General features: G+C 40.2%; 7 protein-coding genes across 8 annotated transcripts in view; 4 read left to right on the forward strand and 3 right to left on the reverse strand.

The window, feature by feature from the left end:
• Positions 1 to 11,108: 11,108 nt before the first annotated feature.
• On the reverse strand, positions 11,109 to 25,893 carry ypel2b (yippee-like 2b). Its single transcript, XM_022207650.2, has 5 exons — positions 25,690 to 25,893; positions 18,329 to 18,560; positions 17,451 to 17,494; positions 16,987 to 17,095; positions 11,109 to 13,842 (listed from the first exon to the last, which is right to left on the reverse strand). Exons 2-5 carry the CDS (start codon positions 18,443 to 18,445, stop codon positions 13,753 to 13,755), a joined length of 360 nt encoding a protein of 119 aa, XP_022063342.1. The 5' UTR covers positions 18,446 to 18,560; positions 25,690 to 25,893; the 3' UTR covers positions 11,109 to 13,752.
• An 869-nt stretch (positions 25,894 to 26,762) lies between these two features.
• gdpd1 (glycerophosphodiester phosphodiesterase domain containing 1) lies at positions 26,763 to 37,671 on the reverse strand. The gene is made up of 11 exons (XM_022207649.2): positions 37,469 to 37,671; positions 36,333 to 36,482; positions 35,772 to 35,814; positions 35,232 to 35,367; positions 34,336 to 34,381; positions 33,881 to 34,002; positions 33,513 to 33,602; positions 32,953 to 33,086; positions 31,193 to 31,252; positions 30,871 to 30,922; positions 26,763 to 28,830 (listed from the first exon to the last, which is right to left on the reverse strand). Exons 2-11 carry the CDS (start codon positions 36,466 to 36,468, stop codon positions 28,696 to 28,698), a joined length of 954 nt encoding a protein of 317 aa, XP_022063341.2. The 5' UTR covers positions 36,469 to 36,482; positions 37,469 to 37,671; the 3' UTR covers positions 26,763 to 28,695.
• Positions 37,672 to 47,953: 10,282 nt separating this feature from the next.
• Positions 47,954 to 55,032, forward strand: tmem120ab (transmembrane protein 120Ab). Its single transcript, XM_051958359.1, has 11 exons — positions 47,954 to 49,595; positions 49,799 to 49,915; positions 50,033 to 50,092; positions 50,404 to 50,499; positions 50,637 to 50,726; positions 51,741 to 51,806; positions 51,907 to 51,968; positions 52,062 to 52,154; positions 52,306 to 52,370; positions 52,649 to 52,717; positions 54,610 to 55,032. The coding sequence occupies exons 2-11, from the start codon at positions 49,887 to 49,889 to the stop codon at positions 54,721 to 54,723; spliced, it is 744 nt and encodes a 247-aa protein (XP_051814319.1). The 5' UTR covers positions 47,954 to 49,595; positions 49,799 to 49,886; the 3' UTR covers positions 54,724 to 55,032.
• Positions 55,033 to 57,679: 2,647 nt separating this feature from the next.
• Positions 57,680 to 87,985, forward strand: porb (P450 (cytochrome) oxidoreductase b). The gene is given in 18 exon segments (XM_051958250.1): positions 57,680 to 57,839; positions 61,240 to 61,427; positions 70,964 to 71,012; positions 71,917 to 72,045; positions 72,549 to 72,701; positions 74,291 to 74,415; positions 75,015 to 75,104; positions 75,348 to 75,446; positions 75,759 to 75,875; positions 76,028 to 76,174; positions 79,652 to 79,660; positions 83,337 to 83,520; positions 83,703 to 83,862; positions 83,990 to 84,204; positions 84,206 to 84,260; positions 85,272 to 85,417; positions 85,749 to 85,834; positions 86,416 to 87,985. Coding segments are annotated over 17 exon segments (2,088 nt in total). The 5' UTR covers positions 57,680 to 57,839; positions 61,240 to 61,248; the 3' UTR covers positions 86,561 to 87,985.
• Positions 87,986 to 90,899: 2,914 nt separating this feature from the next.
• Positions 90,900 to 100,084, forward strand: taf15 (TAF15 RNA polymerase II, TATA box binding protein (TBP)-associated factor). Of its 2 annotated transcripts, XM_022207644.2 has the most exons (16): positions 90,900 to 91,054; positions 91,779 to 91,803; positions 91,947 to 91,980; positions 92,095 to 92,173; positions 93,367 to 93,424; positions 94,240 to 94,427; positions 94,555 to 94,726; positions 96,343 to 96,377; positions 96,924 to 96,956; positions 97,055 to 97,164; positions 97,341 to 97,470; positions 97,549 to 97,644; positions 97,767 to 97,836; positions 97,936 to 98,024; positions 98,216 to 98,369; positions 99,702 to 100,084. In XM_022207644.2, the coding sequence occupies exons 1-16, from the start codon at positions 91,045 to 91,047 to the stop codon at positions 99,739 to 99,741; spliced, it is 1,323 nt and encodes a 440-aa protein (XP_022063336.2). In that variant the 5' UTR covers positions 90,900 to 91,044; the 3' UTR covers positions 99,742 to 100,084. The 2 variants fall into 2 exon arrangements, with proteins under 2 accessions (XP_022063336.2, XP_022063337.2); XM_022207645.2 differs by lacking the exon at positions 96,343 to 96,377 and having other exon boundaries at positions 90,902 to 91,054.
• Positions 100,085 to 100,172: 88 nt separating this feature from the next.
• mmp28 (matrix metallopeptidase 28) lies at positions 100,173 to 129,282 on the forward strand. Its single transcript, XM_022207643.2, is given in 9 exon segments — positions 100,173 to 100,646; positions 100,648 to 100,746; positions 102,849 to 102,925; positions 103,935 to 104,116; positions 116,510 to 116,731; positions 121,753 to 121,998; positions 126,242 to 126,391; positions 127,582 to 127,749; positions 128,434 to 129,282. Coding segments are annotated over 9 exon segments (1,587 nt in total). The 5' UTR covers positions 100,173 to 100,598; the 3' UTR covers positions 128,829 to 129,282.
• Positions 129,283 to 133,949: 4,667 nt separating this feature from the next.
• The window catches only part of LOC110960426 (protein FAM124B), a 13,977-nt gene continuing 3,747 nt past the window's right edge, over positions 133,950 to 144,179 (reverse strand). Inside the window, exons 4-8 of the mRNA XM_022207662.2 lie at positions 143,277 to 143,486; positions 142,521 to 142,916; positions 140,750 to 140,946; positions 138,871 to 139,033; positions 133,950 to 135,968 (exon numbers count right to left, since the gene is read on the reverse strand). Coding sequence (XP_022063354.2) covers positions 135,358 to 135,968; positions 138,871 to 139,033; positions 140,750 to 140,946; positions 142,521 to 142,916; positions 143,277 to 143,486 — 1,577 coding nt within the window. The 3' untranslated portion in view covers positions 133,950 to 135,357. The remainder of the gene's footprint in view (positions 135,969 to 138,870; positions 139,034 to 140,749; positions 140,947 to 142,520; positions 142,917 to 143,276; positions 143,487 to 144,179) is intronic.

Below are 144,179 nucleotides of genomic sequence, written 5' to 3' on the forward strand. Positions count from 1 at the left end.
AGTGTACAGAAACTGCACTCCATCACCTACAAAACAATCATCTGCACTGATTATACAAAAAATGGATGGGGATGTGATATTTTAAATCAACACAATGTGAGCTCTGAAAGAACAACATGTTATTCTCACAGATGAGAAGCTGAACTCATAAGTAATGAAGTACTATCTTACTGACTTCCCTTCACTGCATTTTTGGTGTTATAGCCATACTTGTTCTGCTGTCCTAGTTACAGGGGCTAATGATAGCCAATATGTCAGTACCAAAAAATCCAAAAAGCAGTAACTGCAGTACATATTTGGAAAAAGTTAACCTAAATCTGAATTTGTGGCATCATATCTGGTCATATATGTATTATACTGATTATACTGATTATTTACTGACAATTATCACACTTAAATAAGAAATAATATTCTGTACTTTTAGCAACTAGTTCTCAGCTGTAAACCAGAAACATCATAGGGTTCTGTATACTAATCAGTCTAAATCAAAATGAGTACTACCCAATACACAGTGAACAATAACAATCTGTACCTTTGATCTGTGGTAAAATAATCTTAAATGTTCTGTGCAGTGATGTAAATTTTAAAATACAGTAAGTAGCACTCTGTAAATTAATAGTACACCTGAGAACAATAAAAACAGTAACAATACTCCATATTCTTAAATCAAATACAATAAAATACAATAAGCAACACTCTACAGATTTAACAGTAAACCTGAGAACAATAATAAACAGTAGCAATACTCCATATTCTTAAATCATTTAATAGTGCACAGCTCAGCAAACATCATAGTGTTCTGCATAGAAATCACAAAAAGCTGCTCTCAGTAATCTTTCACAGCGAGCAGATGTTCTTGTGTTGCAGGTCCATGGTCCAGACGTGGCCATTGAACAGGCCGGGGTGGTCTGGCACCGTATAGTTCCTAGAGTACCTCCTCTTTTGAATTCTTCATATGGGATGGAAATAAAGTAACGTTGGTTTAGCACGTCGATCAAAGACCTGCAGGTGTAAAGCAGGAAGCCCTCCACAATAAGGATGGAGTCTCCTCTTCCTCCTTGTGGTCAGACTTCGGGACGATCTCGTCAGTCCAGGGTGTTATTAACGCCATGAGACTTCTCAAACTTCATCGGGTTCTCCAGCCATGCGTAGATCGTACTCATCATGGCGTCCATGTCCAGAGCAGTGATGACATCGTACTGTTGAAAGCATCTTCACCAACTTCAATCTGATCTTGGGGCTTGAAGAAGTCCCTGATGGACCACACAGCAGTTGGGCAGGTTCTTGATCAGGCGGTTGGTGAGGGTGGTTTTCCCTCCATCGATTACGCTGCCGATGCCGATGATGTACTTCATCGATTGGTCAAAGCTCAGAAAAAGTGTCAAAATGTCAACAAAAACCGGGTCGGGAGTGAAAGAAAGCTGAAAAAGAGAAGGTTCCAGCAGGAAATGTCAACTACTGAAGTCCTCCATGTAGGGTTGCCAACTCTCTGAAAAATAAATAAGGGACACCTCGCTGGCAGGGCTGGCCGACCCGATTGCCTTCACCCCTCCCGGCATGGTGAAATTTTGTTTTTGCGTTTTTTTGTGCGTGGAACAATTTTTAACCTTTTTGAGTCAAACCTGAGTTTAATTAGATGCATTTTTTGAGTGATACAAATGCATGGAAACAAATTATTATTCAACAATTTATTTTTCAGTGCAAAATAACAACCCATTCACACCTGGCCACTAGGGCACTTAGCAAACCCTACTGTGTGAGGGAATGACCTAATGATTCCCATAATGAGGTTATGTTATTTACAATTTACCTCCTGCTACAAGAGTGTATTGATGGTTTAAGAAAAACACTAAAACAGAATTTGATTTTAGTGTTTTAGTGGGAAAAAACTATGAAATTAATCTTTTTTTGCAGCTTTAATTTAATCGCACAGGGCAGTTCTCTCTCTGGGAACAAAGTGGCTGCTTCTATTGCTTCCTGGGAGGGTATGAATGAAACTACTGTCAATGAAAAATAAAATGAAATAAAAATACACATTGCCTGTAAAGTGCAACGTCTCAGCTTTCAGAAACCGTTGGATTTTTTCCAATAGCATAAACAGTGACATAATTACGGCATTCCAAAATGTGCTTACCCAAACACTGATGACAGACTAGGACTTAAAGGGTAAAAAGAAATCATTCTTATTTTTTACATACCATATCTGCCTCTGGCGTGCCTGGTGGAGAATGAACCGGTCAAGGATTCCCCTGGTTTTGTTGTCCCTCATGGTTTTACTGTGTACAGCTCTAGATGCATGCTGTTTAACTTCATAAAGTCCGCCATGGGCTACAGAAAACGCGCGCGACAGACAGTGCAGTACCCCTTGTAAATATTATCGCGCCACTTTTTCCACCCACATGTATTCTCGTTCCCATTCGCTTCTGTATTTCTGCAGCCTCTTAATCTTCCTTGGGGGAGTTCCATCAGCAGTGCCCGAGGCCTGAAAATTGTCATCCACGTCAGTGTCATCCATGCTGCTCTGTTGTTGTCTCTTGTTGCCGATATGGGAGACGCCAGTGTTTACAAACAGTGACGTCACGAAGTCACGTGATTACCGCGCTGGTTTGCAAGAGGAACCAGAGGAAACAATGGCTGATGATAACAATGCGAACTATCCTTCCGTGAAATTGTCCGATTATGCTCAATCCTTATCACCTGAGGCCGACCAAATATACGTGGGGTAGCTGAGATACAGGGAAACAGGAAACCTTGCCAGATCAAGTACAATTTGAAGGACTAGGGTGGGTGACGATCCTTTCATTGTGGCCGGACAGTTTCCTTCACCCGACATTTATTTTTACTGGATTGACACCGCTGGGCAGTTCACCCACCAAAAATATATTAACTTGATGAATTAAAAATAATATATCTTCTGTTAATCTTCAACAAGATGTCAAGAAGTTGCTGTATTTTTTTGTCTGCAGTATGGCTTCTATGTAACAGTAACAGACCCACAGCATTGGTGATCGAAAATAGGACAATTCTAAAAAACGATCGCTAGACGCATACAGAAACAAATATGGTTACAAATATGAGGCGGCTGGCTTAAGGAGATGTTATTGAATATGCTTCATTCGACTTTAGTATACTTTCATCGCCTAAAAAGCGATCGTTAACACATGACAACACTGAACCAAACCGAAAGTGTAGAGATCGCTTCATGCGAAGGATGCGACACTAAATCAATATCTTTTGGTAAATAAGCTCAAAGTTGGAAATACTAAACATGCTAAACTGTTGAATAGTTTACCTGAAGAAAAGTGGGAGCCACAAACACAATCTCTGCTGTTTACTGGGGTACAATTTTTCCTGTTGATGGCTGAAGCCACCGCCATTTTCTCTCTCCTGAAATCGGTATTCGGTGAAATTTCAAGCCTGATCCCTTCTCAAAACGCTTCGTACAACCAACAACTACACACGCTATTACCATTGTGGTAAATACATGTGCAATTTCATTCATGAAAAGCGATAACTTTACGTATTTGTTTCAAACCCGATACCGTTCTTGTAGCAAGCCGTTATGTTACTGCCAACCAGCAGCAGTCTTGTACCACGTGACCATAGCAAATGACGACACGCTGGCGTCTCCCATACCTTCTTTCCACGTGAAAGGACCTCGACCAATGAGATGAGCCGGATTCTGTATTGTCTTACTCGTGTGTGAGTGTGCTGTCAGTTCATTGGTCACAGAGTAAGAGAGGGCTGGCAATGAAATTACCGTAAATTTTCACATGAAGCACCCTCTTATTCATTGATTAGGTTGACATTTTACAGACTGATTTTTGATTCTCATGGTAATATGGGACAAAGTGCGTTCCATATGGGACGCGTAATTTTGTTGCTCAATATGGGACGATGCCATATTTTAAGGGACGGTTGGCAACCCTACCTCCATGGCACTTGAGTTTAGTGAGTAAGGTAAGAGCAGAAAGGGAGCTGCCACTTGGACGTGGTTCTTCCACCCAGAGAAGACCTCTTTCTGCTGTCGCTGCTACACATACTGCCCCAGTTGAGGTTTTAGGTGGAATGTTCCTTTTAACCAGCCCCTCGGGTCTCTTTGAGGATTTTGGATGGAATACTTGGTTTAACCAACATTTTAGGTGCATGTCCAGGGATTTTTGGTGGAATGTTCCTTTAAGTTGATGTGTGAGGACCTTGTAGGTGGAATAGTTCCTGAAACCAACTTTTAGGTCAACATTCAAGATTTAAGGTGGAATATTCCTTTAAACCAACCTAAATTCAAGTTTTCATACATTATCAAGTGAGAAACCTCAATCCAGACTCCTCATGACGTTTGAGATTTATGCAGCTATTATTTGTTTAGTCCAGACTAAATGACAGAAATCCACAACTGTAATTTTATTTCAGGACTCTGTTATTAAATGTCAAACATCCATGGACTCTAAACTCAACAGCTTTAAAAACTCAAAAATAAGTTCGACTTCTACATGAGAGCTTAATGATTCTTCATCTACTTCCTGAAAAGTTTGGTCTATAAAAAAGACTTTGTGATTTTCTGCTCACATGTGTGTGTTGTAAACTTACTCTTTAAAATAAATAGCCACCTAACCCCTGGAAACCAGTGTTTGTCCTGTTTTGTGTTGCTCCTCAGCGACCCTAAGACAGCTGGGCTGTAATGTTTTTGAGCAACACACCATTACTATGACGTTTTACAGTGAGGGTCTACTATGACAGCCCAGTTTGACTGGTTCCAGGCATTCTATGTGGAAAACTCAGAGAATTTCAGATATCAGAAGGTGGTTTTCAACTTTCTTTGTTAACTTTCTGCTTCAACTTTAAACTAAATTTACTTCACTAAGCCAGCCCTCTGGACTTCCAGTAAGCTGTGTCCTATTGGCTGTCCAGGTGACTGGTTGGTGTTATCAGAACACCTGAGCAGCTCAGGCGTCTTCCTTTATGTGGCTGTAGTCAACGTTTCCTCTGCTTCTCGTCACTGAACCGGGTTGGCTCTGTGTTTAGTTTGTCTTTAGCATTGGGCTTGCAGCTTCAGCAGTAAAATCATCTTTAATGTGTTTCTTGGTGAGTTTTAGGGCTTTATACTGGATAGTTGCCTTGGTAAATGTGGTTCTTTAGCCACAGTTAGCACATGGTGCTAATGTGTGCAGTGATTAGTGGAATTTGGTGCAGCTGAGTTGTGTCTTTATCTTGGCTGTAGTGAGTTTCAGAGGTTTTTGGTCAGACACATTCTGTATTCTTGTTGTGAACCAGCGTTGTTGTCCAGAAGGTAAGAGTCTGTCCTGATTCTCTGTTAAAGAGGTTCTCTGGTTAGGCTGCAGGAGACTTTCGTATTTGGGTTGTGCTAGTTGGTTTGTATGGTTTCATTGGATGACTATCTTGAGGCCCCCATGTGGGTTTAGTGGGTTTTCTGTAACAGTTCTACAAAGCAACCTGCAGCAGAAGAGACTTTGAGAGTTTTTTAGGAATTCTGGAGACCAGACTTTAGAGCAGCAGAAACATTTGTCTGCAGTTTGAGCAGGAGAAGGTGAGTTTCAGAGTAGAATGAGAAGGAAACCTTCTGGTCCTGTACAAAGAGTTGAGCAGGTTGTGAAGAGTCTGTAGTTCTTTGATCTGAAAGTGGCAAGAAGAGTCGACTCATTTAAAGAGAAAACGGGAGATATTGTCTTCTGTCGCTCTGCAGTTTCCTAGACTGAATATGAAGTTTCTTTAAATGATTTACTGTGTGAGCCAAGAAGACTTCAGTAAACTCCCTCCATCCCCTGGATACAACACATTTATTACTGTAAATGTTTTTTAAATGTTAGTTTTAATTAATAGTTCGAGCACAGTTTTTTTTTTTTTTTTCTCTTTGCTTGTTTAGTTTTGTCATCTGTGTGAAAGGTTCTAAACAAATAAAGTTTGAATTGATAAATTGAATAACTGACCAACTCATGATTGTGACAACGAAAGTATTTTCATTGTGATTTAAGGGTTGTTCATTGTAAGGTTGGAGTTAAAATCTTGACAGAAAAGGTAAAAGAAATACACTACATTAAAAAAAAAGCAATTAAATCAAAGGAAAAGAACATTTAATATAATAAGACTTAAATAGAAAATTAAGCATTAAATACAATTAAACTATAGTGGACAAAATATTTAATTAAGATATAAAACATGTAATTATGAAATTAAACTTTTTCTAAACAAACATGAAACAAAGATGAAATATTTTAAGATAATTAAACATTTAAAAAATACACATAATTAGATTATTAATCTTTAAAAAGACAACATTAATTAAAAATTTAATGTTTAATTGGAAAATTAAATCTTAGACAAAACTTTAAATAGGAATGAAACAGAAAATACAATGAAGCACTTAAAAAGAAAATGAAACATTAAAAGGTGATAAAACATTTAAAAAGAAAACCTTAAGGATTTAATCAAAAAAATTAAACTTGGAAAAGAAAAGGAAACATTTCAAATTAGAAAAGAAAAAAAGGTGGAAAAGAGCAAAACTAAACATTTAAGAAGAATCAAACTAAAGACAAAACATTTGAAGAGACACCAGTTAGACTTTAGAAGATCAAATTAAACGAGACAAAACGATCAAAAAAGGCAAAAACAGATAAAGGTCTTAAAGCATTTTCTAGTCTGAATGAAACATCAAGTTGCTTCTTCAAACATTTAATCTTTCTATGTTCATGGTTTGATTGTGGACAGATTTACTAAGAACTCATTTAAGAAAACTGCTTTCCAGATAAAGTCTACTAGTAGTTGAAGACATCGATCAAACTAATGTTACCTTCTGATCTTCCACAAATTTTACTGTTCAGTGAAGAGAATCAAAGTTTGTTCAGGATTCTAAAGAACCCACAGGTGAAGGTTCTGAGAAGAACTCAGATGGAGGTCTAAATGTGAAATCAAGACTCATGGTCACAAGTTTTAAGGCTTCTGTTAACCAGAATGTTCAGAACTAACAGAGATACTGAGAAACTTTTAAAACTTCAGTCCTCAGACTGTCTAAAGGTTCAAACTAAACAGTGAACTACTCAGGAACTTAGAGATATCAGTCCTTGGACTGTCTGAAAGTTGAATCTAACACAGATCTACTGTGGGACTTGAAAATTTCGCCCTCAGATTGTGTGAAAGCTCAGGTCCTGAGGACTCGGGAGGTCTCGAGGCTTTGGAAAGTCTTGGAACTGAGGGTTCAACCCTCAGCACAAGGCTGAAGTCCAACCTCCTGAGAAAAATGGTCGAGACGACACTCGAGTTTAAAAAAAAAAATCGAATCGACAAAAATAGATGATAAATGCACAAAAAAAAGGAGGAATAGTATCTGAGCAAGTAGTTCAGAGGGCAAGAAGAGAGGCTACCAAGTGGAAGGTAGCAGGTTCAAGACTCCACCACCGATATTTTCTTTCTTCGTCTCTTCTCTGGTCAACACACACAAATAAACTCCAACTCCTGGAGTTCATTTCTCACGTTATATCTGACTCTGAAGTTGAACATAAAGTTCATTAAAACCGGCACCAATCAGTAAATATAATTATTACCGACCAGCTGTCTGTTGGTCCACTCAGCTGAAGGACTGAATTACTGAACTGAAAACTTAAAAAAAAAACAAGACAACAGACAGTAAACTGTCTGTGGAAAATGTGCTGCTGCTCTATCGATAAATACCAACAAAACTAAACAAACTTGGTGGAAGTGTTGCTTTTAGTGATTTTTTAAAAATATATATATATATAAAATATGAGGCTTTTATTTTCTGGACGTAAAAGGAAACGTTGCTTATCCATAGTTTCGCTAACTTAACTTTAGCTGCACTTTCACCATGTTCTAACTGATAGACTTTTTTTCTATTAAATAAGCCGCTGTTCCTTTGTATATTTGGTCGTTTCTTACGTTGCTGCTGTTTCATTGCAGTTATTTTAATAATATCACTTTAAATACAGATAATTGTAAAGAAAAAAATGGCTCTGAAATACTCAGTGAACTGATACATCATCTTGTGTTATACTGAATAAGAATTTTTCATATAAAATGTAACTGAGTTGTATTAATTAAATCGAGATATTTTTTAATTGAAAGAAACACAACATTGACTGAAAGATTTCAGTCAATTAAACCTTAAATTCATTTACCTCAGAAACCATCCTTTAATGTCTTATCTTAAAATGACCAACATTTAAAAAAAATATATCGCTGTAAAGTAAAAGTTTCACACTAAATATGAATCACTGATGAACATTTAATGGCATTAACCCAATTATTATGAGGAAACAGAGATCAATTTCTAATATTTCTATAAATATGTTTCTGTCTATAAATATACTGGACATCAATAAAAATGTCTGCATCGTGAAATATATGAAGTCCATCTGCATTTATACATCATATTGATGTTTAAATAACGGGAACTGCAGCACACGTTCAGTCAAGTTAGCGGAATTATGGATAAACAACGTTTCCAGGGTTCTCTACAAAATAAAAGCTGTGATTTGTTTACGGAAACATTACATGATTTCAAAATGTGACTTTGAAAATGTAAATCTGTAATAAGCGTTCGCTAGCTGCTCCACTTGCTCTGAATATTTTGTTCTCGTCTTTGTCAAGCCCAAACCAAAATTTATCCATATTCTGGCTACATTATGGACAACAGCATCCATGGAGTGATCGGAAGTTAGCCGACCTAGCAGAAGTGCTAATGAGGTCTGCTCTAGCACGGATTATTACCGTCACACATGTAGCTTTGAAAATAAATCTTCTACAAGACACAGAGCTGTAGCTCCGTTTCAGTGTGAGGTCTAATGTTTCTCTGTGTGACTGTGTGACTGTGTCTAACTTCCTCTAATAAAATCCTCCTCCACTGGGAGCTGCAGCCATAGATATATATCTACCTACTGATTCATATCTATGCTCACTAGTCCAGTTCGCTGCAATCTCGATGATGACGTTTCACGAGTAAGTGAGAACCAAGTAGGGACAGTTAGGTACTGAGAAACGGCCACAGTCTTCTCACCACAAAGGTGCAAAGCTGCTCGTCTTCTCTTCCAGCATCAGGAAACGTCTTCCAGCTTCTTCAAAGCCAAACGAAATACAATCAAAAGATCAAAGTAACGTCATTGGCGCATTCAGGTGCAGTCGGACAATGACGTTGCGTTCAGGAGCGTCGGAAATCGGACAATCAGGAATGTAAATTTCCAACAATTTTTTTTTTTTTGGGGGGGGGGGCACACGGGGTGGCCAATCAGATCACAGGGGACCACTGCCCCCGTGCCCCGACGGAAGGGCTGTCACTGCAAGAAAAGAGCTAAGGCTAGCTAGCAAGATAGCCTTAGCTAAAGGTACTTTGCCAACTTATTCAGTATACCGCTTTCCCCTGAATTAAAACGAGTTTGATACTCCAATAACTTAACAATTAAGTTGGTAATACAGTACTACATACTTAAAATAGTCGCTAAATCATAAAACAAAGTGAAGAGAGGAACAGTAAAATCATAATAAATCACAGTCCTGCTAAAAGCTTACTAACGTAGCTCAGAGTGGCATTAATCTAACTGATGTGCAGACTTCTCTTAAAGGTATATTCACTTTAAATTGTATATTTAAATACAATTAACTTTGTTTTAATCTATATCCAAAGACTCATCAGTACAATTTGGACAAAGTGCTAAAGAAACAGTAACATATATTGTGATATGAAGTTAAGTTGTGTTCTTTAAAGTGCCGAGCGCAATGTCCTTTCAAATTTTCTACAATTTATTATGTGTCAGTCTTTTTTAAAGATTTTTCCCCCCATAAATCTACACACAACACTTCACGCTGACAAATTGATAATAAACGACGATAACATCCTCCCACAGTCCAAAACATGCTCCTTCTAACTCTAAATTCTCTGTAGGTGTGAATGCTTGTCCATAGTCCTGCGATAGAGTGGCGACCTGTAAAGGGCATCTCCTGCTTTCACCCGAAGTCTGCTGGGATAGGCTCCAGCCCCTCGCGACCCTAATGAGGATTAAGTATAGATAATGGATGGATGTATTTGAATGAACAGATTGGACATAATTAGGAAGTCTGTCTATATAAGGTCTCACAGTTGGTGTTTGTCAGACTGAAAATCAAGTCATGCGGTCGAGAAAATTAGATCTTCTAGACAAGTTTATATCAAGGTACATATCTTGAGAAAAGCTAGGACAGCCTACGAGAAAATTTCTACAGCACTGTAGTTTCTCAAATACTCGGTAGCTCTCATAACTTTCCAGTGGAAGACATGTAGAACCAGTCAATCTATCAATTGGTCATACTGGAACCTTTGAGCCCAGTGGTCCCTACAAATGATACCAAATCCCTTTGTGGAGCTAGAAGAAACAGAACCACAATCAACGCAGTCTGCCACCAGTCCGGTCTTTATCGTGGAGTGGCCAGACGGTAGACTCTTCTAAACTAAAAGGCACTTTGTAATCTGCTGGGAGTTTGCTGAGAGACTTAACTATTTGCCCACAATTCCCAAAAGAGTGAGAAGGAAACCAGGCACTGAACTTCACCTCATTAGTACCAGTGCTACAGTCAAACACTGTAGTGGCAGCAGGATGTTGTTGGGATTCTGCAGCAGAAACACAGAAGCTGGGAACCTGGTTGTCAGGATAAAGACAAAGATGGATGCAGAAAAATGTAGAGCATTCCTAAATTAAAACTTTTACCAGAGTGCTCAGGATCTTAGCCCAGGATGATGGTTTACATTTCAACACACTGCCAAGCATGCACAGGAGTGGCAAAAAGAAATAACTGTGCATGACTGAGTTTAAACAACTTCAACAAGAAGAATGGGAGAAACTTCAAAAAGAAAGGTGCGCCAAACTTCTAGTATTAAGACTCAAAGCACTGACTGTTGCCAAAGGTGCTTTAATCAAATACTAAGTGATGAATCTGAATACTTATGCAAACTGAGCCATGTCACTTTTAGCTATTTAATCAATTCATGAAACAGTCCAAAACTGTTTGGACTGAAACACTGAAACACTGAGGTGAAGTCTGAACTAAATCATCGGAGTGTCTCTATAATGCGGCTGTAAGGGCTTTGGTGAGAAGAGACAAACACGATGTTCCATACAGATATCAAGTTGCATTTTATTAGATGAAGATCCAATGATATATAGTCAACATCAGCATCCTCATTTACAAAAGACATTAAAATTGAAACATTTTCAGTAAAAAAGTAGTATCGTACAGCCAATGTGGGGTACCAGAGAGAAAGCATGACATGACCTAAATCATATTCATTCATCATTGTATGGATCATAGATAAAACACAATACATTAACACTATTTACAGTCTGTAACACAGAGGTTGACATGAATGGTAATCCTCATGATGAATACAGTAAATAGAATATATCATATATTAAGATCTGTTGTTTACAAAATCATAATGCATTATATATCACAGAGAAAGGCTATCCACAATCTTGGCTTTCAGCTATGCACACACCCCCTTGTTTTGCAACACGTTGCCCAAGCAAAATTAAATCTTTTGTTTGGTCAATTTATTGTCGATGGGTGGGTTCTTTGGTTGTGCTGGGTTTAAACATCGTAGCCTCCAACTGAGCAGTCAGCTGCTGAGTAACTGAAGAGAGTTAACTGTTCAGGTTTGTTGTAACTGGACAGGGCTCGCTGTGTACAGGGCAACTTCTCGAGCAATGTTTGCAGGAAACTATGTGTCAAACAGAGCAACTAAGTTTTACTTTTCTAAACCAGGATCACATTTAATCCGCAATGATTTTGTGTGACTGCAAAAGGATCTAACAGCTCAAATGGACCTACATGATGCAATGTTGTATTACAGCACAAGGTTTCGTTGCAACTCTATTACACACACAATGTTCTGTTCACTAAAACATGATGAGGACCGACCACAGGACTAGTCAGAGAACTTGTTTTATATCATGCATGCATTAATGTTGCATTTGCATGGGATGGATGCAGCTGTAACAGATTCTCTCATTTGAAAACAATACATTTCCATCAGAGAATAACATCCTGCACGTTGAGTAGGATCCTGGCCTTAGCAAAGAAAAGTTAGCATCAGTGTACCTGAGCAATGCTTCCCAGTAATGTTCTCTCAAATATTAACAAGATGATCATAAAGCAAAGGCCTGTAAGGAGTATTTAGTAAGCTGGGAAAAACCTAAGTAGATCATCTGTTGATGCATTAAGGAACAAAAGAATCAATCAGCCGATCTAGTACATTGCTTCATAATGTTGCCCAGTAGGTTTTGTAAGGGCCAGTTAGTAAAGCTCAGGGTAACAGCAGTTAAACAGCAGTCATCCCAGACTGAAAGAGAGCCTAAAGTGGTAGATTTTACATATGAATCTACGGTACACACTGTCGCGTTTATGTTTCACTTCATTAAAAGTAATAACGTACTTTTTGTGAACATCTTTTTCCTATTTTCATTTTCCCATGGCCCATGAAACCAGTCATGCATTGGCCACTTTCAAAACAAACTTCTATTAGCATGATAGCATGGACTGTTTCTGTCTGGCTGATCACTAGCTGCTCTCCTAACAAACCCTGCAGAGCCTTGTCACCTTTGCTTGTCGCCCCACAACAGCAGAAAGATGCTCACGGTGCTCGCCAACCTTTGGGAATCCCAGCCAAAACTGATGACCTGAGACTTGCTTATATTTTGTAATTCTATCTGGCCAAGTAACAAAGGTGGATGCAGCAACGCATCCGCCGACACCAGACAGACACAGTGAGGATCAGCAGATCATTTTACACCACTTGGTGTATCGAAGGATGATTTAAACCCAGGGGAGCTGCTTTGCTGCTGTGAGGGGTAAATTCCTGTGAGGGTTTTAGGACAAGCTGGTGGCCGTCCATCTGTATCTCTTTCACTCCCGGGCCCACCCTGCCCGTCCTGAGCTGCATCACTGGCAAGACATGGAGCGGATCCCAGCCAGAGTCCATCAGAGCCACTACATAACTGGATCAGGATTGTCCCCTCCTCACCATTTTGAGTGAGCGGCCTGGTGGGTGGCAATCCCCGCCCATGCGCCTGGGCCTCCGTGCCAAGCCTCAGCGCCAGGCCTCATCACTAGCCCAGCTGGCATGGCCCCAATCAGCTGGATTTGCTGTAATCATCTTAGGTCATCTCATTCACGCTGGGGGCAGAGTGAATGCCCGTCAGCTCTCCAACCAAGGCCAATGAACCCTGCCTGGCCGGGCCACCTGGTCCATGTTTAGACAGGTTTCCACTGAATAACCTGTTAACAACTGGTTTAGACGAGGTTTAATACCTCACCCAATGAGGATGTCTCCAAGCAGGAGTGTTGCCACCTATTGGACAGCAATCGAATCATCTTTTAAGTTAAAAAAAAAAAAAAACAACACGAAAACAAGACACCCTCGACTGCTGCTGGCCAGTCACCTAGTCCTGCTAGCTGCGTACAAGCCTGCCTGGTCTGCCTCTCTGTCAAACTGGGATGTCTGGGACCTTGATGTGGGTGTGTGTGTTTTTGTGTGTACATCAAGAGGTGTAGTAGGGAGGGATGGGCAGTAAGTTACAGAGGTTAATGGTAAATCAGCCAAACCAAAGTCACACACTCACCCACCACACACAACTCCCCCCTCCCGCCCTCCCATCCCTCCACCCAGTCCCTCCACCCAGTCCCTTCACCCAGTCCCTTCACCCAGTCCCTCCCTTTTCCCTCCTCCACTGCGGTTGTCTCCTGGCTGCTCGCCCCTCAGTCCCAGCCGTTGTCCTTGATCATGTGGGCCAGCTCGATGATGAACTTGCCCTCTTTATACTTCTGACTGCTCTCAAAAGCATGTTCCTGGAGGGAGAGAGAGAGAAGCAGCATTTAATACAAATGATGGGCAGAAAAATAAAACACAAGTAGCACAAAAAAAAACTCTGCATAGGACAGTCCTTTGAGCTGTAAAAATCCTTGACTCAATCCTGGCCTGTCTCTGCTCCTGGCTCTATGGAAGCTGGTTATATAACCATCAGTCACTAAACACTGCAGAGCAGCCTGCAGAACCAAAACTGACCAGACTGAATCGTCATACCTTACCCTGACAGGAATGTATCTCTCGCCGCTAAGATATCTGCCAAAACCCGAAAGGCCACAGGTTTGAGCCTCACAGCAGGATAAACAGCTCTAATTCTGCAGGCTGTAACATGCATTTCTACTTTGAGGTGTGTAATCCAAAATGAATGGGATTTAGAAAAAAGCTGAGCCAAACTCTGAGCTACACGGAAGCCTCATAGCTCAACACAGTGTTTTTCAGTTAAATGAAATACATGTATGTGTAACGGTTTTCTTTACACTTTATGAGTTCCTCCTTTATCTGATATTACAGTATAATGGCTGTTTTCTTGCTCCAAATTGTTAAAAATTGGGAAAGTTTCCAATTATAGCGTTGATTTCAACGGAGGACCCCGAAGATACGTCCCCGTCAGTATACAGAACATATGCATTTGTCTTCCCCAACAAAAACATGGAAGACGCAGAGGATTTCTGTTTGTGAATGAGTGCTGTAACATCACTAATAGAAGCAATACCGCCTCAGTCAAGGTTTTACTTTTCCTCAGCACTGGGGCCTTATTCACTCTCTACATATGAATTGAGAGCTCCTACACACATCTATTTCAGAAAGTGCAATTAGATCCATGTAGACATATATTCCATTATATTCCGAATTGTCATTCTGTGCTCTTCTTTATGTGAATAAACACATTTCCATCACAAATTGATACAGAAAACGCACAAAATGGGGCATTGAAATTCACCAGAATGTAGGAAATGAAGCGTTTCATGCTAATGAAACCTACACCCACGTCTGCAGTAGTCATTAGAGCAGCTTACTGAGAGAGTCAATCAAAGCAAATCCAGCAACAAACTAAAAGTTGAAGCTATTTCACAGTCATCAAGGCAAAGTCAGTATGTTTCTCTAATGACAAACACTTTTTGTTTTAATACCTGAAAAACTAATAATACTCTCATTCGTGTCAACTGTACTTTGTGTTTAGTACTAATCAGTGAATGTTAGCTACACAGAAGGGGCGTTTTATATATATATATATATATATATATATATATATAATAAACATTAGCTTCCTTAAAATTGGCTGATGAGTGTTGCAGTTGTGGGCATGAGCACAGATATCTAGAACATACAAACATAAAACAAAGAAAAAGCAGCAAAGGACTTTTGAAGAACTGCAATACATTTACTGTTAGATTCAACAATGCCTCCATCAGTGGTGTATTATTACAATTGCATTTATAATTGATGTGACAAAGTGTCAAATGCATATTTTAAGAGGGTACAGCCCAAAGAGCAAATATGGTGTGTTGAGATAATATAATTATTTGAAAGCAGAACAGAACACTTGAGAGCCTCACAGTGGTATATTCTATTATACTGTGAATTGCCAATTGGTGCCTAAATTTTGTGTTGGTGTTTGTTTGCATAAATAAAGCTGTTTCCATGATAAATTCATACAGAAAGCAGATATTTTTGTATAATAATTGAACAGAATACAAGAAATTATTTATAAACAAAGTTTACGGTCATGTTTGTGCACATCGCTGAAGATATGCTAGTGCTTGATGTATCTTTTAAATTCTTACTTTTTCCTCTATTTGGTATTTAACACCAAACAGGAATGTGTTATTAATCACTACCGTAAAAAATCAAACAAAATGACAACTTCTGCATACTGTCCCATTCCAGTAACAACTTTGTTTTCTTGCTCACTTGCTGAGAACCGTGTTACAGAGCAGGCTGATACAAATGGTCCTTCATTTGGGAGCATCTGTGCCCTGTTTTGTCTTTGGCTATTTCAGTTCAGAGCTGCAGGTTATCAGATTTCTTGGTGTAGAAGTGCAGTAGGTCAAGCCTCTCAATAGAACTTTGACGACTGCAGAAAATCTACACTGCTGCAAACTGATATTAACGGCTGCCCTCCATTTAAGCCCTTTCTAGTGCCTGTGCGCTCGTGCACGCATGTGACCTCTGTTTTCCCTGCCTTGTGAGGTCCTGACAGGAATAGAAACTACCAAGAAAACTGGCTACTTTTGAAGCTGGTTTACCAGGTGTTTACCAGGCGGTGTAAGGAAAACAGGTATTTTAGGCTGACAGGCTACAGAAAGAGGTTTAAGGTCAGACACATACCTGTGAGGGGTTCTAGTCAATGGAGCCCACTGAGAAGCCAAACAACAAGGATACTGTGCGAGCATACGTGTGTGAGTTTAACCCTTCTCGGGTACAGTCACCTGCCCTATAGTGTAAACTCTCACTTCCATGCTGACAGGGTTCACCAGAGACAGCTGTACATGCTCAGCTCTGTTGATATATGAAGACGGCTACCATGTGTGGATCCTGTTTGGTTCACTCTGACATGAGACCTAAAATACCAGCTGCACTAAATACATACTGCATGTGTATTTTGACACCCTATATAGGAGCTTTACAGCGGCTTTGACTGTTTATATCTCCTAATGTCAGACAAAACCACACAGTGAGGCTGTTAATAACATTTACCTCAGAAACAGACTAAGGACCATGTTAGTTTATGAATGTATAAGCATTATGATAGCAGCATGATATAATCAGCTATTTAAAGTAAAGTATAAACAGACAACTAGTGTGAACACCTCTAGATATATATATATATATATATATATATATAAATGTTTCGGTCTGAGTGCCAAAAGTAATGGAAACCCTACTGCTGAACCAGATGGTTTCATATCACAAAAGATAAGTTAAGACTCCAGTTTGCATCTGTCCTGACAAGTTTGCCTAATAATTATTTAGCCTACAGCTGCAGTGACTGTGAGAGGAGTCTAAACATAATTAGGGTTTAAATGAAACTAGGGTATCTTATAATAACAGCCTCCCGATTTATCGCATTCTAAACTTGGATGCAGTTTGTGGTACTGTGCATCAAATCAGCCAAGGACACTTACGTATTTCCAGCCCAGGGTCGTCTTGCAGTTCTCACAGTAGATGTCTGCCACAGCATGCAGGCCTGTCAGCAGAACCCTCTCCTCTGCAGGGCCACACCCAACGTTCACCCTGAGAGGAAAGAGGAAGGAGGCAGAGACAGGGAGTGAAAAGTTTCAAAAAAAATCTGGCAAAGTGAAAGTTGTACTGTATATTGTGTGCCGTCTCACGCCCACTCACACGGGAAATGCTGATAGGGCACCAGGCTGCACAGCAAATATTCAAACAATCTAATTTTCACTCTCAGTACAGCTGGCAATGACAAAGCTACACAGAGGCTTCAAAAACAGCACATGTACTGTGCGGAACTGCATGTATTATTAACCTGAGCATCGTGGATCACTTGTCTCCTGTCTAATTCCAGCATGCAGGACACGTGGGTTGAAATGTAATACGAGAGTCTGGACTTTTTTACAGCGATACTTACACTGAGTTGAACAGGTAGGCTCTGCCCTGGCTGCCCTGGAACGACTGCCAAGACAAGATGAAACAAAAATGAGAAAGCTGGTGCAGGAAAGCACCCATTTATACACAGTAATGATGCCATAAAATTATATAAGCATGCTATTATGCTGCCATAGTGCTTCATTCAAAGACGAGCACTGGTTTAGTTTCCTTTCAAAAACGGCCACATAGGGCCGTCCATAGAAGTGCCTATTTTAAAACCTGTCAACAAATATCTGCTGATAATATCATGGTTTAACGAACAAGCACCTTTATCACAAGCAATGTAATTATTGTCTTGCAGGCCTTTATTTGTACCAAAGCTCCCACTTAAGAGACACATTAAACAGATTTATTCAGCGCTGCTGTGTTACAACCAGCATAACGCCTTTGTAAACAGGTGAGAGCGTTTTCATAATCGCACGTGGAAAAAGTGATGTGCATTCTTAATCCAATTCACTAACCAGCTTATAACATAATCCATCCACAGGCAGTAATGTGGCGGCGACTGACGGATGCATACAGGTGTTCAGGCTGCTGTTTAATCTTGTAATTCCTCATCTGTTCTACCTCTGTTCTAAAATTCAGTGTTTGTCCCTTTTAACTGGTGATAATCCAGCTAGTTACTGTATTTGTAACTGTGCTATAAGTTAAATGAGATGATAACTGAGCAAAATATTACGGGATAACCCAAAAAGTGAAGCAAAACCCTTTGCCCCCCCCACCCCCACCCCCACCTCTTTTCATCAGTCTGTAATAATTAGCTGCCTGATTGCGAGCACTGGCCTAGTGGTTTTCAGGGGCAACCACTATCGGTAAGATGAGTCAAGTCACTGTAGTGCTAATGTTGCTGCCGGTTACCTTGGAGATGAGCTCGTCGTGGTTGGCCAAGTGAGCTCGGCAGTGGATGCAGCTGTAGGTTCGGTGACAGCTCGGCAGGTACGCCTGGAAAGTCTTGGAGCGCGTCATCCTGACCATGGGCGGAGTTGGCGGGCGGTGCAAGAAGGGACTGCCAGCCCAGGTCGGCTCACAGGGGAAGCACCGCAACACACAGGTGAGGGCCGTGGTGGGCGGTGGGTCGGGAGGCGAACACCTGAGCACGGGGAGGATAAAAGAGCCATAAGAGCTAAGTGGCTGTGTAACAGCTGCTTCCTTCAAAGTGTTGTCGCCATCGGAGCCACAGGTGCGTAATTGCTGATGGGATTACGGTCTGCTCCGTGGGCTGTGTGGATCCTACAGCCGGCGTGCATCTGTGCAACTCGTAAAACCTCAAAAAGCTGTGAAGTGATGAGACACGATGCATTATTAATGAGGATGTATGTCCCAGGTGAATCATAAAATCCCACGATTCAGTTTCAAGCTAAAAAAGCTGAAGAAAGTACTTTTGGAGATAAGATTCAAAGACGGTACAGGCTTTCACTGCACAGGGAAGAAACACCTACAAGAAGAAAAGAGTTCTAGCTGGTTAAGACAACAGTTTGTGAAAATTATGATGTAATTCACAGTTTTTTCCCTAATACCAGTTAAAAAAATGAAATTACCCTGAAATTTTATCCTGACATTCATGTATTCAGAGGATGAACCCAACTGACCCGCTGAATCCTTGACTGTTCTGATTGGGCAAATTTTAGGTCAAAAATCTGATTTGTTTAGTGTATGTGATTAATAAACAGAGTTGCAACAATTTAGATACTAATTATCAACTATTAAATTAATCCAAAACTATTCTGGCAGTCGATTAATCAGTCTCAAGACACTTTATTGAAATAGAAAAGTCTACATATTCTGATTTATATATTAGGGTTGGGCACATGTTAATGCATTAAATAACCAACGCAGACAATTATTTTATCACGTACTAACACAGTTTTTTTTCAATTGTTAACTATTGTGAAAGTCCGTTGCTCACTGATCCAGGAGGGCTGGATGTTATGCACTACTTGGGATGGGTGTCATCACGTCTCATAGAGGCTTTGGCAGACTGGTTGGATGTTAACAAATGTCACAGCAAAGTAGTTAGCTATAGATTGCATTCTGATTAGTTTTGTAGAAGATGTCGGTCTGAGAAACATTCTTAGGATTGCAGCGAATGACGGCAGGTATGAGCCTCAACCTGCATCACTAGTGGGCGACCTATAGACAGGGACAACAGTCCCTCACGCATAGAATGTTTCTGCTGCTCCCTGATAAAAGGAAAATGTTAGTGCTGGTACCTGTTCAGAAAAAAAAGAATACAGATGTATAAATGTTTATGTGCTGTTGCTGTGAAGGTTCATGTTATAATGCTATGATCATGGCTCTGGACTCTGAGAGTGACTTGTTTTTCTATAACAAACCAGATAAAGCATTAATGCCTTTGCTGTGGCAAATAGCTTTGGTTTGGTTCGATTTGATTACACTAACGTTTTAGTTGAGATTTACAAGAAAAATGTTTATTGCTACTGTGTAAAGGGAAGACTGTTGTTAAAAAGCATTTTATTTGTTTAAAGTGTTCACAGATCAAATGCTACTGCATTCTTGTTAATATAGCAGTACTTTAAAAAGAGTGGAATACATATTACACTAACAATGCGATAAATCGCAATTAGTCACAGCGATTAAAAATTTTAATCATTGTCCATATATATATATATATATATATATATATATACACATATGTACACTACTGTTCAAAAGTTTGGGGTCACTTAGATATGTCCTTATTTTGAAAGATAATTTTCAGCACTGCAACAAACACAGCCTCATAAAGCATCCAGTTTTCTGTCTTTTCTCTTTTTGGACTGGTGGTCAGATGTTTGAAGACATTATGTTAGTCTATGAGAGCCTTTGTGACTGTTTTCTGAAATTTTATAGACCAAACATTTTATCAATATATATATATATATATTACGTGCTGTCAGAAAATCATTGATAAAAACAGCCATCGTTTCACTACTTCTTGTCAGCATTAACCTGCAGTCCAACCACGCTGGCCTGACTCCAGCTGAATGTTTTTTTTCAGTCCACACAGGCAGCAGTGCTCGCTCACTCTCTGTGTTTAAGGCTGCAGAGATAATCTGCTTAGGCCAGCACAACTGTGAGGATCGTGCTATGCTCGCTCTGTGATATCCAAATGGATCGAGTCCTTAAAATACTTCTGCTGGTGTGCCCTGGTGACTGAGAAGATTAGTGAGCTGGCCTGGGAACCCGTCCCGAGGGCTGGGGGCCAGGAGCAGAGGAGTGTATTTTGTCTAACTGTACACAGGAGAAACTAAATGCTCCGAGGCTGTTCTCTCTGGTGCAGTAATAATGTTTGTGGGTTTTATTGCTTAATGCAACTTTAATTGTGATTTCGGCACTGAGGCTCTGCAAGCTAAGAAGAACTTATCAATCACAAATGTAATCTTGTTTTACTCCCCTGTGCTAGTTTTCATAAAGCAGCTGTGGAGCCTCAATAATAACAATAATAACAGTATATGCATCTTCTATCATCTTCCTTCCTGTGTGAACCACTAGTCTTTGTTAAATATAAAAGAAACAAGACCTTTCTAACTAAATAAAACCAACCATTTTATAGTCAACTCTTTGACTGTAACATTGTTTTATAACTCGACTGACTTGGTTTTTATGAGTTTGTCTCCTTCACAATATGTCGTCTCGTCTCCTATCTGTCTGTCTTTACCGAACCATCTGGAAAAACTAATAAAATGCTGATTGGGAGCAGGAGGCCTTTGTGAGTTCAGGACAAACAAGCGAGAGGTGAGACACAGAGGGGCCTCTTTACTTTACTGCTCTGCAGTATGATTGTTTTTAGTGTCGGACAGAGGCTGATAAAGGCTCAGGGGCTGATGGGAAGGACCCGGGGATATAAATAAATATGGCAGTGAGAGGTGCCCTTGTTTCCTCTCCTCTGACTCCCTGCCAGCGGCGTGGGATCGGGGCACAAAGACACACTCAGTACAGTTGTCAGAGCTGACCTCTGACATACACACACACACACAGACTGACGTTTAACCCAGAGCATGTTTCATCCTCTCAGTCATTTCAGGACAAACTTTACAGAGCATATTGCACAAAGTATCGAGTCCTTCCATACAGAGTGGACACACTGGCACATGGACAATTTATCCATCTAATTAGACACAATGAAACATGAATATTTGCAGCTTTTTCAAGTATTGTGTAATAGTAAATTGAATATATTGGTCTTTTAGACAACAAGATAATTGAAGAAGTCACCTCAGGCATTGAGAAAATGTTACAGGCCAAACTATTTATCAATTAATCAAGAAAATGTGCACGATTACAGATAAATATTTAGTCAAAGACAGACTGCATAATCTAGGAGCTTCAACCTTAAGCTTCTAATTTAATTCCATTAAACTTAAGCTTCTTCTTTTAAGCCTCCACAGCAGCGTTTGCTACAAGTTACTGCCACATAAATGTATGAAAACATAAACAGAATAGATATACAAAATGCTGTAAATCACAGCTGAATCCAGACACATCAAACCAGGAGCCGCAGGGTAAAACTCTGTGGGATGCTGGTACAGTTCACTGTCAGCATGTTGACCTGCATCGTGACACTGATGTGCCCTTGTGAGCTGATATTCAGCAGCAGTGCAGGATTATAGTGCCACACATGCTACGCATCTTCTCCTGGGTCATTCATGGGGCGTTCTCTTCGAGTATTATCTGTCATCACTCTGTGAAGGAGAATGGGTTCACTACAGCCTTAGCACATGTTAGAGTGTTCAGATAATCCATTTTACTCATGTGATTAAAGATACAGTGTGGTGCGGTCAGTGTGGGTTAAAGAGGAAGTTGTCTGCGGAGCTGCAACACCTGCTGGGTCAAGTGAAAATTATCAACAACAAATATACTTGAGTTTTCTCTGCTAATGGAAATGTTTGGGTTTTGTTCTGATGCTCGGACAAGTCCAGACATTTAATCCTCGTGTTGTCTTGCGAGTGAAAATTGACCCTTTTCAAAGTTTGAAAATGTGGGAAAAAAATATAGATTTTCACAGTGAAACTTCTGATGTCCACATTTTCAACATTTTTGGGAAATCTTTGAACATTTTTTTGGTGGAAAAAAGGAAATGTTAAAAATGTTTCTTAAGGACATTCACAAAAAATCAATGTAAATAAAATATAGAAATTTTACCGATATATATGTAATCACTTTAGATATTTTTAGGATTTTTTGGGCAGATTTTTACTCATTTTTTGAAAATAATTAAAAGATTTTTCTTGCCAAATTTGGGGGATTTTTTAAAAATAAAACATTTAAGGAAACTTTTAAGGAATTGTTGAAATTTTCTTCCTGAAGATTTTGCAAATTTTTTAGACATTTGTGGATTTTTTTGCTGAATTTTTGGATTTTTTTTCAGACAAAGAAACTGTATTTTTTGGGTGCCCATAAGTGAAGACAACAGGAGGGTTAATACTCAAACTGGGCTCTGAGAACTTATGATAGGAATTTACCCCGAAAGACATTTTACAGAACAAATAATTGAAAAAGTAATTGGCAGATGAACTGATAATAAAACTACGAGATGTCGTGGCTTTGATTTAACAGACATAAAATCCACTTTACTGGCACTGACACGTCACTGCATAAGAAGACGATTAAACGACAAACTAAAACCTGACTGTTGCTGGACTTTTTGGGCTGATTCTGATACTGATTTTCAGCAAGTAAAAAAATCTGATATTGATACATTGGTAGATTTATGTGTATATTGGGAAGTTAAAATAATGCTCAGACTAGTTAGCGTGCTACTGTGAAGACACCATTTGACTCCACACCACCGTCTCCTCAGCTGTGTACTCTGCTACATGTGCTGCAGACAGTGCTCAGAGTTTTGTAAAGTCTGGAGACAGAGCTGCATCCAGCTGTGTGGAGACAAATTTGTATCAGACAACATATCTATGACAAGCTACTATAAGCCGATAATATGAAATTACCAATACATTGGCCGGGCAATACACATTTCCAAATGACTCAATTATGATGAGGAAATAAGTAAATGTAAAGAATAGAAGTACACCAAACACAAAGTACATGAAGTATTTACCAAGCATCAGAACCACATTGAACAGATTAAACTTTCCTGTCCTGTTCGAGGCTTTAATATGACGCTGTGTGACATTTTCAAACTGTTTTCACTGGTTTCCAAAAACAGGACAACACTCATTTTGGTGGGTGGACATGATTGAAAATCCTTTTCCAAAGAAACATTGTTTGTGTGAAGAAGGATGAGGACACACTTCAAAAACTCTGACGCAAAGAGTCTGTCTGTTTTGCACTAAAAAAATAAAATCGTCTTTTGACAAAAAACCCCAAATGGCATCAATGATCAGATGACTACACGAGCTGATCACAGAGATCCAGAGAGGATCCAACCACACAAAACGATATCAAAGCTGACAAGACAGGAACCAAGACTGCCTGCACAACCTCAGAGTCGTCCATTTTGCCTGTTTGTATATTTATTTTTCCTGCTGTCACTCTGTCTATTCATGGGTCCTGCAGCGGGTCGTTTGAGGTCACCGAGCTGTCCATTCTGGTCATTTCTGGGTGTCATCACAAAAGGCTACGTGCCACGAGTCTCACCAACCAAAAGGGCCCTTGTACAAAAAACCTTTGTTATGTAACACACTGATGCTGCCGCTGCTGATGCTGCTTCTGACAATGATCGAGGGCAGGAGAAAGACAGAGGGGAAGAAGAGATGTGAGGTGAAAAATGAGAGTCAGACGGGGACAGGGAGGGAGTTAAATGTACAGAGAGGGAGAAAATTAGCAGAAGCTGTGTGTGTCCCTGCAGCGCTGGATGAGTTGTACGTCCTACACTGCCCACGAGCTGCACCGACACGGCCTCTGTACTTTGTGTACTTTCATCTCATTCAGTGTTACAAGAAGGCCGACAGCATACAGCAGCATGACATCACTGACTCGAGGAGGAAAAAACTCCCCCCTCATATCAAATCTCACTGATGAAGTGATGTTGCTGCTTCTCGGGTGTGTGTGTCTGGTTACTGCTGCCTGCACTTCTTCTTCTGTCTCCTTTTGTTTTGCTCTCTTGGAAGAGAAAAGCAGCTTTGTCGGGTTTGTTTTCAGCTGTTTTTGACACTAAAAAGGATGTGCTGTTCTCCTTATTCAACTGTACACATCATTTTTAAAGAATTATAGTGTGTAGCTATAAACTGTGACAATATATCTGTGGAACTGTAGGTGCAAGACAATGTGCACAACTTTTGTTTGCGGATACAAGTCCCGTCTGTGAAGGATCACCTTCCAGGGCCTGTAACTCTCTGACCCCCATCTTCGATCCCTGGGTATTGACCCCGTCCCCTCCACATGATCAATAACTATCTGCGTGCACACTCTGCAATGAAAATAGATCGCAAAGAGTGGAAAGGTTGTGACTTGGTTTCTCAGCTGTCTGTGCACTCACGTGGACTTTATGTGGCTGATTATTGTTTGGGGGGGGGGGGGGGGGGGGTAAAATGCAGCATTTTCCACCTGCATGTTTTGCCTGTCACAGCCTCTAAGCTACAGGCTGGTGGAGTGACAGCAGTGTGTCCCATCACCTGAGGGCAGCCCATCAGTGATCAGTGCAAGTACAAAAACGCGCAGGCTTAAGGTTTCCAGTGAGTGTGTGATTATTTGTATGAAAGAGGTCACAGGCAGTGGCGCACTTTATCTGGGGCAGAACTTCAGCCACCACACGGAGCACAGATGGCGGGGATGCCTCGGCTCAGCAAACGCTGAAAGCGCACAACACACATGCGCACACGCACAGTCTTTCGAAATGCTTTAACATCCGCAATGGCTTTGACAGGTGTGTGTGATCACGTGATCTATTTACACGATAACCCGCATTGATCACCACTGACGCACAGGGAGGATGGCGCAGGGCTGCCACCACAAACAGCATGTGTCCTAATAATAACCACCACGTACTGTAGCCCCACTGCAGGAGAGGACTTCAGCATCACAAACACCAGGGGAGATATTAAAATATCGTTGCATCATTGTCATCTAAGGCACCTTAAAATGATAAAGTTGCCTTTTATACAGCAGTCCAGCATGCGTAGCTACAGTCTCAGCTAAAAGTTGCCACGATTGTAAAGTATCGCCTACATCGGTGCTTGATGAAGCCTCATCGCTATCAAAACAGTGCAGAACAAATGCAGCAGAGTGCAACGTTACGCAGAGGAAAATCTCTTTTCTTTTACCTTTGAAAGGAAGAAAAACGGATCTCCACGTAGCCTAGAAAATGTCGCACCTCCTCGTTTTCCTTGTGGCAGTGCCAATCCTTAAACCCTCTTTCGTATTCCTCCCCAGGCAAATTTCCTCTCCTCTCCTCTCTGGCCCTGGCAAGTCCTGCAGAGACGCAATGTTTTGACGCGCAACGATGCTCAGCAGAGTTTAGAAACGGCAGAGAGCCAGAGAGTAGTGATACGACCAGCCGGAGCGAGAGGACTCACTCCCACACACTCCTGTGTTCGCATTAAACGGTTACCCGCTTTAAACGGCTCTTTCTGTTGAACGAGTTTATCACCAGTGCCTGTTTTCCTTTTGTTTCTTTTAGACGTTTGAGCTAGTTGATTCTGAACGTCTGATATTAAAACTGTTAAATATATTTCTAGATAAAACTAGAACACCGCGCCGCGCATGTTCAGTACGATTGTATCGCTGTTCAACATTACATTTATTGCGATAGTTTACTTTGCAATACGTATAAGTATTATGAATCCAACTGTCAAAGTTTCATTTGTCGTTACTGTTACTGTTTTGTTTACAGTTTTGACAGAGACGTTTATATAAACTGTAGCCATAGACTAAACATAGCTTATGACCATAAGACGGAATGGTAGCTAAACGAAAACAGGTCAAAACTAAGTGAAATTTATGGAAAACTTGTACAGACCTGCTTTCACTATAGTTTCTCGATTTCTGCATCACTAAATTCCATTATTTTACAAGTAGAACTACTTAAAGCAAATCTCTCTTGTACGATATCCATCTTGACTTTGACACTCTCTGTCAACAATCACACTGCCCGTTAACTTGATGAATGACTGACAGGCTTATTAGCCAATCAAAGAGCCGATCAGGCATAGCAACACCGCGCTCATTGGCCAGAGCTTAAAGTGAGCAGCCAATAATCTCACCGGAATCTCATTTTTTACTGAATTCTCCAGAAACTACCCGAGTGTTGTTTCATAAAAATAATAATAAAAAAAAACTTAACGCTGTAAAAGAGAAGGAAACACTTCAATGGTTCTCGTAAAAGTAAGTAGAAAAATGTTTTTGAGGATGATTTTATTGTAACGAACCATGTCCAGCATCTATCAAATTTTCCGTCAAAGGGAAAACTCCTGAAATCAGCCCAGTCTGTAGCGCCATCTTCTGTCAATCTGAGTATGATTAACAAATACTTGATCACACAAACTGGCATATGATTATATTTCAGAGTGATCAAAAACAACAGGATAAAGCTGTTATAATATTACAATATACACTTTACTTTTACAACATTGTATCTCATGTTTATTGCCACTACTGAAAATGTACTTTTTTAAATTTAACTCTCAGCAAATCAAATGATAACCTCCATGTGGGATAAGACATTTTGATAAGTCCAAACAGCCAGGTCCCACAAACTGGTTCACAACATATTCAAACACAACAGTGTCTTTAAAGGCATGCAAAAGGAAAGTACACTCAGCACAGCACAGATAGTTTCATAAAAATACTCCCAATATCTGAAATTTGATTGGGAGGTCAAGTCTCTTAAATAAAAATAATTCTGAATAAACAGTTAGGAAAATAATGTCAAATGTCAGACGTCAAAAATTGACAAGTGCAGATTTAACTCAGTGACAGTACCTCTACGAAACAAATATCTATCGATGAAACTGCAATATTGTTCTGACTGTAAAATATTGAACAACATACAGTACATTCAACCAAGACTACATTCATTACAAACTCTCACTGCATAGTCACAGGTTTGGAGAACCTCACTGGTATGACAATCCTATGGATCTTTCATACTGTACATCCCCACAGTGACGAAATGGTTTGACAACAGCTGTCTTCAATGCATTTAAATTTCAAATAACTCCAGTAAAGTGATCCATCAGCAAGCATCACTGCCTCAAGTGGGCTGCCAAATGCTTTAAATATTAAAACTGTTCATATTTCTTAAATGTAAAGCTTAATGCTGTTTCTGTCACCAGAACAGGTGGAAAAAAAGTAATAAACAACATGAAGTTTCTTTTTTATGCAAAGTTTCTCTCTCAAATACATTACTGTACGATGCCTTGAACTCTGGCTACTAAGCAACTACAAGAAAAAAAATACGACACAGCATACAGAAACAGTGGTTATTGCAGTACAGTGCACAGGTTAAGGGAAATTGCTTCTGCTTAAATGTCTTGTAGGTGTGGAGCAGTGGCGCTGCCCACTTTAGCTGTCACACTGCTCTTTTTCAACGCAATATAGCCAAGGTTTGGTGTGTGCTCTGTTTTTTATGACAAACAGGAAAGGTTTGGCGGCAACTGGTACATGCAAAAACTTTTCACAACTGCCAAGACTGGTACATTATTGCATGTGCTACATGATGATCGGGGTTTGTTTTTTTTTAAAAAAAAAGCAATATGTCAACATCAAGCTGCATCTGCTGGTGTTTTTACAAGCACAATATCTGAATCGTGATGCAGTAATACTTAACGCGTTAAAAAAGCGAAAGTCTTTACATAAGTAAACATTTCTATTAAAAAAATCTATTATAAAATTCAAGACTGATAAGACTTGCAAGCGCAATATTTCAATGGCCATTTTGTCTTTTGTCCCATTATTTCAATTTACTTGAAAATATTGTGTGGTTTTTAATGGGTGCGCAATACCAGTATTGTTGCGTGCGTGTTGGTGTGTGGAGCGAGGAACAAGGAGCACAGCTCAAAAAGGATAGTAATCCATAGCAAGTACCGTCATGAGTCGTTTGTGTGACTGAAAGAGCAGACAAAGTTTGTATTACCAACAGAACTGGTGCCTCATATAATTCTGTGGGTGCAGAGCATGTTGGAGATCCCTACTGATTGTAAAACACAGCGTGAGAGGAGCCCTGCTGGAATGCATGCAGTAAAAGTGGGTTCGTGTGGGGGGCTGGTTTGGCAGGTCAGTCAGCTTGAAGGATAATCACTGGTGAGGCGGGGTGAGGTAGATTTGGCAGGTCACTCTGGTTTAGAAATGCCATTCCTGTCCATGAAGTGTTTAAGCCTGGTGGGAAAATCTGTCATAACTCCTGTGGCTCCCAAGTTAAACGCCCTTTGGAAGTCCTCGTCGTCGTTCAGCACCCAAATGTACACCTGAAACCAGATGCAAGAGTTAATACACACACACTCACTGGAAAGAGTTGCACAAGAATGCTTCTGTTCTCCAACAGCAGTGTTAACAGCTACTCTAGCCTATATTTGAACTTGCAGGAACCTTGGACATGTCCCAGTAACTGCTTTTAACTACTGCAGCTACAACAAACAGCTCTCAGGACACAGACAGGCTCAGATTGATATTTTATAATGTGGAAAGGTTTTTAGTTATTCTTGGAAGTAAAGAGAATACTGGGAAAGTAACTTAGTCTGACTTGCCAGATGTCGGCTGCTGACATTACTCGCCTCCCTGCAATCAAATGTCCAACCAGTATAATTCTGCAGTCACTATTTCATCCGATTCCCATCCTAAGAATGGGATCAGGTAGCCTAGCCGCGCTAGACAACCCACGGCAACGAATTTAATTCTCTGCCAGGGTGGGTCTAGCTACCCTCCATAAGGCTCGAGGCTGGATTCTCCTAAAACTGGCCGGACGAATCACCATGAAGCGTAGAGTCAGAAGGCGGGCGTAACTAAGTGACGACAAATGGCAAATCCTTAATACACCAGTTGGCTCCGCAGCTCTGCTGGTTGGGAAGCTAACGGGACTTAGCTACAGTCCGCCGGTGCTCTAGGAACTACGTCAGCCTATTCGTTGCGTTGATTGGTTGTATACCTACCCAATTGCTGCAGAGGGATTTGATAGACAACCTTTTAGCCCGCCTCCCTCCCTGTCGAGCTTCCCTAGACCCTTGTGCCGTCAGAAACATGGGTGTAGCGTGGCTAGGCTAGGGATCAGGCTCAATTAAGGTGAATTTGAAGTCATCAGTATTAGCATGATAATACAAACTGCACACACTGGATACTTGACCTTTGCTGATATTGCTGTTTTGGAGAACAAATACATGATACAGGCAACAAAAACGACCATCAGTTACGGTGCAGGGATTGATTTTGCACATGTGCACTGGCTGGAACTCATTAAGTGTCACAGAACACTTTGCCATGGTGCTCCTTTACTAGCAAACCCCCCACAATGCTCTCTGCTTGCCAACACAGAGATGCCAACCTTCTTTAGTCGCTACAGTATTAAACAAAAAGAGGCTCCAGAAAAATCTGGCCATATAAGAATAAACTTAATCTTCACACAATTCTGTATATGTACACTACCAGTCAAAAGTTTGGACACACCTTCTCAGTTAATGCTTTTTCTTTATTTTCATGACTATTTACATTGTAAATTTTCACTGAAGGTATCAAAACTATGAATGAACACATATGGAACTACACAAAAAAGTATGAAATAAGTCAAAACATTTTTTATATTTGGGATCCTTCAAAACAGCCACCCTTTGCTTTGATTACCAACCAGTACAATTTGTTGTATAGTTTGGACACACCTCTTAAATGAGAAGGTGTTTCCAAACATATGGCTGGTAGTGTACATATAAATTGTTACTGAATATGTACATTGCTGCTTTTTTAAAGTATATCCATGTCAACACTGGGGGGAAAATATCTCCCTATACGTAATAGGGAAGTGGCCACTGCTTATTATGTTCATACACAAAATGCACTTCTCAGTTTGTATCCACTGCTTATTTATCCATCCGTACACCGCTTTATCCTCACTAGGGTCGCAGGGGGTGCTGGAGCCTATCCCAGCTGACTCGGGCGAAGGCAGGGGACACCCTGGACAGGTCGCCAGTCTGTCGAAGGGCTGCATATACAGACAAACAATCACACTCACATTCACACCTATGGACAATTTAGAGTACTCAATTAACCTCAGCATGTTTTTGGACTGTGGGAGGAAGCCGGAGTGCCCGGAGAAAACCCACGCATGCACAGGGACAACATGCAAACTCCATGCAGAAAGATCCCAGGCCCAGGCCGGGATTTGAACCAGGGATCTTCTTGCTGCAAGGTGAAAGTGCTAACCACTAGCCACTGTGCAGCCCATTGCTTATTTAGTCATCCATAAATAAAAGATTTTCTTCTCATTTGTTAGGACTACAATAGAATGACAGCAGATTTACCTGTATTCCCCTGGCAGTTAAATGATCAAAAAGAGCTTTCCTCATGAGCAAACTGCAAGAAAAAAAACAACTCTTAGGCAGAGAGAAAGTGTAAGTGTGCAAAGCTAGAGAGAACTTTTGTTGTGCAGTTGTAAAGGCTTTGCATTAATCACAGTCACACAGTTAGGTAACAGTATAAAGGAGACACACAAAAAAGCCTAGCAGTGCAGGTGTACAAGCTTAAAATGGAGATTTTAGGAAATAAAATCCACTGATTCAGGCTCACTACAATTAAAATAAAAAGGGTAGATGGTTTTTATGTTTCGACAAATTAATGACTTACGTGTCTGCCAACCAGGCAATGATTCGGTAACTCCTAGTTAATCTGTCAGGATCCCTTAGTCTGTAAAAATATCAGAGAAAAGTAAAATGTTAGTGTAAACAGTGTGAAAAAAACAAACATTGATGTAGTTTCCACAGTGAGACAGTGCAGAACATAGGAGGAAATTGTTCTTATCAATCAAAGTTCATTCACTTTTTACATTACAGGCTATGGGAGGTGAACGATAATACAGTAAAGTTAAATTCACTCTTGTCATATACAGCTCACAGCTGGATAAAACAAGTTCTACACATTTTTGGGGAGAGCTGAAATTCATTCTGAGAAAAAAGGAAATCATTAACCAAAATGGACGTGAATAAAATGCAAAAATACTCTCTCTGACTAACATAATACCCTGTCAAGCACAGACGTAGGAGCGTTTGGAAGTGGGGTGTATTAAAGTATTTAGTACGACATAAGTGTAACAGAAGAAATCAGTTAATCCTGAATGAATGTTCAGCATGTATAATCTACTCTCTGACCTTGATCCTCATGATCTGCTAACACACTCTTTCCAGACGAGGGGTGTGAATGTTTCTTTTAATGACTTAATTAGGGAGCAAGTTCGTCTTTGAAACAGCATCCTTCAGACAGCATTGCAACACAGATAACACACACAGAAAGGACGGCCAACCATAGAACATAGTGAGGGGGGTACAAATTAGCCAAGATCGACACAGATTAAAAGTACATTTAATAAAAAGAAAAGAAAACAAAACCATGTGTGTAACTTTCTCATACATTTTGACAAAAAAACTCTTTGCATAAGGTCGACTCAGTGAAAACTCTCCTGAATTTCAGTTGACTCACACAGTTAAGGTTGAAAGGTGAGGCCATGTTTCAGCACTCCTATCTCTGTTCAAAGTTTATCTGGTGTCTGATGTGATAATGTGTGCTTTTACGACAACACAATATAGCTGAAAAGTAATTTCAGTTCCCTGTAAATAAATTATTCCAAGATTTTTATATTCAGACAGTTATTTCAAAGATTGATAAAGAACCTTGAAGCTCAGCTCCATGAAGTGTTTAAATCATTTAAGTATCACTTTAATGGGATTGAATCAGTATTAACCAGGGCTTTCTTTTTCTTTGACACAGCAGCCTACAGCACTTTGACCACCACTGCCATCCAAACAGTTGGTTATGTTGGTTATGTTCTGTGTATGTTTCAGAATTTGAGGCAAATTTAATCCTGCTGTGACCGACTAAAACCTGTTATGTCACATAGAAGCCATTTTGTTGTGGGCTCAATCCTCATTTTGGGACTTGAGCCACAGGAAAGTAGAAAAAAAACCTGTCCCAGTAAAACAGACCTCGACCTCTAACCTACTGCTGTTTAAATGCTGTGTACTTGTAGATTGATAGTGATTGGGGGCGACATGGCTCAGTGGGTAGAGTGGCCGTCTTGTGACTGGAAGGTTGCCGGTTTGATCCTCGGCCCGTCGTGCTTGTGTCGAGATGTCCCTGAGCAAGACACGGAACCCCTAATTGCTCCTGGTGGGTCGTGGTTAGCGCCTTGCATGGCAGCTTCCCCCATCAGTGTGTGAATGGGTGAATGTGACGTATCATGTAAAGCGCTTTGGATAAAAGCGCTATATAAATACAACCATTTACCATTTTGATCATCCCTGGTGGAGTGCAGTCAGCATTTGTCTTACTGACACATCTCAGCTGTAAAAAACATCTATGTGTTGGTGATTTATGTGCATGTGTGTACATACTTGGTGATAATGGAGGGCATTGGGATCTCCAGGAACTGCTCCTTGAGGGGGAAAAAGGGCAGGAGGCCGGTGTAGAAGAGACCTAACAGCTGCAATACTCTGGGAAAGCTGAATAACACTGGAATTTGAGGATTCTACAAAAATGAACAAACAACGTAGACTTAAGGTCAGCTCACATTAATAGTCTAAAATTAGTTATGATGATAAGTTGTATTTTTTTATGCCCAATTACATTTTGAAAAACAAGATATTGATGAAAAAATAAACACTGGCTCCCCTAAGCAGCATATTCAATGTAATTTGAATATTTAAATATCTCTGTGTCTGAAAATGTTTTTTACAGTAATCCACTCATGTTATGTGCCGGATTTAGGACTCCTACTATAAGGCTGACTAGATGAAAGGATTATTATTACAACTACCACTAGTGGCAGGCTCTTTATTGCTCAGTGGAGATTCACCTCTTAGAATGACTGGATTACAAGTGACAATAACAAAAAAGGTACTAAAACTATATGCAAATGTCATAAAATAAGTTCATACAGCTTCTATAAACCTACCTCTTTGTAACACTTTTTGACAATCTGGTTGCTGGCGTTGCCCCAGACGGTCAGATGCTGTCTGTCATACTTAACAACCAGCTCGGAGACCTGCAAGAATTAAAAAGGTGTGAAATACAAATCAAGACATTTTATGTTGTGGCTCCATTGCTTAAAACAGATAATTTGGCTTGTAAGGCAACAATTCTCACCTAAAGTTATGAAGTAAGAGTTGAATTTTTTGAGAATCTAATCTTCATTTTTTCAGGATATTAAGGCACAGTTACAGCAACAGATTGTAAACTAAAATATGAGATAAAATTCTAGGAAACTAATACGTTAGATGTTAGAATGTAAAAAAAAAAAGGAGGAGACACAGATACACACACCTTCTTGATGAGTGTGTCATTGTTGACCTTGATGTCGATGTTGACAGGGGTATTAGGAAAGGCATCAAACACGTCCCTGAGGAGAGGCATGCGTTTGTCCTCTCCTCCTTCACAGAAACACTCTGCAGAGACAAGGACGGGTTGAAAAAACCGTCAGCTTCATATTACATGCAGGGTGAAGTTGGTCCAAGTGTATTTATCATTTCAGCTGCAGCGTTCTGGCCAACAGCTGCCAAGAGTTTATTACCTAAAAAATGCACATTATTAACTCAATACATTCACTTAATACAGTTGATGCACAAAATCAATCCATTATGCTGATGGCCAATAGGCCCAGATCAAATACAAAACATTTGCGTATTTGTTTCTTCACACAGACATCAGATGCACTGACTATAGATGCTGCTGAGAAGTCATCTCTATGCGGTTGGTGTTAACGCTGTGTTATTGCTCACCTCTTTGAAATGTTACACCAAGCTTGCAGAGGTATGGAGGGAGTTCCTGCAAACAACACACAGCACTCTGTGGTTAACAGATCACAAATGCAATCTATATTTGGAGGCTGTAGAGTCAGGGCCTGAAGAGGCTCGATGAGTGCGTCTGAGGAGGTTCACACTGATGACCTGACGCACAGAAGAAAAATTACCCAACTAAGGTCATCTCAAAGCTAGAATAATATCAGTGAGCTCTGGGTTTATTTCTACCACAAGGCCGCAGAGCACTAAAACTGTGATCCTCATCTTCGCTTTGATAATGTGATGTTTTAGTTTTAGTTGTGATCTTTGGTCCTCTCAGCAAAACAAAGATCTTTTATTTTCATTGTCCATTAAATGCGTAAACATATATAACAGAACAGAGCAGAAATCCTCACTGTATAAGAATTAATCTGCTGACCTGCAAAGAATTTCTGCTGGTTAGGATTTTTTTTTAATCATCATGTGACACAATCAGGTGACTTGGTATAGACTTCACCTGACCAAGGCACATGATCTATCAATGCTGTTGTTACGTGTACAGCGTGTCTTCATGCAAACACAACATGTAACTGTTCTTTGAATTCTCAAAATATTTTTTATTTCAAGTATTAAACCTAAATCTTTGTGAAACTCCTCCTGAACTCTGTTTCCCTGTAAATCACTTCTTTACACCAAACTCCTCACCAAGAGTATAATTTATGAAAATGTAGAATCCAGTGTTTTGTTAAAATCATACTTTAAACAAGTGATCTGTAAGGAATTAAAATAGGCAGATAAATCATGCTGTGAGCTGGATTGATGATTAAATAATGGTAAAGGGGTTGTTATTTCTCTGCTAGTTATGGTAAAGGAATGACAAATGGCCAGAAACTTACAGCGTAGGGCACGTTGGAGATGTTGGCGTTGACGCCACAGGCCCTCTGCAAGTTGCCGTCATGTGAAACCACTACCTGTTCATCTTTTGTCATGTGACAGTCCAACTCCAACATGTCTGTGCCGACATCCACAGCACTGCATCAAACAACACACAGCACACACACTGCATTTATTACTACACCATGAGAGACTCCATCAACTCACATCTATTTAATCTCAGCACTGGTGTCATTGAGGTTGAGCAAACATATGAACAGTAACGTACTCGCCAGTATGACACATAGAACACACATTCAATAAAATCATGAAGGAGTTCACTTCAGGTTTCATTAACATATGAAACCGAAGCACAAACAGAAGTGGATTATCAGAGTCTTTCATATGAACTATTATGTAATGCATTGATAGCTGTTTGCTTAAGGGTGTGTAGAAAGACAAAGCCTGCAGCTCAGATGACACACACTGCCCATAGTCAGAAGTGTGAGCTAAAGTTCAATTCAAAAATGTGCTTTGTCACTGTGGAAAAGGTTTCTACTCACTGTTTAAAAGCTGCCATGGTGTTTTCCAGGTTTTCACCTGCCCCTGCAATGCAAAAGGTAAACACTGAGCATGGGACAGCTGCTTAATTTTATCTGTGTGTCTGTGGAACCCACATGTGAAAGATTTGCCTGAAAAGGCAAAGCAGGGATGTCGTTGACCTATCAGAGATCATTTGCTTACATTTGTGGCTTATGTCGACCTCACCCGTCTTTTTATTCACTCTGACGTTCATATTTTGTAACTTATTATGTAACTTGTTCAGGTTTCTGTAATGACTATAACATAAAAGACAAACAAAAATGCTATAAATAGCTGGTGACAATTCCACATGACGAAGCAGAGTAATGTGCACTGCAGTATAACCCAAACCATGTAAATACATCGATCAAATAATGGGTACATCCTCATCAGTGGTGGCAAATTAGTGAACCACTGAACAGCATGTGTGTTCTTACAATGAGACAATATCTAGCACGAACTACTAAAATTTTTAGTTTTTACTCAATGAGGATTTCTCTTGGTAAATGCTGACATTAAAATGAATGCCGTCACTGACTCACCTCCACGATGCGAAATGTGCCTGCTGCGGAATGTTTCTCGCTTCCTCCGGTGCAAGAGATTTGGACATTTTAGCAGCAGGGCAGAGGTGAGCACGTAGCCTGTTACCGTTGACAGGACATAGACGACAGCACACATCTCGTATCAGTCACCTGCAAAACAAACACCATCCATTTCACATCAGCAGTGAGGCAGGACCTCAACAAACTCACTGGCTGTGCCTGTCCAGACAGATAAATATGGAGTGGAATCCTCAAGAGATCATTTCAAGAACAGTAGGTGCAGAGTTGACACTAATTCTCCAATAATTAATTCATCAATAAATAGAAATTGAGGTCTTAAATGGAATACTTAGCCTCAATTACAGCTAAAACCTCAAAGTAGGGCCACAACTAATTATTGTATAGTTGAATCTGACAAGTGTTGTCTTGATTACCAAATGAAACATTTACATAGAACACCAGAGAATATGCCTATGTTGACAAATTAAAACTGAATTTTTACTTTAAGGTTACTTACTAACTCGGTTTGCTGCTGATTAAATGTTATGTCAATTATAAATCAAGTAATCATTTTAACTCTACCCCAAAGAATCCATTGTATAAGAATATAAATGGAGAAAATCAATAATGGAAGCATGTGAATAACTGTTCCCATGACATGGGACTTACCAATTGACAAATTATCCAAATTACAATAAAGTAACTTCTGAGATATGAGCAGTTTGTGACCCACAAGTAAAAGACAGAATTAAATTTCCCCTTGCATTAATTATATTTTATGAGTAAAGGTAGCTTTGAAGAGCAAAAACAAAGAAAATAAAAAAGCAACCCAAAAACCTATCCACCACCCAAGGGGGCATAAAGCCACAGCAGCTTTTAGACAGCAAATTACAAAAATATTGAATATACATTTCAAAGCATATAGTGGCATTGTTATTATGACAATTATTTCATTTCCCCAGGAACAATTTTAAATTCAGATAGCACCAACAACAGCATTAACATTCGAAAAACACACATTTGCAGCTACTGCTAAATATCAATAACGCTGACCAGCTTACTGACTATGGCTACTAGCTAAACTACCGGCTAATGTTAGCTGAGAAAGGGTCGAACTTACAAAGATGAGCTCTTACCTTTCTCATCAAATTAGTTTGGTTGTTCTTTCCGTTTGTGTCGACTATGTTGTTGTTGTCTAGGAAAACGTACAGAAAGCCACTCAGTGTGGAGAAACAGTGATGAACTGGCCTCTCGTCCACAGCAGTTCTGAGCTCTGCAGCAAACAGCTGCAACCAGCCGACCGGTCGCTGTCAGGCAACTGCGCATGCGCATGCCTCTGCTCCCCTTTCACCGAGAAACAGGATGTGCTCGAAGATTTCATAATAAAAGCCCTATATTTTAAAGTTTGGATAATGTTTCATTATTACTGCAGTCCGCCCCCCAGGCCCCCCAAATTTCTTGAACTGCTAGATGTGATGATAACTTACAGAGCAATAGTAGTCATTTGATTTTAGTAAAACAGATATAAATTGTAGAGCAGACACATAATAAATTAAAAGTATTTGTATTCATTCCAATTGCTTCCAATTGTTTCATTCTTATTTCTTCAGAATTGCCACATAAAATTAAAAGTTAGAAACTGATTTGTTCCACCAGGTGCTGCTAATGTTCTGCCCTGTGACTGGCCAACAAATACTGAGATAAAATATGCAGAAAAGCAACAGATACCTAACAAGGAGCTGGGTGAACCAGGCCAAAGGAAAAATATAGATATTGTAAACAACAACATCTGTTTTCCTCTTAAAATATATTTGCTGAATATCAATGTAATATGTCAACAAGAGGGATGCCTAAGTGAACAGTTTGCGAGGGTAATTAAATCATAACAGACTACAACTTTGTTTTTATAAAACTAGATGGAAAATCCTGACAATAGCCATCTCTCCTCTACCATATCCATTTTGATCGATACAAACTTGCCAATTATACATAAGATTAACTTCTTCAAATTTTAATATTGCTCTAACTGCATTGTAGACACATACATACAGAAATACTATCTGTTAAATTATATTAAATAGTTTAATTGTTGCCACTAAATTTAGAATTAATAGAATAAAGCTGTAACTTTCCCATAATTTTACTGTCACTTTTATTTAGATTTACCAACTTAAAAATAAAATTTAATATCACTAATCAGCATGGACATATAGCCAACAATAGTGAAGAATTTTAGGTAGCTAGCTAATGTGACAGCATGCTACTATAAATTAAGTTTATTAGCTTAACATAAAATCAACTGTTAACCTTTAATACAGATAAAAAATATATTTTACTGCTGTTTAGCTATTGTGTCATTGTATTAGTTGATGGGGAACATAATCGATCAGAAATCTAGATTAGAGCACTGAAAATCATTGATGTCCATGGGGGGGGGGGGGGGGGGGGTTCTTTCAAAAATCCAACTGATGGAACAGCTTTAACATATTACATTTATTATTGTTGTTGTTATTATTGTTATTTGTTCAAATGAATGGATAAACTTCCACATAACTCTCATGGGAACAGTAAACATCCACAAAAGTGTGTGGATATACTATATTCTATTAAAAAGCAGATTATTTTTACTGTCAAAACATTACATCAAGATACCTCAAATAAAATGATTTCAATGTTCTTTAAAGATTATCAAAACTGCTATTATCTAAATAAACAGCTGAAGTGAAAATCGACTACATCTAGTGGTCAAAATGGGAATTAAGATGATAGACTGATTCTTTATTAATCCTCGAGGGAAATTCAAGATGGTAGTTCTTTCTGTGGTTGGCCTAAATTGTGAGTATTTCAATTAGTTCAATTCATTAGGGTCCGAGCACCGACGGTGCCGAGGAAAGGCGGTGCAAGGGCACTGACTGTCCAAGTGCCTAGGACCCTATTGAAACCCTAGGGTTTGTTATTAGGGTCCAAGCACTGTCGGTCCAAGGCACTGCGGTGCCTCGGACTCTATTGTAATGCAAGGAATTATTATTATACTTTGTAGGCCAGGGAAATTGCATTTTTGGCGGCCTTATCATACCCCAAAATGCGTCAAATTTGGCATACATATCAGGTGAAAAATTTGATATTTTATGGGAGTTGAGCCATAGCGCCCTTGATGAGCTGTGTGTCCTCTAGCTTTCCTCCCACCTTGCCCTCCATCTTGATAAGCTCAAAGTCCACATCCTTCCTCTCCATGTCGGCCGCAGTGAGGATGGCATTCAGTGCAATCTCTGCCATCTCTCTGTGGCACTGGTTGATAACTTTGGAGCCCAGTGTTGTCATAGCTGTCTGAATGAGGGGTTCTGTGTTGTTGGGATCGCAGGGGAAGGTTTCTACAATTTTGTCCAGGTGGTCGATGGCTTGGTCATAACCATCGGAGATCCTGATGGGGTGGATTCCGCGATCCAGCAGCTGCTCAGCCTGCTAAAGCAGAGCCCCAGCCAGCACAACAACTCCAGTGGTTCCATCATCAATCTCATCATCCTGTGTGTGTGCCAAAATGGCTCCATAGCGCCCCCTGTAAAATTGCAAAATGTTGTTACGAGCCTAACTCAAAAAAAGTTTGATCTACAGCTACAAAATTTTGTAGGCATAAGCAGAAAATCAGGACACACAAAAAACTCAATCTCGGCCATGCTGTAAACTCAACAGGAAGTCGGCCATTTTGAATTTGCTGTACATTTTTGGAGATTAATAACTCATCGGAGGTAAGTCCCAGAGACCTCAAATTTGGCCAGTATATGCAACAGACCTTCCTGATGAAAAGTTATCAAAATGCTCCGCACAAGTCAAAGGGCATGGCCATGGCGACTCCCCAAAATATTCATCCTTCGCCATGAAACAGGAAGTGGTGTCTAACTCTGTTGAACATGCTCCAATCTGCATGAAACTTTACATGTGTGATCAAAGTCCCGCCCTGACGTCATCCGTGTGGTTATGTACATTGACAGCCATAGCGCCACCTTGTGGTATTAGGAAATAGCAATTTTTAAAAAAAACTGTCATGTACTATTTCAAGCAGGATGGTCAGATTCACTTCGCAAGGGGACACAAGCCAGTGTCTTTTTGTGCCAGTCTCAAGCCCGGATAAATACAGAGGGTTGTGGCAGGAAGGGCATCCGACATAAAACTTTGCCAAATCAAACATGCGAATCAGATGTATGACTTCCATACTGGATCGATCGAGGCCCGGGTTAACAACGACCGCCATCGGTGCTGTGGACCTACAGGGTGCCGGTGGAAAATGGACTACTGTTGGTCGAAGAAGGAGGGGAGGAAGGTGTGTTCGTAGGAAGAGAGAGAAGAGGAACACCAAGAGTCTAGGACTGAGAGTAGGGACTTTGAATGTTGGAACTATGACAGGAAAAGGTAGACAGCTGGTTGACATGATGCAGAAGAGGAAGGTGAACATACTGTGTGTCCAGGAGACCAGGTGGAAAGGTAGTAAAGCTAGAAGTTTAGGAGCAGGGTTCAAGTTGTTCTATCATGGTGTAGATAGGAAGAGAAATGGAGTAGGAGTTATCTTGAAGGAGGAGTTTGTTAGGAATGTCCTGGAGGTAAAAGAGTGTCAGATCGAGTGATGAGCCTGAAGCTAGAAATTGAAGGTGTGATGTTCAATGTTGTTAGTGGGTATGCTCCACAGGGAGGATGTGAGCTGAAGGAGAAGCAGAAATTCTGGTTGGACCTTGATGAAGTGATGCAGAGCATCCCTAGAAGTGAGAGAGTTGTCATTGGTGCAGACTTCAATGGACATGTTGGTGCAGGAAACAGAGATGATGAGGAGGTCATGGACAGGTTTGGTATCCAGGAGAGGAACGCAGAAGGACAGATGGTGGTTGACTTTGCAAAAAGGATGGAAATGGCTGTAGTGAATACTTTCTTCGAGAAGAGGCAGGAACATAGGGTGACCTATAAGAGTGGAGATAGAAGCACACAGGTAGACTACATCTTGTGTAGACGGTGTAATCTGAAGGAGATCAGTGACTGCAAAGTAGTGGTAGGTGAGAGTGTAGCCAGACAGCATAGGATGGTGGTGTGTAGGATGACCCTGGTGGTGAAGAAGATGAAGAGGGCAAAGGCAGAGCAGAGGACCAAATGTTGGAAGCTGAAAAAGGAAGAGTGTTGTATGACTTTCAGGAAAGAGTTGAGGCAGGCTTTGGATGGTCAGGAGGTGCTTCCAGATGACTGGACAACTACAGCAAATGTGATCAAGGAGACAGGTCAGAGAGTACTTGGTGTGTCATCTGGAAGGAAAGGAGATAAGGAGACTTGGTGGTGGAATGAGGAGGTGCAGGAGTGGATCCAGAGAAAGAGGTTAGCTAAGAAGAAGTGGGACACTGAGAGGACTGAAGAGGGTAGACAGGAGTACAGGGAGATGCAGCGTAAGGTGAAAGTAGAGTTGGCAAAGGCCAAACAAGGGGCTTACGATGACTTGTATGCTAGGTTGGACAGTAAGGAGGGAGAGACTGACCTGTATAGGTTGGCAAGGCAGAGAGACAGAGATGGGAAGGACGTGCAGCAGGTTAGGGTGATAAAGGATAAGGATGGAAGTGTGTTGACAGGTGCCAATAGTGTGATGGGAAGATGGAAAGAGTACTTTGAAGAGATGATGAATGAGGAAAATGAGAGAGAACAAAGAGTAGAAGAGGTGACTGTTGTGGACCAGGAAGTAGGAAAGATTACTAAGGATGAAGTGAGGAGGGCATCGAAGAGGATGAAGAGTGGAAAGGCAGTTGGTCCTGATGGTATACCTGTGGAGGTATGGAAATGTCTCGGAGAGGTAGCAGTAGAGTTTCTGACTGGGTTGTTCAACAGGATCTTAGATAGTGAGAAGATGCCTGAGGAATGGAGTTGAAGTGTGCCGGTGCCCATCTTTAAGAACAAGGGAGATGTGCAGAGTTGTGGCAACTACAGAGGCATAAAGCTGATGAGTCACACGATGAAGCTATGGGAAAGAGCAGGTGAAGCTAGACTAAGGGCAGAGGTGAACATCTGTGAGCAGCAATATGGTTCCATGCCAAGAAAGAGTACAACAGAGGCAATATTTGCTTTGAGGATGTTGATAGAGAAGTACAGAGAAGGTCAGAAGGAGCTGCATTGTGTCTTTGTAGATCTGGAGAAAGCTTATGACAGGGTGCCCAGAGAGGAACTGTGGTTTTGTATGAGGAAGTCTGGAGTGGCAGAGAAGTATGTTAGAGTGGTGCAGGACATGTATGAGGACTGTAAGACAGTGGTGACGTGTGCTGTCGGTCTGTCAGAGGAGTTCAAGGTGGAGGTGGGACTACATCAGGGATCAGCTCTGAGCCCCTTCTTGTTTGCTCTGGTGATGGACAGGATGACAGACAAGGTTAGACAGGAGTCTCCATGGACTATGATGTTTGCAGATGACATTGTGATCTGTAGTGAGAGCAGGGAATAGGTGGAGGAGAAGCTAGAGGCGTGGAGGTTTGCCCTGGAAAGGAGAGGAATGAAGGTTAGCCGCAGCAAGACGGAGTATCTGTGTGTGAATGAGAGGGACCCAAGTGGAAGAGTGAGGTTACAGGGAGAAGAGATCAAGAAGGTGGAGGATTTTAAGTACTTAGGGTCAACAGTCCAGAGCAATGGAGAGTGTTGAAAAGAGGTGGAGAAGCGTGTACAGGCAGTCTGGAACGGCTGGAGAAAAGTGTCAGGTGTGATGTGTGATAGAAGAGTTTCATGAAAGGAAAGGTTTACAAAACTGTGGTGAGACCAGCCATGTTGTTTGGTCTGGAGACAGTGTCCCTGAGGAAAAGACAGGAGGCAGAGCTGGAGGTAGCAGAACTGAAGATGCTGAGGTTCTCTTTGGGAGTGACCAGGATGGATAGGATCAGGAATGAGTATATCAGAGGGACAGCACATGTTAGAGGCTTTGGAGATAAAGTCAGAGAGGCCAGACTGAGCTGGTTCGGACATGTCCAGAGGAGAGAGAGTGAATATATTGGTAGAAGGATGCTGAGTTTCCCATTGCCAGGCAGGAGGCCTAGAGGAAGACCAAAGAGGAGGTTTATGGATGTGGTTAAAGAGGACATGAAAGTAGTTGGTGTGAGAGAAGAGGATGCAGAAGGCAGGGTTAGATGGAGGCAATTGATTCACTGTGGTGACCCCTGAAGGGAAAAGCCGAAAGGAAAAGAAGAAGAAGAGGTCAGATTCACTTCAAATTTGGTGATATAAGCCTAAACACGTTGATGATGATTCCCACAGAAAATGGTGACTTGGCGTGAAAGGGCGGGTCCGTGGCAGCGCGGTGAATTTCCATTTTTTGCCATGAAAATGTAATTATCTATATCTCAGCTGGAAATTGTTAGCCTAACCGCGCTAGACCCATGCTCTGAAGACGCAAGGGTCTAGGCACGCTCGACAGGGAGGGAGGCGGGCTAAAAGGTTGTCTATCAAATCACTCTGCAGCAATTGGGTAGGTATACAACCAATCAGCGCAACGGATAGGCTCCTAGAGCCTGGAAATCAGAGGATGCGGTAGTTCGGTAAAGCCTTTTTATACAGTCAATGGGTGAAGCTCAAGTATATTACAGACATGTTAACAGAAAGATTATTCAGAGTCGGTGCTAATGGAGCTCAACGACTGTTGTCGTTTTTGTTGTCGACCCTGGCAGAGAATTAAATTCGTTGCCGTGGGTTGTCTAGCGTAGCTAGGCTAGTTGTTTCCGGTTGTTTCTGTCAGAATTGTCGCGCCTCTGTCGTCACTTAGTTCTGACTCTACACTTCATGGTGATTCGTCCGGCCAGTTTTAGGAGCATCCAACCTCGAGCCTTATGGAGGGTAACTAGACCCACCCTGGCAGAGAATTAAATTAGTTGCCGTGGGTTGTCTAGCACGACTAGGCTAGGAAATTGTCCAATCTGGACCAAACTTCATATGATGGACACCAGTTGGGGTATGAACACATTTACATTCATGCATTTCAAAATACTCATAGTGCCACCTATTGGCAATAAGATGTTTTGGTCATTACGTTTGCACGTACCATTGGCCGATACTTTGTCATGTCATTGTAGAAATTGGACAGCTCAGTGTTCACGCCTTGATGATGCCACAGTGTGAACATTTTGATGATTCATAAAATGCTGTTTCCTTGGCAACGGATTGTTGCCAAGACAAAGTACATTTTGACAGGTTAGGAAAGCTCAAATGCTCACCAAAATTACCACACACATCAGGACTGCTTAACAGCTTGACATTTTACATGAATTACACATGTGTGTGGAGAAATAGCGCCACCTGGAAATAGCGGCACCTGGAAAATTTCAAACATTTACTACGGCCAGTATGTGTCACCTACAGGCATGAAAATTGGTAGGCGTATGTCACTGGTGAAGACACACAACAATGTAATTGACACCCATGCTGAAAACCCAACAGGAAGTTGGCCATTTTGAATGATGTTTTATATGTTCCACGATTTTCGGTCATTTTTAGTCATTTTCAAAAGCTATAAATTCAAGCACGATGACTCAGAGAGAGCTGAAATTTGATCAAGATGTACATGAGGAATGGGTGATCAAAAGTTATCAAAAGGCTCCACAAAAGTCTTAGGGCGTGGAAATGGTGACCCCTGGAATTTGACAATTTGCTATGGAACAGGAAATGCTGTGTGACTCTTCTGAACATGCTCCAATCTGCATCAAACTTAACATGTATCAGATCAGAGTCCTGCCCCGATGAAATTCAAATGCTGATATACAGTCATACTCATTGCGCCACCTGGTGGATGGAAGGAAATGCTCTATAACTAGCCTGTACATGCTCCTCTGTCCCTGAAATTTTACATGTGTGATGACAGTTTAAGCCCGATGACATCTATTGGCCAAAATACACTCCAGGTTGCAGTGCCACCTGGTGGACATGCATGGATTTGCTGACCAGTGAGAATGCGAGGACCTGTCCAATGCTGCTTGCAGCTTTAATTTTAATCTGTATTCATTAGAGTTCACTAGAGTTGTTAAAAAGCTTTTGTGTATCGATAAATATTAGCTCGGTCACATTGTAGCTAATAGACCTTTATACTGGTACTGTTCACATGCAGATATTAATAATTACCAGCATTAAACACCTAGTGTGTAGGATTTAGTGGCATCTATCAAGTCTCCTGCACATAATTCAATGGAAAAACATGAGACATTTTGTGGAAGCAGTGTTTGGTTGAGCTGCTCTGGGGCTACTGCAGAAACATGACAGTGCAATGTGATGGGTTCTGTGGAAATGGACCACCCTGTCTAAATATGCAGAGCTCTGTCCAAGCAAACAAAAACACCATTCATAATGACAAGTAATTCATTATGTGGTGAACTGCACAATTTATCCTATGATGAATTATGGTTTCATTATATACAAATCAATCTGTAATTATGGATATTGTATTCCATTTCTGCTAATAGATCACTCTAAATCCTACAGTTATCCTTTAAAACCAGTGAAAGGTGAATAACAATGATAATCTCATTATCACTGGGATGTATTATGTTGTCAGTGAACAGATAATATTTGAAGCTGATGTGTTGGGAGCTGCAAAAATGAGAACCATCTAAGGGGAAATGGCAATGGCTAGACTACTGGGTCAAAAATTGCAGATTTTGTGGGATGTTTTTAGTATGCAGTAGATTCTACCACCAAACTGAGATGGGAAAATGATCACCAAAGGCTCATTGATGAATGTGTGGAACATAGAGGAGCTTCTGTTGTACAAACTGATGAAGACTTTAATGCTGGCTATGACGGAGAGGTATTTGTGTCTCTATAGAAATGTATTGACTCCTATAAACCACTATGGTGCATACAGTGGGCACATTAGCACAGGACATGAGGCAGTGGTGCAGATGAATCACATTTTCTTTCCAATGATGTGGGTGGTCAGGTGTGTGTGTTGTGTGTCCTTAAGAAGGAGACAGGAGAATGAAATATGGGATCAGTGTGACATCATGTGACATGTTGTGCTGGGAAACTTTGAGCAACATGTGGATGCCAGTCTGACATGACTTGCCAATGTAATTACTGTTGTAGGTCATGTAGATGGGTCAATATATATTTGAGTGAGTTTTGTATTCTATGGGATGTATCTCACATACCTTTTTTTTAAAAGGTGTAATTTTTTTTATGTTCATTGTGATCACATCATTATAAATTCCATAATTCTTTATTATGGGAACAATCAGTTATTAAAAAAAAGGACTGGATATGAATGAAATGTCAACTAAATACCTTTCTGAGTTTAACAAGCGCATGGCTCAACACAGGAGAGCCAGTTCCTCAGGACAGGATTCGGCAGTCTTCCTTCACCTTAAGGAAGGACACTTGTTTCAGGACACCAATGTTCAGATTTTGGACAGGGAGGACAGATGGTTTGAGAGAAGAGTGAAAAAAGCCATCCATGTCAAAGTAGAAAAGCCAACTCTGAACAGGGGGTGGGGTGGGTGGTGGGTGGTCTGACATCATCTTTTGCCAATTTACAATCAGGTCCTTTCAAAACTCTCCAAAAGAACTACCTAGCAGACTCATGCTAATGACCACCATTAGCACATGAGGGCTCGGTGACATCTGTGCATTTCAACAACCCCACCAATACTCAAAACAACCATCACTGAGTAGTCAGATGAGTACTGGTTGTTGGAATAATAGCCTTGAACACACCTCACAGAGGTTTAAGTGGCTGTTTGGTTTCCCCTATGTAGAGATCTGAGCATTCCTTGCATTTAAGTGCATACACCAGGTTGCTCTTCTGGCTGTGTAGTGTGGGGTCTTTTGGGTGGACCAGTCTTTGCCTGAGGGTGTTATTTGACTTAAAGACAGGGATCTGGTGTTTGTTGAAAATCCTCCTCAATTTTTCAGACACACATGGGATCACTATGGGAGACGCCAGCGTGTCGTCATTTGTTACGGTCACGTGGTACAAGACCGCTGCTGGTTGGCAAGAACCGGCAGTAACATAACGGCTTGCTACTAGGACGGTATCGGGTTTGAAACAAATACGTGAAGTTATCGCTTTTCATGAATGAAATTGCACATGTATTTACCACAATGGTAATAGCGTGTGTAGTTGTTGGTTGTACGAAGCGTTTTGAGAAGGGATCAGGCTTGAAATTTCACCGAATACCGATTTCAGGAGAGAGAAAATGGCGGTGGCTTCAGCCAGCAACAGGACAAATTGTACCCCAGTAAACAGCAGAGATCGTGTTTGTGGCTCCCACTTTTCTTCAGGTAAACTATTCAACAGTTTAGCATGTTTATTATGTTCAACTTTGAGCTTATTTACCAAAAGATATTGATTTAGTGTCTTATCCTTCGCGTGAAGCGATCTCTACACTTTCAGTTTGGTTCAGTGTTGTCATGTGTTACCGATCGCTTTTTAGGCGATGAAAGTATACTAAAGTCGAATGAAGCATATTCAATAACATCTCCTTAAGCCAGCAGCCTCATATTTGTAACCATATTTGTTTCTGCATGCGTCTAGCGATCGTTTTTTAGAATTGTCCTATTTTCGATCACCAATGCTGTGGGTCTGTTACTGTTACATAGAAGCCATACTGCAGACAAATAATACAGCAACTTCTTGACGTTTCTTTGACATCTTGTTGAAGATTAACAGAAGATATATTATTTTTAATTCATAATTATATATTTTTGGGTGGGTGAACTGCCCAGCGGTGTCAATCAAGTAAAAATAAATGTCGGTGAAGGAAATGCCCGGCCACAATGAAGGATCGTCAACCCACCCAGTCTTCAAATTGTAGGGATCTGGCAAGGTTTTACTGTTTTCCTGGTATCTCAGCTTACTCACGTATATTTGAGGGCCTCAGGTGATAAGGATTGAGCATAATCGGACAATTTCACGGAAGGATAGTTCGCATTGTTATCATCAGCCATTGTTCCTCTGGTTCCTCTTGCAAACCAGCGCGGTAATCACGTGACTTCGTGACGTCACTGTTTGTAAACACTGGCGTCTCCCATATTGTTGCGCCTGCTCTCCTTCTCTTTCGTCTTCCCTGGGTTGTTCTCCTTGCTGGATCTTGTGTGAGCCTTCACAAAGGTCCAGTCAGGGTATCCACAAGTCGGGGCACTGAAAACAGCAAGAGTGCGAGGACCCGTCCAATGCTGATAGTGAGATAGTGTTTGGTTTTTTTCCCCCTCATCCTCTCCACTCTCCATTCAAGTATCCTGGCTCTCAGGAGGCGTTGTTCTTTGGAGAAAGTAGCATTTTAATTTATTTTTAAAATTTTCCTAACATTGTCACATGTGCCATTAAATTGCAGAAGCAAACATTTCTCCTGAGTTTAAAAACTGATCCAGTCCACCAGGTGCTGCTAATGTACAGATGTGTAACTCACAGAAAGAAAAAAAGAAAAGAGATCAAATGTGGACAAAAGCTATGTCAAACTGACAGGGAGCTGGGTGAACCATGGCAAAGTAACAATTTAGAGCTCTAGTGCTTTTATTGTGTTTAATGTTGTTCACATCAACGCTTTTAGCTTTATGAGTGGCAAATGAACAAAGCGATAATCACACAATTTCCATAGAACAATGTCCAAGTCAAAATCTTGCACAAGTGCACCAGTCAAAGTTCAATTTCTGTAATAAATGGTCCATGGAGATGTGAGACACACCCTGAGGATACTTCAATATAGCGTTTCGAGTCATTTCATTGTGTCTAAACATTTCTCACTGCTTTTAAGTGGATCTTGATTTGCTGCTAGTGCAACGGTAAGGTGTTCACAAAATGCCTCAAGGTTTAGCAGAAGTTCTGGAGGAGTGGAAATGTCTGGAAGAGGAGTATCAGCAACTTCAGGTAGGAAATGGGCTATAACCAGCTGCCGGGGTCAAATTACTCACACAAAGCAATTCCTGCTCACATATTTTATGCTTTTTTTATTATGTTATTCTAAAATTTTACTATCTATCAATTAAACATCTTGTAAAGCTGAAATATCTCAGTAATGATTGTTCTTGTGACAGATATTTTGGTTCTGCTCCAGATTATAATATGCCACCTTACAATAAACGTTATAAAAAAAGTTGAAAATGATCTTTGTAAGTTGCACACTGACTGTCAGTGTAACTCTGTGTTCTTGTTGCCATCCAGGAGACTCACAGAATATACTTGCAGAAACTGGATGAAATATCCAAACTACAAAAGAACTGCTCCTCTTCCATCTCAAGACAGCGGAAAAGACTGAATGAACTGTCTCACCTTGTGAAAAAGTAAGTGTCCGCTCATGTCCACCAACTGGCATGGATGCAGATTTACAGTTACAGATGAATGCAGTGCACCAGGTCAGAAACACACACAAGGAGGATAAAAGGAAGAACTGATATTGACTAAATGGACCCTCCTCAGCTCAGATACTGTAAATATGTCTCAGCGATGACACAAAATTATCTTGTGCTTTTCAATCTCTCATCAGATGCAATAAAGGACCATCAGAAGAAGATGTTAAGAAACTGGAAGAAATAAAAGAGAAAACCAAGACACGACCAAATGCATTCTCTGAAATGGAAGCTTTCCTTCCCAAGAAAAATGGGTGATGATTTGTAATTAATTAAAAACTATTAATTAAAAGCACAATATTTTTCTGAATTACATTTAAACCTTCTGTGAAATTAAATGAAGAAAATAATGTTATGGTTCCTTTTTGCAGGTTATATCTCAGTCTGGTTCTTGGAAATGTGAATGTCACTCTTTTCAACAAGCAGGCAAAGTAAGCAATGGCCTTCAAAGCCAAAATACAGGGAATATCAAGTCCAATTTTTTATTATTATTTTGAAATTATGAAACATTTGTTTAACATTTTTCAACCACTGATGTCTTGATTTAGTGGTGCTCTTTGATTCAGTGAGATGATTTATGGCAGAATCATGATAGAGTCATTGCGACTTACACTTTATGCACTACAGTTAATGAAAGAAAACAGATCCCTTATTTTTCCTTTTCATTAGCTGATGGATTTCGTCATATTCTATTAGTTGTACCTGGTGGTATTGAGTTCTGAATATGTCACATCCTCATCAGATTTGCCTACAAAGATGAATATGAGAAGTTCAAGCTGTACCTCACTGTCGCCCTGATGCTGTGCTCCTTCATCTGCTATTTCTTTGTGAGCTACAGGTACAACAAACATCAGGAGCAGCATATTGTGATACGTATCAGCTGCAACACCTGTGTCACTTTCTTCTTGTTTTGTAACATTGACATTGTCTGTATTGTCAGTCTGAATATAACAAAGCTTGCATTCTTGACTTTAGGTTTTTAGATGCAATCCTCAATTTCCTGCTGGTGTTTTACTATTGTACATTAACTATCCGGGAAAGTATCCTCATCACCAACGGCTCCAGGTTTGCACAAAAAACTTTTCATTTTTTGAAAATAACATCACTGTATTTCTTTTTTAAAAAAAAGATAAATGGCAAAGTATTCATAGCTCTTGAAACTTTTTCTTTGTACTTTCATTATCATTACACTGCAAAAATAAACATTTTTGTCAGTTTTTAACAGTAGATTTTTAAACAATTTACTTTTAGTTTACAAATTGTTAAATTAAAGAGATTAACTACTGAAAAAGAGTATTGATTTTCATGTAACCCTAAAGAAACAAGCTGAAACTATAAATAATGTCTCACCATAAAATAACACAATTTTAACATATTAAAATCAGTAACAAATATCATTATTTAGATATTTGCTAATATTTGAAACATAATTGAAAACAATTATTTTAAGATGCTCCCTGTAAAAACTATAAATAATGTCCACATCAAAAATCTGTATTTTTACAAATGGTAATTTGTTGTTTTCTTTATTTAGAATATATTCATAAAATTGCAAGTTAAATTATTTTCACTGTATTTAAATTATTTTAAAATAGCATTATTTTATTGATATTTTCTTTTTTTGAAAGAGAAAAAAATATGAAAATTGCCAAATATTATTTAACTTTTATTTTGCAAGTTTTTCTTGTTTTGTTGAATTAGTGATAATAAATATTAAAATCACATTAAAAAACATATTAATTTATATGTTGATTTATATTTGCCAAAACTGCAAATAATGTCCACATCAAAAATCTTTTTTTTTTTTTTTGTAAATAGTGACTTCTTCTATTACAATGCGTGACCAGAAAATACCCTCTGTTGCCATAATAAAATCATGTAAAAATACAACTAGATTGCATATATTTGCCATTATTTTCACTGTTTTTTCTGCATTTTTGGCACCCTTACTGCCAGATTTTCATGTTTTTTGAATGGAATTTTTTGGAACAGTTTATGGTAGCTCATTGTTTTCATATTTTCATCCGTTTTCCCAAACATACAATTTGAATATGGTCTAAAATGTGTCCTGCATTACAGAATCAAAGGATGGTGGGTTTTCCATCACTACATATCGGCTTTTTTGTCTGGTGTAATGCTAACATGGTGAGTAGAGGAAAACAGAACCCTTAAATCACAGATTAAAAACAAGGAAACACAATTTTAAAACATTTAAACTCTGAAAATTAAATTATTCATTTTCAAGGCCAGATGGGAACCTGTACAAGCTGTTCAGGAACCAGTTCCTTGCCTACTCCGTCTATCAAAGTAAGCCCAAACCACCTGTAACGTATTCATGGTTAAAAGTTTGTGCAACTACACAAAAGTCTGATGTGTGTTTCTGTCACCTGGAATCGACAGGCTTTGTTCAGTGTCTGCAGTGCTACTATCAGAGTGGATGTCTGTACAGACTACGAGCTCTGGGTGAAAGACACAACATGGATCTGACCGTGGGTAAGACACATTTCAATGAGCCAAGGACACTTAATGAACTGATTCAGACACATTTTATTTAACTATTCAGTAAAAATGTCCCTTTAAAGTTGATCAGCTATGTGCAGGAGTTTACAAACGCATTAAAACCTTCTCTGCCTTCTTTCTTCAGAGGGATTTCAGTCATGGATGTGGAAAGGGCTGACGTTTCTTTTGCCCTTCCTCTTTTTTGGACATGTGAGTACAAGCTGTGATGCTGAAAAGGTTTCTCCGAATGCTTTGTTAGCCTGAAAAAAATAATGCTTTGTCATGGTTTAGACTGCACAAAGACTGATAAAACTGCTGATGTCATTCTAGACTTCATATTATTCAGTGTATGAGGCCTTATTTTATACAGTGTTGTGTTTGGATAAGAGCCTAATCTTTAGCATGTCTGTGTGTCTGCCTAGTTTCATGCTACATCCATTCCCTTTTCAACACAACAAAACTTTAAATCCTCCTGTTTTGTCTCGTAGTTCTGGCAGCTCTTCAATGGCCTGTCTCTGTTCAGAATGGCTCAGCTCCCAGACTGCAAAGAATGGCAGGTCAGTGCTCCCACAGTCGCCAAGTTTTATTGTTTCCCTGTGCGTCAGCTTTTACAACCGTTAAAAAATTACTGGATTTACCTCTCATCTACTCATCACCTATACACTTGCTATGTGCTTAGACTATATAATTACGGTACCCCAATAGAGAGGTTGTCATCCATGTGGCTAGAATACATTTGGTCAGATGTATAAGTAGGAGTCAGGTGTTCAATTATGCAGTTGCAATAAAATTTGTGAACACTTTAAAATTTGAGATTTTTCTGCTTAGATTTGACTTCAATTTTCACATATGTCTTAAAAGTAGATTAAGAGAACCCAACTGAAGAGATGACTCATAAATATTTGACTCTGTCTTTTATTTATTGCGGAAAATGATCCAATATTAGCTATTATGTGAGTGGGAAAAGTATGTGAACCCTTGCTTTCGGTATCTGGTCTGGCCAACTTGTCCAACAATAACTGCAAGTAAACGTTTCTGGTAACGAGAATTTTAACCCTTTCCTTTGAACTCTGGGATGTTGGTGGGATTTTCCTCCCATGAACTGCTCACTGCAGCTCCTTCCACAATATTTCATTTGGAAGAAGATCATGATTTTTATTCAGCCATTCTAGAAGTTTAACTTTATTCCTTTTTGACAGTTTTCTGGTAGACCAAATTGAATGTTTAGAATCATTCTCTTGTTGTATAACTCACTTTCTCCTGAGATTCAATCCACAGACAGATGTCTTGATATTTTTCTTTTGAATTCACTGGCATGCTTTGGATGATACCGCCACCACCATGTTTCACAGATGGGATAAAGTTCTTTGCTGGAATCCGATGCTATCCTTTCACCAAACATGATGTTTCCCTTTTAAATCAAAAAGCTCAATTAAAGTATCATCATTTTTTCATCAGAATTTTTTCCAGCAGTCTTTTAGCTTGTCTGTGTGATCTTTATCAAACTACAGACAGGGAGCAGTGTTCTTTTTGAAGATCAGTAGTTTTCCTCGCAAACCTGTTGTTTTTCAGTGTTCTCCCGATGGTAGACTCAAGAACATTAACATGACAAATGTGAGAGAGGCTTTTAGTTGCTCAGAAGTTACCCTGGTTTCCTTTGTGACCTCATGGACTATTACACGCCTTGCTCTTTCAGTAAATCCTGTTGATCCACTTCTTCTGGAGGTCTTGAATTTCATCCATTAGTGCACAGTCTGCCTGACTGTGGATTGGTTGAATCCAAACTGATGGTTTTGTAAAGTTTTCCAGTCTGATGAGCGTCCACAACGGTTGTCTGAGGTCCTTAAAAATTTCATTTGTTATAGCCATGATACATCTCCACAAATGTGTTGTGAAGGACGGATTTCGATCACTGTTCAATGAAACATAGTGCCCACCTAAAACTGACTGTCATCCAAATGATTGCAAACATAATTTCACCTTCAAATTTACTGCAAATCCTAGTGGGTGACATATTTTTAACACTCACAATCATGTAACATTGCGAATCTGAATATTTGTATCTCTAAATTAATATTTGGATACCACCATAGCGACCAAATATTCAGATGTTCGAGTTCAGTCATAGTCATAATTATTAATTATCCTCACTAAATACATAACCCTAGCTAATATCAATGTCTAATTTGTTGTATTATGATCTCATTATCTACCTATAGGCTTTATGTAATAATCTGGATATGTTTTAGGTCAAATTAATGCAAAAAAGAGCAAATTCTACAAACCTTTAGGCACTCACATTTTGAAAGTAACTTTACATTATTTTTGAGTACTTGACCTCCATCTGAGAATCTCTCCATAAATCAAGAAAATACCAAAAATTTAGAATGACTAAGTCTAATTTTTTTGCTGATTCATGTATTGTTCTCTGCGTTCCATGTGATTGCAGGTCATGATGTGTGGTGCCTGCTTCCTTATTCTGTTCTTGGGAAACTTTTTCACCACTGTTGCAGTCGTTCAGCAGAAACTTAAGACCAGGAATCAGAAACGAAAGAGCCTGTGACACGTTTAATAATCATTAAATGTCATGCCTTTTTAAAAGTGCCTCATATGCTCCTCTCTGAATGAAAGCTCCTTTCACCATCAGCTTCAGTTGTATTTACTATAATAATCAATGTATAAGTCTTTAAATAAATAAAGCATATATCGATAAATATTTTAAAATGTGTAATGAAATACTATTCAGAGTTAAAATGTGATCTACATTACCTTCTTTACTCCATCTTTTTAAGTTTTTATAATCAAGAAAACCACTCTAATAAGAAAATGCAAACAATGCACCAATAAATCGATCCTTATATAAAGTTTCAAATTTTGCAAACTTGTGTTTTTTTGAGTACTGCTGTATAATATTCTCACACATACAAATGTATTTAACTGCAGTCATTTATTGGTCTTTTGAGTTAAAGTGTGGTATGATAATATAAAGTACAGTCAATGTGATCACATCACATGCATGGATTATTGTTTCACTCTGTGTATTCAGACAACAAAATAAAATGCAATCTGGGCTGAAACTGAAGTTTGTGTATGGGAATGTAGCTAAACAAATTTACTCATGACGTGGTAGTGTACTTTCATTTTCTGTGTTTTTTTTTTACTCTGCTTCATTGTATCACAAGGAGAAATATAAAGTCTCATTGCACATTTTTCTGAATGAATGAGTAACCAGGTATTTGGCATATTAACATTTTACACACAAAAAATGCAAACTTGGAAGATATGATTCATTGTAAGAGATAAAACTCTGAAGTCGTCAACATGAACTTCAATTCCACCTGCTTCACCTGTTTACCATTTGAACTATCCTGCTTTGCGTTCTTTCGTCAATTTTTCTCTTCCATCCCCGTGCAGGGAGATCAGCCGCAGTTTCATAGGTTATAAACTTCTTGATTATAATACGCACAGTGGGCAAAGGAACTTAAAGCTCTCTGGAGATGGTCTTGTACCCTTGAGATTGTTCATATTTTTCAGACACTTCTTGGCTCTTCTTTCTCCATGCTTGGTGTGACACACATAGGCACACAACACAGAGGTTGAGTCAACTTCTATGCATTCTAACTGGCTTCAGGTGTGATTTCTGTATTGCCAGGACATGTTACTTGCCACAGGTGAGTTTAAACGAGCGTCACATGCTTGAAAGAAAATGATTTACCTGCAGTTTTAAAAGGGTGCCAACAATTTTGTCCAGCCCATTTTTTTTGGAGTTTTGTGTAAAATTATGTCAATTTTGGCTTTTTTCTTCTGCTTTTTTGTGTTTTTCCAACACACATCAAGGAAATAAACATGTAAACCGATTTAGCACTTAAAACCTCAATTTCTGGTGCAATGTTGTCCTTTGAAATGTAGTGCAGTAGAGATTAAAAGTATATGATAGAGCATGTAGAGCACATCATTAATTCTCCATTGAAATTGCAGAATAATAAAACAGAAACACAAAGAAACACAAAGAGGTACAAAAGAAAATAGCTATATAAAAAATGTAAAAAATCTTATTAAAAAATTGAACCAAGGCTAAAAATGAAGACAACACTTTGCATATACATGTGGTATAATCAGGCGTGAACTAACCGTGACATCACCCGTTGGTTTCAACGCTGAAATGAAGCCCGGATTTTGCTACTTTCTGGTCGCCGTTTTGGATTTTTTGGAGCCAGTGACGTAAAAAGCGTCATCAAACAGGCTGGACCGGAGAGCAACTAGGGGCAGGATTGCCTGAAGACTCTCTTATCCCACCCACATTTTACCGCAGAGGCTTCTGTTGCTGTCTATCAAGTATAGCCACGCCTACTGGCTCCACCAACTTTAACGATTTATTTAAAATTCAGTATTGATTTATTTTAAGATCGGCCACCTGATCTCTCATTTTGACCATGAAAACTAACGGGAAAAAAATCCTGAGCTGTAGAAAATCGGTCTATCAAATTTTATTTTTTCCAAAAATGAATTGGGGTCTATGGAGCAAAAGCTTTTTGGAGCCAACCCTAGCGGACGGCGTGATATTGCAAGTTTTTGACACTTCCGGGTGGGCTTCAATTTTGGAGCCAGATGCTACGTCCACTTTATATACAGTCTATGGGTATAATGTGATATTTTATGCATTGTTAGTGTAAATTCAGTTGAAACTGTATGTTCTTATGTATTGAAGGAGAATCACATGATTTTCATAGATAAGTAGTAGAAAAATGGCACAGTCCATCTATGAATACACACATTTAATATAAAGCTAGCTGAACATTGTGAATAGTCAAACATTTACTTTTCTTAAGTCTGGAGTGTGTCTTTATTTGTATAGCGACCTAATCATAAAAATATTTCTTTTATTGAACTCTGGACAAAGGTGGCGTCAATACCACACTGATTGCAAATAAAAACCTCTAGTATCAGTGCTGACACCAACAAGTTTTGGCTGGAAGAATGAAATCAGCAGATAAAGGTCTTGTTTTTTTGTTTACTTCAAAAGTTTATGTCAGTACAGTACCTGACTAAATGTACCATAGTACTTTCTAGTCGTCATGACAAGTCTTTATGAGTACTTTGAACTTTGAATGTGTGACTTACTGTAAGTATTTTCACAATTCTATTTGTTATATTCCTCATTTTACCTAATACAGCTGAACATGCAGGCTGAAAACTTCACATGTTGAAACTGGTGTCCTTGGTACTGGAACTAAAACACTATTTAACACTGAGGAGGACACGTTTGACGAATCTCCCTCTCACTGTGTCAAAGATACATGGAGTTTGTTCTTCTGGATGCATTACATAACCATGACCTCTGCCTCATGCCTGCACTTCCAGTTATTTATTATAGCGGCGTACACGTGCGCAGCACTGTTGTAGACCGGTCCAAACTAAAACACAGCTGCAGAAATTAAAATTATTTTTAAAAAGTTTGTTTTCTATAAACAATATAATCAAGTAGTGTCTTGGAAGGTACTCTTCTGTAACTTCACAGAAAATAAAAACGCAGCTGTGGAAGGTGCTTTTGGAGACGAAAGTGGAAGAGTCCTCCCCCGCCTCCTAGATGGAGTTGGTACGGTCCTTCATGGCGTAAAGTTTCCTTCCGCATCGAGCGCAGTGTGTGAAGTGAACCTGACACAAAGAGGAGAGGAGAAGGTAAGCTGCACTCCAAACTTACACTCTCAATCGTTTTACATCAAGCTGCAGTCTGTGGTGACTACACTTCAGTGATACCATACTTACACCGAAGCTAGAAACTTAAAAACACACCGGAAATACGACGTTTTTTCAACAGACATTAGCTTTACGCAAGTCCTGACTCCAGTGTTACGCAAGGCTAACTTATCTCGTTTCATCAGCATGTGTACTTTTAAGGTAGACTTGATAAGATATGTGCACATTGTGTTGAAGATTTAACTTTTATGCCCTTGAATTTAGCAGAATTTAGTAAAGCGTTGTGTTTTCAAGCGGTGTTGTCACTGTCCAGGGAATAGTCGTGGCCCACTCTCACTGGAATTCACTTTCCTCATTGTAGCTGAGCGCCGGCAGTGTTTTGGAGACAGAGAGCAAAAAAAAAAAAAAACCCTATTCGGACAGGGGATAGGTGAGGCTTAGAGGGAATCAAAGTTCATACACGTTTATTGCAATTCGGTGCCAACATCTCCACTGTTACATAAAATATTTGTTCAGAGGAGAAAAGTTGAACTGTCAGGATGACCTCCAGTAAACTGTCTGGTTTAATGGTCATTAATACCCGAGAACTGCTCTTAGAGCTTCTTTCATTTGACTTAACCGGCTTCTAATCAACGAGCCACATGATTTTGAATACATCAAGTGTTGGCAGACAGTAGCCGGTAGTATTTGGCAGAACACAACAGTGCATTTATCAGGTGAATGACTTAATCTGCCGTGACAGAGGCCTTTGATATAGGTGAGGCTATTCAAAACATGTTTATTGTTATTTAGATTTTACTGTTTCATAGGCCACAAGGAAACAAATGTATTTGAGTAATATTTGAGGTGTGTTCGTAAAGAATACACTTGTTCAATTGCATTTTATCCACCTCTGTGTTGAAATTAACAAGAAAAACTACAAACATTTAGTTTATTAGTCATCTGTAAAACAATTGCCTATAGTTTTGTGTGTAGTTTAGCTGGTCTTGTTGCTCACTCACACCATTGTTACCTTGACACAGAAGTACATTGTGTAGTCATGTTGAGGTGCTAATTGAGCCTGCTGGGAGATAACTAAGCCAGGCAATAGTAAGGAGATATAGTATTGTAAAACACGAGGGACTGTATAAGCTGTGTAAGAAATGCGTACAGCTCATACAACATAAGTTGGTAAACTCCCGGTTGTGGATACTGTTTGCCTCAGTTTAGTGCCTGTTTTTCCTGAATGATCACGTGGCCACTCAATTATCAGTTCATTTTGTGCAGCAAGCTAAAATGTATACACCTTTATTTGTTCTAATCTCACTGATGAGTGTTTATAACAGGATGTCCTCATAGTTGAAGGTGGTTACCACTTTACAGCAATGTTTCCTAATAAGGCAAATAATAAGGCAAAGTTTTAGCAAGCTATTTCTAATACGTGTGTTGCTGCTGAATAGTATTTCAACCAGAACGCACTTACAAAGTTTTACAACTTTAAAAAAAACAAGAACAAAACTGTGCTGCTCCCCACATATGTTGGTGACAGTTGTTATTAAATAACTAAGTTTAGGCTGTTAAAAATATGGATATTGGTCTATGTATTGTTACCAATTTTGAGAAGCTCCCCTTATTTGTCATTATCTCCCTATCTGTGAACTGATTTGCTTAATTTATCAGTGAGTCAGTAGTGAGCGTGAGTGAGTGTTGGGCGAGCGTCTGCATGACTGTGTCAAATTGTTTGGAGTTCAAGCCGGTTGACAGGTTCAGTAAACCTGATTTCATTGTTTTCAGTCTTTGAACCAAACTGAAACCTGAGTGCTCAGAACCTGAAGTCCTCTTGTGCTCAGTGTGAAAAGAGCTGATGTTGAGGATGCATGACAAGAAATTCCTCATGCGTCGAGGGCGGTGGCTTGCAATGTTGTAACATGTTGAGCCTAAATGTAAATCAATTGTCCAATACAGGGTTCTTACCAGCATTTTTTTACAGCGTAATGGCAGGTCGGGATGGCCCAACACCATGCGCACGAGCAATAGTCTTAATTAAATCGTGCGAGCGGCCAGCCCAGTTGTCAGCCAATGAGCATCACGCAGATGCTCCAAATGCTTGTGATTTAGGTCACTATTCACCATACATGGCATCACGAAAAAAACCGAGGCATGCTAATTGTAACCCCGAGATTGGAAGCGACTCTTAATTTTAGACGGGAACGGGTCAATCGACAGGAAAGTACAGCTGAGGTGGGGGGATATAAATTAACCTAGATAGGCACCCAGTCGATAAAAACAAACGCACATGGCGTTATCTGTCAAAATAACTCTCTTTCACAGCGCCAACTGCCCCAATAAAAAAGTTTTCTCACATAAATATGGAAATACTACGCAAGCAAATGTGGTCAAAACACAATACCACAACTTGAAAGGCAGCGTAGCGGCCCTAATCACAGCGTAATCTTTGAAACTGACAGCATAACGGCCCGTTACGCTGAAATGCGCTGGCGAGAACCCTGCAATAGTGCTTGCACAAAAGCCGTCATTGTATGATACAGCATGCAGAATATTGCTCACATATGTCAGCAGTCATATGTTCTGTGCAGCGGCTTTACCGTTTTTCAGCCAGAAGTCCTGGGTTGTACTTAGTTAAAGTTTTAAACTCAGACTGTAAAAGTAAAACACATTTTTAGAATGCACATTTTATTCTGGATTCGATATTGGTCTTTAAAAACTTTAAAATGAAATATCAGCGCAAAGCGAATATTGACAGGTAGATGAAATTATGCTGAATGCTGCGTCTCTGGTGTCTACCTTTTGGTCAGACGTTTGTTTTCCAACTTGTAAAATAGGTGAAATCTGCCCTTGTTTTAGATATTGTCAAAATTGTATCAGAGAATAATCATTCTAGCCTGTAAAAGAGTATGAACACTGTTAAAATTTTTTTATTTAGCGCAGTGTACAATTAAAAAATATTGTAATTTATGTCTGTGCATGCTGGTGGGCCATGACAATCAGAGCTTCTGATAATAATTTGCTAATTACGTTTCAGGAGAGGCTCGATATCCTCTCTAAAAAACATTAATTTACCATAAATAAAAGTGCATATATCGGTATCAATCAGAATTCATTGGCGAAAATCAAATGTGCACTGTGCCTCTAGTATAAAAGCATCTTCAAGTGCATTTTTATACATAACTCTGCTAATAATAATTTAATTAATATTTTAGTCTGTAGAGTGTGTTCAACATAATGCCAATCCTTGAGAGTCTCAACTGTTGTTCTCAAACTGCTTGTGTAGCCTAACCAGCAGTCAGATAATTTGTATATACATTAACAAAACATTCATGAGCTGGAAGTGGCAAATATTTGCTGTTTTTACATTTTCTGTGTTGTTTCTGTCCTCGTGTAGAGCGGCAACATGGCAGACATGGACCCTGCGACCACAACCCAAACTGAACCCATGATGGAGGAAGAGGCGTCTCTTTTCACCAGCCTTGACGTCATCCTCTTCACCGTATTGGCTGGCATTGTCCTTTATTTTGTCATGAACCGCAAGAAACCTGAGCCCATTCCCGAATTCAAGAAGCTCGATACGCCGTGAGTATCCATTTGGGGTATTCCGGGGGAGACATTTACAAGCAGGTAGTCGGGTCTGAATAAACAGATTTCATGTCGGATCTGACTACATGTTGCTATTTGAGTAACTAATAAAGGCTGCTACCAGCTTAAGAAACAAGTTGAAACACTTAAGTTGCAAAATGTAAGGAGAAGAAACAGATTTTTTTTATTTAAAGTTTTTTTTACACTTTTTGTTGCATGTACTAGTGTTAAATGAATCGCTGTATTATGTTGATAGCTTGGGACATCAAAAGATTTCATTTTCTCTCCTTGCTGCCTAGAACATGTAATGGTTACACTTAAAAGACCTTGTCATCCAGTTTTGGTTGCATGTTGTCATTGTGTTTTCTAGCAGAATTACTGTCAAATAAAGCTGAGACATATTTGTAAATGATAGCTACAGGCCGCTATGTTTCAAGTGGTGCGTACACACGAACGCACGTGTGCAGGGATACTTGAACAGTACAGCAAATCAGCTGTGGGTCCAAAGCCTGCTTTTAAGAATGACAAGTGTTAGCAATGGGGATTATGTCATCGGTTGGTTTAACTTTTAACTAACTATAAACTGTACTCTCTTTGCATCTGTTTTGCATCAGTAGCTCTTCCTGTTTATCCAGTAACAGGTTGGGACAAAATACTGTATTGTTCAGAAGTTTTGGGTCACTTAGAAATGTCTTTAATTTTGAAAGAAAACATTTTTTTTTCAATCAAATTACATTAAATGAATGATCAATACAGTCTAGACATTGTTAATGTGGTAAATGACTATTCTAGTTGGAAACGGCAGATTTTTAATGGAATATCTCCATAGGGGTACAGAGTAACATTTCCAGCAACCATCACTCCTGTGTTCTAATGCTACATTGTGTTAGCTAATGGTGTTGAAAGGCTAATTGATGATTAGAAAACCCTTGTGCCGTTATGTTAGCACATGAATAACAGGGTCAGTTTTCATGGAAAACATGAAATTGTCTGGGTGACCCCGAACTTTTGAATGGTAGTGTAGGTTTTGCTGAACAAAGCTTCCAAAGAGGCTCAGTGCTTACTTTGACACAGACAGTTTTTTGAACAGTAAATTGTTCGCTCATGATGCTGGCTATAGCTTTTGTCCCAGAATTAATGACGTGCACCGTATTGTGTAGGTAAATAAATTCGCAATACCTTTGCTGATCTCTGCTCCTTATCACTGAAATGAGGCAATAATGAAATAAAATCTTTTCTAGGACTGAGCGGTCAGTTAGGAATGCCTTAGTCATCTGTGTAATATGGTATTGGTATTGTCCTCAAACTGGTTTTGTAATTTACTTTCAAATGTAGTTATTGCCATATTCATTTCTGTTTTTTAGTCATTGAGATTAACTAATGAATTTCTCATCAAAATGTGTCATGTATTTGTATAAATAGCTGTAAAATATGGGTTTAGAATTACAAAAAGGAGAATCTGGAATATTCTTTCTTCATTAAAGTATTTTTTTAGGTTGATTTTTTTTTTTATCTTTTAACATATTAATGCAGATTTGTCCATTATGATTAATCTGATTAGAAATTTTAAGGCAATTAACCCATCTTCAGCACAAAATGACTCAAAATCCCTGAAATGTCTCTGGCAACGCATTTTGGGCAGTTTGTCCAAGTAGGTTTCCTGCCGCACATGTGCGACATGGGAAGTTGATTTGGTAGTGGCAGAAGCAACCAGCTCGAAATGAAAGACACTGAACAGTACGTTGGGCGTCTCGGTGGGAAATGTGAATGCTGTGTATGTATGTATGTATGTATGTATGTATATATATATATATGTATGTATGTCAGGGTAGAGACTGCGATTTGGTGGAATTGGAGTTTCTACCAGTAGAGATTGCAATTGTAATCTCTACCAGTAGAAACTCCAATTCAGTTCAAGTTGCATTGCCTACTGGTGCAGCTCTGAACTAAAGTCACACTTCAATTTGAAACCAAAAATATCAATATTTAATGGCATTTCTGGTTTGCGTCCACTTGATTCTAGTATAATTGTTATTGATAAGATAAATAGCATAATAGCACTATATGCAGGTGTCGGATGTTTCCTTTCAAACTGTTGTGGTGACATTATTCCATGAATGGCTTTTACTTATGATATCTAAACATCCTCACTTTGAACAAGGTGAGCTGCTCAAGAATTATACAGTGAGACCACGCCTATTGGAAATAACATATAGTGCTATTATGCTTAAGATGAAGCTTGATTAAAAATGAATGATGTTTAATCGTGATTAATCCCCAGCAACCTTGTGATTAATCTGCTTAGCTTTTGTTTGACAGCACTATTTTTAGAAGAAGCATCTATTCATCACCTGCACATTATAGTGAGTGAAATTATTTATTCTTTGTATAAGCCAGCTTAGTTTGAAAGTTGGGGTCTGAATAACAGAAAACAGTGAAAAAGACCTGTAATAATTTCCTGCAGTCCAGTGTAACTTCTTTAGATTTTTTTATTTTATACCACCACCATCTAAATCCTGAAAATATTCAAGTTGAAACGACATAAAACAGAAAGGCAGAAAATCCTCACACCGGAGAAGCTGGATCCAGAATATTTTTGGCCTGATTGCTTCATAAATAGCAATGCCATTTATTTGGTTTTGATTTGACTATCAGTTTGAAGCCCTTGACATGAGTGTGTGAGAGTGCACAGTGTATGGCTCGAGTGAATGTTTCACTAGAAATGACCTTTGTTGTCTCACACCCTCCACTTTTGCACAGTTACACTCATGAACTCAGTTGATCCTAAGTGGACAGCTCATCAGTTTGTACATGAGAAAGCATCTTGAGTCATCTTATTTTTTTCTCTCTATGCAAATACACATTTACAGCATCTATCTTTTCAAAGACAAAATACATTACTTCTTCAAAGGAGTCAAAATAACAATCAACAAAATCTCAATGGTCAAAAAACCTGAAAGGAATATGGCAATAACTACATTTGAAAGTAAATTGCAAAACCAGTTTGAAGGCAATACCATTTACACAGAGATGACTAATGCATACCTACCTGACAGCTTAGTCCAATAAAAGAATTTTTTTTTTTATTATTGCCTCATTTCAATGATAAGGGGCTGAGATCAGCAAAGGTTTTGTGAATTATTTTGCCCACACAATATGGTACACATCATTAATGTGATGCAACAGTGCACTTCCTGTGTCTAGTCTGCCAGACATTGAAAGAAGAAGAAGAAATCACTCCACTGGTGCATGAATGAGCATGCATCCACTTACTCAGTGGTTATATGTTTAAGTGGGTGGTCCTGCATTGTGACCAAGGACACGTTTACTCGTGTGCTGCTGAAAAAATGTGACCCCAGCTCTGACCGTGTCCAAATATACTCAGCAATTGAATCTGAATGTATGTTTAGTACAGTAATAGCTGTACTTAAAGCTGTCAGTTTGATGGGGTCGCATGTTAAAGCGGTATGTGGACACTTACATCGTTGCTCAAAAATCCCCAACTAATCTTTCAGCATATTGTCATAAAAGTGGTCTGAGTAAAAGCTGGACTTTTGCTCCTCCTCCCTGGGTCTGCAAGAATCCGTTCTGACCCCTTTGGGACAGCCTCAATAACTGTTCTAGTACACTGCTTTTGTTTTCCAGATTTCTGCCTACTGCAGCTTTAATGCCAGATAAGAAAGTTGTGAGCCCTCCCTCCCTCCCTCCGTTCTCTCCCCTCATTGCTTATTGGTCAGACTGACTGGATGTAAACTGCAAGGAAAAGTTTGCCATTTCAAGCAGCCTTTTCTCTCTCCTCTGTTACCTGCGTGTTGCTGTTTTCAAAATCCCCTCCACTACAGGAAACGACAACAACATACAGACAGCAACCCCTGAAAATGTACAGCTTTTTTGAGGATTTTGGGGCATGCAGGAAGTCAGTCCTACAATTTTTTTTCAGTGAATTTGTCATTATATTGGCACCTCCTTGCTTGCAAATGTTTCACAAAACAATTCCCTACATCACTATTTTGAGGAAACTCACTGCATCGTTGGTTTAGCTCGGACAACTGTATAGTCCAGTATAACTGTGATTGGTTTAAAGAAATACAAACAAGCCAAGAGTGTTTTTATTCCCTTATTGCAGAATGATGATGAGGTGCAGCCAGACCATTTTGTGCTGCAGAGTGGTCTGGCAATGCAAGACTGCTTATTGGTAAAGTGATGGAGGCTTGGCTTCACTTCAGTGAACTCTACTTGCACTGGCTGCATTTTTAGTCCCTCCCCAACCACAACACAATGTTTTTGGTCACCAGAGTAAAGCTGAGCCGATGGCCAGCAGCAGCCACACTCACTGTGTGGTTGTGTGAATGGACACGAGCTCAGCAAAGGAGATCCTGACCGTTTGTATGAAAACAGGAGCTTGGCTTGAGAAAGACCCCTGGAGAACATGTTTTGCTTTGGAAGAGTCTGTATCTGTGGAGGGTGGGGATACAGGAAGGGAGAACAGAGCAACACAAGCACCAAGCTGGTCTCCCCTCCCCTTAAAGGGGCAGCGATTGCCTAACAGTTATGAAGGGGGCGTAGTCTTCTATGTCTTTCCTGTGCTTTTGTTTTTGGCCCTGAACCCATTTTGAAAGTTCCCTGGAGAGCAAAGGAGGAGGGTGAGCCAAGTTCCTTTTGTGAGCCCTCTCCAAAGGTGGAAAGTTGAGGCAAAAGACAAGAAACCCTTTCTTTGCCCTGAGTTACTTTTTTTTTCATTCTTCTTTCCCCACTCTGTTTTTCTTCTTAAAGTGTGCGTGTGCGGGCTGAGCTGCTCTGCCATTGGAGTAGGGCCATGTCACAAATGGAATCCTTTTATGATAAATGAGGTTGCCATAGCAATGACATTCCCCTCTCTCCTCCACTGAGGTGGGGGCAGGGGATACTTCAGAAACAACTACCATTCACAGCTCCTCAACCCCCTTCAGTGATCCACAGAGGAGTTGCTCTGATAACTGGCCAAATTCTCAGAATGGATCTTGTAGACTTTTTCGTTCGTAACACCTTTCAGAGCGGAGAGGAAAAGGGGCGGGGATGAGGAGGAAGGCATTTTCAGCCCAAGATCATTTCAGTGTGTGTGTGTGTGTGAGTCAAAAGTGTGGGTCTGCAGCTCGACTACATTTTATGGGAAAGTCAGTTTCCCACCATTGTGTTCTCAGTGGTTGCCAGACACTGACAGGACTTGTAGGCTGCTGTGCTGTGTGTGTGTTGGAGCTCTATGTGGAGAGCAGACGGAGCTCGTTTCAGAGAGCAGCACAGGAACAGGCAGAGTTCACATCGTGTTGGAGCCCTGAGGTGACGGCAGGCTGTTCTTCAAATGTCTCTCTGCCTTTCTGGACCAGTACTACTTTTTCATCCTTTGGTTGTGGAGTGTTGACGTCCTGCTTTTGATTTCGAGCGTGGCGGCTCCCGGCGTAGCCTAGCCAGTGGTGCTAGTGGCAGTGTGAGCTACAGGGCTGCATGCCATGGGCTGTGTCTTCTCCCTGCCAGAGGACAGGAGATATGCTGCTGAGAGGTCAGTCAAGTATTCGATTTACTGCTTTAATGCACAGTAAATGTATTTTAATGATGCTTGCATTAAATTGCCTCCAGTATTTGCCTAGACTTAGTCTAATCCAGCTCTTTGATCTGATAGCACAGTTCACACTGGGAAAGTTTTTGAGTCATATATTACAAGTAAGTGCTGAACTGGTGGCTTGTTTCCAATGTGAGCTCTACACACAAGATGTAGTTGCTTGCTTCTAGGCTGGGAAGATAGTGTTATCAAAACCATGTTCCCAGGAGGTTATGTAAGAGATGGAGATAAAATCTGTTTGACTACATGCACAATTTAATTATTGAATGTTCTGTTTTTTTGTCCCTTTCGGCCTCAAGGTCAGTCATTGAACACACTAGCCACTTGCATGTGTGCTGCTGTGTTTCATTTTGTTCTTAAAACTTAAAGTAAGGTTTGGTGTTCATGTTGTTGGTGTCTTTGAATAGCTTGTTAGTTCTCAAAATGGAAAAATGTTGATTGTAAAATATAAGATCACTTCCATGTTCGAATGAGCTTATGTTGCAGAGGAAGACCGAACTGAGTCAGTGCTTGTGTGAAAAGGACTAGTTCCTGGATGGATGAATGAATGGAAAGTTTTGTTTTGACACAGTGTACACTGAATTTACACAAGTAGTCCAGATCATACAAATGACAACTAAACACTGGCATGCTTTTTTTTGTAATGTGGGACTGAAGCCATTGCATTTGAGAGAGAAAATGTACATTAGAAAATGATACCACCCTGGATAAGAACAGAATTTCAACATTTGCAGCACTTGTTGGTTTGTAGTGCGGGCCATTTAAGTGTTGTTATACTTTATTCCAACATGCTTCTAGCCCAGGCTTTGAAATTACAATTTTATCTCTGTTAAAGTCAGATTTAATGTTCATAGAGACATCCTTTATTAATTTAGTTTTTCCCTATTTTAGGCAAACCAACATGAAAAACAAATGATTTGCAGCTCATTTTGCTCTCCGTAATGGTGTTTGGTTTCAGACTGTATTTCCAGAGTTCCAAACACTAGACATTGTGGTGTTTGCTGTGATTGTTTGCATTTATTAGTTGTTGATTCTGCTGTGATTAAGCAATGTTATCAATCATTTATCTGACTAAGAAATAACCAAAGAATGGACTAAAATTTGTTATTGGGCATTTGTCATTGAAAGCACTTGCTAAAATCCTATGCCTGTCCTCATTAACTATTTTTAGAATATCAAACAATTATTTTGCATTTTTAAAGATGAGGAGATTAGTTAAAAGGGGCATCTGTTCCTGCATTTTTGCTGTGACATATGCCCAAGAGACTTGCGTAGGTTTTGAACTCTGGTAACCTGGCTGTTGTCTAATGAAGTACACAGAAATCCTCCTCCCTGTTGAGTGAGTTTGGGGCTGGTGAGGCAGATAGTCTGAGCTGATAACCATTCAGACAGATCCTGCTAAAGCTGTCAGGAATGCTTCGGCTTCAGGGCAAAGCTTAGTTTAAATGTTGATCAGGGATTTACACCTTGCTTTAGAGAATAACCTGTATTGACCATGAGCGCCAGGTTTTGCGGTGCTCTTGGCATCAATCCCACATGACCTGCGCTCTGCACTGCTTTTCTCTTCAAGGTTTCTAGAGGTCATATTTTTGTGACTCAATGTGTGTTAAATGAACTCTGATGCCCCTTTTTACTTTAATTTTGTTGTTTAACTTTTGCAAGTTTTCTTTGTGTCAGATAGTCAACCAATCATGGTAAAAACTTAATAGCAACATGCTCTGTAGAACCAGAAGAGCCAATCGTGTACAGCAGAGTGTAAATGACAAACCTCACATCATCCAGATTTGTTTGGCAGAGCTGCACTGAAAGGGATGAAAGACCTCAGGGCTCGGCTGGTCTGCAGTGGTGGCACCCTGGTCCTCCACCCTGATGCTAACAGCTCTTATTCACCATAGAGAAGGTGTGATACATCACTGAGGAGTTCCCGAGACTCACAAAGCAGTGTCATACTGTGTTGTTGTTGGCCTGCTGCTACATTAACAATCTTGTATAGTTTGTTTTTATTCACTGCAGGCAGTGGAAAAATGCCATGCAGTGAAGCAAAAAGTTATAATACTCTCCACAAATGAATTATGAAAGAATAATGACCCTGTGTACAGCGTTCTCTATAATTATTGGCACCCCGGTTAAGATGTGTTGAAAGCCTTAAAATAAATTCAAATGTTTTGCAGAAGCATGCTCTCACACTGAAAATTGTTGAAAATTGTATTATAGGAGAACATTAGGTGCTGTTTTGTTGGCAAAAGGGGGTTGTACAAAGTATTAACATCAGGGGTGCTAATATCTGTGGCACACATGATTTGATGGAAAAGAATTATTGTGCGATATCCCCCCCCACTGAATAAATGCACTTGAATTAAAGGTTGGATTTTCCATTTTCCTCTTTTTTTTCGTTGCGGTCCTGTATTATTTAGAAAAAAAATGGATTTATTGGAAGCTAAAGAACGCATCTTAACCAGAGGTGCCAATAATTATGTAGGATGCTGTATGCCTTTCCAGCCTGATCTGTCAACATGAAGTGTAATCGTTGTAATCCTCTGCTGTACAGTTCGACTGTCTTCATATAGGTTTAGTAAATCTAGTGTTTTAATATACTGCTGTTCAGCTTTAATGACTGTGTTACAGTCTTGTGCTCCTGAATAGTGAAAATCTGAAGATAGTTTTGTAGCCTTTTGTTCCTTCTTCAGTGCAGGCAGAATTGCAGCTGTGGCATCAGAGCTTTGATGCTGAATGAAGCGCTGCTGCCTTTCATTTGCCTCAGTAATAGATTTGGCTTCCTATGTTCCTTTCTATTCAACGTGTGTTTGTGCATGTTGTTTTGATCTGTTTCAATTCATTAATGACTTTCTGGAGGAGTCTGGACCAGGATTTTGAATCATCGTGAGGTTTGACACACGGTGATTACAGATCAACTGCTTCCTCCTCTGTACTGCTGTGAGTTGCAGATTGTGGCGTTACTGAGTCTGTATGAGTCATGTTTGTGTGAACGCTGAGTTACCGTTTTAGGGGTTTTTGTGAGAACAAATGGTAGCAGTGACTAGACAAAATGTTTCAGTTCCTCAAGAATTGGTGCCAAACATTTAAATACTCAAACCACAGGCTACAATTCTGATCAGTGTGGTCTTATTAATGTGATATTTTTATTTTTTGTGTGGCAAATGATAACCTTGACTTTATACCCAGGTCTACTATTTTGCTTTTGTCTTTGTCTTGCCTCATTTTTTTTTTCATCTGGTTGTATTTGCGTAATGTCTGTTGCTCTGTGTCTAGTTTGCTTTTTTTTTATACTCTGAAGCACTTAGTGGTGTCTGCTCTTAAAGGTCCTATACAAGTAAAATATGCTCACTTTTGTTTAGAAGATGATTCAGCATGTGTTGAAGCATGTTCCTTTCTCATTAATCATTAGTCTCCTGCTTGACCTTTCTAAGAAAAGCCTAGTAACTTCTACAGTAAACCTTTAGTTATTGATCTTTCAGGCCTCACTGCGACCTTATCGTGCTTTTGTGTTCCCCGCCAGTACCAGTTTTTTCTGGTTAAATGAGTAATCTGTAAATGACCACTAGCGCTGCAAGTCACAACAAGGCTTTAGGTATACTTACAGGTGGTCACTAAATAAACGGAAGCTATTTAATCTCTCCCACTACTATTACTAGTAATATTTGTAAAAAGGTCCATATTTTCAGTTGTGATCAGGTTAAATACATAAATCATTTTCATTATCTCATGAAATCTGTGTATAGAGACCAAAGATTTAATTTTGCCTTTAAATTGTATACAGTTGTTCCACCACAGCTCTGTGAAAATTCTGACTGCATGGTCAATATAATGACCAGAAACTTCTAGGTTTGCTATTTTCAGAGAAAAGAAGAACCGTTTCTAATTGCAGTTCTATTGTAATGCAATTCAATAACAAGCCAAATCTCCTTTTGTTTCCCAGAGCACCCACCGCACGAGAGACAAGTTTCATCGAGAAAATGAAGAAAACTGTGAGTAACTTGCTTTAATGGCTATGTTATATTTTTGTTCTTTAAGAGCTGTTTTGTTGCTGTTGATTCAAGTGTTAATACTGCATGAAAAGCTGATTTCAGATGAGGAGTTCAGCCATTTGGACTTACAGATATGCTTTGTTAAATAGTTTTCATGCTAAAGCCCTTTTTAGTTGACTGACTTTGGCATTGGTTTCCCCATTAATACCTGTAGTATTTGCAAATTGAAGCCTATAACTCCTTTTATAGTGGGTTATTTTTTCCTAACCCGTAGCTGAAAATCAACATCCACTGAAGAGTTAAATGTAGTTTTCTGCCTCTTTTACTCAGTGGGTGACAGAGATGGTGATTGTAATTGTCTCTCTGCTAATGTGACTATGTCAAGATTTCAAAACACTGTTTGGTCCACCACTTTGAAGCCAGAATTGACCAAAGACTTTGGTTTTGAATCATGTGGTTTTGCAGTGAATGGTTCAGATACCATGATGGTAGTAGAAAAGAATTTTTGCTCCCACTGCTATTTAAATATGCATCTGCTGGTCTTTGTCATGAATTGTCGTAGCAGCAATGTTGCCTGGGATGAAACATTTTCTGAATTACACACAGGTGGAGATGGATGTTTGTGTAAAGATGAGCTGGATATTGAAAACATTTGAAGTAATTTAAAAGTTGTGTCAGTCTTTTTGTTTACACCAGAAATGCTGTAGTTCTAAATGCAGCATGTCAAGATTTGGGAGCAAACATTCAGAATATATTTTAGGTAAATTACAATCGATGCTATGCTTTCTTGTAATAGCAGCAACGCTGACACTAGACATGAGGAAAAGCTTAGCTCTTACTTATAGTTGAGGAAGAAAGCTTTTGCATGAACAATATAAATGCCTTTGTGCCTTTCTGTGGACAGGGAAAGAACATCATTGTGTTCTACGGCTCCCAGACGGGCACAGGAGAAGAATTTGCAAACAGACTTTCCAAAGACGCTCAACGCTACGGCATGAAAGGAATGGCTGCTGATCCAGAGGAGTATGAAATGGTAATTTGCATCAGTGGAGCAACATACAAACCACAGAGTTAAAGTGAACAGAAGTTCTTCTTTTTCTTTGTCAGTTAATACTTAAAGCTGCCAGTAAATGGAAAAAGTAAAAAAATCCTGTTGCTGTGCTAAAATATAATGCAATTCAGGCAAGTGAGTACAGAAACACCAAGGTGCAGCATATGCTCATATCAGAAATTATTTATTTATTCATTCATTTATTTGATCAGGGACCATGCAATTATCATAGCACGCATAGAACTGATGCATTACATATAGAGTGTATAGCATTGAGCTAATTTTCAACGTTTAGTGTTTTGGTCGCAAATGTACGGAGTCGACAATATTGTAACTTCAAGTTTTAATAACGAACTTTGGTTATTTATTCTGGTTTGCAGGGAGGAAAACTCATCAGACAGCAGTCAAATACTGGAGACAAACGTCCTTAAAATGATCAGTTTGACAGTGTTTACTGTTTCTTATTTCGATGTCTTGTGGTATAGGGGGAGCTGTCCCGTCTGTCTGAGATTCCCAACTCCCTGGCCATATTCTGCATGGCCACCTATGGTGAAGGAGACCCAACAGATAATGCCCAGGACTTCTATGACTGGCTGCAGGAAAATGATGATGAAGACCTCTCTGGTCTAAACTACACTGTGAGTGTTTCTGCTCAAATTTTATTTGTATAAAGTCTTTCAAATTCAGTTTTATTACATATGAATTGCTTTGGTGTTTATTGACACAAACTGGATGTTTAGGGTTCCACAGCGCATCAGGTGTCCCAACAGAGAGCAAAATGCATTCCTTGCATGATGTGTGTTCTGTACCGGTGTGCTTGGTCTTGTTATTCATTCATTCATCAATTATTTTCATAATTCGTCTTATTTTACTGTCAGTGCCCCAAAATATTGAATTTGTTGTAATTTCAGCTCAATAAAGGAAATTAATTCTCAGATTTGATAACCTGGAACCATTAATTATTGTATAACGCATAGTAATTACACTTGGCATTTTCGCTCTGAGTAATTAAAATCAAATTATCTCAACTATCATACACTTAATGTGTATGACTATTTGTCATTGTGCACATTTACTTTAAAGCTTTTGTTTTGCTCCCTAACTACACCCTTGCAGTATCAGTTTTTAAATAATAATATAAGGTAATATTGCTCTGATATTTGTGTAGCTGGCTTAGACTACTGATATAAACAGGGTGGATTTGCATTACTCCTCTAGCAAACACGAAAGGTATGAATCATATACATTTCTATTCGGATGTTATTCCTGTTGTAGCACCAGAGCCTGTTACTATTACGAGTCACTCAGTCGGTTTGCATGTCTGTCTACTGACACAGCAACAGGCTTCACTAACATGAGCTGCATCAGGCTTTGTATGCGTCATGAAAGAAAGGGCTTTGTGTGTCATGTGTGACCTTTGTATTCATGTGCGTCTTTGTGCCGTTGTTGGGATGTAGCGTCTGTGGCCTCATTGGAGTGAAGAACCTGATTATGGGAAATCTAGTTAAGTTCTTAGCTGCTGTTGAGTCCTTTCCCCCAGTAGTTTATCTTTTGATAAGCAGAGAAGCAGTAAAACATATCACTAGTTGATTTATTATTTACACAAGAATATTTAAGAATAATTTTGTCATGCACTCTTATTTCCAATTTAACCTTCTGAATCTGTTACAATTTCTCTCACTATGGGCTCATTTTTGCTGCAGTATAAAGTGATGCTATGGAAACGACACAACCATGGCTAGAAATGCGGTTTACGTTTTTACATTTACAAACTAATTGTTTTTCACACTACTCTGCACACCAACACATTTCATCAAGCTGAATGTGTTGTCCAACTTGCTGCACAGCATTACATTTTTACGCCATACTGCATTTATTTTACTCATCAAATACGTTTAGTTTTCCTCTGAATCTGTCTAATTTATGTCCATCCTAGTCTCCTCTCTGCTCTGTGTGAACTTGGTCTGCAATTCACTGGAAAAGTCACAGAATTGTATTAAGTGAATGTTACTGTAGCACATGAAAGACAGTCTAAAAGTTCAAACCCTTTGATTCTTTCTGTTTTTACAGTTTCAGGTTCTGATAAATGGTGTAATTTGACTGTGCATGTGCGTGTGTCTTTCTTTTAAGGCAGCATGCCATTCAAACCTTTTGACTTTTTTTTTTTTTTTTTAGGTTCAGAAGTTTAACCTTTTTTTTTCATTACTGTAACCTCGTCTGCTTCCAGGTATTTGCTTTGGGCAATAAAACATACGAACACTACAATGCAATGGGAAAATATGTGGACAAAAGACTGGAAGAACTGGGAGCCAAACGCATCTTTGATCTTGGTTTGGGAGATGATGATGGCAAGTAAGTGACAAATTAATCTTCCGAGCCTCAAAGGAAGAGATCATCTTTATTTTCTGTGGTGCAGCACAAACTGTGTTATGTGGACACAATAATGATCACTCTATAAGTACATGGACAGCAGCTGAACCAGGATGTCGCTTGTTGCCTTTGGAACTTGTTGAGTACATTCACGCCCAGTCAGACAATTAACCCTTTACATTGTGAACGCTGTATCAACCTCTTGAGCAACTCACAGGTCAGAATAACATTGCATGCAGGCTTATCATATCTCAGTTGCCATAACATTTGCTTTCAGTGTGACCTGTGTCATAGAAAGACAACCTCATATGACGCTTTATGGCCACAAAACTGTTAAAATCCTTTATATGTTTTCTTCATCCAGCAGATGTTGTGGGCTGTAATAGAAATTACTTCCTGAGAGGCAGATGTGTTATTTTCAGAAGTAGGGACAGATCATTATTCTCATGTGTTTTGTCTTCGAAGAAACCTTATAAGATGTTTTTCTTAAGTGGTTTCACATGAAAGTAGAAGAAAACTTTGTGAGGCAGCATACTTTTTGAATCAGTGTTAATTAAAACCGTCTGCTTTTTCTTTTTTAGTCTGGAAGAGGACTTTGTTTCTTGGAGAGAGCAGTTCTGGCCGGCCGTCTGTGAGCACTTTGGAGTGGAAGCTTTAGGAGATGAGTCGAGGTGCATTTCTGGACACTCTTTTTGCATTATTTGATCATTTGTGGATTTCTTTCCATTTATATTGGTTATATTAGTCCTTAATTTTCATCCCTTTACATCAAAACCCTTTTTTACAGTCCTTTTGCCTGCATTTTTCCCTGTAGTGCCCCTCAAAAAAGAAGCTTCACCTCTGTGTTAACCTGGTTTCCCTCTGTATATATACAGTGCATGAAGAGCCTAATATCAGTGTGTTCTTTTGCACAGCATTCGGCAGTATGTGCTGAAGGAACACACTGACATCAACATGAACAAAGTGTACACAGGCGAGATTGGCCGCCTGCAGAGTTTTGAGGTTCAGAAGCCGTAAGTATTGTAGCAGAGACTCACTTGCCTACCAGAACTCATTCATCATTACAGTGCTGCCTGTTCAGTCATCGCTCATATGTCATCTACTGTCATAACTGCTAAATTTACCAAGAATTAAGCTTTGTGCCCCCTAGTGGGCAAGTGCTACACATTTTTATAGCCTCTTTTAATGAAATCTTAGTAACTAGTTTATTTACTGAGTAACAGAGCTGGTCATTTTTATTTCAAATGATTTTTTGTCATTTTCTATGACCACGTGCAGCTCCTTGTAATTGCTTGTGCATATTTAACTGTGGTTCTTTTTTGTAGGCCCTTTGATGCGAAGAACCCTTTCCTGGCTCCAGTCACTGTTAACCGCAAGCTGAACAAAGCTGGTGAGAGACATCTTATGCATCTGGAGCTCGACATAACCGGCTCCAAGATCAGGTAAGACTGGTTGTTTGTAAGTAGTTAATTGCTTGACTGGGCTTTTTTTCTTCCTCTAAATACATCCCTGATGTCATTCTAGGACATGACCAACTCTGATTCATGTTATGCTTTATGAACACAGGTCAAAATCAAAATTTTTGTGATTTCAGATACGAGTCAGGAGACCACGTTGCCGTTTTCCCCACAAACGACTCTGCGCTGGTGAACAAGTTGGGACAGCTTCTTGGAGTGGACCTTGACGTGGTTATCTCTCTTAACAACCTTGATGGTATGGCAATGACAACCAGAAAACATTAACACCCCCTTGATATCTAGATTTGCAGTATCAGCTCTCCTAATGCATGTGATCTGGAATTTATCACTGCAATTACACATTATTGTTGCAGTCTTATTACTTTACTTTTATTATTAATTGAATACATTTCCTGTGATGGTGAAGGTCATCACGTGTACTTAGATTGCGTAAGTGATGATTAAGGCTGCCCCAGTTTGATGTTTTATTGAAATTACTGAGAATTAAATGCACAATCTTTAAACATGAAATGCTTAACACTTTGCCACTTCAACAGACATGCATTTAATTCATTCTGTTTAAAAAAACACTTAACAGACATGAAATGTATTAATGCAAGCTTTCACTTATATTAATATGTTAAATAAGTGAAAACACTAATTACTTACAGAATTATGTCATTGTCAATATTCAGCCCTCCCTAACGTCTTGTCAAGTTGGCAGGTAGTTAACAGTCTTCATACAAAGACAACGCTTTGTGGGTTCAGGCACGCTTTATTATCTCCACATGAATTACTAAACTGAAAATACAAGAAAACCACAGTAAATAACAACATACATGAAATATGCGTATAAACAAAGCCAGCTAGCTTGATACTAATTTCTATGTAAAAACCGACTGACATGCTAACAGAAAATACTATGACAAAATTAAACTGAGCAGCATTTCACTTGCTTAATACAATGGAACATACGGTAAGTAATTCAATACTCACAGGCATATATTTTTCCTATTCTGAAAAAAGATAACAAACTCTGAAACTCTACTGCTTTCACCTGCTGGTTACAGAACAGGAAGTAGCTACGGATACCTATAAGGCTTGAAACCCACATTGGAAATTATAACCCAGGCCAAACTGCAGGGTGCCACCTGGTGGTGCATGGCTGCAAGAACAGTGGCAGCACACTCCTTGCTTGGTGTAACTCTTTATACCACTATGTATTGAAATTATGAAAGGGAAAAACTACTTCTGAGATAGGTTTCAAGTAAACTTTAAGTGTAGGCTGTCTAACTACTTTGACCTCAATATTTCGCACCCTACCATCTTGACTAGGTATAGTCTTAACAAGTCCAGTTACCAGTCTGTTCTTTTGGCCTGTGCATTCTTAAAGGGGAACTTCAGTTTTTTCAACCTGGGGTCTGTTTTCATATGTGAGTGATGGAGAAATGAATTTTCGACATAGCTCCAGTATTTAGCCAGGCAGGCAGCTTCACAGCTCAGCTAGCGAAAAGTATGGGGCAACTTGCCCCCCCCCCCCCCCCCCCCCCCCGTGTCAAAGTTCGCCCTAACGTGCTTTTTTGCCCCCCACACTGACCGGCTCAGAAATTCTCAACGAGTGTCCCACAACATACTAGAGATGAGAAGTGAACGAAAACCTCCACATTACTTGGCGATCGCTATTTGTTGTGGTCTGTATCCAAATCTCAGGACATTAGAAAGCAAATCTCGTTCTGAAATTGCGCGATAGCTCGTGCCACATCACCGGTTTTGGCGCGAGACACAACCTGCAGGACAGCATCTCCTTCCTGCAGGTTGCATCTCACAGCATGCCCCTTCTTCCTGGGTTCAAGTGTGGTCAAATACTCCAGTCTCCATCTTCTCCAAAATGCATCAGCCCTGAACTTTCCTCCAGTGCTTGCTGGACAGGTTGCTTGCATCAAAATCTCCAAAAACAGCTGACAGCAACTCCACCTTCTGCATTGGCAAAATTGATGGAGTGAGAACTGTACCAAGGGTCTTGAGTTCATAACAGCAGTGACCTCTGCCATCAGAGTGATAGGACCTTCTTGTGAGGAGGAATGTGTTCTTTTTTTTAGGAGAAGAGCGTCCAGGATACATTGTGCAACGCCGATCATTCTCTCCCACACTCCGCTCATGTAAGAGGAGTGAGGAGGGTTGAAGGTTTAGGTACATTTGTTATCTTGGAGGTAAGTTTTCAGATCAGGGTCATCTGTATTAAAACTGAGTTCTTTGCAGGCCCCAACGAAGTTTGTATTTCGATCAGAAAGAAGTGTTTTTACAGGTCTTCTGACTGCTGCAAAACGTCTGAGTGCATTAATGAAGCTTATTGTGGTCATGGACTCTATCACTTAAGTGTGCACCACTCTGGTGCTCAAACACGTGAACATGATGGCCCAGCGTTTGCGTTCAGCATGACCACCTCTTGTTCTTCTGGAGATCCCTGTCCATGGGCTGAAAATGTCTAAGCCGGCGTGTGAACGGTGTTTCAGGAGAAAGTCTGTCCTGTGGCAAGTCGGACATCTTTTGTTCCTCCAGCTTCTCTCTTCATTTCCTGCTGACAATGCACTTGTATATCACATTTGACACAAGTCTCTTTCCCCCAGTTAGCCACAGTCCAGCTGATCTAACAGCACCCTCTGCGAAATGTCGTCCTTGGTGTGCAACTAGTGTCTTACCAACAAGGCAGCAATATGAGATTTGGGAATGATTATAAGGTGTCTGTCATCAAAAGGCAAGTCTGCTGAGGATTTTCGGTCACTGATTCTCAACAGTCCATCTTTGTTTGCTTTGGAATTGGATCTCTTATTGTAAGACACTGAACTTCTTTTGAGAAGAAATCTTGCTGCACAGCTTTGATAATTACTGTTGTAGCTTGGGCGCTTTCGCTTTCTCTAGCACCACAGATGATGGGAGTTTTCCATGCAGTTCTCGCTCTCTGAATCAGCCTGGAAACTGCTCTTGCCAAGGACCTCCAGGTGGAGAACCTCTCAAATCTGTCAGATCCGATAAGACTTTTGTAACAAACGTTATCACCTCAGGGTGGATCTCTTGATTCATATCTGGATACACAACTCAAAGTTGTCTGTCTGAGTGACTGCGTCTGGCTGAGGATTTAACACAAACAATGGCCAAGAGAACCAGTTGGTGTCTTTGAGAGCTGTAGCTGTCACTGGTCGTGTGCCATGATCTGTGGGATTTTCTTCAGTGTTGACATAAGACCAGTGGTGCAGATGGGACTTCCTTATCTGTACAACTTGGTTGGATACATATGCAGAGAATCGACATCAGGTGTTGTAAATATAGCCCAACACAGTTTTGCTGTCTGTGTAGAACTTCACTGCATGTATGTTAAGGTCCAGTTCCTCTTTCAGGAAGTCTGCCAGCTGAACAGTGAAGACAGCTGCACACAGCTGTAAATGTGGGATAGTATGAACTGGACATTGGACCTACCTTGGATTTACCCATAATGGACCCAACATGACAGTCTCTTGTAGTGCTGACTGTTTTTAGATGGGCAGCTATGGCAATGTTTGACACATCTGAAAACACACAGAACTCCCTGTACTGCATCTGTTAAGCCAGAGAGACAGAAACGTAGCATCTGGGAATCTGGAATTGTATTATTTCTTCCATCGAATCTTTCTAGAGCTTCCATTGCTCCTGTTTTGGAGCTGGGAGTGGAGTATCCCAGTCATAGTATTCAAGAGAGAGTTCTCTAATTATATTTCTTCCTGCAGTTGTGACAGGTGAGACAAATCCCATAGGATCGAACAAGCTGTTAACCGTTGACAGAATATCTCTTTTAGTGACAGACTTCTTCTCTTGGGAGACAGAGAAGGTGAAACTGTCTGACTCAAGGTTCCAGCTGAGACCCAGACTTCTTTGAAGTGGAAGTGGTTCTACTCCTCGATCCGGGTCTTTTAGTTCCTTGGCTCGGTATGCTGGATCAAATGCCTGCATGACAATGTTGCTATTGGAGGCAATCTTATGAAGCTTGATGTTGAACTCAGCAAGCATTTGTTGAGATGTTTGTAAGACACTGATGGTGTTGGTGATAAAGGTGAAGCTTGAATTATTGCGAATCTTGGCCTCCACAACAAATCCAGATGAAGGTATGACACTCATCTTTCTCGAGCTTTGAGGCAATTGACACCCATTTCTCTTGTAGGTAAGTTTGGCTAAGATGGGATTGACACCATGCGCTGTATCGAGATGGGAAAGGCCTGGGAGATGGCCATTAAGTTTTGCTGCTTGCATTTCTAGCTCTCTCAGTCACTGAGTTTCCCTGAAGTGGCAAAGGCTTGAAGACAGTGCTTTGTGGATTCTATGAGAAACCCCATTGACATGCTAACAGTTAGCATTGCAGCTGTGGAAAATTACTCAAACAGTAAGTAATTCAATACTCACAGGCATATTTTCCTCCTTTAGCTATGAATACTTGCAAGGCTAAAAACTGACATTGGAAATTATTGCCAAGGCCAAACTGCAAGGTGCCACTACGGCTGGACCCAAATATCCGGTCGTGACAGTGGTGTCCAATAGGCTTGGGCCATAGGCGTCAGTTTAGGGGGGACGGTGGGGACGTGTCCCCCTCACTTTTTGTCAGGGGTCATTTTGTCTCCAACACATTCAAATTCTACACATGTAAGCCGTTGTAAACCCAGTTATTTTCATTAGTATAGAAAATTCCGACGCTCCTGAACACACCATCCGCACTCCGCCGAGAGTTGCACAGACACGCAGCACACCTTCGTGAGGTTAAAACAAAAACAAAACAAAAAAACGCGCAGATTCTAAATTTGCGCCTGTGCCAAGTGGAAGCTCCGACCAGAGGTGTGCAGGGGCAAAATTTCGGCCCGGGAGAATTAGTACTATAGCGGCCCACAGACCCCTCTACCCGCATGTACCGATAGCTCAACATGTTGAGCCTCCGCCTTTGGTGCGGTGGTTGTGAGTTCGAGTCCAGCTTGTGGCATTTTGCCGCTGTTCTTCGACATTTTCTCAAAGTGCTGTGGTCTCCATCCCCCCCCACTTTTAAAAACAAACTGACGCCCTTGGCTTGGGCGGTATCCAAATTTGATACCGTCAAACTTCCTTCAAATTTTACCGGGGTATACGGTATTACCTTGACTATTACTGTTTCTGGCTTGTGCCTTCACGTTCGGAAATTGAATACTCGCAGCAATGAGTGGGTGGTTGATTCGGAGATGCGTCCTTAGGTTAGAGGTGTTTCCATCTCTCGCGATCACCTTTTGATTGCAGAATTTACAAATTGTTTCATCGGTATTTACCGGCTCTCCTTTCTCGTTTGCCTGGAACCCGAAATACTCCCAAACTGCAGAAGTTGTTCCTTTTTGACACCAAGTCACTCTGTGCGGGATCTGCCATCTTCCCCCCTCTGTCTCCCCTCCACGCTGTCATGTGATCACGTCACGTTTATAAACTTTATGGAAAGTCTCCAAAAGTAGGCTAAAACATAACTGTTTAAGTAAAAATGAAAATTCAACCACACATAAGTGCTACTGGACAGAGAATCAATTTTAGGCATTAAATGACTTATTTAATCCTTATGTTAACCTTTCCTGCTTAGCTCCCGACCGTGGTCAGGAAGCCAGGGGAGAACAGTTCTCCAGGGCCGAAGTTACTGTTGTTACTTCGGGGTTAACCCCCTTCACTTCCTCACCCTGGTTCATATCGCCTCAGAAGGCGAAGACACAGGAGCCTGGCCTTATTGAAGAATACTGCAGCCTTTATTGTAAAATAACAGCGGCTGAACCATACAGTCGCGCTAACCCAGCAGCTACACACCTCTTCTCTCTTCCTCCCCGAATCGACTGCCGTGCCGTCTTCCTCACTCGCGCTGCATTTAGGGTCGCTCGGACATCGTGGTTCCGCACGCGCGCGCGTGCTCGCGCGCGCTCTCTCTCTCTCCCTGTCTAATAACGGAGCCACACACTCTCATAACACTTATCTCCTGTATAAGAGCATTGCATTTTTTTCGTGACCGTATTGGAACTGATACCGCTGCTATTTTTAAACACCAGCGGTATACGGTTTTACCGTAATACCGCCCAAGCCTAGTGTCCAAATATAAATTTTGAGATCTGAATACCCCCCTTGCCCCTGTCCAATGTCCATGGCCCCTGTGCTTACTGAAGAATAAACTGATTGCTGTATAATGATGATATGCTCTCGCACCGAAACTAAAGCAGCTCTGCACTCTATGGAGGAATTAGAGTGACGGACCCAAACTGTGCTCCCGGTGCTGTCTGTCTGGTGGACAGATGGTCTGCCTGCGTTTGATGGCATTCGGACTTGCAACAATTTTGGAGAAAGGAGGAACTAGTTTTCTTTTGTACACACAAGGTAAACAAAATTATGTCACTTTGTGAAGTGATTTGTTGTAAACATGACCGTGTTCCTGTTGTTCCCCACTCCAAATTTTGTAAATTTCTTGTCTCGCCGTGTTTAAAATTGCTACACCAACTCATCAAAGATCACTCAAATATCATGATGGTGTGATGTTAACCACAGAACCTCAGTCTTGGCTGTTGCATTTTGATAAATATTACATTTGGTGAATAAAATAATGAACAGTATGGATGGTAAATGTTACTTGTTAAATGAGATGGATGCCTCTACGATTTTCCTTTTATTGTAGGCTAGTCGGCATGAGGCGAGAAAGGGACATTGCTTCCTTTTTGGCCCTAGATTAAAAAAAATGAAGGCAGCGAGGTCATGTCAAGGTGTTCAGAGAGCTGAGGAGCAGAAGGAGGGAGAGCCAGAGGAGTTGGAGGAGGTTGGACAGGAGGCAATGAAAGTCTCAGAGAGGACCTTAACGTGCAGGGACAGAGAGAGGAACAGCTAGGGGATCAATGTGGATGAAGTACCGCACCATCAGTTTGTGATGTAGAAAGTGCGTTTATATTTGCAATTTTCAAATCGTTGTCATTGCAGAAATAAACATAGAATCCTGACAGTCCTTTTATTTTACCGTATTGGAGGACCAGTTTTCCAGGCAGCATCACCACTATATTCTGTTACTTGTAGTTCTAGGATTTTGAATGGCAGGAAATCAAACCACTTTTGTTACATGTGATTGATTTGAAATGTTACTTATGTTACACTTTTTTACAACGGCCTTGATGACCTCATTGTTTCAGTTGATGCATTTTTTGTTACAAACCAAAACAAAAACAATTGTTTGATTTAAAGTAAAATAAAAATGTTTAGTGCTTAAATATCATTGTTGTCATTTTTCTACATGACCCTGTGATTAAACACTGGCCTTTGCCCCTCAGTAAAATTTGTCTAGAACCACCACTGTGCACAAGTAATTTATTGTTTAAATTTTGATGATGCAACATTTTTCATTACCGACTATTAAAAGGCTAAATATCTGTTCTCTATTGTGTGTTTCAGAGGAGTCCCAACAAGAGATCCTTTCCCCTGCCCCACCACCTACGCACAGCCCTCACATCACTACCTGGACATCACCCAGACTCCTCGCACCAACGTCCTCTATGAGCTGGCACAGTATGCCTCCGACCCCAAAGACCAGGAGAATATGCGCAAGATGGCGTCCTCCTCCCCCGAGGCAAGGTCAGTGACATGTTTTTTGACAGGTTCACTGGTGGCGGTGGTTTAAATAATGCTTAACCTGAAACTGACATTCAGTTCAGAAATCTAGTTCTTGACACTAATCTTCCTCTGGGTCTACAATATTTAAGCAAAAACCAAATTTTTAATGCCAAACCATCTGTCCCTTTTTGTTCTGCCTTTCTACAGGCACTCTACCAGAGCTGGGTGTTGGACTCCTGCAGAAGCATCATCCATATCCTGGAAGACATGCCTTCTCTGAGGCCTCCTATTGACCACCTGTGTGAGCTGATGCCTCGTCTCCAGGCTCGCTATTATTCCATCGCCTCCTCGTCTAAGGTAACTCTCTGTTTAATCTGAAGAAAAAAGATATTCAAGTAATATTTTTTGTAATTTATTCCACAGACAATTTTGTTCGACTGTGCTTTGGACAGATACTGACAAAAATATCATAATAATTCTTCTCTTTTATCTAGGTTCACCCAATAGCATCCACATTTGTGCTGTAGTTGTCGAGTGACAAGACCCAGACCGGCCGCACCAACAAGGGAGTTGCAAACGCAACTGGTTGAAAAACAAACTGGTCACTGACAATGGCCACAAGTCCACCGTTCCCATGTTTATCCGCCAGTCTCAGTTCCGCCTTCCCTTCAAAGCCACCAACCCAGTGATCATGATCGGCCCTGGGACTGGGAATTGCTCCTTTCATGGGATTCATCCAGGAGAGAGGCTGGCTCAAAGAGCAAGGTAATTTGTAGTCACAGTGTTGTGTATTATTGTTTGTCTGATGTTTCGACAACAAACTGATTTCAAAAGAAAGGAAAGAAGATGTAAAGACCTTCAAATGTGAAAAATTTAAAAGCTGTGAAGCTTATCACTAAACCAATGAGAGAAGAACACAGTAAATCAGCACTTTAGTCAAAAATATTAATTTATTAGCATTCTGTGTTCCTTCCAGTTATGTAGCTAATAATTCTTTGGTGTCTAAGTGGAGGAACAACCTTCCTTCACCTATAGAAGTATACATGTTAAACCAGCTGATTAGTGCTCAAACCTTCAACAGTGTTGTTTACCTTTCTAACAGTAAATAGTTTTGTCCTGAACGGCTCACCAAACTACAATCACATGATCAGCTCATTAACCCTTGCAATTCGCGTCCCTTTTTGTCTCGGATGAACTGCTCTCTAAGTATTTTTTGCTGCGATTTGTGGTGTCTGTCAACCAACAATGGCATTTGCTTGTCTGTGTGACAAAGTGTTGACAGAAAAACAGGATTTATGTCAAATTCAGTCATAGTTACAGTATGCATAGAGCTCTACACCCATTACTCTTGTTGAAATGACTCATAAACTCATCAGGCAAACATTTGCTTAGTTTGCCACCTCTGCAAGTAATAAATGAAATGATAACCATTATTTCTGTCAGGTGCTAAGCACATATTTTAGTCTGACATTTATGTCATACAACACCCGACATTATTTGCAGATTTCAGACAATCTCCTCTACACAATTATAAAAGATGTATCTGCTGCCAGAATGTTATGGTAAGACACATATGCTTTATGTAAAAGCTAAATATTCCACAAGTTATCAAATAATGTAAAGTCTTCCAACTCTTCTGAAAAACTGCACAAACATTGCAGTTTTCTGTACACAGAGCCCATAGACAGACTCCTCCTTTGTCTGACAATATTTTTTGCTTCAGTCATGTACGCATTAACCAACAATTTGTTTTGTTTGTCACCTGTCTCTTCATAGGAAAGGAGGTTGGAGAGACAGTAATGTATTTCGGCTGCAGACATAAGAATGAGGATTATCTCTACCAGGAGGAGCTGGAGGAAGCAGAGAAGACCGGAGTGTTGACACAGCTTAATGTTGCCTTCTCCAGAGACCAGGAGCAAAAGGTACGACTGTCGACCTGACCACTGGGAACTGCCGGCCAGCTGTGATTCAGATAAGACGGTGCCTGTTTGTAAAATCTGCCTGGTTGCCAGGTTGGCAAGAGATTTGTAGAATATTGGTTTTATTGTTTAGTACCAAGAATCTCTAGAGGTGGTGACAGTCACTTGCTTCATTTAATTTACAGCTTTTCAAAAAATACTAGTCAAATGGTGACTTAAATGCCAGCGCTTGTTGATAAACTAGTTATCATTTAGTTTTTTGAGATTTCAACTGTATTGACCAAAATATGTAGACACTCACAATAAAAATGTCTTGTCCTTTTTCAAAATGAAGGTGTATGTGCAGCATCACATGAAGAAAAACAAGGAGCACATCTGGAAGCTGGTTAACTCAGAAAATGCTCATATCTACATCTGCGGGTAAATAACACTTTTGATCAACGTCATATGACATCTCGTTAACTGTCATCATTAATGTAATCATTTGTTCATTATACTTTGAGAGAATATAGATTGATGTCTTTAAATATTCATACTTGATTTTTGTATTCTTGATCTTTTAAGATATTGTAGAATTTGGCAATTTGATATAATGGATCCAAGAATATACACTGCTAGTAAAAAGCAGTTGAAGTAACTAAAGGGAAACCCAAATTCTAATTTGTATTTTGGCTGGTTAGAACAAACACTTTTTGGTGAACTTAACACAAGCTTTATAACATTGTGATATTTGGCTAAGCATCACCACATCAAGCTGAGATTTGGTTCACTTTCCTGACCAAAGTGCATGTACAGAGATGAGTAGTTCAAGGACTGTTGTAAAGTCAGAAATCTGACAACTTTTACAGTTTCTGGTTCTGATAAATGTGATTTTGTCGGTTTAGTAAAGACGGCAAGCCTTTCAGACCCACCGGTGGGTTTTAGAGTTCAGAGGGTTATATGGCAAACAAAAACATACTAAATGAGAACAATTGAACAAAGTGTTCTGTTTCTTTGTTTAGGGATGCAAGGAACATGGCTAAGGATGTGCAGGCGGCTTTCTATGACATCGCAGAAGAGCTTGGAGGCATGACGCGCACCCAGGCCACAGATTATGTCAAGAAACTGATGACCAAGGGCCGCTACTCACAAGATGTGTGGAGTTAAAGAGCCTCGTACCTAGCCTCACTCTTTACTACTAAAGTGGTAGTTTTAAAGTTTATATTTTTGTTGTCTTGTTCAGGACTGAATATAAAAACATTACATACCTGTTCATACTCACCCTGGTTCATATGAGCTACAGGTAGCAGAATATCATGAGGCAAACTCTACCTCAAAACCATTCCATAGTTTCAACCTGTGTTTCCTGCTTCCATTTTCACCTTGATGCGTGTGCTGACGTTCCTCGTTTGGCAGGCAAAGGGTTACCCACAGAGACCATAAAGAGTCAGAATAAATGAATTGGTGTAACTGGGTGTTTGACTGCAACTCTGGGCGCTCGGATATCGGAAGTAGGAATCCTCGAAATTCGTTAATCATGAGTTTACTTCAAACACAAAGGACAGGATGCGAATGCAGCACAGAGTCATGATTTTGATTAGATACGTTTGATTAGATACAGGTTGTAGATCTAACACTATAGCGGATAATATACTCGCATCTTTTGTGTCAGTGAAGAAAATGAGAGTTGCATGTTCGTGCTGCAGTATGAACAGTCAGGATTGTGACATGAGAAGGTGCTGACTTTAGTTTCGCTCTGAGCTGATCTCTTAATGCTTTTGAAAGTACATAAAGTATATAAAATATTTTTAAAACTGTAAAAATTCTGTGAGGAAAATGTTTGGTGTAAGAAAATGGCATCATAGGTACAATTGTATGTTTACCTTTGTATTTTGACAAGGGAGCTGCCTTTTATGCATCAGTTGCTGTTCATTATAATCGGTAATGGTAACCTTTTGAGAGGCACAAAAGTGATGCAAAGGGGATGATCATATGTAGAAGACATGAGATTCTGTGCATTTTATCTTTATTAATAGCCTGCCTGTAAACCTAATTAAAAGAATTTCTTTTGGTAATGTTGGTCTGTAAAATTGAAGTGTTGGACTTGAAACCAGATCTGGCCTCCCAAAATGACTCTCGTTTATTTCATATGCATCCAAAAGCAGAGGATTATTCGGTTTATGTGGCAACGGCATCCATCGCTGGCTGATTTTTCTGTTTTATTCTCTCATTTAGCCCTTCCACGTATGCACCACTACACAGAGAAAATGAGCAGACAAATCTGCACGTCAGTGATCAACCCAGTGCGTTTGTAAGAATATGGAGAGTTTGAGGAGGTCAGCCAATCAGTTAATGTGCAGCCCGTGCCTTTTTAATACTGCCTTATGTATTAAGTTAGCATTTAAACCCTGATGCTTCACTGTCTTTTTAATACTGTATTTTTTTTCTTCCATGCTTACATTTTGATAGCAAGTCAAATTCATCTGAGACACTTTATCCAGCGCTGTCACTTTTTGTTATTCGACTTTTTAATGTAATTATTTGATTGTATGGAGGCTTGCATTTTTTAATGAATAAAATTGGAATAATCTATCAGGTTGATGTTTTGCTTTTTTTTTTTTAGTTACTTTAATAACACATTAGAAGTAAGTCATGAAAGAGTGGCTGTTGCAGCTTTCACACAAAGTGCAAAGATACCAGAGTCAGATATGGTAGAGCTGTAAAAGATAGAACTGTGTGCTCTAGTGTATATTCTATAATTCATTAACTTTTGCAGATGGTTTTCTCAACCCATTGTTTGCAGTTTGTCATCATGCATTGGTTTTCTGCTCTGGCTTTCATTGTATGTGTTAAGCAAAGAGATTTAGCCACTGCTTCTATCACAACAGACCTAAAATAGATCCAGGCCCTTTTTTATCCCCTGCCTCCACGAAGTGGAAAAGGGGGATATAGGTTTGGCCTCCGTCCGTCTGTGCGTCCGTCCGAGATGAAGGGACAGCTTTTCTCGGAAACTAGTACAGCTAGGATTACAAAATTTAGTGTGTAGCTTCACACCATGGACACCTTGATCAAGTTCGAAAATGAGACCTGTGCGATAATATTTTAACAGAGTTATGGCCCTGATCACTATTTTGGATATAGACTCATAGACATCACATGTGGCGGGGGATATTGATGACCGTGTCGTCTTGTTTATAATATGGTATGTAAAAACGGACCCATTGTCTGTTGACGGGGAAAAGACATTAAAAAATGGAATTTCCTTCTTTGTCAACCCCTAAGGGTAGCCAGTTGGTGTTTGACAACTAGCTTCTGACCAGTTCACCAACATGGTTATCTAATGTATCATATGTACAGGCTTTTGTTCAACAAGGTTTTATTTTGCTCAAAGCAAATGTAAACAATTTAAAATAATTCTAAAAAACATGCAAAGAAATAAGAATACATAATGACAGCCCCTTCAGCCTTTCTTTAAAAGCATAGTTACCTTTTATTTCTTGAACTTAGGACACAGAATAACGAATTTGTTACTTTGGAGGTTTATTAGGAAAAAGCCAATTGTTGGTTGTATTTATTAAGAGGAACTGTGGAAATCAGGAAAAATCATTAAGGACTCGTGTCACTACCAGTGCAATATCCAGCACATACAATATTCAACCTCGTAAGTGCAGTATTGTAATTTAAATAATATTCTAATTTATTACCCTGGTTTAGCAATTTGTTTTTTTTTACGCAGTACTTTGGTTTAAACTTACTTTTACACAGTACTTCTTATACTTGTAGCATTTCTAATTTTCAAATTTTAGATGTTTATTCTTTTACTGTCTGTTGGTGTTGCTAGGCACTGCTCTCTGTACACCAAGTCAAATTCCTTGTATGTACTCACTTGACAAAGGTTTTTCTGATTCAAAAATCAGATCAAGATACTGAAAACCAAAAAAAAAAGTTCCAAGGATTGAAATGAAGCAAAGCACAATCCTCATATATGACTGCAAAGGAGGTGCAGGAAGGTTTAGTGATGCAGAAGTGATGGACAACTACAGTAAGCAGCATTAATGTAAAAATCTATGGGAGAGCCATCTGAGTGAAACCTTTGCCTGCAGCCTCATTGCAAAAATCAATGTCTGGGTAAACCAGATTGGCTTGTTCTTACGGGATAAACAAAGTTAAAAACGAATAAAGAAAAAAAAAAGGAGCAGCATTTTGATGACGTGAACATCTTGTCAAATATTAAACACGGGTTTGGAAATTCTACTTTATTATCTAACAACACCGAAAACTCAGGACAGATAGAAGCAACAATGAATGCCATTCTTATTAACAAATTCTTCATTTGACATATAATCAGTCCAGCACTTGAAAGTGAACTGAAAATGGACTCTTTAATATGACAAAGATCCAAAGGAGTCCCCAAAACCCAACATCAACATGACAGCTGAAGCTTTTGAAGCCGTCCTCTCGAACATTTCATACAAAAAGTTAAAGAAAGTCTTATTTTCATGTGGTTTGATGTGTTTAATTTTTTAAATGACAAAAGTCAAGAAAATACTGTTCTAGTGGTGCATAAGCTTTAGAACAGAGTTATGTGAATCATTAACACCCACATGTGCCACTCAGATCATAACATGTTTATTATGTATACATTAAGTATGATTAAATCATTTACTTTCCCATTTATCTGTTAAACATTTAAGTGTTGTATGGAAAGCTACTGAACAGCATAGTTCATCCCGTATAAGAGTTTTTGCAGATGCAACTTTCTAATTGTGCTGCTTGAGGACATCACCATAGTTACCACGTCCTGCTAGTTTTAGGAGTGATAGCTTTGAGGAGATAGAGATGATATCTCACAACCCCAGCTCACAAAGGTTTGCACTAATGAACACCTGCAATCCTCAACTGGTCTGCAGACCTGAATGCTCTGTTGAACTGCCTGAAGTTTTTGCAAGAAATAAACCATTAATGGACAAACCCTGTTGTTGAAGACAATCTTTATTTCAAAAGTTAGCGCTCTGCTGGACCTTGGCATAATTAATTTCCAACACAATGTAATTTTTTTCACCAGGCCAGATGCATGAGAGCATTAGAAGATTTTAAAAAGGAAAAGATGAATAAAACTACAGCTTAAAGCCTCTTTAAAAACTTTGTCACCACAAAATCTAAACTTTAGCAGTCAAATCTACCATATGAGGCCTTTAAATTAGGACCTATGATAAACATCAACTCAATAAATAGTTCCACCTAAAGAATAGCAAAGGCAAAATTGACAGTTTTGACTGGTGTCCTCAGGACCTCAATGCTGGTATCTGGTAAAAACACGAAAAGGAACGAGAAGGTATAATTAGAAACAAAACGATTGACATAGTCATGAAATACTGAAATACTGAAATAAGTAACAGTCATTAGGATGAAGGGTTTTGAAGATCGTTTCTCGTTCCTCCTTCCTGAACCCTGTGAATCAGCAGGTGGCGGTAGTGTGACTGAACTGTGCAGCGGCCGCAGGCAGAAGAAGAAGCCGCATTAAGGGAAGTGCCGCAGCGTGTTCAGCTCAGTCAGGTGGCGCTGCGTACATTCATCCAGGGTTTTTATCTGCTAACCAGAAGAAACACACTTCATCGGTTTTAAACTGTACATACATATAACGCCGCAAAATGGCCACTGGTAAGTCAACATATCTCCTGAATGTCTGTCCATTTGTTTGGTTTTTGTGTAAATAATAAAAGTGGGTCGATTAGCATCGGAGCTAAATGCTACGTTAGCTGCGTACCGCGAGGCCAGAACAAGGGCTCCGGCTATTTCATGGAACATAGGTACTGTTTATTATGATAACCCAAGATATCCGTGTTGGGAGTTTGAGTAAAATATTCGCAGTAATACCATGTTTAGTTCACGTTAGCGCTTTAATGTATTTTGTCACTTCTGCGTACAGTGGAAATGTGTCGGACTGATCTGGGCCTTGTCGCCGCTATCTATCTTTAGCTTTAGCTGTATGCTAGCCAACGTCAGTGCGTCTTTGTTTATACGGATGCTTTTGTTTCTCCTGCCAAACAAGAAGAATTACGCTAGCAGATCTTCCTGAGCAATTGAAGAAATAACTTTAAATTCACACATATTTATGTAAAGCAAACGTTGCAGGCTGTAAACGGCATTAAAGACTGATTTACTTGTTTCGTTTTCAACATTTAGCCCAAGCCAGCGCTAAATTGACCGCCATTTTCAGTAGTTTGACCAGGCACGGTGCCTGTTAGCGTGAAGCTAACCTACTTTTACTGTGTGACTGGTTGTTCAATCACCCACATCTTTAGCACTCTGTTTAGCAACCAATGTGGCTGTTATGGGTGACCTTTTTTATTGACTTTGTGTCGTTGTTGGGTTTCTCTTTTAGATTCAGGCTACGGCGGTTCCCAAAGGTAATATACACAGATAACACCGTAACTCCCACAGTACCTTCATATGTGTAGCTATGCAGCAATGTTTTTAATCTTTAACCTGTAATTGATCCACGTGGTTTTCTGATTGTATTGATTTCTAAATGCTTGTCACATCTCTGCAGCTACGGGTCATATGGGGGACAGCAGGGTGGACAGGTAAGACCCTTTTCTAAAGTACCGTCTACAAATTGGATGCAACAAGTATAACTCAATTGTGTTGACTTTTTTTTTTAATTTAAAACTTGTCAAACTGATTTATCTTGTTGACAGGGTTATGGACAAGGAAATGGAAGTGGCTCTTATGGTGGACAAAGCTACAGTGGCTACGGACAGCAAGCCGGTGGGCAAGGTAAAGGTGTAGATGTGTTTTAAATGTGTACCAGACATTGCTTTGACGCTGCTTAAATATCTTAAATTAACATGTAAAATTCAGTCTTAGTTGTGAAGTTCCTGCCTCAAAGGGGCACAGAGTCTGGGGTAGATATTGTGTTCTTGCATATTTATACTCAGTCAGGGACAGACATCCTTATTAATTTGGGGCCAGTTCAGGATTTCAGTGTCCACTTGGGTATGCACTGTCTGCATTACTAGCGGCCGACTGTCAACGTGTCAGGAAAGCAGATGTTTGCACCTCTTTATAATTTATCATTAAGAGTAGTAATTGAAGTATTTAATGCCAGACTTTGGAGGTGCTTTGATTCCTGTTGATGGAGCCAGTAGGAAGTCTTCATTTCTCCAGAAAGCCTGTTTGGCAGTCATACTTGGTACCTGTCAGGAATAACCCCTGACCCAGTGCTAGAGGGTAATCTGTAACTAGCTGCTATTTCCTCATGTGTTGAATATGAGGAGCAATGCCACCAGCCGACAAGGTTGCAGACTGGCACTTAGGTGTATTCTTTAATGGTTTGGATTAAGACTTTGAATAAAACACCTGCCCCCTCCATAGTAAAGTTAGAAAATAATTTAGTGGTACTTGTTACTCTTGATCTTGAAATGGCACAACCATGGCTAGAAATAGAGAATATGAAAGTTTAAATGGACTATAAAAGTAAATGAAATTGAGTTTAAATGAATTTGTTTCTACACTTGTCTCCTCTCTTTTGTGTTAAAGCAGCCAGCAGTTCAGTCCAGTTGAGCTGAAACGTTCCTGAATTTTCTTTCATGTGATAGTTGAGTTACTAATCGCTGAACAGCTGCAATAACATGCAGAGTTTCAGTTTTTTATGGATTACGGTTTGTGAAAACAATTTATTGTTGAGACATGGAATAAATTGATCATGATGACATGATTTTAATCGTACACTTGACCAAGTTTTCTGAGGAAATGTATCACAGCTCAAGCACTGTTGAAATTTTAAATTTGATTATTTCTGTTTACCAATTTGTGGTAGAGAAATTGACAACATGCCTGTCAAGAGCTTCTTGTAGTTTTGTGGGTCAGGGGGTTAAAGAAACTAGGTCAATGAATTAAACAGTGGATTGTTTAGGACTGCATGTGGTGGTTGTCATTTTTATGTATCTTGTATATCTCTATTTTCACAGATGGTTATGGCCAGTCTCAGCAACAGGGTTATAATAATTATGGACAGGAGTCGTCTGGGTAAGCTAATGCTGATAATACATTACTTTATATACTTAACCCTTTAAGCTTCAGTGTACCGCCGGCGGTACACCTACTAATTTGCATAGGAATTTCAGGAATGTCCGACGGGTGCAAACGCGATTATACAAACACTATACACCGATGGAAAGCTTAGATTCTCATGAATCCGCCGGTATAAACCACTTTCAGATGCGATTACCACAGCGGGTGAGAAAAACACATTTGTCCGACAAAAACAAATATTCATCCATCCGTTCTCTATACACGGCTTCAAAGCACACAGCGCGACTCACATTTCCGGGTTTATTATTACACACAAAAAAAAGATTCCACAAAAAACGGCTATAATCCAACCTTTTACATCAGATGACACAAGCCAGGAAACTATTTGTCCAAAACATGTCCTGAAGTCGGTATAAAATCCCCGAATCGGTCGTTTTCAAGGAAATGCACCTCCCGATGCGCGTCCAATATTCCCCGTATTTTTCGTAATTTTTTTTATTTAAAAATAGAATATTAGCGATTTTTTGTACTGAAAACGGCTGGAATTGACTGAAGCTTAAAGGGTTAAGGACTTGTAATGCTGATGCATTAAATATTCAGTGTACAACAACACTCACTGTAGTAACATTGGGATGTATAGAACATACCTGACAGTTGTACCATACTGCCTAATGATACTCAAAATATTGTATAGCATTATAAAGCATGTAAAACTAAATTGTAGTTGTTTGTCTTGCATGAAAACAACTTCTGATTGAAGTATTTGATGTCTCTACTGCATTAACTGCAACAATTTTGTTAAAATCAAGGTATGGCGACAAGTCATCTTCTTACAGCCAGCAAGGGTCTGGGTCTTATGGCCAGCAAAGTTCTTATGGACAGCAGGGGTCCTATGGTGGCCAGGGACAAGGAGGAGATGGCTACGGACAACAAAGCTCCTATAGCGGACAGAGCAGCGGTGGTGGTGGTGGCGGTGGCTATGGAAGATGGAGTGAAGGTACAAATTGAGATGTATTGTTATACAACCTACATCAGCATTCTGCAGAATAGGATTCCTCGATCTTTCATTCATTGTCCAGTACGTCAGATTGTGTTGATACTTAATAAATCTTTCTTCTTACCAGGTGAAGGTGGCGGTCAGGGTGGGAGGTTTGGGCGTGACCAGGGAGACCGTTCAGAAGGAGGCGGCTACAGAGGCCGAGGCCGTGGTGGTGGAGGTGGTGGCTATGACCGCAGTGGTGGATATGACCGTGGTGGATACGACCGTGGTGGAAGAGGCGGACCTCCTGGTATGGGGTAAGTTGCACAGTGCCACTGCCCCTAAGGTACCTCTACACCGAAATATGAGAAATTACTTGTCACTACGCACGCCATCACTCATCAACTACAAACCATCCACATAGATGGTTCACTACTCACCTGCTTTGTGCTCCAGATCCCCAAACTCTGTTTGTTTGTTTTTTTTTCAAAACCTGATTCATAAAATGTTGTCACATCACATACGTAATATCCCCCTACCCTCTGTTTTATGCTGCAGGAGCTTGAATATTGTCAGGATATTTTTTCTAAACCTCTTTAGTTTTTGCATAAGAAGCATGTTGGTGTTGAATCCACGTTGCTGTTTAGATCAAATACTTGGTTAATAGGTGGCAAATTTCAGATTAGGGATGCCTTGTTTCACCCAATGAGGATCCACCTGTCAATGGAGGAGCGTAAACTGAACATATCTGCCCACATATGAGCTGTAAAGGCACCAGAGATCTGCTTGTGCAATGGTATTATCCCAGACGATGGCACAGGTTCTGCTCGTTCTTCAGCAACGGTGACGATCTTTTTCTCCACCCCTATCAGCCAGGATGGGACACGTTGACACATGTAAAGGGGGGGAAAAAGTGAGCGATGCAGTAGCACGTGATTAAAAGTGCTTTCTTGCGCCCTTAAGAAAAGAAAAGACTCCTTTTTCACTATTGTCCTCTTTTTAGGATTTACAAGGGAAAATACGTTTTTCTAATTTTTGGATCTCAGCTTTGGGATGATTTGAAAATGTCACATGTTGGCTAGCTAGGTGAACTTGGGAAGCCAAATGGTAACTTTTATGCTATCTTATTTCTGCGTTTTAAAAATACATCCATAAATAGAGCTTTGTTACTTTTTGTTACGTGACCTTGATCTGAATGGATGACAGGATTTTTTTTTTCTGTACAGTCATGCTCTTGTCTATATAAAATCTCCAGCAGCCATATTTTTTCAGTTGCCAATAACCTAGTGTTGCTATGTTCTTCTGATACATATGTATGCACCCCATTCTAGTATTTGAACAATGGAAACTCCACTCAAATGATGCACTTAGACCTGGAGCCACATCTTCAGCTGCTTCACATTCAACTGGTTTCATTCAAGTGTTGTGTATTTGACAATGGCCAACATGTGTATTGTGTTAACATGGATCTACATTTTATACTACAGGTATTCAGAGTGATTGAACTAGAACTTGGACCTCAATTAAAGGATCTCATAAAAGCACTCAGTGGAAGATTGCTCATTGGTTGCTACACCCCTTCATAAAAGATTTGGCTTCTCATTTAATGAAAACAAATTCAGCTGGTTTTTCAGCTCTTGGTATCCAATCTGGCTATGTAAAAAGAGAGAGAAAAAGACAAATTCTTTGTAAATGGTGACCAAGTGTCATGTGATAATTGTCTTCACTCGTCTGCCTGATTATTCAGTCAGAGCTGCCTAGTCGTCTGTTCATTGATCTCTAATGTCAAAGACTAACGCATTCCTCGTGTGAGACATTTCCACCATAGTCGCACACCCTGGCAGGAGTGCATACTGATGGGGATGTAGGGGAGCTTTGAGCTCTCAGTTGGGACAAAGGAAAAGCCATCATATCTCCAATTTTTCCTCTGCAGAGGTGGTGACCGTGGTGGCTACAAAAATTACGGTGGTAAGTGACGAGCATCAGATCTGTGTCGGTGGGGGAGGAAAGAACTTGAGTTAGCAAAGAGAAAAGAGGGGGATTAAAAAACACTCAGTGAATGCCACCATTTCCATGTCCAAAACCCAAGGGACTCCACCTATTGCTATTTCTCATAAATGACTTCAGATATGGTAAAGGACATGGAGCTGTAAAATAGTGGTATTGTTGCATGAAGAGGAGGGCTGATTGTAAATGACAGAGGTGTTCCCAGGACGAAGAAGGAAATCTTTCTTAAACTGGAGACATTTTGGTGGTTTTCATTTCTGGTGTAAGCTCAAACAAAAAAAAAAAACACACAGAGGAACGATTCTGTTCTTGTTGCAAGGTCTTGGTATGTGATGCAACGGTATGAAAACACCCAACAGAGAGCTGTAAACAAGGACTTTGTTTAATTTTCTTCGTATCATTATGCATTGGTAGGGATGAAGCTATTCATTAATTGTGTGAAACTACAGACAGTTTTGAAGAACTCTTGTTCACGTTTCCTCCTCCATCCTCTCATCTGTTTTGCAGGCTCTCGAGACTATGGCTCCAGGGATGAACCAGGTGAGACTTTGCGAGTAATTAGGACCTGTAGTGAACGGTGAGCCACTATGATCAGAGTCTGTAATGATTCCTAACATTACCTTTGATCTCTTCCACAGCTGGAGAACAGGACAACTCTGACAACAACACCATTTTTGTACAGGGACTCGGAGAAGATGCCACAGTTCAGGAAGTTGGCGACTTCTTCAAACAAATAGGTATCATCAAGGTACTGGAATAGACTAATTTCCTTTTTTTCACTGATTTTCTTTCAACAACATGAATTTGATGACCCATTATTACACATTAGTGCATGGGCTTGATTTATTATACCTGCTAAAGTTGACACCACAGTCCAGCTGTTTGTCCTTGATAGTAGTTACAATTGTTCTTTTACACTTTCAGGTGAATAAGAAAACTGGCCAGCCAATGATCAACATCTACTCTGACAAGGCCACCGGTCGACCAAAGGGAGAAGCTACAGTCTCCTTCGATGACCCTCCCTCAGCCAAAGCTGCTATTGACTGGTTTGATGGTAAGAGTGCTGACTTGTCTTTCTTTTTCTCTAAAAGTTCTGCATAAATCTCACTGACACGTTGTCCTTTAATTTCAGGAAAGGAGTTCAATGGCAAACCCATCAAAGTATCCTTTGCTACCCGCAGAGCTGAGTTCACACAGCGAGGAGGAGGTGGAAGAGGAGGACGAGGAGGTGGGTATTGATCAAACTGCCTGTGGGCTCACATAGCTGACGAAAATATCCAGTTTCTAAACTGAGGTCCTTCTGTCGATGTTGCCGCTCTGGTTTTGATCGATTGCCTGTGTCTTTGGTAGGTTTCAGAGGTCGTGGAGGTGGAGGACCCAACTTTGATGTTAAGGGAGGAGACTGGCCTTGTCCTAACAGGTTAGCATTTCAGGATTTTAAAAATGCATTCAGTGTTGACCAGAAGGAGCTGATTTGGCTGGAATTGTGTGTATAAATGTCCAACTGCTCTTTCCTCAGCTCTTGCGGCAACATGAATTTTGCACGGCGGCAGGAGTGTAACAAGTGTGGTGCACCTAAACCAGGAGATGCAGGATTTGGAGGTGGAGGTGGGTGCTTTTAACTGGATTTCAGTACAGGAGAAAATTCAGTGTTCAAAAGATTCATGCCCACAAAGTTAATTTACTGGGAGTTTGAAGATTGTACCTGATCAAATATCATCATCATGCCTGTCCAGTGTGTTTGTCAACCTGTGACAACCTCTTCTTTCCCGAATTAAGTGTTGTCACTATGTTTGCAGATCGTGGAGGCAGAGGTGGTTATGGTGGCGACAGGGGTGGCTTCAGAGGTCGTGGAGGAGGTTTCCGTGGGGGAGACCGTGGCGGATATGGAGGAGGCGGCGGCGGTGGTGGTGGTGGTGGAGGATTCGGAGGTGGCTACAAAATGGGAGGAAGGTTGGTTGAAGAGTTATTTATCTTGATTTCCAAATGCAAAGATGATGTCAGAAGAATCTGTTGGTGTAGTTTGGTGATGTGACCAGAAGAGGGCAGCACCAGCATGGGATCTTTCAACACATTCTTTGTCTGTAGTTTGATTGAACCCAATGCAGTTTCTGCGTGTTTTTGTCTTGGTGGTTGTATACTCTTGAAACACTTTACTACCTACATTTTTACCTCGTTTCCATGTTTGTCTACAGTCTGTCCTGTTTTAAATATAGAAAGCATTTCAGTCTTTTAAAGTCCCCACATTGTTCTCATGTGACTTTTGGTTACACAACTGAGTATAGAATTTATTTTTTACTGAGTCTGGGTGTTTGCTAACAAATGGTTTGTAATAGTGATACATGTAGAATACAAAGATTTTGCAGTAGGATCACAATTTTAAGCTGAGATTCGGATTATTTCCCTGAACAAACTGTGTGACCTGGATAACTGGTGTGATTTTGATTTTAAAAAAACATTCTTTTCAAACCTGTCTTCATATACACACATGGTTTACACAGTTCTTATGATAGGTGATCTGCTGACCTAAAAGCAGATTTCAGTTTCCTCATAAAAGGCTTCGGGAAGATAAAATCTTGATTTACAAAACTAATAAATATTTGCCTGCTGTAGTCAGTAATATGAGCCATGAAGTGTTTTTCTTTGCAATAAATCCAGATCATCTTGTCATTACTTTAATATTATGTAGGTATTGTATTCCATTCTGTATTGTATTTACAAGGTTTGAATTTAACGTGAACTCTGCAGAAACTTCCTGGCACAGGAAATGATGCATAATACTGTCTGTTAGACTTGGAGGCAGCAAAACCTTTTTCTGCAGTTTAACTTCTTTCAATAACTTCTTTCAACTGTGAGAAGTTGCTCCATTTCTTTTGCATTTTGATTAGTGCATGAAGATCCATCAAGAGCAGAAAATTGCGTGTGGATTTGTTATACTTAATTTGTGTACAAAACACTTGGCACTAAATTCCACCGTCATTCACTGAAGTGTTTCAAGCATTTAAATGTTCTTGCTACAGCCTCCACTTAGTGTTTTTGGTTCCCCTTGATTACAAATTCAGATTTATTGGAGCTCACTGAAGGTGAACTGCTACGTTTAGAAGGGGGTTGTTAATGGATGTCTGCTTTATTGAAGGCAAGTTATGTTGTCCATTTCAGAGATTTAAAATGCGAGGGGCTCGGCGGATGAGAAGTCGACATCATATCTCACCTTCATTTGTCAGAGGATAATGGTTCGTTCAAAGACGGCTCATATAATACACATCTTTGTCTTTATAATTCCAGGGGTGACCGCAGAGACGACAGAAGAGACCGGCCATACTAAACGCTAAGCAGAGGGAAACCGTTCCAGCCCTTGAGTTCGCCACGGAGGGAGGTTTAGTTGGAGAACCTAGAACGGGAAGGGGATGGATCAGATGTTCTGATTTGTCTATGGTTTTTGTAGCTGGCGCATCCTGAATATTACTGTTGAGCTGAGAGACGGGTGTGTTGGGCTAATACTTTGGGGATGATTGGCACTGTTGGCATGTGGTCAAATGTTTTTTGTTTTGTTTTATTTTTCTTTGTACATCTTTTTAATTTCCTCTCAGATTCTAGGATACAGATGTTTTGTGAGGTAGACTTCGTACCATTGTTTTTGTATGAACGGAATAAAATGTTTTACTTGGGTTTGCTTTTTTTTTTCTCCCCCCCCCCCCTCAAAATGATATTAAAACTGATCTTTTCTCTGTGCATAATGTGAGTTTATCCACCAGAAATCCAGTACATTTACTGATATACATGTTATCACTTTAGGTATTTTTTTTGGAAGATGTTAAATATTCACAAGACTTTTCTTGCCGAACTTTGGGGATTTCTTTTAAGTAAAACTTTGAAGGAATTATTGAAACTTTACTCCTGAAGGTTTTGCAAATTTGGGAAATTTTTTAGCTGAATTTTTGAATTTGTTTCAGACAGGGAAACTATTTTTTTGATGCTGGTAGGAGGGTAAATAAAAGGTGTTTCTCCCGGAGCTGTCTCCATGGAGGGGCGGTGCTGCACCTCCTCCTCCTCCACTACTCTGCTGCTCGGTCAGCTCCGTCAGTCCTCTCTAGAGGATGGAGATGTTCGGCTGTCTGCTCCCAGTTTACCACCACGAACAGAGGCAACCATGAGGACGGTGTCAGGAAATGTTGACCCGACATGTGCGTCGTTGTGACGGTGTGTTTGTCCCGCTATGAGCCGCGGAGCTGCAGGTCGGGACATGAGTGTCTGGATCCTGACCGTAGCTGCCTTCATCACCGGGCTGCCCGCCGGAGGAGCCCCGCTGCTGCTGCTGCTGGAGCCGGAGGTACTGATGTTGAATCTGCCCGAAGAGATAAAGTTTGGGGCAGAAACCGCGGGGGGTTAAAGTGGGCAACATTTGGAACAGAAAGCTTAAGCTAAGAGCCTAAAAAGCTCCGAGACAGACCTCGTTTTATTGCATTTATGTTTAATGACTTCGCGCTCAGCTGTAAAACAATGAAGATGAAGAGGTTCCATTTGAGATCTGAAATATAAACCTATTCTGTTGCATCTAAAAGAGCTCAAACGATCTAATATCACTAACAAATAAGCTGTAAACCATATGCCTGAAGCTTGTTTCTGTCTGCTGTCTATAACAATCTGAATCAGCTGCACTAATTGGTTGAAAGTTATCTTTTGAGATGTGAAACTTAATTCATTAAAATGAGGGAACTCTTAACCGTTCCTTCAATGCATCATTTTCAGTCAACATGGCTCAAATTATAAGTCATGCTAAGTTCTGAAGGTTCAACAAAATAGAAATGAGCAAATTCTCATATTTCTTTATGTTTTAAGTTGATTTGAGTAAATTCTCTCTATTTTCTTTAATATGTGATCATAATGCCTTCTGTTAAGTTCTATTGTATGTCAAATATGACAAAGCGTTGCCTGAATTAAACAGATGCATCATTTAGATAAAATAGAACACACACACACACACACACACACACACACACACACACACACATATATATATATATAATGTCTATACATAAACAGAAACAATCACAACAAAGATACATTAAATCTGAAACTATAGAAGAATATCCCTAAAGGTTGTCACCAAATGTCACTGTAAAATTACCGTAAAATGCAATTTACTGACATTTACTCCATGTCATTCATTGTGTAATTTCAGCAGCTGGATTTATTTAACATTTTTGTTGTGAAAAGCTCTGTAATCATAGAGGATGTCGCTGCTTTAACAAACAAATCAACACAAAGTGATAGAACCAATACTTATTTTTCTGTTAATTGACACCAAATCTATCTAGTTTTAGAAGTGCAATCACAGTATTACCATTAAATATAACAGTTTGATTCATTGTGAAAAGAAACTATCTGATAAATGTTCTAATTTTTTACAGTTACATGATTTAATGTACATTAGACATGTACATTCACATTTTATTTTTGTAATTCAATATTTCATGTATTCAGTATGAGGTAAAAGAAAAATGCTATTAAATTACATTTTTTTAACAGTCTAGCTACATTTGATGTACAAGGATACCAAGCCTGTTTCTGAAAGAAGAACGGCTATACGTCTCAGGATGTTTTAGCGTTTTACAGTTTTATTGCCTCTCTGTGGTTCGGTTTAATCTGACAGCTGCCTTTTCTCACCATCCCAACGCTGCACACTTTCTTCAGCAAGGCTGAAAGACCTTATATAGCATTCGGCTGCTACATGTGTTCTCTCAGTTTGTTGTTACATAAAAAAATCCTCCTAGCGTTTTCAGTGTCTCTAATGGGACAAAGGAACATTCTTGTTGAACATTCCTATTTGTAGAAGCACATCTGTCATCAGCTCAATTTTAATTTCCAGCCCAACTTTACCACATCTGTAATCGGCCGTGCTGCTGTTGTCTCAACACGCAAACGTGCTCCATAAAGGGCCGACTGATTGAGGGATGGTAATATTCAACTCCAGGATCACAATACAACAGCTGTTGTCGTGTATGCTGTTGGTTCATCTATAAAGGATGTTGTAGTTGGGAAATTTCAGGACTTTTCTTGCCTTGCATACTGTATATACATGCTGAATGATAACTATGATTTTTAGGGACACCTCGGGGCTTTCTGGGTCTTATGGGTGGTCCACATGTATACAAAGCAACCTACAGCAGATATAGTCAGAATGGAAAATTATCTTTACACTTTTATGGGCTTTTTTGCCTCATGGGAAGGTATGCATCTCTGGGGATTTACCAGAGAAATACTATGTTACTGTGTGTAATCAACAGGACTGTATGTACAACTTCACTTTACAAGATTAAAATGTAATCAGATTTTTATTGAAAGGCATTTGGATACACAACAATCGAGTCTTTGTCTGGCTTATATGTCTACTTGGAGTGTTTGTAATGCAGAGTCTCGTTACTTTTGCAGGATTTTCTGGAGAAGTATGGCTACCTCCATCAGGATCACCACGTTCACAACGCAGTGGAGGTGCAGTCAGCCATCCGGTAGGTGACAGCAGCTCTCTGGAAGCTGCTCCTCAATGATGGCGTGGAAATGAAAGTGATTTAACCGTAGAGCAACGGGGTAGGTATTTATTTTGGTGGAGCAAAGTTTGGTGGTTGTGTTCGGAGCGTTTATTAGGAGGGAGGGCGAGCTCGGTGTGGGACGAGCCTCGAGGCTGAGCTTCAGTGCGGGGCAGTAAAACACCCCCTCCCCTCTGCATGGGGAAACCTGTTGTGAACCTTCTCTGAACCATCACCAGGAATTTCAAGAGCCTCGCCCTCTGGCCCAACCACTGACTGTACTGTAGTGGACTAAAACACTTTACCTGCGCTGAGAGTCGGAAGTGAGGGTTAGAAAACTGTGGGCAAGTTATATAATGTGGCAAAAAATGTCATTAGAATTCTCTGGTGTGAGTCGATATCTGATGTAAATAAAGGCAACATGTACAGTGGGTATGGAAAGTATTCAGACCCCTTGAAATTTTTCACTCTCTGTGTCATTGCAGCCATTAGCCAAAATCAAAAAAGTTCATTTTATTTCTCATTAAGAGACCCCATCTCAGCACCCCATCTTGACAGAAAAAACAGAAATGTAGAAATTTTTGCAAATTTATTAAAAAAGAAAAAAAATCAACCAAAATCCAGCGAATTTCACTGGATTGTGGTTGATTTTTATGTGAATATTCTTAAAGAAACATTTTTAACACTTCCTTTTTTGCCACCAAAAATGTTCAAAAATTTTCCAAATATTTTCCAAAAATGTGGACATCAGAAGTTTCACTGTGAAAATATTGTTTTCAACATTTTCAAACTTTAAACCGGATCAATTTTGACCCACAGGACAACACGAGGGTTAAACTGTACCATAAATCATCCAAGCATGGCATCATGACACTGAAGTCCATTCAAGAACTCACATTATATATATCTACAACCATTTATAAACCTTCTAAATGTTGTCTTTAGTTCCCCTTGATTCACATGTTTTTGGCATGACTTCCCCTCTCTGCAGTGAGTTCCAGTGGCTGTCCCATCTCCCCGTCACTGGTCAACTGGACAGCGCCACCCTGCGACAGATGGCCGAGCCTCGCTGTGGGGTGTCAGACGAGGGCAGCCAGCAGGTCTGGGCTCAGAGAGTAAATGTCGCCTTTACAGGAAAGAGGCATCACCGCAAGAGACGCTCTGCTGGCCAAGGTATTGTGTGCACGTCATAGACGCCATGCTTATATGTGTGTTTTAAGGTCAGAACATGTGTGTTTGTGAGACTGTTTCAGTCATTGCCTTGTCTGTGGAGGTTGTGGTCCTAAAAGAGCCGACAGTTAACTGGGAGGGTCCAGCTTCATAAACCAAAGCACTAAACGGAGCCGAGGGTTGTAATTAAAGCAGGTGGGTTGTCTGATGGTGCACGCGGCAGCTTTTAACTGCAGTTACACACAAGTCTATATATCTTTCACATTATGTTTGCTGGGTGGAAACAATGCTTGTTAATGCTTCTCTCTGCATTCAGACACACAGAATACATCAAAAAGACCTGCCAGTCTGCTGGATAGTCTTTAGGTTTATGATATGATTTGACAGATGCCAGTGTGTCCCCAAACAAAATACAATATCTGCAGGTCCTTTCTCTCTCTGAGCAGTACACATTTCCTATTGGACTCTCCAATCCAGTTCCACATTTTGACCAGTTATGTCAGTTTGATTGTGTGCTTTGATTTCTCCTTTAACACGCGATGGAGGCTCTTTTTAATTGTTGCAGTTTTCTGCCATAAACCCAGAAACAAAAGCATTAACTGGAGAGATTTGCTGCATAAACTGGTGAAAGACTGCAGGATTTAAAGAGTCTAACGGTGGTTAAGAGTGCAGCTGCCAAAGTTTTTGCGGCTTCCATGGACTAAATGAGTAGAAGCTTAGAGTGCTTTACTGAAAATCTCTGAGAATTACTAAAAGCTGTAATTTTGCTCCTGATACAAACACGTGTGGGAGATACGGAGAGGGGCAAAATCACAAAACACAAAGTCACAACAGAAAGAAGCTGGAATTTTCAGTCCACATTGATGAACATGTGGCTTCCACTTCTTAATTAGTGTTTTAAATGTATTCCTGTTAGGTTACTGTCTCCTCCTGGTTTTTGTTCGTCTCCTGTTTGTTGGTTAACGGACCAACTCACCTCAAGAGACACTTCAACAGATTTTGGTGAAAATTCAGATGACAGTAAGACAACAGGACACATAAAATGTTTTGGTGTGGATCTGGATTTGCTCACACCATGCTCTGGTTTTACAGGTTGGTAAACATTCTGTTGCAGGGATAAATGTCCCATGTTTTTGTATCTTTTTTTTGTCTTGAATGAAGCAGTAGCAGCCTGGCGACATCCCCAGCAGAGCGGTGAGGTTTCCCTCCCTCTGTCTTCATGTGCCTCCAGTCTCATGGTGTGTGAATCCTCTGCATTCCTTCCTGTCACTGACAAGGTTGGCTAATGTTCAGGGAATGCAGTGGCGGCTGATGTTTGCTGCTGCCTCTTCATGTCAGTACCTGACGTGTTCTCTCTGATAAACACATCCAGAACTGACTGACTGGATTACACTGTTTGCCAAGCCGGCCAGCTATCTCAATGGCCAGATATCTTGGCCGCTGAATGAGTGGACGTCTCGCTGAGTGACTGACTGTTTGGATGGATTTCAGTCTGTTCTCATGTGAGAAAACAGCTCTGTGTCATTACAGTGATTCCAGACGTGACTCATATGACAGGCAGCAGATACTGGCAGATACTTTTACACCCTCAGGTCAAACCTCTCACTGATCTGGCTTCATATATCCACTGGTGTAGTTACACAAGGTAATAGCTTAAGTGTGAGCAGGAGCATTATACTTCTGTGCAACCACCGCCTTGAACTTAAACATTGTGTTACCTGAGCGTGTGATGAAGCAGCAGATATGTTTCTGCTTGTGGCTTGAAGAATGTGTGCTGGAAGAGGTTCATGTTTGGATGCGACGTTTGATCTGACACATTCACATTCTGGGCAAAGTGCCAGTAAAACATGCATTTAACAGGAAAACTAATTACTTAGCACTCAGCAGTGACATTCAGCGAGACGGCCTCAGTTATGTACAGTTTTGATAATTCAGTGACTCGAGGGAAGGCGGAGTTGGTCATCAGTTAGTCGACTGAAACATCTCAACATCTGCTGGAGGGATGATCAAGATATTTAGTGCAGACGTTCATGATAGGAGAGAATCAAACCCAATGATTTAGTTGATCTCCAGACCTTTCTGCTACCACAATCAACATGTCAATGTTTCCATTAATTTATTAGGATCTTATTCAGGTTGTTCTATGAGGACATTCATTGCTCCTAATTGATGTACATAATAATAACAACTCTGGTGATCCTCATCGTGAAGCTGACATTCGTGTTTGAGTGAAATGTTTTGACCGCAGTTGGATTAATTCAGTGAAATTTGTTCCAAACATTCATGTCAGCCTCAGGAAGAATTTTGTAATTTCCATCCATCTGTCAACTATACCTGCTTTATCCCGTTGAAAATCGCAGGAAGCCGGCGTCCATTGCAACTGGCATTAGGCAGGAGGCGGGTTAAATCCGGGACAGGTCGCCAGTTTGTTACCGAGCTAACACAAAGTGACCTACAGCCACGTGTGCTCACACTCTGCCAGTTTAGAATCACCAGTGAATCCATCATGCATGTCTTTGGCCTGTAGGAGGAAAACCCACAGAGTCAGAACATGCAAACTCCACTCAGAAAGACCCCAACCAACCAGCAGGCTCAAACCCTGCATCATTTTGCTATTAGTTTAAAGCATCAACCACTGTTCCACTGTGCTGCCAAAATTGTGTTTTCATGTACTACAAATTTGTTCCAGAGCCAGAATCACCAAAATCAGTACCTCTACCAATATACAATAAGCAGAGATATAAGTGCAGCATGGAAATTGTCTTTATTCTGACTTGGAGAAAAAGTAAAGAGACTAATTTCTGTTGTTCTGATTAGAAAGTGGCTAAAATTAACTAGTGGTGGACAAAAACCTTTTTGTTGTTCATCTGGTGACAAATTCTCCTGCCTTAGTCAGCTGTGGTTTTAAAGAACAATGATCAGACAGTGTGACCAACACACAGACATGGCTTTGATCAGTGACTGTAAAAGAACACTTTAGAGGCACATTTTGCAGCTTTTGCCTGTCGCCCCTCCTGGGACATAGGCCACCGACAAGGTCTCTCCAGCCGTCTCTGTCCTGGGCCAGTCTTTCCAGCTGTCCCCAGGTGTAGCCCATCTTTTTGGCATCGGCATCAAGGTCGCGTCGCCAGGTGTTTCGTGGCCTGCCTCTTTTCCTTTTCCTTGGGGGTTCCATCTGAGGGCTTGCCTTGTTGGTGGCTGGCTTCCGTAGTGTGTGGCCTATCCATCACCAACGGCGTTGTCGAATCTCTTCATCTGCAGGTTTCTGCTTTGTCCGCTGCCACAGCTCCTCCTTTCTGATGGTGTCCGGCCAGCGTATCCGGAGGATCCTTCTCAGACAGTTGTTAATAAATGTCTGGATTTTCTTGATGTTCGTCACTGTGGTCCTCCAAGTCTCCATCCCGTATAACAGTACTGACTTCACATTGGTGTTGAACAGTCTGATCTTGGTACTGATTGACAGGTCTCTGGATGCCCAGACTTTCTTCAGTTGGAGAAATGCTGCCCTGGCCTTGCCAATCCTGATCCTCACGTCGGCATCCGTCCCTCCTTGCTTGTCGACGATGCTGCCAAGGTAGGTGAAGCTCTCCACCTCTTCTAGTGCCTCGCCCACAAGCGTGATGGGGGTTGTCCTGGCAGTGTTCACCTTCAAGACCTTGCTCTTTCCCCGATGGATGTTCAGCCCCATCTGAATTCTCTGCAACGATGCTGGTCTTCTCCTGCATCTGTTGTTGGGAGTGCGAGAGGAGGGCTAGGTCATCCGCAAAGTCCAGGTCATCCAGCTGGGTCCAGAGTGACCACTAAATGCCGTTCTGCTTCTGTACTGTTGATGTTGTCATGATCCAATCAATGGCCAGCAGGAACAAGAATGTTGACAGCAAGCATCCCTGTCTCACCCCTGTCCGTACTTGGAAGGCATCGGTCAGCTGGCTTCCTTGCACCACTCTGCAGGTCAGTCCTTCGTAGGAGTTCCTGATGATGTTGGTGAGCTTTTCTGGCACTCCGAAGTGTCTCAGCAAATTCCATAAGGTCCCTTGATCAACACTGTCGAAAGCCTTCTCGTAGTCTAGGAAGCTGATGTAGAGGGACGAGTTCCATTCTAGTGACTGCTCCAGTATAATGCGCAGCGTGGCGATGTGGTCAATACATGATCGATCCTTTCGGAAGCCCGCCTGCTGATCTCGGAGTTGGGGGTCGACAGCGTCCTTCATCCTGTTGAATATGATCCTGTTGATAACTTTCCCTGGGACAGACAGAAGCGTGATCCCTCTGTAGTTAATATAGTTGCTAAGGTCTCCCTTCTTTGGCAGTTTGACCAGGTATCCCTCTTTCCACTCTGCTGGTACTTGTTCTTCTTGCCAGATTTTCTTGAAGAGAGGGTGCAGTATCTCAACCATTGTTCCAGTGTCCGCCTTCAGCGCCTCTGCCGGTATACTGTCAGGTCCAGCTGCCTTGCCTGACTTGAGTTGCTTGATGGCCTTCCAGATCTCCTCCTATGTGGGCTCGTCACAGTCTATTGGCAAGTCGGTCTCGGCTGCCTGAATGTCTGGTGGGTCCTGTGGAGCTGGTCTGTTTAAGAGCTCTTCGAAGTGCTCCCTCCACCTGTTCTTCTGTCCCTCGTCTCCCTGGATGGCCCTTCCCTGTTTGTCCTTCACAGGTCTCTCTGGCTTGGCAAACTTTCCTGAAAGCTTCTTTATGGTGTTATAGAGATCTTTCATGTTTCCATGCAGGGTTGCCTCCTCTGCTTTTGCTGCAAGTGCTTCAACAAAGTTTCTCTTGTTGGCTTTGATGCTGTTCTTAACACTTCTATTCGCTGTTGTATAAGCCTCCTGAGCATGAGCCTTCTCCACTCTTGTGCGGCTATTATTGAGTTTTGCTTTCTTCTTCTTCCTATCTGCCACCTTCTCCAGTGTCTCTGGTGATATCCACTCTTTTTGGCTGCGCTTCTTGTAGCCCAGTACTTCTTCGCATGTTGTTTTCACTGCGTTTCTCACCTCCTTCCACTGCTCATCAATGGTCTCTTCTTCCAGAAGCTCCTGGAGAACCTGGAACCTGTTGGTGAGGGCGAGCCTGTATTCTTCCAGCTTGCCTGCATCCTTCAGCAGTGTGGTGTTGAACCGCTGGCGTTGACAGGTCTCTCCAGTCCAGTTTCATTTCAGCTTCAGCTTCAAGCTGGCAGCAAGGAGGTGGTGGTCTGAAGCAACGTCAGTTCCTCTCTTAACTCTGACGTCCTGGAGTGATCTTCGGAACTTTCTTGAGATGCACACATGATCTATCTGGTTCTCAGTAATTTGGTCAGGTGATATCCAGGTCGCCTTGTGGATTCTCTTGTGGGAGAAGACTGTGCCGCTGATGACAAGGTTGCTTGTGGCGCATAGGTTTGCAAGCCTCTCTCCGTTCTCATTCATCACTCCCAGACCCTGCTGCCCCATGACCTCCTCGAATCCCCTGTTGTCGCTGCCAACCTTGGCGTTGAGGTCTCCCATGATGATGTTAAGGTCTCTTTCGGAGAGAGTCCCGATGACAGTCTGCAGTCTGTCGTAGAACTGATCTTTGATCTCGTCATTACTGTTATTGGTTGGGGCATAGCACTGTACAATGTTCATGTTAAACCTCTTCTGTTTAGTTTTGAATGAGGCTGTGATGATGCGTGGGCCCTGGGCTGCCCACCCAATGAGTGCTCTCTATGCTGACTTGGAGAGCATAAGAGCCACTCCCTCTGTATGTGGTACATCTTCTTCCTCATGTCCGGAAAATAGCAGCCTCTCTCCTGTGATTAGTCTCTTCTGTCCACTGCTTGTCCATCTTGACTTGCTAATTCCAAGGATGTCAAGGTGATATGTCCTCATTTCTGCTGCGATTTGGGCTGTTTTTCCTGCTTCATACATGGTTCTTACGTTCCATGTCCCGATGTTGATGGTTGCCCTGGTTGAAAGGATGGTAATCGGCTGAGTGGCTTCTTTTCAGCTTTCACCACCTCTCGTCATAATTCCTCCAGCTGAAGGTCCATCTTCTCCCAAGGCTGAGTTGGTTGTTAGTTTCCTTGTTGGCGTTTCTGTAGCATAAGAGTTTTTTACGGGGAGGGGCTGCTGACCCCACGCCCAATCCCCAACCTGGAGGGCCAGGGACTGTGCTTTGTCTGGCTTCTACCCTTCGACCATGCCAGCATGGTTGAACCTGCCGGGGGACCGTGGCCCCCCACCGGCGTAGCTCTAGGGGTGATCAAAGCGTGCAAGCCTCCCCACCACATCAAGGTGACAGTCCCCGGGGAGGATTTTGCAGCTTTAGTCAAGAGAAATATGAGAACCGACATTTGGAATGGCGGATGCTGCATATCGGCTGTAACCAGGCACTCTAATGTCTACAACTTCACTATTTATGGTCTAAGAAATAGTTTCATACCACATGGTATGTGATGGACGTGTCATGTCTCCAAACCCTTCACTAAGAGTGGGACAACATTCAACAAACAGCATCAACAATCTCATTAACGTTATGCATCACAGATGTGTGACTTGTTACTTACTGATTTGTGATTTCTGGCCTATGACTCACTTTCCATCTGCTCATTATCATTTACAGTATACTCCTACTTGGTTGTTTCATTACACCCTTTTTTTGGAGATGCCATGTGATGAAACAACAAATATTTATTCATTTATGTTCAAAAGAATACAAGGATAGAACTTAATGAAATAATACCTGCTGAGTTTATACTTTGCTTCTGTATATATCAGTATTAAAAGCAAGTATTGTATTATTTGAGATGCGTTCTGTCCTTTATTTAATCTCCTGTTAATGATTTGATCACATGCATGCCAGAAAACAAGGCAGTTTTATTGGCAGATATCAAGCAGCAGCGACAGGGAAGCAAAAACCCCTGAAAGTACATTCAAGAATGTGATCTAAGCAGAGAAAGGAATCAATCCTACTTGAACTAGAATCTCTACACAAAATAAGACTGGGTGTCAGTAGTATTGATATTTCAGGTGTTTGTCCACCAGCTCTTTATTTTCATTCCCTTTAATTGTCTACATTCAGCACCTGGGATCCATCCTCAGCTTCCAGTAAACCAAACACTTAACTCTGTTTGAGCTGCGTGTCCTTGACAGCTGACGCTGCTGCTAAACGAAGCCCGCGGCTGAGGAAACATGGAGATGAGTCAGTCGGGCTGCACTACTTGTTCACTCTCAGCTGTGGTGTGATGTGATTGTGTTTAGGGTGAACACCTCTGAGCTTCCTGGAAACTGAAAACAGAACTTGACTTGTGGTGGAATCAGCTCCCACTGATATTTACAGAGCTGACATTCCACCACCCTGGTTGAGATAAGTGATGTAAGTGGAATAGGTGTGTGTGTGTGTGTGTGTGTTTTTCAGAGGTGTGCACTCATGGATCTGTGCCTTGTACTGCAAACTCTTAACCACTTAGTGTCCGTAGTTGCAACATACCGTGTGCTGTATTTCACACTGTCTCAGCAGCACTGATTGGAGAATTTCATCTAATAATTGTTGTAATCAGAAACTTTTTTGAGGATCAGTCTTTGATTTTTAAGTGAAAGTTTCCCTTCCAGCATCTCCAGTATGACATTTTGTTTCTTTTCTCTTATCACTGTAACTGAACGATATTTGGGTTTAGACTCTCTGCCAGACAAAACAAGCCATATGATGTGACCTTGGGCTCTTGAAAATAATTTTTTCCCCAGCAGAACTAGCTGGCTGTGCAGTCAGAGACATCTTGCATGTGTCAAACAGCCTCCTCCTCACACCAGCAACAAACAAAATCTCTCTGCACCTCCACAAACAATAACTTAAGTTATCAGATGATCTCAGTCACTTCCTAATGCCGCTGATAAACCACCCCCCCTACACTGCTGCTATAGAGGGCATCAAGTTAATTGCTTCCATAAGGGAAGTCTTGGAATGTCTCGCGTATCGGACTTCCTGGCCTCACCGCCGTCCTCGGGGACCTCTTACTCTGCGGCGGTCTGGGACGGAGAGAAGGCGCCTGAGTCCTGCTGAGAATCCAGATCTGCACATATGTGTGGTTATGGGCCGAATACATATAGTTCATCTGGGAATGAAAATTAAGGCTGGGATGGGAAAACGTCCCACAGACTCGAGCATTCTCATAGTAAAAACCTGATGAAGAATCAAGTCATGTAAACATGTGACTTCATGTGGCTTCATGTTGGGGCTGAATCCTTAACTTTTTTGCATCTTTTTTGAATAAAATCTATGGAAGGACTGATTTGCCCCTACATTGTTATGGTTGTTCCACTTTTACTGTCATATTTCTTGCACCAAAAACACAATTAGGACCAAGTTTATCCAACACTCAAGTTGCTGCTGAAGCACAAATTCTGTTTATGTGTTTACTCACACAGAAACACACTGATGTCATTGCCAAACCCATGCCTTAATGACTCCTGATATCCAGATATTTTCCCGTCTCCAGGGTGCTGTTGAGGTCTCTCAGTGGTCCACAGTATATAGTGGATACCTCCTGCGTATCGCTCCCATCTCCTCCTCGCTGTGCGTTATTTAACCAAGTGCAAACGCCATCAAAATCATTTTAAACACAAAATCGTCTGCAGGTTTGAATTTCCAGGGCGTCCCGGCTGTATGATTGAGCTGCAGTGTGAAATGGAGGCATGTTTGCAGACCTCCCACTCACATTTGGTCCTTTTAGAAATATTTTGACAACTGTAAATGTGCTTGATTTATGTCGCCACTTCTTAGTTAAGCATCAGCTCTGAAAGTATGTTTAAACCCGTAAAGCCCTTGTCACTGGTCATCAAAAAGAGTTATTGCAGAAAAATAATTTTTGCAGGTTTAAGGTAATGATCAATTTCTCGTAGAAACTAACTGAGATTATTTCAGTGGCATTTTTAGCCCACTTTGTCTACTTTAATGGGAGTTTTGCTCACAGCCATTTCTAGGTGATGACATTCTTCATAGTAGCAAACATTTTGTCCTGCACTGTAAGTTCATGAGAGGTTTGCATAGCTGTAATGTAGAAACAGAGCAATGCATCTGTGTTTTTTAACCACATATCATTGGATAGATGAACCAGTAAATGTAGCATTTTGCAGAGATGGTTTATTTCAGGAAACTCTGTGCACCTTCTTAAAATTCTCCTCTTGTTTATAAGGTGCTCTCAGATCTGTTTCCACTGGAAAAAATGCCCCTCTCAGAAAAAGAAAACTTAACTTTTTATTTCAAAGAACTTCTACCTTGAAATATATGAAAAAAAAATCTGCCAATAGAGCAAGTGAAAAATGACTTGGTAAGATTTTTTGAAATAAGATATTAAATTTAGAATATTGAGATCTTAAAATTAGCTGGGAAAACTTATTTTAAGCTCTATTTTACCAGGATTGTCAAGCTTCGGTGTCTTAACCCTCCTGCTGTCTTCATTTACGGCACCAAAAAATATTGTTTCTTCGTCTGAAAAAAAATCCAAAAATTCAGCAAAAAAATTCCCCAAATTTATAAAAAAAAATGCAAAATCTTCAGGAATAAAATTCCTTAAAAGTTTTCCCTTAAAAGTTTTATATTAAAAAAATCCACAAATTTGGCAAGAAATAAAAATTAAAAAGCAAAAAAATCTAAAAATTGTAAATATTTTCAGAAAATGAGTAAAAATCTTCCAAAAAAAACCCTAAAAATATCTGAAGTATTTACATATAAGCTCTAATATTTTAGAGCTTATATGTAAATTTTGCTGGATTTTGGTTGATTTTTTTCCAAATGTTCTGAAAGAATTATTTTTTAAACATTTCTTTTTCCGCTGAAAAATGTTAAAAAATTTCCCAAAAAATTTTGAAAATGTGGAAGTTTTCACTGTAAAAATATATATATTTTTCCACATTTTCAAGCGTTAAAACAGGTCAATTTGACCTGCAGGACGACAGGAGGGTTAAAACAAGATAAATTCAAGGTTGTTTGACTTAACAAGATATTTAAGATGCATTGTCTTAAAACAAGTCCCTCCATCTTGCTGAAATGCCACTTGTTAAGTGAATTCATCTTAAATTAAGTGGGATGAGACATTTTGACTAAAAATAAGACAAATAGACTTGGTAGGATTTTGGGTTTTTGCAGTCTCCAGCTCTGTCTCCAGCTCTGTCCACTCTCGGAGTTAAACCGTTGTTCAGCCTCTCAAGTTGCCTCTCCCTAAAGGTTCATATTATCAAATGACTGTTTCCTGCTCAGCAGCCTCTCTGCTTGTTGTGGATGTGTTCTACATGGTCTACAGTCTGTGCCTGTTTGTTTTGTCTCCATATTGCTATATTGTGTAATTATGTGTATAAACGTGAACAGATTAGACTCTCGTAAATTAAAGAATGGCTGCATGTTGCTCCTCCTTCTCTCTGTCCCCGAAACAAATGCGAGATTCTGAAGTTTGCAGCGCATGCAATTACACCTAAGCTAAGAAACCACAGACACGTGTTGAAGTAAATTGTTTAGTCGAGCGTGTGCTCAGAGTGCTTGTTAGTTTACCCAGCTGTAAGCTGACATGGTTAACATCCTGTCATTTTGGCTCGGCCTGCTGGATTCACAGAGGTTCTACTTCAAAGCATAACTGACTGAAACTGGGGACATCAGGGATCCAAATTTATGATACAGAACACACAAAATGTAAATACATCGTTGCATCAGTAATTGATAATAATAACAGTTTGAAGAACTCCTTTCCAAATGCTATTACCCATGATATACAATTATTATTACACCATAAAACTAAAGGGACAAAGCCAGTGGAAATACGTGGCATGTATTTGAACATGAAACAGAAAGAAAACAACAAATGGGAGATTCATTTGAAATTCAGAGCCATTTTTAGGATTTGTCTGACCACAGATAATTACTTTACTGATATATTAATAATTTGAATTTCCCTCAAGATTAATAAAGTATCTATCTATCTATCTATCTATCTATCTATCTATCTATCTATCTATCTATCTAAATGAAAAAGGAAAAAAATACCCAACAGGCCTTGAAAGTGCCTAATGTTTGGCATTTTTGCCTGAAAAAGGACTATGAGTTGTCTAATCATGCATTTATTTTCTGATGTTGGATCAGTCAGCTGGTCGAAGCAGCTCTGAAACTAATTTCAGTGTCTCAGTAGAATGTGTAAATGTTTCCTTCCAACCTTACAGCAGAGCACGGATAAAGGCTTTATTTGGGGTGTTCAGTTTATCCGGTAAGTTAACGTATAGGTTTTCAAACAGAACACAAGCTTGTGTAAAATTCCTGCAGCTCTTCCATAACTCAGTAAACTAAAACAAAGCAGAGTAAACTAAAGACTAAATGCTGAAAATACTTGTGCATTGGAAGATACCCATGTTGATTTGGATTTTTCAGATTGTTAAAGCCAAGTTTGTACATAAAAAAGTGTAAACTAGAGGAGCAGCAACTCTTATAGTGTGTATATATGAGCATTGAAGTATTACTTTCAGATAAACAAGAGATCTGAACATATCTTTTGAGATGTGCACTTCATTTGAGCTCAAAATTAGTGATTGCTCCTCTAATCGGCTGAACTGAGCTGAATTGTGGAGGGAAAGTTGAACTGTTCTGCTTGAAATTCATTCTGAGTTTTCCCATGAATGTGTTTGTGCCTCTGTAGATGCATTTTCATTCTTAGCAGCAGCAATATCATCATAAATTTGTGTTTTGTTTGTTCTGTATTTTAAATTGTTTGTGTCAGTGTTGCCCCCCTATTGTAATCTGAGACGGTATACTCCGGTGTAGAAGCAGGAAATGTGGCATCTTGCTGTGAGATTGTGAGTTTTCACTGTTGTTTCTCCAACTTTTAGACTTGTTTTCATGTGGACGTCTCAGGATTTTGCTTTTCTTGTGTTGTTTAATTAACAGTTCTGCTTTTGTAGGCAATCTTGTGGCACTAAACACCTTTATGAGGGGCGGCAGCCTATGAGTTACAGCATAATATGTCCTTTAAGTGTAAATCTAGGTAATTTTTCTGTGGGATTCTGATCCAAATGAAAATAGAAGCGTGGCAGTGGTGGCTTTGCATGCCTTTCATCCTTCTGTTCATAAATGCCATTCCTACTCATCATTTTAGTTATGTCTTTGGCAAAGAAAAAAAGAGTCTCATGCCATTCAAATATGTCCTCTGGCTTACTGGAGTTCTTAAGTTTGTTTTCTTTTACTTGTATTGTTGTAGATCATCTTTACTGTAACTGATGAATGGCTGAAAGTATCCTCTTTATGCTCTCAAGAATATTTCCATCTTCTTCTTGTGGTTATCTTGTGATTTGAGCTTATCTCCAGTTCCTGATAAGACTGTAAGTTGGTGAAGAACCAGACTGTGAGCTTCGTACCTGCGTGCCTCATATCTCTGTTTGTGTCTCTGTGGTTGTTCTCCAGCTGAGAAGTGGTACAAGCATCATCTGACCTACCAGATCGTGAACTGGCCTCACCACCTGTCTCTGAGCTCCGTGCGGCTGGCGGTGCGTGCCGCCTTCCAGCTGTGGAGCAACGTGTCGGGTTTGGTGTTCCAGGAGGCTCCTGAAGGCCCCGCAGACATCCGGCTGGCCTTTTACGAGGGAGATCACAACGACGGGGCCAGCAACGCTTTTGACGGGCCAGGTCAGAGTCACATATTTAGTCAAATTAACATTGACCTCTCTACCTGTGTTTTCATTTGTTTCATTCTGGGAATTTTATGAGAATTTTTATCACAATTTGGGCAATTTTCCAGGAATTTTTCAAAAAATGATCAAATATTCCAGGAATTTGATGAGAATTGTCCCAGAATTTAATGGAAATCTTTCTGAAATGGTGTAGGAATTTTATGGAATTTTATGGGAATTTAACACCAATTCTTCAGGAATTATATGGAAATGTTGTGTCAATTTTTGGGGGAATTTTCTGGGAACTTTGGGGGAATTTTCTGGCATTTTTTTTGCAATTTCCTGGGAAGTTATTGGCAATTTTTCAGGACTTTTGTGGCAATTTTCTGGAAATTTTATGACAATTTTACAGGAATTCTACAGGAATTTCCCCAAACTTTTTCCAGAAATTTGTGAAAATTTTATGGGAATTTTCCAGGTATTTTTTTTTACAGTAACACATTAATTCAAATTGCCACTGATCTCTCTCCCTGTGGTTTCATTTGTAAGGCCTTCATTTACAGGTTCTGCCAATAATCCAACACCTGATCACAGATTAGTTTCCCAAGTAGTTCCTCCTACAAACACTGAACAAGAATAGTTTGTTGTAGTTTTAGTTAATGTGTTTGCGCTGATTGTTCTGGGATGTTCTGATCTTGTGTATATAATTTGTTCTCTGGTCTCTCTTACAAAATCTTTCCTGATCCCAAATTCCTGAGCGATAAACGAACCGTTTCTGGTGTTTGTGTGTACACACTAACCTGATTACTATAAACAATCACATTAATGTAACTTTTTAATTACACACTAATCTGAATCCCACAATTACACAATTTTACATTTAATACAAACATGTAAACTGATCAAGTTAATGTCTTGTGGGACGTATGGAAACATCCCTTTAACCCAGAGATGTTTTTCCAAATTATTCCACACTGATGAATTTATGGAGCCCTTTAATGCATTTCTTTAACTCTTACACCATGAAAGCTTCCTCTGTTGCTGTGACTATATAACACAATTTCAAATTAGATAGGGAAGCACAAGGATAGCGTGTAAGTATGTGGTGGCAAAGTCAAGAATTTGTCCTTCTGTAAGTTAAATTCAGCATCTTCAGATGAACTCACAGTCAAGTGAATGAGCTGAGTGGCGCCAGACAAACGTCAAACAGTCTTTTATACAGCAGACAGACTGAAGGTGAGTCGGACGTCCTCGGCTGGTCTGCAGGACAGTTTGTTCGGAGACGCCACACAGACTCTCTGTCTCCCTCTTAACCTTGCAAATTAATTCAGAGGTGAAACAATTCATCTCTGCTGCATGAAGCAGTGACAGGGCACTTGGAAAATATTGTACATGACGATTCCAGATTTTAGACATTTTCATTAAGTAAATAATAAAAGAAATTATACACACGTGGACAAAATTGTTGGTACCCCTCAGTTAAAGAAGGAAAGACCCACAATTCTCACTGAAATCACTTGAAACTCACAAAAGTAACAATAAATAAAAATTTATTGAAAATTAAATAATCAAAATCAGCCATCACTTTTGAATTGTTGATTAACATAATTATTTAAAAAAACAAACTAATGAAATAGGGCTGGACAAAAATGATGGTACCCATAACTTAATATTTTGTTGCACAACCTTTTGAGGCAATCACTGCAATTATAAACAATTTCTGTATTTGTCAATGAGCGTTCTGCAGCTGTCAACAGGTATTTTGGCCCACTCCTCATGAGCAAACAGCTCCAGTTGTCTCAGGTTTGATGGGTGTCTTCTCCAAATGGCATGTTTCAGCTCCTTCCACATATGTTCAATGGGATTCAGATCTGGGCTCATAGAAGGCCACTTTAGAATAGTCCAACGCTTTTCTCTCAGCCATTCTTGGGTGTTTTTGGCTGTGTGTTTTGGATGGTTGTCCTGTTGGAAGACCCATGACCTGCGACTGAGACCAAGCTTTCTGACACTAGGCAGCACATTTCTCTCCAGAATGCCTTGATAGTCTTCAGATTTCATCGTACCTTGCACACTTTCAAGACACCCTGTGCCAGATGCAGCAAAGCAGCCCCAAAACATTACTGAGCCTCCTCCATGTTTCACCGTAGGGACAGTGTTCTTTTCTTCGTATGCTTGGTTTTTGAGTCTATGAACATAGAGTTGATGTGCCTTACCAAAAAGCTCCAGTTTGGTCTCATCTGTCCAAAGGACATTCTCCCAGAAGCTTTGTGGCTTGTCAACATGCATTTTTGCAAATTCCAGTCTGGCTTTTTTATGAGTTTTTTTCAGCAGTGGTGTCCTCCTTGGTCGTCTCCCATGAAGTCCACTTTGGCTCAAACAACGACGAATGGTGCGATCTGACACTGATGTACCTTGGCCTTGGAGTTCACCTTTAATTTCTTTGGAGGTTGCTCTGGGCTCTTTGGATACAATTCCAACGATCCGTCTCTTCAATTTGTCATCAATTTTCCTCTTGCGGCCACGTCCAGGGAGGTTGGCTACTGTCCCGTGGGTCTTGAACTTCTGAATAATATGAGCCACTGTTGTCACAGGAACTTCAAGCTGTTTAGAGATGCTCTTATAGCCTTTACCTTTAAGATGTTTGTCTATAATTTTTTTCGGATGTCCTGGGACAATCCTCTCCTTCGCTTTCTGTTGTCCATGTTCAGTGTGGTACACACCTTTTCACCAAACAGCAGGGTGACTACTTGTCTCCCTTTAAATAGGCAGACTGACTGATTATGAGTTTGGAAACACCTGTGATGCCAATTAAATGACACACCTGAGTTAATCATGTCACTCTGGTCAAATAGTTTTCAATCTTTTATAGAGGTACCATCATTTTTGTCCAGGCCTGTTTCATTAGTTTGTTTTTTTAAATAATTATGTTAATCAACAATTCAAAAGTAATGGCTGTTTTTGATTATTTAATTTTCAATAATTTTTAATTTATTGTTACTTTTGTGAGTTTCAAGTGATTTCAGTGAGAATTGTGGGTTTTTCCTTCTTTAACTGAAGGGTACCAACAATTTTGTCCACGTGTGTAGTTCTGGGAATTTTCTAACACCTTTTCAGGAATTTCCCTGGATTTTTCATGGAATTTTCCTAGAACTTTGTCTGAATGTTCTGGGAATTTAATTAGAATTTTTGAGGAATTTGGGAAAAATTTTCTGTTTTTTTTTTTTTTGGCAATTTTCCAGGAATTTTATGACATATTTTTGAGAATTTTAGCGCAGATTTTGGGAAAATTTCCTGGAATTTTATGGGAATTTTTTAAAAAAACCTGGGAACCTTTGGGTAATTTATAGCAATTTTATGGAAATTTATTGGCAATTTTCAGGAGTTTTATGGCAATTTTCCATGAATTTTATGAGATTATTTCAGGAATTTCCCCCAAAATTTTCCAGAATTTTGTGGAAATTTTATGGAAATTTTGAGGAATCATATGAGAATGTTCCATGAATTTTTCCAAGAATTTTCCATGAAAGTTTCAAGGAAAAATGGAACATTTCCAGGAAGGTGTCCATGAAAAAGAGAAATGTTTTCAGGAAAGTTTTTTTCTGTTTTGGTGAATAAAATAAAATGTGTGACTTAGATTGATTGTAAAGAATCCCAGAGTTTTGTTTGTTTAAATATGACTACATTTTTGTAATAAGATGCTGCATTTAGGCAATTACTGACATGTTTACACTTGCATAAATAATAATGTACAAAAACAATCCATCAGGTCCCACAAAGAGACACAACATCTGAGCTTAGAATGACGTGTAAAGTAGATTGGTTTTTACCTGACAAGTCGACACATTTCTCTGAGTTATCTCGTGAGGAGGGTTTTTTCTTGCCAATGTTCATGAGGTTGCTGAACTTCAAACCTGCTTCGTATTTGAAGAAGAGAAAGAGAACAAAAACCTCACTAGTTTAAATAGTTACTAAACATAACTGTTTCTAAAACCACAAATTGCCGCTTTAGATTAAATCCAGACCACTGTATGAGTTGCCCAATATCGTGGATCCCTGTCATGGATGCATCAGTATGGATGTATATGTTTTCCAATCTATGATGGTTTGAACACTTTCTTTTACAGAACATAATACAGAAAAAGATGTGTGTTATAGACCCCATAGTTTGTCCCACAGAACGGGTCAGACTCTATTATTTACAACAATGTTGCTCAACAATTAATGCGAGGAAGGTTATCATGATATGTACGCACAGGCCTGCACAGATACATGAACATTTTTTATCATAAATCTCTACTACAGGTGTGAGCAGTTACAGGCTTTAAAATGAAATATCAGTATCAGCCTAAATGAGCACCGATAGATAGATAACAGAGAGAGTTCACAGTTCTGTTGGAAAATGTTGCATAAAAAATCGTATGACATGTTTTACTTGTAAGTTGAAGTAATTTTCTTATTTTGCACCCTTGATCTGAACATTTGGAAAGCCTTGAATTTAATGTCTGCACCTGTTAGTTCACCATTGTGCTAAAAAATAATAATTTGTTAATTCCACTACAAAAGACACCTGATGTTCTCTACAGTTATGTGGAAAAATATGTGCACATGTTGAGAATTGCCCAAAATGAGTTGGAAATATCAGCGTATAGGATATTGGTCAAAATCCAGCATTGTGCATCCTGAAAACATGACTTTCTATAAAATAAGAAACTAGCAATTATAATACTCAGGTATATAATCAGTTAACATCCACTATTCCTTTTTTTGTTTTTCCTAAATAATTTTAAGTTTGTTGAAAGCATCATTTTTGAACACGTGACAGATGGTTAGAGTCTCCTCTGAATCTACATGTTGATTACAGTGACAGAAATTCATCAAGGTTTGGAAGCACAGCAGAAATAACCGACCCACTGTGAGGATGCTGTTTGTCACGATGGTAAATCAGCCAATAAATAGTAAAACTGCTTAGATTTAACGAGAATTTATATGCAAACTATCATATACAGTGACTAATTGTGTCTCCGCTTTGCTGTTCAGGGGGAACTCTGGCTCACGCCTTCCTGCCTCGCCGAGGTGAAGCCCACTTCGACATGGCAGAGAGGTGGACGCTGAACGGACACAAGGGACACAACCTGTTCATGGTTACCGCCCACGAGATCGGACACACTCTGGGACTGGAACACTCCCCCGTTCGCCACGCTTTAATGTCACCATACTACAGGAAACTGGGCCGCAGCCTGGTTCTGAGCTGGGACGACATCATTGCAGTGCAGCAGCTGTACGGTGAGAAGGGTCAGGATCTGGTTTGTGGTGACGTCTTTCACCTCACAGACGATGTTTGTGGGTTTCTAATCACAAACTGATATCATCTGGATGTGTTTTGTCTTTCAGTTCTCCTCCAGATGTAAACATTTCCATGACAAACCTTCGCAGCGCCTCAGAGGAAATGCTGTCTATGTTAAATGCATCTTGTCTGGCTCCAAACAGAGCAGAGGTGTTAAACATAGCACCTTTCACTGGACACACAGAGACAGTTTTACCACTTTTCCTGAGGCTGAAAGTCTGAAGGGCTGCAAAAAAGCAATTTAGTGGACAGATGACAAATGTCTCAGTGTCTGACCTCAGGAAGACTTAAAGATGGTGAGATAAGGTTGCAGTTGACAGTCAGTTGTTATTAAACCAACTGAATGGATTGTTGTGTTGTTATGAAACCAGACTGTCTTTGAGGAAACACAGATGCAAAGATATTTTTGCTCTGTTGCCCATTAGTTTGGAAGTCATGGCTCTGAGCTGTGAAAAAGATTGAAGGCCACCAGCTGCAAGTAAAGAGTGAGAATGAGTTGAACAACAAAGCCTTTCAAAGTCTCCAAAGTTCATTAAAACCTGTGTTTGGGCAACAGTTTTTAAAATGGGAGTCTGATTAGATCCAGAAAGCTGCCATCAGCAACACATTCAGAGCTTGTGTGTGTTAAAGCTCACAGCTATGAATGTGATTAAAATCCACAAAAGCATTATTTGTACAAGAGATTATTGAAATTTTAGTTTTGTAGAACAGAAAGAGGGACAATAGAACACTTTCTGCTGCCATGAAAACATCTAATCTTGATCAGAAAGAGTCTAAACAGCATCATTTCTTTGTTGGGTTTATCTTTGAGCAGTCTGTTCTGTCGGTTTCAGCGCTGTGGCCTCTTAGCTGCTGGGTTTACTAGACTGAGGGCAGCAGAGGTGGTGCGTGCGTCCAAATAACACACTGTTTGTATATTATTATTATTATTATCCAGCGTCTCACAGTGTTTACCTGTGAGTTTTTGTCAGCTCTGTTGTGATAGATTACTGGTGTGCTTGCAGAATGTGGAGCATTACGTAGGCCTTATGACGACTATAATAGTTTCTGTTTACTGTGAGCGTGTTGTCCCTCCTGGCATGCGTGAGGCAGGTTTCCACATGTGTCTCTCTGCATGCCAGGAGGGACAACACGCTCACAGTAAACAGAAACTATTATAGTCGTCACGTTTCCACATGTGTCTCTCTGCATCGTTCACCTATTGCTTGTGTTTTTTTCCTGCTGCTTAGAAACTGATACTGTAACATTTGTATAGCAACTATTTTTGCACCAAAAGCAGCTGTCTGCTATGATTGTAATTTGTGATTTTAAACAAATCTGCAAGATGCTTGAAGCACTTTCTCTGCTGTGACCCAGAGCATCAGGTCTGCGGCAGCTGCACAGGGCCAGTGAAAACACAACACTCTGCAGGAATGTTTTCATGGCTGCAGGACAGTCACACAATCATTTGGATAATTCCGCTCTGAAGTTGAGATTCGGCTCGCAGGCGGCCAGATGCCACCCTCTCTGCTAAATGTCTGCCCATCGGCGCCGTCACTGGAAATATTCCGCCTTCCGAAAAATGCATTTGCTCAGTTCCACTCAACACCTGCAGCGCTTTACGCCACTTTGACTCATAACTGGACCATATTTTGAATTAACTTCCACTAATGAGCAGCTTTTAGAGCAGATAGTTAGTGTTGAGTTGGTCACTGAGCTGTATGTGTTTTTTGCTTTTACATTGAAAGCCGCTCCACTTATCGGCCTTTATAGAAAGAATCCAAAACAGATCTCTGATAGCTTTTTATTTTTTATTGCTTCACAAAAAGTTGCCCAGGATTCTTTAGCAGGTCCTCAGATTGCTTTTCTCCTGTACACTTATCAACTTGATTTCTACCCCGTGGCAGTAATATCTGCACAATGCAGCTGCTCCCACGTAAATGTCAGCAACTCCAGAGACGGACACGGACAAGAACAGCAACTGACAGGATTGCTGGCGCTGCGAAAATACTGCATCTGCTTAAAGATAAAAAGCTCCAGGCAGAGGGTGTGTGAGCCATTCCTGGTATTGGCATTGGGATTTGAAAGGAAGCAGATTGAATATGTCAGTTTCTCCAGAGCTGCTCTGATTGCTCATTGGAATACAGTGTATGTACAGAGTGCATATTATGGTGGAGGAATCATGCAGATCCTTTGGAAGTGACTGTACCACAATGTGAAAGTGGTTTACAAGTAAAAGTACTGCATTTAGTTCAACCTTTATAAGTGTTACTAATAAATCTTTGTCTTAGTAAAGTTGAGTCTAACTATAGATGCCACATATGGTGACATTTATGTATAAAATCATGCAAAATGAAAGTCAGTACCTTAAAGATACCTTGACAGTTTGTGAGCCGTTTAGAATTCTACATATTTCTACATAAATATGACCTAAAATACATCAGATTTTTATAAAAGTCTTGAAAGTAGATAAGCAGAGCCTGGTTCAACATATGAGACCAAAACATTTTGCTTGTCATTTTTTAATTTGAGGATCTAATATAACAAAAGGATCTAATACAACATATCTATGACTAACAAAACTACAGAAACCTCTAGGATTAACAGTTAATTTGAAGGCAAAATTTAAGTCCAGTGTTTTAGGTCACATTTATTCAGAAGTACAGACAATACTAAAACATTCTGAAACCTTCAAGCACAAGTTTCACCCTTTGACGCATAACATGGGTAAAAAGTGACCCAAATCCGATGGAAAATGTGTAACTCCTGACCCATGCTGTGCATCAAAGGGTTAAATCCTCCTAGCACATCTAGTAGCACATCTGGACAAAATGTTGAAGTACTTTACTGGGTGTTTCTATTTTACAGTTTGCTGTACTTTTACTATAATATTATTCAGAGGAAAAAAATATTCTATAGCTGTAGTCACATTATAGATTCAGTTTTTTTTTGCAAAATTTGAGATAATCTGAGAAAATATCTATTTAAAGGTTAACCTAACTTGATCAGCTGAAACATTTCAGTGCAGCTCACAAGTTAAGATCGATTTGAAACCAATAAACAAAAACAGCAACTTACTGCAGATTGGTTGATGTTTCCACGTACCAAGAGAAAGTCTTGGTGTCGTCTGTGAAGTCTGTCGTGAGGTCAACAATCACAGATGCAGAGAGAGTCTTCTTCCTGAAAGGGGTGTGGACAGATGGGGTTCAGCTGGATTTACAGTTGTAGACACTAAAACACTCCATTTAAAACAAGACTAAAACCAGAACTTATACAGTGATTGTGAAATGAATCATCTTTGCAGTATTCTGAGATTAAACATTGAGAGATGCATTCTGGGAACATGTGACATTTTCATTATTTTGCTGAGAAGGGGTAAAATATGGGACCTTAACTACATGAAGTTAACTGTTGAAAACAGGGTCTCAACTTTAAAGTTAAAGGACCCTCCTCCACTGTTGCACACTGCGGAGCATAAAAACAACGTTTAGTGTTTGAGTGAAGTCAGATATCTAACTGTTATCTTGCAGCCCTGCCTCCTTCCTCACACTGAATCCATGTGCTTTTCTCTGTTGTGTGTTTATCTAGTTTTCCTGCAGTCTTCCTCCTTTTCTTGGGTGTCCTGATTTTATCCACCGCCAATACAAATGTTTGTTCAGCTACTAGCAAACAAAATGGCTGTAATCATGTCTGAAGCACTATCATTTACTCTTCAGTGTGTCGCTTCCTTTTGTTCTTTATTCTGTTCATCCCATGTGCCAGAAGTACACACTATGAGGCTGTGCAAGACAAACACTAAAATGAGGTTCTAGTTTTAGTGTATAAAATTAAAAATTAGTTCAGGGCTCTAGCATTTGCTTTATCTAAAGTCAGTTGTTTATTTCCTGTGCAGTAAATGTCATCCATCAGTATACATCAACCCAGCCACATCCTGCAAAGGACAATTTAAATGACAACATTTTCTCCACTGTTTGTCTTTCCACTTGTTCCCATAATGTCTAATTTTGAAATTGCTTCTGGCCTGCATGAGATGTTAGACTGGTCAGTACCCCACTGTTTATCCTCAGAGCTTTATTTGGTCTCTGTGGGAAATTTAAGCACAGCAGCCCACTCAAAGTGATTTTATAGGAAGTGGACTCATCTATCATGGCCTTGTCTGATGCGCTCTACTTCATTGTTTTGTTTCTTTCTTTTTGCCTCCAGGTAAACCTTTAGGTGATCGTCCTGTGAGGTTGCCAGGTCAGGTTCTGGACGCTGTGCTGCAGGAGTGGGAGTTCACAGAGCTTCAGAGCAGACATGAGGCACCAGGACAGCCGCTCTACTGCCAGGGCGTCTTTGATGCCATCACTATGGGTGAGGTCCAAATGAAACATATCCACTAAAGATCACTCAGACAAATCTGTCATGGCTGTGGTTATCACTGTGGCCTCAGGAAAACTGAAGAACAATGCTAAATCCTGCAAAAACAGCAGATACTCCTGTTACCATATTTATGTATTTAACTGCAGGACAAAGCCAGTATTAGATACCTGTTATGAAATAAAGTGTGAAAGAAAGCACAAGTTTTATCTGTTTCAGCTGCTACCATCAGGGAGAAAGTTCAGATCCATCCAAGCAAGAACTTCCAGAATGGCCAACAGCTTCTTTCCACAATACATAAGACTCTTCAGTAACAGCATCCCACCCCACCACGCCACCACAAGACATGCAAACTTGATCACTGACCGATCATGCATACATTGTGATCTGTAAAAAGTATTTATTGTTGTTTTTAGCATTTTAGATTTCTGTTTTTCTTTGCTTCTGAGTACTTATTTTCATTCATTTTATTTATGAAAGCCTATTTATTTATTTATTCTATTACAGCTTATTTATTGTGGTGCTGGAAATGCTGTGCTTCTCTTAGTTTTTAGAACAATGACAGTAAAGAACCTTTGAACTTTGAGGCTATGACAACTCTACACTGATGAAGATGATGCAGTTTAAAGCTCAGTAACCAACCTTCCCATGTTAAGAATGAACTTTTAAGCTTGGTACCATTGTATTTAGGGATGTTTTTCAGTAAGTTTAGGAATTAAGAGGGACCAATCAGTGTACATTGTATAGGTAGTTTCTAACTATTGGATGTTTTATTATGTATCTTCTGTTATAATGAGGTACATGGGACTTACTAAGCAACAATCTGGCATTTGCTCATTAAACTTTCCCACCCTCTATGTTATTCACTCGCTTGTTTCTGCAAAACACAATCAGACTTTTGAAATATAGTAATAATGAGTGATCTCCTTTGTAATCATGTTGAAGTGGCACTGGGGCCTCTTTAGATGCACAGCAGTAGAAAACTTTCTGTTCCATCTCAGAAATAGCAAACACAAATATAAAATGTTTCCACGTTTCTGTCTGTGAAAACAAGTTTAGTGCTACAAAGAAGAGACTGTTCCACTACTGTTCTCTTAAAGACACAAAGATGTATTAGTACAAAATGTACACATAGCATCGTGTGCTGTAATCTAAACAGCTTTTCCTTCTGTGTTTGTGTCCAGACCAGAATGAGACAGTGCTGGTGTTTCGGGGCAGTGTGTACTGGACAGTGTCAGCTGAAGGCAGTGTGAGCGGTCCGCTGCCTCTCCGTCAGCGATGGTCTGACCTTCCTCCTGCCATCGAGGCTGCTGCCTTCTCCCCGCTGGACTCCAAGTGGTATTTTTTCAAAGGTACCGCTCCACCGAGCCCGTTAATGGGACTCTCACTTCCTTTTAAAGACATTCCCTAAGCTATTGGTGAACTTCACATATCGGTTAAAACCCCAAAATAGGTTCTCCTGTGCCTTTTTACAGAGGAAGGCTATTTAAAGGCCACACTGCACGGAAGCCTCAGCTGTACTTTTTAATTAGCCTCACTTTTGTGCTGAAGGCTGGTACACTGAAGCTTCAGCCAAATTTGCAGCTAAAGGGCCAAAAATCATGCAGTTTGACTAAGATTCTCTTATCTGCTGAATGCAAAGCAGTTTTATGTAAAGTACAGATGCTGGAAGGCGTTACACTCCATAAATCATCATTAGTAGAAGGCTGCATTTCTTCAAGACACTAAACCTTCTTAAAAACATTTATTCGTAGAGTCTCACTGGTTTCTGCCAATGGTAAGTTTTTAAAATTAGTTTGAAAGGACTAAAGCTTATTCCATTTTTATATTTTGATAGAAAATCTCTTCATCTCTTAAAGGTTTGTGATCTTAAGCGATGAGCTTTATGACATTATGTGAAATAGTAAATAATGGATGTATGTAGGATTGAATATGATGAGATGGTGCATTATTTATAAGTGTAATGAAGGTTTTATTGTCTGTGATAACTTCAAGTTTGAGCATCATGTTAGTCTTCCTTGTTTCATGCTGTGCAGGGAAGCGTATGTGGCGCTACAAAAGCAGTGTGCTGGACCTCGGCTTCCCCAGGAGGAGCAGTGACTTGGGGCTGCCTCGTCACCCGGACTGTGCCTTCTATTACGCCCCACTGGGTCACATGGTGGTATTCAAAGGTTCCCGCTACTCTGTACTCGACCTTAAAACCCTGCACCAAGAACCCTACTACCCCCGCAGGTTAACAGACTGGACTGGCGTGCCGCAGGGGACCAACGGGGCGCTGACCCGTCCAGACGGACGCCTTTACCTGTTCAGAGAACAGCGGTTCTGGAGGTTTGACCCGGTGAAGGTGCGAGTCACCAGACAAGGGGAGTGGGCAAAAGATCTGAGCTGGACTGGTTGCAGCAACACTCCTCAGAGCAACAACATCCTTTGACCAGCAGAGGGAGCTGTAGGACTTGAAGTGCAATTTGTTGATGTATTCTGTAATAGCAGTGCTAAGACTTTAAGACCAACATTGAGTTTATATGTTGCAGTGGTTCAAACTTGCGCTAACAGAACACAGCAAAAATAAGGCTACTTGTTTTTTTAAATGTTTTTAATCAGTATTTATACTCAGGGGCGGATCCAGAGTAACTTTAGTGGGGGTGCACAGGGGGGTACAGCAGGTATTTGGGGGGGGTTGCCATCGAAAAGTTGTAAGAAAAAATGAAAGCTGCTACCGACCTCGCTTTTACAAAGTATTTTTCCTGGGTTTTTTTTTTGTTTGTTTTTTGGCTCTTTAACCCAATAGGAAAGCTGTATATGATCTTTTCATTTTAGACTGTTAACATTTAAATTCTGATAAACTTGTTTCCTTGTTTATGTGAATTACAGCATCATCAGCTGCAGCCTTTGCCTGTTATGTAAAACTGGTAGGCTCAACGACAGAATCCTGAGGGAAATTAAGTGACAAATATTGTGCAACAGCACTACATACAGTGCCTATCATAAGTATTCACCCCCTTTGATGTTTTACCCTTTTATTGCTTTCATAAATCAATCATGGTCAATAAAATGTAGCTTTTTTAACAAAAGAATTTATTGGAAAAAACTCTTTAATGTCAAAGTGAAAACAGATTTCTATAAAGTAATGTTAATGAAAGAAAATTATATAAATGAAAATAATTGTTTGCATAATTATTCACCCCCTTCAAGTCAGTATTTAGTAGATGCACCTTTGGCTGCAATCACAGCAGTGAGTCTGTGTGGATAAGTCTCAATCAGTCTTGCACATCTGCCCACTGCAATTTTGCTCCATTCTTCTTTGCAAAACTACTCAAGTTCTGTCAGGTTGCACGGGTATCGGGCATGAACAGCCCTTTTCAAGTCCAGCCACAAATTCTCTATAGGATTGAGGTCTGGGCTTTGACTCGGCCACTCCAGAACATTTACCTGGTTCTTTTTTAACCATTCCTGTGTAGCTTTTGCAGTATGTTTTAGATCATTGTCTTGCTGGAAAATAAATCTTCTCCCAAGACGTAGTTCTCTTGCAGACTGAAAAATGTTGTCCCCCAGGATTTCAGTGTATTTTGCAGCATTCATTCTGTCCTCTATCTTTACAAGCCTTCCAGGTCCAGTTGCTGAGAAACATCCCCACAGCATGATGCTGCCACCACCATGCTTCACAGTGGGGATGGTGTGTTTTTGGTGATGTGCAGTGTTTGGTTTCTGCCAAACATGACGTCTTATCTGATGGCCAAAAGCTCAATTTTGGTCTCATCAGACCAAAGAATCTTCTTCCACTTGACCATGGAGTCTTCCACATGCTTTTTGGCAAACTCTAGTCGAGATCTAATATGACTTTTCTTCAACAGTGGCTTTCTCATTGCCACTCTCCCATAAAGCTTTGACCGGTGAAGAACCCGGGCAGCAGTTGCTACATGCACAGTCTCTCCCATCTCAGCAGCTGAAGCTTGTAACTCCTTCAGAGTAGTTGTAGGGGTCTTGGTGGCTTCTCTCACTAGTCTCCTACTTGCACGGTCACTCAGTTTACGAGGGTGGCCTGATCTAGGCAGATTCACACAAGTGCCATATTCCTTCCATTTCTTGATAATTGATTTCACTGAACTCCGGGGGATGTTCAGTGCCTTGGAAATTTTTTTGTAACCATCCCCTGAATTGTACTTCTCAATAACCCTTTCCCTGAGTTGCTTAGAGTGTTCTTCTGTCTTCATGGTGTAATGGTAGCCAGGAATACTGATCAACCACTCTCCGGACCCTTCAGACACAGGTGTTTTACAACTCAGTCACTTGAAACACACCCACACCACTCAGGTGATCTTCATTTCACTAATTGTGAGACTACTGGCAACAATTTGATGGACCTCTATTGAATTAGACCATTAAATTAAAAAGGGGGTGAATAATTATGCAAACAATTATTTTTATTTATATAATTTTCTTTCATTGACATTACTTTATAGTAATCTGTTTTCACTTTGATATTAAAGAGTTTTTTCCAATAAATTTTTGTGTTAAGAGAGCCAAATTTTATTGACCATGATTGATTTATGAAAGCAATAAAAGGGTAAAACATCAAAGGGGGTGAATACTTATGATAGGCACTGTACAACCCTGCCAATTTCCACTTCTTAGAATAATAATATTCTGTACTTTTAGCAACTAGTTCTCAGCTGTAAACCAGAAACATCATAGGGTTCTGTATACTAATCAGTCTAAATCAAAATGAGTACTACCCAATACACAGTGAACAATAACAATCTGTACCTTTGATCTGTGGTAAAATAATCTTAAATGTTCTGTGGAGCGATGTAAATTTTAAAATACAGTAAGTAGCACTCCGTACATTAATAGTACACCTGAGAACAATAATAAACAGTAACAATACTCCATATTCTTAAATCAAATACAATAAAATACAATAAGCAACACTCTATAGATTTAACAATAAACCTGAGAACAATAATAAACAGTAACAATACTCCATATTCTTAAGTCATTTAATAGTTCACAGCTCAGCAAACATCATAGTGTTTTGCATAGAAATCACAAAAAGCTGCTCTCAATAATCTTTCACAGCGAGCAGATGTTCCTGTGTTGTAGGTCCATGGTCCAGACGTGGCCATCGAACAGGCCGGGGGGGTCTGGCACCGTATAGTTCCTAGAGCACCTCCTCTTTTTGCATTCTTCATATGGGATGGAAATAAAGTAGCGTTGGTTTAGCACATCGATCAAAGACCTGTAGGTGTAAAGCAGGAAGCCCTCCACAATAAGGATGAGAGTCTCCTCTTCCTCCTTGTGGTCAGACTTCGGGACGATCTCTGTGTCCAGGGTGTTATTAACGCCATGAGACTTCTCAAACTTCACCAGGTTCTCCAGCCATGCGTAGATCGTACTCATCATGGCATCGTACTGCTTAAAGCCATCTTCACCAACTTCAATCTGATCTTGGGGCTTGAAGAAGTCACCCTGATGGACCACACAGCAGTTGGGCAGGTTCTTGATCAGGCGATTGGTGAGGGTGGTTTTCCCTCCATCGGTTACGCTGCCGATGACGATGATGTACTTCATGTTCTCGGATTGATCAAAGCTCGGAAAAAGTGTCAAAAATGTCAACAAAAACTGGGTCGGGAGTGAAAGAAAGCTGAAAAAGAGAAGGTTCCAGCAGGAAATGTCAACTACTGGAGTTCTCCTTGAGGGTTGCCAACTCCCTGAAAAATAAATAAGGGACACCTCGCTGGCAGGGCTGGCTGACCCGATTGCCTTCACCCCTCCCGGCATGGTGAAATTTTGTTTTTTGCCTTTTTTTGTGCGTGAAACAATTTTTAACCTTTTTTGAGTCAAACCTGAGTTTAATTAGATGCATGTTTTTGAGTGATACAAATGCATGGAAAACAAATTATTATTCAACAATTTATTTTTTAGTGCAAAATTACAACCCACACAGCTGCTGTGTAAGGTTTGCTTGCAAGTTCTAAAGTTTTGCTTGCGAATCTGACTGAACCAAATGGAATGGGCGGGACCAACGCGAGTGGAAGGGACAAGAGTTCCTATTGGTCGGTTTGACCTTGCTCCACCGCCACTCACCTCTGTGCTGTTGCTGGCTGCTTCCGCGCTAGGTTGGTAGCCGGTTGCACACAAATTAATTATGCTAAATATTTTAGGCTACAACCAGTGTTCAAGATTAACTGGTAATGGTAATGGCTGGTGATCAACACTTGAAATCCCAGGTTTTGCCATGTTTCAAGTGGTAATGCGCACACTAGTGCCTCGTTGTCATAACAAAAGCATCTGTAAACCAGGGATTAGTGCCAAGTGGCTCTTCTTTGGGGTGCAGAGATATATGTGCCAAAGGGCTCAGGGCTGGAATTTCTAGCAAATAAATACAACCACAACCACAAAGAATGTAATTTCGCCTAAAGATTAGGTTCTCAAAAAACGCTGGTCTCAGGAAAACCTAATAATTGAAAATCAGATTGTGTTCTCAGCCTTGAGTAGCCAGGCAGAAAAGACACACAACTATGCCGCATTTTTCAAAACGAAAAGCTGCGATTTCAACATTTAGCCTGAATCATAGCCATGTTAATAAGGTTTGTAATAAACTAAACCGTTTGTAAATCAATCAAGAATTGAGCGAGTTATGAGTGTTTAAGTGAGGAAATCACCCACCTTACCATTGACTACAGTACAGCGCGCCAGAGCAGTCCCCTGTCCTTAGATGGCCGCCAAGTGACGACGCTGCCGACTCCGCCTTGAGTGTTTGTATATATCTATGGACTGTATGGCTTAGCCTTGCTGTAGCAAGCAGCTCAAAGGGGCGTGGCTTATCTACTGATTCTTATCTTTGTACACTAGTCTGGTCTGATCAATATCTAAACTGTAATATTGTTTTTAGATGTCGGCATTGTTACACAGCAGCTACAAATATGCTTTAAAGCCTTTTTTTCTTTGCACAGTGACAGAAGAAACAAAGATACATTCATAGTGTGCTAGTGACTGACACTATAAATTATACTTCTGACTTTGGCCTGTGATTGTGTGTTACCTCCTGATGTCGAGCTATAGTAGAAGGTGTAACTCTTCATTCCCGAATTCACATATTTAAACTATATATACATACATATATGCAGTTGCTTGGACTGTAAGTGTGTAGTTTAAGTGTGTGAGAGCAGTGCAGATTGGTGAGTAACATATCTGGATGGCATGGAGTCAAATGTTAAAAAACTGTTGTGCAGAGAAAGGAAATACACAGATGCAAACGTAAATGCTTCCACGTGCAATGAAAGGTGAAATTCTGTCTGGTCTGAATTTGAAAACTCAACAGTAGTTTCATGACTGTGTGAATATGCACATGGGAAACATTTAGCATTCAACTCTGACCTTAACTTCCGACCAGTATGTACTCGTTTGATGATCTCTTTCTTTCCCATCACTGCAGGCGGACCGTTAGTTATTTTGCGCCTATTTAGGTTATTGAATGAATTCTGTCAGTGATATTACAATGAATCCAACAATTTTAAATCATATGGAGGCACAAACTGTCAGGACACACACAGTCTTTATAATCTGACACACAGATGTTTTATTCATGTCTTTTAGTACTAACCCTGCATCACTGAACATTTCAGACACTAAGAAGCCTCACATTTCATACTTCCTTAAAGAGCATACTTGGATTTTTCCAGTAACACCCATATAAAAGTAAACTGCTAAACATTTTGACATCTTCAAGCTGCCCTGCTTACCCACACTGACCAGTGAGCAGCTCTAAACCTTAAATTAAATGCATTTAAACAAACACTGACTTCATAATGCACACGTCAATAGAAGGTTCATATGAATCTATCTCAAATTTAGTATGTCCTTGATCACAAGTGATAAAAAAAAACCCAGTAATTACATCTTTAGAAGAACCCAGTCTGATCTGACTCATACATACATGATGCAATACAATATCTTGTGTCTTAAACTGTGTGAGATCACCATCTGTTTCAGCGATCCATCCAATCCATAATGTCCTTGCTAAGTTTTCACTTAGGTTCACTTGCCTGCTGATCCCTCAGCTTACTGTGGACTCAGTAATTAAGAATTCAGAGAAGTCAGGCCATTAAACATTTAGGCTGTATGGTTTAAAAAAAAGAATACTATCTCGCTATCTAAGGAAACACTTCATTAAAGGAGAAAATTCCGTCCTCGTCAGTACAGTAATTTGGCCAGGTTTAGTCCACAACTTAGACACTGTAACACACAAACACATGAGCAACTATCAATTGAAGTGCGTAATTACAATCCACAAGGTTAGACTTGGAGTAAGAAAAGCCAGGTTTCAGACCTGTAACACAGACTGACAGTGCTGCACCGTGGAGAGGAATCCAGACTAAATCAAGAGCAACATCAAAGGGCACCTTCACACTGTGAGATCATCTTCATGTGTTTCAAAGGCAATTGAGAAATGACACGTCAGCTCACCTAGCTGAATGATGCAACGTTAAACCTAGCCTGCCATCAATTACACTTAAATACAAAACTCTGCTATTTACTGGCCTACTTTTTAGCACAAGAGCTGCACAACTGATTAGCTGGATCTAAATATAAAGGTCATTTACACTTTCAACAATATTATCTGCACTGTCTTGAAATATCACTCACCTTGTACCACTAACTTGGCAGATCTTTGGACAATTAAACTATTGTACAGTGTAGAAATGTCTGGGAAAAGTCAAACCATTTTAAGAATTTCGACACCTCTGGGTGGAAAATCTGTCATCAGCTGCAGTACTTTGGTCTCCTTAATATTCCAGAGTGCCCCTCATTTGTCTGACTATACAGCTCTGCTCTCTCCTGCATAAATTCAGAAACTTTCTAAAGGGTTTCGCATCTTGTTCAACCTCTGTTGGAGTGTGAGATAATGTTTTTAACTGCACAGTGATTATTACCACAGATTGACTCATAGTGGCAGGAATTTAGATGAAGAACTCATCGACTGGCTCTTCATTGTTTGTGCGTGCTGACAGCGGCTCAGCTGTAGTCCTGTTCTCTACTAAGAGTCCATTGGAGGGGCTCTGTCCTGACGACACTGTTCTGGTGCTGCAGGCCTCCCTGGCTGCATCTAAACAACCACCAGAGTCCCACGTCCCAGAGGGACCCTGCAGGTGTATGTGTGTTTGTGGCAGACATTCTCTCAACTCCTTGACCAGTCCCTCGGCAGCTGAAGCCCCAACAGCTGGAGGTCTCTCAGAGTGGAGGGTCATCAAAAGGTCCATGGAGGAGGAACGAGTAATTGTTTTGACTGCGGCGTCTGAGCGAGGAGAGACGGCGACTCCCGTGTCCACATTGGTCTCTGGCTGCTCCTCGTCCTCCTCCAGAAGGAGATGGGAGAGAGAGCGGGTGACAGATGGGCGCAGAGGAGAGTCAGGGTGATTGGAGGTTGAGAGCAGAGCAGGGCTGCTGCGCTGAGATGAGTAACAGGAGCTGCCAGGAGGAGTGCTGCAGCAGCTTCCTGATCCCAGACTCTCTGCTCCAAAACCTCCTCCATGAAGCTTCTCCAGGGCAGGGTCACTGCGCGGTCTGTGGCCTGGCAACAAGCAAACATCACAAACATTGCAGTTAATGTAATATACCCGAATGTAATTGAGACAGAGGTCTTCACGGATCCACATATAATAGAATGACTCAGGTCCAGGTCAGGTCTTCTTCCATTACCATTTGATTTGGGTCAGTTGAACATTGTGTGCAATACCTAAAGGATCCAAGAGAAGACCCGGCAGTGATCAGACAAAGCTGAATCTAAACAGATTGGCCATTTGTCACCATGACAGCAAGTGGATTTTTTTAAGCTTAAATATCGAGTGGATTAGCCATGATTTTTATATCAGCATCGACAGGAATTACAGAAAACCTAGATATGCTTTATCAACCTTCTCGAGGATGGGTTATGTGTGTCACAGCCAGGAACAGGAAGTGATGAAGTGTATTAATGTTGCATTTGGTAACACAGAAAGTTTTGTTTGAACAGCTTATAAATTAACATTAACTGATAATATCAATGACGATCCACATTTTCTCAGTTCTGCATCAGTCATGGTCCCAGCTTTCATATAATAGACGAGTCTGCACTGGCTCCAGCTTGATTATTTCTGGGTCTTTTGGGGTTCATTTTTGGGCCCCTGAGTAGAACAAGAGAATGTTATGGTATTGTCTTTGTGTATTGTCTGTTTAAGGTGACCATAGAAAAACCTCAACCTTGAGGTCTATAAAATTCTATATGTTTTATATATTTTAATAAAAAATAAATGTAAATACAGCATCAACTTGGACTCTCTTGGACATACACACGTGGACAAAATTGTTGGTACCCCTCAGTTAAAGAAGGAAAAACCCACAATTCTCACTGAAATCACTTGAAACTCACAAAAGTAACAATAAATAAAAATTTATTGAAAATTAAATAATCAAAAACAGCCATTACTTTTGAATTGTTGATTAACATAATTATTTTAAAAAACAAACTAATGAAACAGGCCTGGACAAAAATGATGGTACCTCTATAAAAGATTGAAAACTATTTGACCAGAGTGACATGATTAACTCAGGTGTGTCATTTAATTGACATCACAGGTGTTTCCAAACTCATAATCAGTCAGTCTGCCTATTTAAAGGGAGACAAGTAGTCACCCTGCTGTTTGGTGAAAAGGTGTGTACCACACTGAACATGGACAACAGAAAGCGAAGGAGAGAATTGTCCCAGGACATCCGAAAAAAAATTATAGACAAACATCTTAAAGGTAAAGGCTATAACACCATCTCTAAACAGCTTGAAGTTCCTGTGACAACAGTGGCTCATATTATTCAGAAGTTCAAGACCCACGGGACAGTAGCCAACCTCCCTGGACGTGGCCGCAAGAGGAAAATTGATGACAAATTGAAGAGACGGATCGTTGGAATTGTATCCAAAGAGCCCAGAGCAACCTCCAAAGAAATTAAAGGTGAACTCCAAGGCCAAGGTACATCAGTGTCAGATCGCACCATTCGTCGTTGTTTGAGCCAAAGTGGACTTCATGGGAGACGACCAAGGAGGACACCACTGCTGAAAAAAACTCATAAAAAAGCGAGACTGGAATTTGCAAAAATGCATGTTGACAAGCCACAAAGCTTCTGGGAGAATGTCCTTTGGACAGATGAGACCAAACTGGAGCTTTTTGGTAAGGCACATCAACTCTATGTTCATAGACTCAAAAACCAAGCATACGAAGAAAAGAACACTGTCCCTACGGTGAAACATGGAGGAGGCTCAGTAATGTTTTGGGGCTGCTCTGCTGCATCTGGCACAGGGTGTCTTGAAAGTGTGCAAGGTACGATGAAATCTGAAGACTATCAAGGCATTCTGGAGAGAAATGTGCTGCCTAGTGTCGGAAGGCTTGGTCTCAGTCGCAGGTCATGGGTCTTCCAACAGGACAACCATCCAAAACACACAGCCAAAAACACCCAAGAATGGCTGAGAGAAAAGCGTTGGACTATTCTAAAGTGGCCTTCTATGAGCCCAGATCTGAATCCCATTGAACACATGTGGAAGGAGCTGAAACATGCCATTTGGAGAAGACACCCATCAAACCTGAGACAACTGGAGCTGTTTGCTCATGAGGAGTGGGCCAAAATACCTGTTGACAGCTGCAGAACGCTCATTGACAAATACAGAAATCGTTTAATTGCAGTGATTGCCTCAAAAGGTTGTGCAACAAAATATTAAGTTATGGGTACCATCATTTTTGTCCAGCCCTATTTCATTAGTTTGTTTTTTTAAAAATAATTATGTTATTCAACAATTCAAAAGTGATGGCTGATTTTGATTATTTAATTTTCAATAAATTTTTATTTATTGTTACTTTTGTGAGTTTCAAGTGATTTCAGTGAGAATTGTGGGTTTTCCTTCTTTAACTGAGGGGTACCAACAATTTTGTCCACGTGTGTAAATGTACATAAAAATTCAAAAGTATGCCATTCTAGCATTTAAAGATCACTTTACAGCTCTGTGACCGAGAGGTGATGACACCTCAACATGGTCAGTTAAACTACTTGTCAACTTTAACATCGTTATTCACTTCAAATATTCCGACTTCACACTTAGTTGGCAACTTTCCATGTCTCTGATTCATTTCGGCTCATTATGATTCCAGTCTTGTGTACAATAGCTTCCTACGCAAAAAGAATAATTTAATACACTGGAAATCTGTGAGCAGTGGGGAAATTACAAAAAGAAAACTGTCGTAAGTTGAACTGAATCATTACAAACTCAGTGGCCTTTGGGAGAAAGTTCAGGGAGAAGTAACTTAGAGAAATGTCTCCATGTTCTTCAAGCTCCAGAGGGTGAATCTGTGACTACAAAATACCACGTAAAATATGCAGCAGAATAACATGCTGAAGCTATAACTGAGTACAGAATCTTAAGCCCTTGAACACAGTTTTTCTTCTGTTTTTACCTTGCCGGTGTGTTTGCCAGGACAGGGGAGTTGTGAGGCTGCAGGGCGACAGGCTGTGGCTCTGTCCTGAGCCTCTGAGCTGACTTCCTCGAGGGGAGACGCTTGGGCAGGTCGGGGGGAAAGCACAGGTTAGAGGTCGCTGAGGTTGAGCTGGGGTTTTCACCTGCAGGACAGAATGACAGACGGAGCAGGATTATGATTTACAACAGGACAACAGAGTTTTGGTTAAGTCGCTTTGACGGAATTAACCTTCACATATCTAACATATGGCTGTTCTGACAGCGTACGGTGAGTAAATGTGTTTCTGTTACTCAACTGATGCAATTTTGTTATGGTCAGAATACATGATCCTAAGTGAAGCTGAAAGCCAGATTTTTCCAGGAGATAGTCAATACTGATTATTCTGTTGTGTCAAGAGGTTGAAGAATTCTGATTTCGATGTTTTGGCTGTACCAGATTTTTTTAGTATTATGTGGAAAGGTTAATAAATTTAATTTGGGATTGCACACTGGCACCAATCTATGGAATCTGAGCCGCAAAGTAAGAAAAATTAAGTTGTGTTTAACAGCAGTCACTCATATTTCAAATTTCTTCACCAGGCTTGATCTACCCCTTTGCAAGAGAAAATCTTATCTGAAATCCTTAAAAAAACAGTCCATATTAATTACAATTAAAAATTCAGTGAAAGGCGTTTGTATATCCTTTCTGTTTTTGTAACACAATCATTTCAAATATTTGGACAGCAAAAGTCTATTTCAATAACACCTGAACCAATGTCGTTTCTTTCCATGAAGGAGAAAAAATAGATTCCTCTTGATTATATCTACACTCAAGTGATTCTACTCTTTGTATTTCCAGTTAAGTTCATAAATTTGTTAATAGACTTAACCATCGAATGGAAATCATCTGACAATCCTTTAGATGCAACACAATAACTGATGTGTCATTTAATTTAAATGGTAGCCACTGAATGAAAGCAAAGCTTCCCGTTGATTTATTCCAGAAGAAATCATAATAGCTTTGTAAAACACATAAAACATCAACCTGAAAGGAAACACATTAACACTCTCACCTCACAAACAACTGGCGTTTTCTCTTCAAGACAATCTAGTTATTCTACTGGGGAACCTGATCGGCTAAAAGATGTGATCAAATTTCATGTTTTACAAACACATTTTAGTGGTACAGTGCACAAAGCTGCTGCTCTTTGAGTCTGTATGCTGAGAGCTAATTATAGCTTCCAGCTGAGTTCTGGGTTTACATGTTCAGTCTGGCTCAACCACCAACCACTGATACAAGACAGACTTCATGATTTAGCCATGCATAAATCATAGAAAAGCTTTTCTAGGCTGACAAGAAAACTTCTCTTCTATATTATATGTATATATATATATATATATATATATATATATATGTATGTGTGTGTGTGTGTGTGTGTGTGTGTGTGTGTGTGTGTACTCACTACCTGTCAAAAGTTTGGACACAAAACTCACCTTCTCAGTCAATGGTTTTTATTTAATTATTTTCTACATTGTAGATTAATACTGAAGACATCAAAACTATAACATAATACATATGGAATTATATTGTAAACAAAAAAGCGTGAATCTTCAGTATTAATCTACAATATAGAAAATAATACAAACAAATAAAAAGCATTGAATGAGAAGGTGTGTCTTTTGACTGGTAGTGTACGTATATTAAGATTTTAGTACAACAAAGGAGCTTAAGGGGACTTACCCAAAATACAATTTTAACAAAAAGTGACAATAAAGATGTTAAATAAGCACTAAAGCATAAAAGAAGTTTTTCAACTAAAAGACTTCCTGAATACTTGTAGTAAAATGACGCATTTAAATGGAAATGAAGCTGCACTTACCTGGAAGAGAACCTTGTTGCCATCCAGGTCTTCAGTCTGCCAGCGTGTAGTGCTGATGGGGGTACAGGGGTTAGGGAGCAGGGGGACCAACTGGCCAATTTCTTCCACACTGAACTGTAGCACAGCAGAGCTGCAAGGCTCCACCCGAACTCCTGGAGACAACTGCTTCAGAGCCAGCTGAAGACACAGTCCTGGCTCTGGGTGGAGTGAGAAATGAGAAAGACAAGTAGAAAAATGACAAACCAGAACTAAACAGAAAGAGATGTGTTGAAGAACACACTTTAAATAGTGTAAAATTTTTAGACTTTTACTTATGAAAAAACAACCAGTGCTGTGACATAATTTGACTGCCAGTCTCTGTTGCTTTCTTGTTCGGACTTTTATTCTGTAGACTGCATGCATGGTAAAAAGACATTATTTTGAATCATTTCACTGCATGTTTCTTTAATTGCTGTAATAACCAGAAAAGCACTCGGAGAGAGCAGACCTCCGCCAGGCCATCTCTCAATTGTACAGGTGACCAGTCGGAGTGTGTTTTTATGTCTGTTTGTCTGTTAACAGCATAACTCAAAAAGTTATGGACGGATTTTCAACAGATTTTTACAGAATGTCCGGAAGACCAAAAGTAACAATCGATTAGATTTTGGAGGTGATCCGGATCACCGTCTGGATCCAGGATTTTTTTGAAGGACTCTATACAATTGAGAGAGATGGTTCAAGGCTAACCAAATACCTCACATAACGAATTTCAGATCATTCCAATCCAACCCCTTTCAGTGGTAAACATAAATAAACAAAGAAATTAATTATTGGCTCCCCAAACAGGATTTACAACCAGCCAGAGACATATTCAATATTCTACTCCCCAATAATGGGAGGCTCCACGTCACACGAATGAAACAGCACTTTTAAGGCGTGCCATGAAAGCCGTTCAGCTTAGTCTCTGGAGGAGTCAACAGGCTGCAGCATCAGCAGGTGAGCATGTGTGTGTGTGTGTGTGTGTGTGTGTGTGTGTGTGTGTGTGTGTGTGTGTGAGTGAGCGTGTGAGTGAGCGTGTGAGTGAGAGTGTGTGTGTGTGTGTGTGTGTGTGTGTGTGTGTGTGTGTGGCGCATCGGCGCCGAGTGTGCACCCTCGCACGCCGACCACAGCCAGCACAAAGTCCGGTGGTGGCGAATAGTTCATTAAAATAACGATGCATGATTTGCACAGGGAACGGCGGCGCACTCTCTGGCCCCGGCACTCACCGGCACGGCGCGAGAGAGAGAGACATGCGTCACCAGGGAATGACGGGGCGTTCACCGGCGCTCCATCACATTATCCCCTTCCTCCCCGAGGTTGGCGATGTGCGGCAACCTGGAAAGGTAATCTGCCACAACATTGTTTCTGCCTGCTCGATGTCGGATCCGGAACATGAATGGCTGGAGACTGTACAATTGAGAGAGATGGCCGCCGGCCATCTCTCTCAATTGTACAGAGTCCTTCAAAAAAATCCTGGATCCAGACGGTGATCCGGATCACCTCCAAAATCTAATCGATTGTTACTTTTGGTCTTCCGGACATTCTGTAAAAATTTGGTGAAAGTCCGTCCATAACTTTTTGAGTTATGCTGTTAACAGACAAACAAACTCCGATGATTACATAACCTCAGCTGGCGGAGGTAAAAATAAGCAAACTCTTAAAGCTGGGCAAATTGAGATGAAAGTCTGTTGATGTCTTTCATACTGAGCAATGTGAACACTCCAAACGCAACAGCAAACACCTAAAGTCTCACCTGTGTGGAGGGTGAACCAGCAGAAGCCAGTCTTCTGCTCCTCTGCCTGTCGTTGCAGGACCGTCTCATAGAGCCTCACAGCATCCTCATAGTTGTCATACCCACTGTACAGTGTCACACGTAGGACCTCTCCTCCACAGTGCACCGGTCGTACCCCCCACACAGGCATCCCTGCCCCCAGACTATAGAAGTCTCGGCTAGGCAGGAGGTAGGGCCGCAGTAGGGCGTTGGACGGTGAGGAGCTGGAAGTAATGTGGATCCCTCCAGTTCGGCTGCCGGAGCTCTCGGTGTGATGGTACTGCCAGGGTGGCCGCTGGAAGAAGTCCAGCACTTTGAGTATTCGTTCCTCTCCATAGGCCTCATGGAGGAAGAAAGTGATTGCCAGAGAAGGGTAGCCTGAAATTGTTTTGGCAAAGTATTAGTATCAATCAACCTTAAACGAAAACAGATGCAGTTCTCAAAAAAAGTTACAGCGGGATGGCGTATTTACATCAGTTATAATGCAACATTTGATGAGGGGGGTTGTTGATCTGAATGGCAAATTAAATTATTAAAACTCCTGTAAACATGCCTTGTTTCCACAAATGGAATCAATTATTATACAAGCAAAACTCTAGATTTTGTAATGAGGTTAAAGGTGTTGGCACAACAAGATTTTACATACTTGCCAAAAACAAATACATCAGATCTAAGTGCATGTACAACACAATGTTTACTGAAATGCACAAGTACACACTAGGAACCCAGAATCCTTACCTGCCACAGGACAGAGGCTGGTGTAACTTCTGAATGGAGAAGCTCTCTCTGATACATGGAAGATGTGGAGGCTTGGGCAGAGCCAGCGCAGGAGTCGATCCAGAGTATGCTGCAACAGCAGTGAATCTCCAGGGTTGGCAAGCAGATGCAAGTTGATTAGCAGGAGCTGCTGCTGCCGCTGCTGCCTGACCCGCCTGGTCATGAGCACAACTGGAGCAACACACAAACACAATGAATGAAGTGTACAAGGATATTTTAGCACAACCACACAAACACTGAAAGCTAAAAGCTTTGTCAGAGGACATAACAAGCTGACAACTGAACTAACAAACTTCACTCGTCACGACCAGTTTGCTTGTCATAAAGAGTATGACTCAACTTGGAAAACAGTTGTATTGTGGCTGTTGCATTTCTTTGAAAATGTACACTTCCAACAGACTTGCAGTCATCAAAACAAACACTGATGAACTGTCAGAGTCTGAAGGTCATGCACTTTAATCAAGCAGAAAGCTAAGGTGGTTGTACCTTCACAAAATAACATTTGATGGTGCTAACAGAGCAACTTCAGCTTGGGGTTGGAGATTTCATTTTTTATACATATAGTGGACATTTTGACTCACAGCAAGAAAAGCACAGGAAGAACTAATAAAAATTAATGACAGCCCAGTTCCATTCAGTCTCCTTGTAAGCTATGGCAGTAAACCAGCATGCACAATAGCAGTGCCTCCCACTATGTGGAACGCAGCCATCATTACTGCACCTGTGCTTCTTCTGCTGAGACATTTTAAAATGTCTGTTGAGAAAAAGATCTATTCAGAAGACTGTCTAAATGCACTGAACAAAAATATAAATGCAGCAGGTAAACTGCCTTCTTTTTTGACTAAAAATTTAATGTCTGGTTAG

Source organism: Acanthochromis polyacanthus, chromosome 13 (genome assembly GCF_021347895.1).
Source record: "Acanthochromis polyacanthus isolate Apoly-LR-REF ecotype Palm Island chromosome 13, KAUST_Apoly_ChrSc, whole genome shotgun sequence".
Taxonomy (NCBI): Eukaryota; Metazoa; Chordata; class Actinopteri; family Pomacentridae; genus Acanthochromis; species Acanthochromis polyacanthus.

Bases quoted from the DNA above. Each gene is read 5' to 3' on its own strand.
- ypel2b (XM_022207650.2), bottom strand. From the start codon at position 18,445: ATGGTCAGGATGACGCGCTCCAAGACTTTCCAGGCGTACCTGCCGAGC. The intron at 17,495-18,328 runs GTAACCGGCAGC...TTGTCTTGGCAG, and splicing joins ACGACGAGCTCATCTCCAAG to TCGTTCCAGGGCAGCCAGGG. The intron at 17,096-17,450 runs GTAAGTATCGCT...CTTTCCTCTCAG, and splicing joins GCCTACCTGTTCAACTCAGT to GGTGAACGTTGGGTGTGGCC.
- gdpd1 (XM_022207649.2), bottom strand. From the start codon at position 36,468: ATGTGTGCTGTCGTCTATGTCCTGTCAACGGTAACAGGCTACGTGCTC. The intron at 34,003-34,335 runs GTGAGCAATAAC...TTGTCTCTGCAG, and splicing joins TGGTGTAACATTTCAAAGAG to AGTGTTTCTGTGAAGGAGGA. The intron at 33,603-33,880 runs GTGTGTGTATCT...TAATTCTTGCAG, and splicing joins ATGACACACTCATCAAGAAG to GTCTCCGAGCTGGTTGTTAA.
- tmem120ab (XM_051958359.1), top strand. From the start codon at position 49,887: ATGGAAGCTTTCCTTCCCAAGAAAAATGG. The intron at 50,093-50,403 runs GTAAGCAATGGC...CATCCTCATCAG, and splicing joins CTTTTCAACAAGCAGGCAAA to ATTTGCCTACAAAGATGAAT. The intron at 52,155-52,305 runs GTAAGACACATT...TTCTTTCTTCAG, and splicing joins CAACATGGATCTGACCGTGG to AGGGATTTCAGTCATGGATG.
- taf15 (XM_022207644.2), top strand. The intron at 91,804-91,946 runs GTAATATACACA...ACATCTCTGCAG, and splicing joins GGCTACGGCGGTTCCCAAAG to CTACGGGTCATATGGGGGAC. The intron at 92,174-93,366 runs GTAAAGGTGTAG...CTATTTTCACAG, and splicing joins ACAGCAAGCCGGTGGGCAAG to ATGGTTATGGCCAGTCTCAG.